This window comes from Amphiura filiformis, chromosome 8 (assembly GCF_039555335.1).
Source record: "Amphiura filiformis chromosome 8, Afil_fr2py, whole genome shotgun sequence".
NCBI classification, from domain to species: Eukaryota; Metazoa; Echinodermata; class Ophiuroidea; order Amphilepidida; family Amphiuridae; genus Amphiura; species Amphiura filiformis.
The window spans coordinates 59,949,377-60,090,430 of record NC_092635.1 but is presented as its reverse complement, the minus strand read 5'-3'; the positions used below and the strand labels follow the sequence as shown (position 1 = coordinate 60,090,430).

Here is a 141,054-nt window from a genome sequence, read left to right as displayed (position 1 = left end):
TCTATTTAAGGTAAGTCAACTCAAAATTTATTTTAGTTGTGGCATCTTTATAGATGAGTTAACTTCTGACATCATTGCCTGGCAGTATGCGCATACATCATCACAATTTCCATAGTTTTTTGCCTGGCAGTATGCGCGCGAATCATATTTTGTTCAGGGCTTGTGTTTTTAAAACACAATAAGGCTATTGAACAGTGTAGTGGTTGCATGTGGTTCACTCAAGCATATTGATATATATACCAGTCCCTTGCCTTTGTTGATAAACATTGAGGTCAACTCATCTATAGGGAAGCCATTAATCAGTGCCAAAGCCTAGAAATCTGTGGCAGTGCAGGCAAATCCATTTGGATTCTTGCTAAAATTCTTTGATTTGCCCAAATCTACCTCCTGCTCCCGATGCACACAGAGGAGGCTTAAAGTCATTCCTACAATGCACTATGATTGGGAAATTTGATCAATATAACCTAATTTTTAAGGCAAAGTCCCTATTGCCACACACACAAAATTGTAATTTTTAAAACTGCAGCCAACAGGCTAATAGTTGAGACTTATAACTTATATTTGACTTTCTTACAGGAAACATTCATATTGTCCCACTGCATTAATTTTATTCATAAGTCTCAATGTTTTGAATGTTAAATAAAAGGATGAAAACACCAGATATTTGCACACAATCCCAATGCAAGGTATGGTCAACTGTGCCAAATGTGTACAAAAGCCAGACATACAATGTACAAGGTCAGAAACCCCATTGGGTTATGGGAATGTCTTTAAACATCCTCTGCGCTGCACAATGATTGAAAAAAAAAAATTGCCCTCTGTCAGTCTGATTTAGTCATCTAAGATGGCTGCTTTGGTGAACGAAAGATCCGATGTCTGTTTTTGCTGTTAAAATGCCCTTGCAGATCAGAATTATTATACAAATTATTGATGATTGAAGTAAATTATACAATAATTCACCATGTTGGTGGTTCAGTTGCTTAAAAAATGAACTATAAATAGTCAAACCGGGAGTCAAATTTGGTACATCTTTTTTTCTGTAAACTGTCAATGTTTACGCAAATTCACATGGATTCGCCCGGTTGATGTTTGCGAGAATCTTTCCGTAAATCAATTCACATGAGATTTCTGAGCCTGTGCAGAAGCATTGCTTTTCCAAATGGGCCCTCTTCCCCTCCCAATTGTGGAAATTTGGCCTAGTTAACACAAAATTTCACCTTAATTTTGGTCTAAGATATAGTGTAAAATTGAAAATTGGCCTGGTAAATACAAAATTTTGCATTTATTTTGGGCTAAAATAGTGTAGAAATTGACAATTTTGAAGCTCGCAATTGTTGCAGTAACACAGGGCCAAATTGATTCCCACTAAGAATTATTTTATCTTTGCCCCCCTCAGTCAGCTAACACTGATAACACAACTGAACATGTAAAATGCTTGGACCTACCAAAAGGATTTTTACAAAGACCTTGCTGGATCACATATTATAAAATTAGAATTACTTAGCCCTAATTAAACATACGCTCGACAATAAAGCATGACCCTTGACCCCAGACCTTTGTACCTCTCAATTTTGTATGAAAATATGTGCTATTTTGATGATATAAACAGGAAGGTGTGAAACCCATGTGGGAGGATGACAAAAACAAAACTGGAGGACGATGGCTGGTTAGTTTTGATAAGAAATCCAAACCAACAGAAATAGACCGATGCTGGCTAGAAACGGTGAGTTGGAAAAAATTAATTTTCATCATTTTATAACAATTTTATAAAATACCAACCAAGTAGCTGACCAACTGTTAGTTGAATGGATATTTAAAGACTTGACACATGTATAATACCGTATTGATAGTTAGCATATGTGCTTAGTATTGAGTGCTTTTAAAACATGCAAACATGAAGAGCCCCATCCACAAAAGTGTAAAGGGTTTTGAGCAAATCATCAATACACATAGTTATATACGAACAAGTAAACCTGCAAATGTGTGTCGCAACCCCATTAGCTCAGTTGGTAACTGCCACATCAGAGTGAAAAATAGTATGGAATCACAAAATGTACTTTTAATGACCAAATTGCATCGATCCTATCCTGTAGCTACTACTGATGGTTGGGGAAGCATTTGAAGAGGAATCCGAAATAGTGAATGGTGCTGTTATAAATGTGAGAAACAAAGGAAACAAAATAGCAATATGGACTGGCGAGTCAAGAAAGGAAGAACCAGTTTGTAAAGTAGGGTAAGTATGATGCAGGGATAGAATTTGACAAGTGCCGGATTTTTTTTATATCCAGCCTTAGGATCTCCTTTACAGAACACATACCATTCCTCTTGTGTGTCAGCTTTATTTGTCTCAATATTTGAGCACAAACACAGCAAGGTCATGCTCCTCTTCATTCCGCCTAAGTTTATGTACTCTCCAGCTTGCCACTTCTGCCCTAGCCAAGAATGGAACCTACATGATATATTACTGAATTGATGCTCATCAGTACGCCAGTCTTTTTCTTCCACACGGATGTCGACTGCAGACGACAAGTTTCAAATTTTGTTTTAAATTTTTCAAAAATTTCAAAATTGTAAATTTTCATGACCATATTTGGAATCAGCATGACAAATGCATTAAAATGAGTACAAACAAGCCTAGTATTGGTTCAGTGATTCTTAAGATAGCTCGTGATATTTTGAGAAAATATCTCAATTTCTCAAAACTTAAACTTTTTATGTTGAAGCCTATGGCTAGCAGGCAGAGCATTAACATGTGGACCCCAAGTGTTTGCAAGCCTGGCAAATGCTTCGCCACTACAGATGCAACTTTCACATTTTTTAGCAAGAATCTATGGTTAAAAAGTATGATCATATGCTAATGCCTGGCATTTGCCACAAACTATCCTTTGTGTGTACAATAGAGGTGTTAACAATTGTCCATATTTGCAATGCAAAACCTATATCGAAGACCTTTGATGAGTATTTAAGCATAACTCTATATTTTACCTCAAATGGTTAACTTGTTTGTTTTATTTGTTTCTATCAACAGAAAAAAATTCAAAGAGAGGTTAGGGCTCCCACCAAGATTTTCAATTCCATTTGAAGTAAGTATGACATCTTGTTTTTCTAGTAATTTAAGGAACAAACCAAAAGATTGATGATGTCCTATAAATTTAAATTAGCATGCTGATCCCTCACTCCACAGCGTAATTGTAATCTATGTAAACATTCATCATTTCTTTGTCAATATTTCCATCCCTTGTACCATTTGACCAGACTAGGGAAACTAATTTCATTCATAGGATGTGATTGATCTTCTGATCGGTTCCCATAAAATGCTTACAAAAATACATGATGAAACCAAGTAAGATATTATGATTAAAGGTGTGTGAATGATAAAATGCAAGGATTAAAGGTGTGTGAACCTGATTGACAGCCCCATCTAAGGGAAAAAATAATGGGGTTTGACCCGGGCACTACGAAAATACTTAAGTGAAACAGTAGAGCCCATTTATGGTAGATTTTGTTTGAACTAGGAGCTTCTCAACTGACCACAAGTTACAACATATTGGTTCATGTATTCATGACAAGTTTCAGCTTAAAAATACCTTCCGGTCATGTTATGCTTGCAATGTGCTTCCATGTGCAGCACACAGGCAAAATTCACATTAAATTTGTCTTCAGTGTTATTTCATGGCAAGAGATGGGCATATAGAGCCTAGAACCTGATTATTTTTTTCTCTTGACCTCATCTCACCACTTAACCCCATCAAATGGCAGATAAAAGCTATTATGTTTCTCACAACAAAGTATGTTTCCTCTCAAACAAAATGTGTTTGTAGTCTGCCAAAGTGCGAGTAACGCCATGTTGATTTGGCAGTGGCAAATTTGAATTGTGCGTCCACGCTGTTGCATCCCTGGCTTACAGACAAATTGCCTTTCCAAACGTGGATGTGCACTGGATTAAGTAGTAAGATTACAACTGGTCATCAGTTATAGTCTATATATCTACCTCGAGTCACTGGTACTAGCTTTGAAGTTCAGCGTGTTCTGCTTTAGCTTAGCGTTACTTGGTGACTGGTGTGTGTACATACTTTTACGCGCGCGATCAATGTGCCGCATATGTACACACAAGAAATCACGCTTAACCAATGCAGCATACGCTGAACTTCTAGTGCCGGTGACTCAAGGTAGATATAGACTATATAGACTGTCATTTCCACATCAGTTTTTTCAAATGATGGCTTTAAATTACAATTTCATGCATTTCTTTACCTACACACAGGCACATGCAGATACAATGACAAAACACGGCTCCACAGCAAAACACCGCTTCGTGGTATGATGAGTGCCCTCTATAGCTAGACATTGTACAACTGTAGATAGCACGAGAGAATTAAAACAAAGACGCTGTGCTTCGGGCCCTGCAGTCTACACCACACTCTGGAAACGAACGTAGGGTATAGACTACAGGTATATACTAATGTTACTGGCCAGCTATGGAGGCTAGAGTTGCCAGATTGCCAGCCATGGTTGCCAGTGTTGCCAAATTGGATTTCTTCGTAGGAGATGGGGTTACCTATCGCCTTTTATCTTTTTTTTTTGTCATACTTCTGTAATTGTTTTTGAAATAAGGAATATAACATCATATATATTTGCTTGTTTGATTTCAACTTTACACACTTTATAATGATATCTATTGTGTGGTTTTTATGTGAGGAGTATGATAAAATATGTGAGTGTTTAAGGTGGTACTACACCCCCTGATAAATTTTGTGACTAATTTTGCATTTTTCTCACAAAATAACTACACACTGGTAAGGCTAATGAAAGTTGATTCCTTGTTTCCCGTTACCCTATTCCGCTCAAAACTAATTGCTGGCCAAATATATCATTATTATGAATAAAATGTTGATTTCTAACAAACTTTAACACACCAATAAATAATTGTGGTTTTAAATATATTATAAATCTCTTTCTGTTGATTTTCAGGGATTTTCTTTGCAGTAGGAGCATGGTAAATGGTTAATAATGAATTGATAGTGAATACCTACTCACTTTTCTGTCCCGTGCACTTTTGATCTGCTCTGATCTCATCCCGTAAAAATATTGTAAAACTTTTGATAATAGTTGTACAATCACCTTCGTGTGGTTGTAAACTACATCTGTAAACTACAAGCTGTGATTTATCACATGTATACATTGGTTTACACCTGTAACAGATGCAATAATGAAATGGTATGAAATAATGAATAATGAAAAATTAAATGGTCACCTACACAGTCACGAAAAATTGTGTAACGGGAAACAAGGCATTGACTTTCATTGGCCTAATAAAAGATACTACAGGGGCAACAAATACAATTACTTAACTGAAATTTCAGTGATTCAAGACAAGTGGTTCATTATTATGTTAAGAAATGAGGTATATTCTAGTACCTCTTTTCTTATCATAAATAACGTACATACTGCTTGTCTTGAGTCACTGAAATTCCAGTGTAGTAACTGGATTCCTTGCCCCTATAATATACGTAACTTTTGTTATTGTTATTATGTTTTGAGAAAAATGCAAAAATAGTCCAATTTATCAAGGGGTGTAGTACCACCTTAAAGCATTTTGAATAATCTGCTGGTGAATTATTTTGTGTATTTACAACATAGCCTTTGTAAATGTCAGCGTTTGTAAAGTTTTGTGACTAGGATCGATTGCAGAAATTGTTGCAATCAGAATTACTGTCATAGGGGGCATTTTTCATGCAATGCATTTATTGCACTTTGTCAATTTTGAACTGATTTCACGTGTTATTTTATATGACTCTAACAAGCCTTGAAATAAGTGGGGCGGGGAGCAAATTTACTCTCGTAAAGCCACCAATTGCTCCTGGTCCTTGTTAAATTAACATGAACCAGGAGCAATTTTCTAAAACAAATTGCTCCTGGTTCTAATTTTGCACTTGATGCAGTAGTGCTTTATGCTGTATTGTATATGCAGAAAAGGATTTACTATTTCAAAATTGCTCCTGTTTCTTTAGAAATTGTAAAATCCCAGTGAACCAGGAGCAATGTTCAAAAACAAATTGCTCCTGGTTCCAGTTTGCTTATTTCAAGGCTTGGACTCTAAGCTTCCTTACATTCAGTGACCTATACACAAAAGGAATTTGTTTGTTTATTTGTATTATTTTCACAGTAAGGGCTTGGAACGCAAAAAAATGTGGAAATGAATTTAGGAATTTAGCACGAAAACGTCCATTTATACAGTAACAATGATATTGCCGATGCCCAAAGCAATGTAACATGCAAGCCGGAAGAGTATCAGATGGAAAATTGGGCTATTCCAGAAATTTTTTACATACCCCAAAGATGACATTGGGATTTCCTACACCTTTCCCCCTCAATATTGCTTTAGGAATTCCCATCATGAAATGTCGAAAAATTGGGAATTCACATTGGTTTTTGGCGTAAATGCATATAAATCCCATTTCCAAATGCACACCCTAAAAATGGCTGGGAAATCGTGCTATTATGTTATGTGTGGCTCGGGAAATCGCACAATTATAATTTTGTGAAATCACCCATGGGAAATCCCACATTTTTTGTTTTAAATTAACTTTATCATCTTTGGGGAGCTGTGTGGAATTTGGTCCAATATGAGATTGTTATGTAACAGTAAATAATGACATTATGTTGTCTGTCTTGTCAGAGGTATTCAGATTACTTTATAAATGGTTGTTATCTACAACAGTGATTCTTCCGGTAATTGACAAACTGGGAGCTCTTAAACAAAATTACTTCCAGATGGGTTGCCCAGCTTGCATGCGGGTCTTGTGACCATTGTGCATGAATATTTTGTGTTCATTTTTCTAATGCGATAAACGGTGCATTTGCCATTCTCTGTTCTCATATTTCATTTCTCATCTCGCCAGTTATTTTATGCTCCGATGATTCTAGCTTTTTTTCAAGCTTTGTTATGAAATTTTTTTTAAAAGTACAAAAATATTTTATGATCATGTCATTTGAATTTGATTGAAAAGATGCATTCCAGTTGAAATCCTTACACCCCAGCAGATGGAAGACATGACCTTAATATCCCACACAGGGAGTGCAAATATCAAATGGAGTCACCCATTCAGGTTGTCCCATAATTACAAAATTTACACTCCCTATGTTGGAGATTAAGGTCACATCTTCCATATGGGATGTATGGATTTCAACTGGATAATAAGCCAGTTCAATAATGTTAAAGGGCCATTTAGGCCTATTAAATATTGTATTGAAGCTTTGTATAGAGTGATTCATTTTATTATGATTTAGTGATGTTTGGGAGTGTGTCAAAAGGTTGGCCAGGTTTTTGACACACTGTTTAGTCCCTCAATGAAGTCCTAACAATACACTACTTTTGTGTATGCTCACTTAAATGACAGACCGATTGTTGACATAAGACACATTGACGATGGCATACAATGCATTTATAGTATTCGGCAAGGTCATTCAGCAGTGTCCAACAGCTCTCTCTGATTAAAACTGATGTTAGTAGCTTGATCAGTGAATGAGGTGCCAATGTGATGATGATGTGATTCAATTAACCAATCAGAACTCCACTTCCGTGTTTACGCTATAAACGGCGCCAAATCGGCAGACCGCTGAAGAACCGTGCCGAAAACTATAGAATGTTGAAATTATAGTACCGATTGAATACATGTAAATACATGTAATCTGCATAAAAACACATGTTATTCATTTGTTGTTATTATTTATGTTTTGTTTTGTTTGAAAATGAACAGTTGATAAAAACTAAATATATGTACATATATACAGCTTGACTGGCTGATAAATTTGTATAGAAAAAATGTTGCAACATTTTATGTGGTGGTTTTGTTTTAAATTTGGTTGTTTTCCTGAAACTAAAAAAACACTTGTTTTGCATATATTTTGTAATTTCAGGTAAAAACTTTTTGTCCAAGGTTTGTCAATATTTCAAGTTTACATTTCTCTAGATTTTTTGAGGCGTCCATGTCTGTTTTTACATTTAATAGTAGTATATCTATCTATCACTGCATATTGAGCTAGTCCAGTTGAAATCCATAGACCCAATGGAAGACCATACATGACCTTAATCTCCCACACGTGGTGTAGATTTCAAATGGAGTCACCCATTCAGGTAGCCCCATTTGAAATTCACACTCCCTGTGTGGAAGATTCTGATCATGTCTTCCATAGTGGGTGTATTGGTTTCAACTGTAATAGCCCTTTTGATGTTTGTTTCATGACAGAGGATTGTCGTCACAAAACTTGAGTAAATGCCTGCCATCATTTGTATCATTGGTGTATAGACCACTTGACATGTGACATCATAGCCCGGCAGTACGCGCGAATTATGGCAATTTCCATTTTTCTTTGCCCTACAGTGTGCGTACGCATCATAGTTTGCTCAGGGCACATGCATTTTAAATCGCCCACATTTCATATAGTACAAGAAAGTCATTGAACAGTGTAGCGGTTTGTTCAAGCATATCGATAGACCAGTCACTTGACCTTTGTTGACCAATGATGTCGAATGGTCTATAGGTTACATGATATAATGTTTTGTTCAGAGCCTCCATCTGCTGTTGATATATTTAATTCTCAGAATATGTCCAAGCAACGAGTGTGTCCTGCAAGTGTATAAAATTGTATGCACAACTCCGGGGAAAAATAAAACCAATCATGCTACGCAATGTAGTTACTAAGCAGCAGGGGTAGCGTTAACCCCCGATCGGGGGTGAATGACCCCCTAAATTTAAAAAATATAATTTTTCACCCTCCATAAATTGGGAATTTGCAAGCTCGGGGGTGAACTCTGACCCTCTACTTTTGGACCTTACTCCTACCCCTGACTACACGGCAAAATATTTTTCACCCCCGAGATTTAATTTTCACCCCATGTATCCGCAAGCTCGGGAGTGAAAAACAACCCCCGACTTTCGGGCCTTAATGCTACCCCTGCTAAGCAGCCAGTCGCCGGGAGCTTATGCAAAGTACCCACTCGCATTGACACAACGCCTGGCACATACATGAGTTTTTATCTTTTGACTGGATGATTATCTTGTAAAGATTTGTTTGCAAAATACAGATATTGGTATAAAATTGGACGGATTGAGTGTGATACCTGAATTTATCGGCCGAGCTAGAGTTTTCAAATAACATGCGAGACGAAGTCGAGCGTGATATTTGAAAACTCTAGCGAGACTGATAAATTCAGGTATCATGCGAAATTATCCGTCCAATTTTATCATTATTATGTCTTCAGAATCTTTTTTTGGTCAAAAACATGATTTTTGGTCAAAAATGCGATTATTGGTCAAAAATGATTTTTGACATGATTTTTGGTTTAAAATGTGATTTTTGGTCAAAAATGTGATTTTTGGCCAAAAATGTGATTTTTGGTCAAAATGTATTTTTTAGTCAAAAATGTGATTTTTTGTCAAAAAAGTGATTTTTGTCACATAAACAACAAAAAATCACACCAACAGAGACTTTTACATATAAAGTATATGAACTATGCACTCTATGAAGAGGCTACAGATATGAAAAAACCCTGTAGCTCCAGGTGACCGATACACAAATTAATCGGACAGCTGGGTTATGTACAAGGTATAGGATGCAAGATTCTGAAGACATAATAATGATTTTAACCGGCCAGCACCCATTGATAATAATATAAGATTTTCGAAAGACTGCAAAAGTAGTGCAAAGACTTACAGAATAAACCTGTGGAGCCCTGTAAATGCATTGGGCTATTCCAGTTGAAATCCATACAGCCCCTATGGAACACATGACCTTAATCGCCCACACAGGGGGTGTAGAATTCAAATTGAGTTGCCTTGAAATTTACACTAAGTGTGCGGAAGATTAAGGTCTTGTCTTCCACGGCGGGTGTATGGATTTCAACTGGCATAGCCCATAAACAAAAAAGAGGATTGCATTGGTGAAAGTTAGTGTACATGAAACATGTAGAAAAACATTTATTTATATTATTCAATTTTGGGAACATTTTAGGAACGCAAAAATTACTAGCAGAAAATAACCCCCGTTTGTGGTTGGTAACCCAGTATCCAATCATTGATTGTATTTTAATTTATAGATTAATATGATTGTAAATACGATTATTATCATTGTAATACAAGGAGGTATTTTAATATTATGTGAGAACACAATAACAATACTCAGTTGGACCGTAGATTTGAATTTGTTTTGTAGCTACGAAAAGTATTGTATATTATTAATTATGTTTGCAACTTGGCATGTATTATGTTATGGTTTTGATTCAGCAACGCTTGGGACATTCGCATGATGAGTCTTGGGTCTTGCCACCTTTGAAATATCGTCGTTGGGCAGGAAAAACCTTTGTGTCATTGGCCCCTGAACATGTTTAAAGCAACACCTCCGATGTAACCTGTTGACAGTTTTGTTTTACACATGTTCAGGGGCCACAAGCACATAGGTTTTTTCTGTTCAACGACGATATGTAACAATGTCATAGACTTCTATGTAACAATTTACTATTTTTGACCCATGTTTTATGCGTATATATATGCTCAATTACTTCATTTTTCCCAAAATCACAACAATTTTGTGATAAGTAAATAAAGTAGTATATTTGAGAATTATTCAACCTATTGAATTTAAACAGTTTTTGATATCCTTTTGATATATGAATGCTACATTTAACAAAAAAATATGATTTTTTAGAAAAATCGAAACTTGTGCATCAGCTGCATGTGACATGGGCAAAAAACTTTGTATTTTTTATTGTGGTTCATTGTAACTTCTAAAGTTGAATCCAGGTAACTGAGTTTGTTAAAACACAATTGATGAAGACTTATGTTTAAGTTAGTCTTATTGTCTGTTCATACTACGCCACAATTTGTTTTGCGTTGCGTTGCCGCACTGCATTGTACTGCAAAATACTGCATTGCGATATCACAATAAAGTTAAATGCATTTCAACTTGGAAATGCAACGAGTTGCGTTGAGTTGCGGCAAAAATTAATCGATGTATCGACGAAGCAATTGCAGCGTAGTATGAACGGACCTTTTTTGACACGCCCAAGCAAAATGCGCTATTCCACTCGAAATGAAGGGATGTGAAAATTCAGGTTTTAATCTGAATACAGAATTTTTTTCAGCTCTTTTCCTGCACTTGTTCTGTACAAAAGTATAGGAGCTTTCCAAATTTTAGAGTTTTTCTGACTTCTCATATCTGTTTGAATTCAGACTTTTTTTTATCTGTGGTCACTCACACTCCTGCCTATGGAAGCTATAACCTTAATCTCCCACACACAGGGGGTGTAGATTTCAAATTGAGTCACCCATTCAGGTAACCTCATTTGTCACGTTAAGGTCATGTCTTCCATAGGGAGTGTATGAATTTCAATTGGAATAGCCCATTGAGCTTTGTGTCACCAATACTAAGGTCCAAAATATAACGAGGGGCTGAAGTTGTGTAACAATATCATAGAGTTATATCTTGGAGACAGGGATAGCTATGTATCACCACTACCCATTCTGCATGGCCATCGTACTTCTACGTGTGTGGAACTATTCTGTTTGGTACAATTACCAAATAGGGTGCAACTTGCTAGACTTGAGTCCAGTCCTCGTTTTAGAAGTTTAGGGTTGGGGTAGGGCAGTCTTGTAATAAGACTAGTGGAGTTGCACCCTATTCGGCAATTGCTCCTGTTTACCTACAGGTGACCAAGACCACTCGGCAGATGCCAATATTAATCAGAGATTAAATCGGCCACCGAGGTGTCACAGAGGGCCAGTCGGTTTACTTTTTTTGCCACATACAATATTAAAAATTGGCATGCAGTCCAGGGAGGTTGATACAGCCTGTCTTTACCCTGATGATGTAATTTGAATACCGTATTTCCTCAAATAGTCGCCCCCTTCAAATAAACGCCCCCTTCAAATAAACTCCCCTTCAAATAAACTCCCCAACCAATATGTTTCAAAAATGCTGATATTTCCATGCTATCTTGTGTAGTAAGCTTACCGAGTTTTAAGCTTACCTAATTATTTTCACGGGAATTAGCGTTCTATAAGTGGCCTCCGATAAACGCTCCCCCCCCCTTATGCAAAATGCAACGCCCCCGGGATGTTTAATTGAGGAGATCGGTAGTATATTATTGTTACAAGAATTTTGCCCCAGGATTAATTTGATGTGTTTAGGAAGTTTGGTTTGTTTGTTTGGTCATTCATATGCATACTAGAATTTTTGTGCATTTTGTAATAAATAGACAAGATGATTTGTCTGGTTTGTGGTTGGGCTAATAGTCTTCAAAAACTAAAACAATAACAGAAAAACTAATTTTTTTTAATGATTGTCCAACTCGAGTAATTATTTTTGTGTTGTCTTGTTAACATGATCAATTTGATGTATCCATATGTATTAAAATTGAAAACATTTCTATTGGTGAAATTCTTGTAAGCTTTATGACGAGAAAAACCACCATTTTGTAAATAATATGCATCTAGCCATTGAAATGGACCATTGTTTTGTTTTTGTTTCTTTTCAACTTGGTTGACTATCGTATCGTTTCAAAGTAGACAGGTAGTTTGATTGAACATAATTGTCACTCTATTAACAGCTGATTATTATTATTCATATAGTTCTATAAATTTCAAACATTTTATATTATGACATGGATTGAATAAAAAAGCCACATGTATGTAAAGAAAAATATGCTGGTATTTGCTGTGTGTTTTTCTATAGAGGAATCCAATTTCACACATTCCTACATCTCAATAGCAGCCATAGCTGGGTCCCCTCTTAGATCTATCCCACCTAAAATGTGAAATGATGTGGCCTTGGTGGGGATATTAAACTGCATTCCATCACCAGTGTTACACATGGACAAAAGAATGATGAAAATTTACAACAATACAATTCCACATCGATTTTTAAGCGGATTTAATCCACCCAATTGGGCAGTAACAACACCAGTTTGGTGCAGACGGGACCCAGTAATGGCTGACTGAATTCTGACTATCATTTGGCCTCCTGGATTCTGCATCCACAAATTGGGTTTATTACAGTTGAGTTCCATACACCCCCTATGGAAGACATGATCGAAATCTTCTACACAAGGAGTGTGAATATCAAATGGGGTTGCTGAATGGGTGAATCCATTTGAACACTTGAAATCTACACCATTTTCAGGGCCTTTCGCCAGGCTTAAATTTGGTACCCTGGCTATCTGGAGCCATGTGTTACATCAACACCCTACCTCATCTCAGTAACTTTCATTCCAAACCAGTGGTACACACAACTTTCCCACATACCCAGTTAGTGATAACCGTGTCACAATATATCATTATGAATTCGGCAGAGTGACGAATCGAGCATTTTGAGCAAATTGAGTTATTGTATGCTTATGATTATGTTTCAGGCGATCTTTCATTTCCACCAAAAATTAATGATAAATCTTACTTCCCGACGTAAATATTGAAATTGTGATTTGGACGAATTGCGCCCAAGTGCGATAAATGAATTTGACCAAAAGACGAATCGTATACTTAGCTGTACAAATAAGGTCGATGAATTGTATAGTATAGATGAAAACTCAGAATTTTCTATATTACATGTCATATGTTATTTTTGATACCAATAGGTAGCTAGCTATAGGTATCTTCTATTCAGTGATGCCAAAATAAGTACAAACTTTCCCCACATGATATCGCTATGGCGTAATTATGTCAGAGCGCCGTCGCAAAGTGGGAAATTTATACACAAAATATTGGCCAACATTGTTATATCTACTCTAAAATCCTTCATTTCAACCGGAGTTTTCACTAAATATTACGGGGACAACTAATTATAACTTATATACCAAGTTTATGAGTGCTAAAGTTTACACATAGTTGAATGCGGATTAGTCCTCGTATGTAACTGTTTAAGAGCAGCGTTGACACTTTTGGATTTAGCATAAAGCCGAATAGCTGTAAATACCTGTTTTGAAGGATATATCGATTGTTTCAGAACATGCAAGTATTGCAAATAATTAGTGCACATTCACTTCTATAATATACATTTCAAATAAGCGCTCACGAATGTTCTCATATTTTAGAAGGGCCGATGGAATGGTACCAATATTTTCAAACGCTGTTTACTCAGAACAACAATTTTGCGGATTCGTCACTCTGCCGTATTCATAACGATATTATGGCAAACAAATGTTCGGGGAAGAAAGCCAAATTTTGCATTTTGGTCTAAAAAGTGGCAATTTAACCAATTTCTTATTTTTACTATGGGTGTAATAAAATCGGGGTGCACCTGTGGAGACTTGACCTTAATCTCTCATTCAGGGTTGTAGATTTCAAATGGAGTCACCCATTCAGGTAATCCCATCTAAAGTTCACACTCCCTGTGTGTAAGATTAAGGTCATGTTTTACATAGTGGGTATATGTATTTTAACTGGAACGCCCCAGTTGCTTCCTAATATCACAACAAAGTAAACACAACAAAGTAAACACATACAAACAAGAATAAGTCTTAACATAAACTACTATCTATTTATTATTCAAATTCAGCAAAGGAATGTATGATTTAATCCAAGAATAAATTCAAATCATCAAAAGTTAATTAAAAATTTCGAATAATGAATGAATACCTTATAACAAAGACATAAAACTGGAATCCCTCACAGGATCTCCTCCATTGGGCTATTCCATTTAAAGTCCACACTACCCCTGTGGAAATTTTGGAAACATTTCCCACAGGGGGAGTATGTTTTTCAAATGTAATTGGTCAGAGTTAATCATTTTGAAACCCATACTCCGCCTGTATCATAGCTATAGCTCTACCTATATCTTCAACAACTGGAGTATTTCAAATGGAAGTTGTAACCCAATTGAGTATTCTATTCAAAATATATACTCCCTCTGTGGTAGACTTTAACTAAATCTTCCACAGGGGTAGTGTGGATTTTAAATGGAATAGCCCATTGCACCTGCTGCTAAACATGATGCTGAAGACCCCTATGTGACGTTATGGCACAAAATTGTGATGCGATGAAGCAAAATCAGTCGGAACTCGGAAATATTACATTTTCAGTTTCTTATAGGATAGTAAAATGCATTTACAAAGCTGGATTTTGCAGAAAACCCCATTGAGATTGAACAACCAGTTCCAAAGATATGAGCAATTAAAGAGTTTCCAAAACCAAAGGAAACAAAAGGAAATCAGCACGTGGAAAAATATTCCTTTATATATTATTAATAAAACCCAGTTAGGCGTACATATTTTTAAGTGCAACTGTAATTTTGAAAATATCAATGCAGTTGTAAGATATATAATAAATGAGATGCCCATGTTTTACCGAAATCTAATTAAGGTATGGTTGTCAACAAAAAGTACTCAAGACAAAAACCAAGTGCAAAACTGGGGAGATGAAGTTATTTGGAACAATATTTGTATAATTAGCAGAGGTAAGACATTTTATTACAAGGAATGGGCTAAAAGAGGTATAATATGTATTTCAGACTTGTATGATCAAAACGGTGTCTTTCATTCACTAGACGAAATCAAAAGTAGGTTTCCACAGCCAGCCAGTGTTTGTATACAATATTTAGCTCTAAAACAAGCAATTTTAAAGACATGCAAAAATAAACAGCAGAATGCTATTAACAAGGACATATACTTTTATGATGGAAAAACTTTTGTTGCATTAATGAATTGCACCACACAATTATATAGGAAAGCTATGTTATCAATGATTTCGACTAAACCAATATGTCAAACCTTTTGGGAAAATAATTCAAAAATATGAAATTCAATTGGAGCAAAATTTGGAAAAATATTCTGGCAACAAAAGAACCTAGGCTAATGACATTGAATTGGAAAATAACCAGTAATATTTATGCAACAAAAGTCTTTCTTAACAAAATAGGAAAAGAACAAAGTAATGTATGTGAAATTTGTAACAAGTAGATTATATTGAACACTTTTTTTTGGTTGCAAAAAAATAAAAAGATATGGAGCGAAGTGGACAAAATAATTTTGCAACACTACAATGTTAAAATTAAAACCACACAAGCAGATGTTATCTTTGGTTACTACCATGCAGGAAAATGTAATACTACAATCAATAAAATAATAAGTGTTAGTAAACTGTCAATTAGTAAATATCGTTACGGAAATATCCCGATTTGATCAGTCTATTACATTCTGAATTAAGAATCAGAAAGCTTATGTAGTAAAAATTGTAGAAATTAGCAAAGTCAGAAATTAGTTAAGTGAGAACAAATGAGTTATGTAAATATATAATGTGATGAAATCAACGAAGCAAATAAAATAAAAGATAAAAAAAAAGGAAACAAAAGGAAATATTTCCTTTGTTTGCTATATCTGAAAATCAATATTTCTGAGTTCCGACTGATTTTGCTTGATCGCATCACAATTGGGTCAATATTATAAATTATCCACAAAGTAAACCCTTAAGGGGGTACTACACCCCTGCTTAATTTTGTGCCTATTTTTGCATTTTTCTCAAAAACTATAGCGCATTGATGACAAGTAAGATATGTATATTACAGGGGCAAGGACTACAACTACTGCACTGGAAATTTAATTTCATCACAGACAACAGTTGTGGAGTTACAGTCAAAAATGAGGAAAACCACTATTTGATCAATAAATCAATAACTACTTGCCTTGAGTTGCTGAATTTTCAGTGCAGTAGTTGTAGTCCTTGCCCCTATAATATACATATCTTACTTGTCACCAATGCGCTATAATTTTTGAGAAAAATGCAAAAAAGGCACAAATTTGGCCAGGGTGTAGTACCCCTTTAAGGCATTGAGCTGCAAATGACCTAAATCAGGTTAACATATTCGTATCTGCAAGTGTACATGCTTGTGCAAAATTCAAGAAATAGCAGGCGATTTTTGATGAAAAAACACCATTTGTGAAAAAAAAAATGCCCTTACAAACTGAGAACATTGGTTTCTTTATCAGAATGTGCATGCTTTTTATGTGGAGCCAGATATAAAAAAAACCACTAGTTGCGTATGATGATCAACTACCCACAGCACATGATTGGTTAGTAGTGCTGAAAATGGTGAAAAATTATGAAAAACTAAGTAAAGTAATTTACTTCATATAATAGATCATATATTTTGAGCATTGTAAGTAGTATCTTTAGAGTACCGGTACTGGTTTGACCATCTCCTGAGAGTCCTACCGGTACAGGGATTAAAAATATAAATCAATTTATTTGATATAAATTGGATATTTTTGATTTGAACCAATTTTTTAAGAACTGCTATACCCCATGATAAAGGTCGAAGAGACCAGTGGAATGTTAAAGATTATGGGCAATCTTATACAAAAAATCAAAACATATTTTACATGTGAAAATTTCAAAGAAAAAAAATTGGTAAATTCATGAGGAAAAACCTGTTGAATTCTGCACCTTGAAGATGAATTTTTAGCAATAGATTATAAAATGACATCATAGAGGTATTTTAATAGTATCCAAAAGTTGTAGAAGCATTAGGAATAAAGTAAAACAGTCAATTTCAGAAAGAAACTTATATTTAACAAAAATGGTACAAAATGAAGAAGTTGATTTAAATTGTAATTTAAAGCCATTGTACTGGTATAGCAATCACCTTATTCAATTTCTTCAATATATAAATACACTATACACTAACAAGATACCAACTTCTACATCTTTCTAAAACCATTTGATGGTTAGTAACTTTATATCTTGTATTTCTTATAAACTTTGAATAACCAAGACAACTACTTGCCTCCCAGTTACACTTGAGTGCTGTATTCATCCGGTCATGTTTAGCTAATGACCTTTCTAAAAATGGTAAGGATGGGTTTTGTACAAATTGGATTATTCCAGTTGAAACCCATTATAGACATGGCCTAACACCCCCCCCCCCCCAAATAAAATATACATATATCTCACTCAAGTGCACCTGGTGGCAATGGTGGGCATATCAAGTGGATACATCAGGTGTGCATCCACTCCATAAATGTAAAAATGCACTTCCGCAATGTTTTCAAACACATCCACGTAGCGTAGGATCAATTCATTTATCTTCGAGGTGAATGCATTTATGTCTGCATGAGACACATCAACATCTCAGCATGTGTGTATTATTTTGTCCAATTTCTCGAGCAAAGAGTACAACACAGTTATTAACCTATATTCCTATAAATAATCAATACATAATTATTACGTGTTTGGTTTATTTCTTGCTGATGAAGAACAACAGTTCCGGCCCTATAATAAACTTATACTTGTACAGTTACCATAAGGCACTAGTTATTAATTATGTACTGAGCATCCAAATCTGGGTGGCCAAGAATACTAGTATTTTGAAGGATTTATAATACTCCCTTTTCCAGAAAAATACATAACTAATTTTTTGGGATTAAAAAATATTATCCTGTTTTGCCAAATGAAACCTGGCTATATCCTAATCCTTTAGTTAGTCCTAACTAGCAATACAAGTTTAAATATTGATATTTGGCCAATGTTTGGAAATAAGGGCCATAAACATGTGATTTTAGGGTGTTTTTCTGCTGTGACAATCAAGCCCAAAGACTTGTACTAAGACTAATTTCAGTTTATGCATTCTAATTTTTGAAAAAGACAATGTTTCATTCTTATAACCAACCATTTAATTAAAGTAACACAAAAAAGTGAAAATTAGAGCAACATTTCGGCATATACTCAAGATTTTGAATGCTTAGACTTGTTCCAAGTCTTCTTTGATTTTTGTGACTTGATTGTCAGAAAACATGCCGAAAATGCATGTTTTTGGCTCTTTTTTCAAGTAAAATTTTGGTAAAATAGTGAACTTTTTCTTTTATCTCCAATTACGACAAAATGAATGATTAGGATTGAGCTATGTTTCATTTGGCGGAACTTGATAATATTTTTTTAATCCCAAAAAATTAGTTCTGTATTTTTCTGGAATGGGGAGTAGTGTACTTTCCCATCTGCCAATTTTACATTTTTAGATGTGTACAACATAGAATGCAGAAACTATCAATATCTCTATGGCAGTTATTGCAGATAGGGCCTTACTAAACTAACCAGGTTCCAGGATCATGCATAATGCATAGTTTCATTGGTTAACCATGCACATAAAGCCCATGCGATAATACACAACATCACAAATATAGGTAGAAGAGTTAAAAAAGGTGGGAGTCTAATGTACAAGTTGCTCACTTCCCCTGGAGCTCAATCCCAAAATTCAGATTATTAATAATAGTAATACCGTACTATATTTTTGGTCAGCCTATTGAAAATATGAATACTTCAAATAATGTCTTTTCTTTATCCCACCCATTCCCCCATGTCCTAATTCTATTGGAATTAACTTGAATGTGATGCATTTCATCACATATACCTGATGCTTCTGTCATAGTGAAACCTGTCAAATGTATCACTTTTGGTGAAAACTTTACATTACCTATCAAAGTGATAAAACTCTTTCTTTTCAAGTTACACTTGTGATTATACCAATGAATACAGTAGCTTTGATATGTAGAGAAATCTTACCCAAAAATATTTACAACATTTCTTCAATAACTTGTATAAGGTACAAAATATAAACATCATATAAACAATACTTACACCCTCACATCATGTTTGTCAATATGCAATTGTATATGGTCATTTTCACGGTAAAGGGTGTAACTTTGGATTTTTAACATTTTTTGATCCGTAGTTTTCTAATAAAGCCACAGAATTCCATGATTTTTGGCCACATAAGTCATCTAGTTAGCAGCTACCTTGGGTAGCATAATCATCTTCGGGAGTTACTGCGTTCAGTTTTAGCAGGCTTAAATGTACCTAATATTGCCATTTTGAAAAACTGTAAAAAACAGTAACATTTTTGTAAAACCCTGTGTTTTCTTCAGTTAGTTCATGGATAATTTTTCTTATCCTGAAAGTACGGTCATATGTTCAGTAAACACTGCCACATTAGATTTAATTGTGAACAGCCCTGTATTTTTGAGAACCGGACTTCGATATTTGTCGTTTCGAGGCTTCATTTTCCGTTAACAATTGTTAACAAACTTTGTGGGTATAGCTTTGGTTCATAATTCTTGGTTATTTCTTCACTTCTTCTTGATTCATAACAGTTGATATCTTAACTTGAAATGGGTAACAAAAATTAGTTGATTTGCAAGCTTTTAAAATTTTTATAAAATCTTGACTTCAAAGAGCCGATTTTCCGTTAACTTTTTTGAAGCCTCCGAAACAAACTGTTCATCAAGCTTGGGCAAATATAAATAAAAGAGCTCATCCAATCTATTGATCAAAATGTAGCAAAGTAGATCCTCAAGTCACTTGTTTTTAAATCATGGAGATATATATCACCGTTTGAAAATGGGACCCAATACAAACTTTCCGTTAACAATTGAAGCCTCCGAAACAAATGAAGCCTCCGAAACAACAGTAAACTTAATTATCATCTATGCATATCTAAATTGGTATGTTCCATATTGATATCTGCATTGTAATTGTTGCATGATATGTGCAGAATGTCATAAATTTAAAAAAAAATTTATATTATGGTTAATGCTTGAAAAATATACTGATATCCAAGAAAGCCCGTTTCGGAGGCTTCACATGCAAATAACACCATACTTAACAAATGGGTGAAAAAATTATCATGTTATAAATCTGCAATATCTGCCGCATAGAATCATTGATTCAATACACACAAGAAAATAACAGCTTAGATGATCCCAACAGTGTTGTTTTCAAAAAAACTACTTCTGCCATGTTTAACCATTGTAAACATGAAGCCTCGAAACAAAAAAAAATGACTTGCTGTGATAATTTAATTTTTGTCACAACTGAAATTCAATACTTAGAAGCAAAGCATGAAAATTAGTAATTGTGATATTTTTTACCTATTTTTTCATGTCAACTTGTAGTAGTTAGCCAAATATTTTACTTTTATGATCACCTGTGTTGTTAACTGAAGCCTCCGAAACACAAATCGCTTGAATTGCCAATTCTAAAAAATAACTCCAATTTCTGTGAAACTTGGCTGGGAGGTTCCTTTCATCAAGTAGTATTTGTACATGAAGTTAGACATTTAAATTATTTTAGGAACCCAATTAAAACTTAAAAAATATGTTTAAGGTTGGGAAATTTCCATTGCAAATGACCCTTGATGTTAAAAATTTTCAAAATTGCAATTACAAACATAGCAAAACATGGTATAAAATTTAACTTATATCTGTTGACTTACTTTGGAATGGGATTTCACATGTATTCCAGCTTTCATGTCATAATTTTCTGAGCTTATGTAAAATACATTTTTTCTTAGATTTTAACCAAAATGTTATGGAAATGTCAAATTTTTTATCAGAAATCAAAAGGTTTAAGCCTTGAAACACTATTTTACTGGAATTTAAGTTGCTTCTATGCATGATTACAGTAAACAGAAACATATTTAAGTGGTTTGAAATTTTGACCCTAAAAATCAAAAGTTACACCCTTTACTGTGAAAATGACCATATACAAAATAGTAATAACTTTAAACTGATGGATGCCAACAAAATATATATATCTATGATAACCATTACATACTTTTGTGATTCGTTTTCTAATTATGACAACTTTACAGGAAGAATTTCTTAGAATGGATACTTATCTTGAATAGAATTTCTTAGAATGGATACTTATCTGGAATAATGGTCCCCAGCCACATCAAATATGCAATTGCATTTCAAATCCACACTCCCCCTGTGGAAGATTTTGGAAATATCTTCCACAGGGGGAGTATGAATTTCAAATGGAATTAACACATTAGCAGCTCCATTTGAAACTCACTCTCCCTCAGGGGAAGATTCAGGTTGAATCTTTCTCAGAGGGTGTATGAAATTCAAATGGAGCTGCAAAATGTGCTCATTCCATTTGATGTTCATACTCCCCATGTGGAAGTTATTTCCAAAATCTTCCACAGGGGTAGTGTGGATTTTAAATGGAATAACCCAATATATGAAAATTATCATAAACATAATAAAATGATAAATTAAGGCATGATTTACATTACTTACAAACAAAGTGAATTACAAAATCATGTTAAATTATGACGAATACATTCAATAGAAATGCATTTAATTTCCATTTATGTTTTACATCAAGATGAAGAAAACTGCACAAGTTTAGATTCTGTATAGTAACTCCCACCTTTTTGTCCAAGTGTAACCCAATCAACTACCTCATCCCCTATTTTTATATATAAGTGACGTACCTGTGCCTACCGAGTACGACACTGGGGGTCTATCGATGGGGTCATTCAGCGGCGGCTCAAGAAAATGGGGGTTATTTTGTGGGGAAATGATTAGAATTGGGGGTCATTGACTGTGAAAAATAACTTTCTGAGCAAAAAATTGCCATTATTAAGCAAAAATTGCTACAAAAATGTAAAAATTGTACAATTTGTGCACGTAATGTTTTTTCTCTTCTGGTGTCAATTTCTAAAAAAGGGGGTCATTGGGTGTAAGCTGATAAAAAAAAAGGGGGTCATTGGGTAGCAGATTTGCCTCAAAAATGGGGGTCTATTGACAGGCACATCATGCGTATCAATATATGCAATATAGTATTATATGTAGAAAAAAATCTACAACAGTTACTTTGCAGATTTGTTGCCAGCCAAATAGAAACAGGCCCATAGCCGGGGGGGGGGGGGGGGGTGCAAAATGCCAAAGTCCCATTTACGAGCGTAGCCAGCGAAAAAATAGATGTTTTTTATGATTTTTTTTTGGTTTCAGAAATGTCCAAATCCGCCCCAACCAGTCCAAAAAGGTCCAAATTTTGGGAAAAAAGGGTCCACTTTTTCAAAATCAGCACCCCCAAAAATAAATCTTGGCTACGAGCCTGCATAGAAACACACTGATATAGAGCTATTTTATCCTCTAGTCCTAGTATAACATTAGCTTAAGCTCAGCATTTGTAGTTAGTTATACCCTGCACACAGTTGTACCCTGTCATTCATGTCCAATTTCTGAGGATCGGAATGAATTTCATTCAATTATGACAACATATATGACAATATGAAAATAATTCAATATAACAACAACATTGTCAAAGAGTTTGATTACAGGACAAATGTATCCTAATCACCATTCACTATTCTATACATAACTACTGTACTGTAGAACTCCATCTCCAAGCATATATGCCTCTAAATTAGGTTTTTTGTGACAAAAGGCAGACACCATCCACAAAAACATTACAATAGAGTGGTCTTACAATAATACACATTTGTACAGCCGTCTGTATCAGGAATGTAGTTAATGGAACTCCAAATCATGTATTGTAGAGGGTATCTGCCTTTCGTCAAAAAACAACCACCCTCATTTAGAGGCATATAAGTATGCTTGTAAATGGAATTCTAGGGTATTGTCTGTAATAAACACTCCCCTCCCCCTCTGATGACCTCCCCTGCAATTTTTCAATGAAAAAGTGACAGATACGTAAAAAATTCCCAAGCCATATCGTATGAGTAAGCTTAAAACTTGCATCAGTCATATCAGTGTTGGCTGTCACAATTGCTAAATTGTTAAAAGGTTTGTCTCAAAGCTTGTGCGCACATTTGTAAAATCGCACAATTTGAAAAAAAAGAAATGCAGAATTTTTTTATTTAAAAAAAACAATTTTCCCGAACAAATTCGGCGAAAATCTGTTTTTTTCTCAAAATACCATAAAAATACCAAGTCGGGAATTAAAAAAAAAGAAAAAGAAAGAAAAAAAAAATCGCATTTCGCATTTGTTTTCAAACCACTTGTGAGCTTTGAGACAAACGTTTTTTGGGGGCTAATAACACTATAATATAACACACTCAAAAGCAACAAGGCACTTGATCTATATTGCTTCTTTTGACCGAGATGCATAATATGCACTGGGAAGGCAGTAGTAGGCATTATTTGTGTGGTGTGGTGAGCCTCTCACATTAAAAAAGGCATTTGGCTCAACTACCAAAGAAATAAAACCTTATTATAAGACATTCAAGTTCAGTACAGTTAAACACCCAGGTGGGATTATAATCCAATCTATTATTTACATACACACATGCAAGTGCAGGGAATCCCTGCGTTTTCCTCATGGGTGTGCTATGGGAAACATCATAGCTCTGTCCTGCCTCTGTTCTGTGTAAGAGCCCTAACATGCTTGATATGTCTTGCAAGAAAGGCAAATTTGGCATGACCTAGGGTCAATTTCCCTAAAACTTCACGAAGCGTCGTAAGTCTTGAAATTGTTACTTACAACGAGTCATAAGCTCCATTTCACTAAACTTACTTACGAAAGGTACACTTTGTAAGTAATAGGGATTTACTACAGGGACCCTTCATAAAGTTACGTCTAGTATTGGGTATTTATAACTTTACAAACGGTTACTTGAGTTACCAAGGGTTAAAAGTTTAGTGATATGGACCCCAGATACCTTAACTGAATGGGATCAAACTAAGAAAATGACTTAAGACTACTTTCTGTAACCCCATCTGCACCTGATTACATACAATATCAATTGCACTGGCACTTAGCTTCTTTGGAAGAACAAAAGAATATGAAGAACAAAAGAATATCATACAGCAAGAGTAGCCTACAGTTATGTCAAAACAATCAGATATGACAAATGGCTAATTCTAGCTAATTACTTATGATGAGTTGATTGTCCAAATGTAATCAAGCACAAAATTCTTAAATATAAACACTGCTAGAATTTTAAACTATGTTGCTACTTACTATACATGTCACAGTAAACAAATGCACAATATACAAAGTTATTAAGCTGGTTTGCACACCCAGGGGAGCTACTCAAGTAGTGTACACATTTCATAGTACACATGTGTGACCAGAAAAATGCAAATTAAGGGTCCTTTTCAGAGAATGAACGTGAATCGCGCAAATCCTGTTTAGGGGGTCAAAAAGGCTTGTTTTCAAGGAAAAGGGTTGTTTTTAAACTTCTAGTTGGTGCGTTTAGGGGTTATTTTCGGATCCCGTGTATTTCCTGGCATATTTTGCATCAAGAACATCACTCAAGCATAAATATTAGAAAATTAAACAAAACATGTACTCTAACTATAAGAGTTTTATTTTATCAAAGATCTGTAAGGTGGTACCTTTCAGATAAAATCCTACTTATGGGTATAGTTCAAGTACAAGCCTGTTCAGGGGGTAAAATTTGTTGCAAAATCATGCCCAATTCCTGTTTAGGGGTGTATTTTGCTCAAAAGAACAAATCCTGTTTAGGGTATGTTTTGAAAATCTCTGGTCATGCATGTGTACATTGTGAACCTTGCGTACCCCCCCCCCCTGGGTTTGCACATCTATATATATCATTGGCTCAGAGGCACAAAGATGGGTACAAAGACATTAACTTTTGCATGTAAGATTTTCTGTAATATCCATGAGTTCACGCATGCACAGTGCATACCCTGTATTATTATAGGATTCACAAGCAATCATCCATACAGCAGCTAACAGACATACCCCTTTACAGACCACATGCAATTTGACACACTTCACAGTACAATGCACCAATTGAATTGATGAACAATACAGTCTTTTTTAGCCTGGCTTGAGCATTTTGTTTGAGCCTGGTCCCACCAGGAGCGACCGTTTAGACATGTATTTATTCATCATTGATTCTATATGCTGTCAGCAAGGATCCCAATGCCTCAAAACTTCCTCTATGATGTACAGTGCTTTTCATACATGGCAGTGAATTAGGAATGAAGTATTTTGTGATCAGACCCGTAATCATAGGGGTCGCAGGTTGCATGTTAGAGTCGTATTGCAACCAACATGTTATGTCCTTGGGCAAGACACTTAATCCTGTTTGCATCACTTCACCCAGGTGTAAATGGGTACCGGCGTATGCTCGCTAGGTAAACATACTTGCTGTACAGGGTGAGTGGCAGACCCCTTCTCCCAGTAACAATATACAGAGAGAAGTCTGGCCCCAAGTTGCTCCAAAAGTGAGATGGACACTGCTGCCTGTAAAGAAAGGCATATAAACCTTTACCTTAACATAAGTTCAGATTTTCCTTTATCTTTTCCTATGACATAAATGGATATAATAATGTTTGTGTAAATTGCATTGAAATACTAATTTCCCAGTCTGATTTTGGTGCTAAGATGCATTTTTTTCCTTGTAAATGGTATTTGTGCACAAAGTACTGTATAATAAGTGGTTATAATTTGTGACCGTACAGCCACGAATGAGCCGTAAATGTCCTCAATTGTATTCTGAGTTACAGTGTAAAATGGGCATGAAGGTCGTATTCATAGGTACCTCAATTTGGTGCTACGTGTACCTCATTTAATGAGATACACGTAGCACCAAATTGAAATACCTATGAATATGACCTTCATGCCCATTTTACACTGTAACTCAGAATACAATTGAGGATATTTACGGCTCATTCGTGCTGTACGGTCACATTTCACCAAAGGTTTATTTTTGTGAATATCATGAATCTAACCACAACTGAACAAAGAATAATTTTGAAGTTAATCATGGGTGCTCATAAACTAACAGGCTATTTCCAGGTGAAATCCATACACCCCCTATGGAAGACATGACCTTAATATTCCACACAGGGAGTGTTTATTTCAGATGGGGGTTACCTGAATGGGGAGTCTACACCCCCTTGTGGGAGATTAAGGACATGTCTTCCAGAAGGGGTGTTTAGATTTCAACTAGAATACCCAAAATGCCACATATATATGCATTGAGAGGATTCCTGCCTTAGTCCTGTGTCAAGAATTTCAGTTAGAGCCCTTACTGAAGTAATATAACAGGGGGAGTATGAATCTTAAATGGAATGAACACATTAGGCACTAGGCAGCACCATTTGAATTTAATACACCCTCTGAAAAAACATCAACCAGAATCTTCCACAGACAGAGGTTGAGTTTCAAGTACAGTTTGTAAATGTGCTAATTCCATTTAAAATTCATACTCCTCCCATGGAAGGTAAGTCCAAAATCTTCCACAGAGGGAGTGTGAACTTTAAATGGAATAGTCCAATTATTTAACTCCTTCCCAGATTTTGTCTACCTATACATATTCTTTAAATGCTGCTGGATTGGCCAAGACAAAACCATCCTGGTTCTCATCCGGCGTCTCTCCCAAATCAATAGTCTCATACCCAGACTCTACCCCATCCACGCTATCAACCCTCTCATCCTTCTGTGTAAAATCCATCTCACTAGCACCGGGATTGCTGAACATGACGTCATGTGACCTATCATGTGACATAGCAACAGCGGTGGGATGTACCTGGGATAAGTTGTTGTTAGGTACCGGTTTCTGAGAGGCGATTCCTCCGTTGTTTTTGCTCATCGCCCTATGCGGTGAGTTTTTAGGTGAGCGAGACGCGTACAGGTTCTGTTCTACGTAGCCTTCCGGGTCGAGTTGATAAGGCAATGGGTATGGTTTGTTGAATTGAGCTGCAGGGTGAGGGGGTAAGTCTGATAGATTGAATAGCGCAGCTGCATTGTTTGGATACACTTCAGGAATAGATGCATCCTGCTTCAATTTCTGTATGGAAATACAAGATATTGTACAGGTTATCAATTAAATAAAATGGTGCATTCTGGGAAATTCATCATCTAAACCATGGCCCTATTTCACCAATAGACGAGTCAATTTATGTTTGAGCCAGACAAAATTGGAACATCAATGTTTTTTGTTGTAAGTATCTCTAAAAGATATCCAAAAAGGACAAGAAAGGGAATTGGGGAAAAATGCTATGTTGCATAAAACAAAAATGGTCAATTACGCAGGGCTCAAATGTCAAAATTGATTGATTCTGGGTAAAACCCATACCAAAATTCCTCTCATAATTAGTGATTCAGAAAAAGTATAGTTTGACATATCTCCGATGTACAGTTCTGGAGTTATATGCATAAAGGTCAATTGTCAAATTTTGGTCTTCACCATTATCCACAGGGGTAAAATTTGATCAAAGTGGTCTCAAATTGTTCTTCTCAGAACAACGTCAAAAAACAAGGCGGTTCTCGAACCACGAGTCTCGCCTGCTTTCGCAACCGCCTGCTTTTGTGATTACTTTTGGTCGAGGTAAATGAATTTGGCGGTTATCGGCTAGGCACGATTATCTGGCTGATGGTGACTGTGCCCACCAAGTTTCATGGCCATGCAACAGTTTTTACTAATTTGACCCCTGGTGACCCTGAAATGACCTTCCAAAACGTTGGCTCTAAATGTTGACTGTATCCACTAAGTTTCATACCCACACGACAGTTTTTACTAATTTGACCTCAGATGACCCCTGGTGGCCTCGAAATGATCTTCCAAAAATTTGGCTTTAAATGTTGACTGTACCCACCAAGTTTCATGTCCAACGACAGTTTTTACTAATTTGACCTCAGATGACCCCTGGTGACCTCGAAATGACCTTCCAAAAATTTGGCTTTAAATGTTGACTGTACCCACCAAGTTTCATGCACATCCGATAGTTTTTACTAATTTGACCTCAGATGACCCCTGGTGACCCCGAAATGACCTTCCAAAAATTTGGCTTTAAATGTTGACTGTACCCACCAAGTTTCATGCCCATCCGACAGTTTATACTAATTTGACCTCAGATGACCCCTGGTGACCGTGAAATGACCTTAAAAAATTTGGCTTGAAATGTTGACTGTACCTACCAAGTTTCATGCCCATACGACAGTTTTTACTAATTTGACCTCAGATGACCTCTAGAGGTCCTCAGTGACCTTGACCCACTAACCAATACAAACCAGTTTTGTCTCGGGTCAAGATGCACCCACCCACCAAGTTTGAGAAAGCGTATGACTCCTAGTCTCCGAGAAAATAGGCGAAAACCAAAACTTTAATCAAATTTGTCACACAGTGACACACACGCACACCACCCCCACACGCACACACACACACCCCTACATATGGAAAAGTGATTATATAGTCTCCTGCCTTATCAGGCGAGACAAAAATAGTATGCCGTATCTCAGGTGTTTAGTTACCTGGGTAAAATTTAGGTCTTAGTGATAGGAAAACTTTTTTACTGAAGGCATCATACATGTCAACAATGCCTAGAAACGTTACTTATTGCCTTGTTTTAATACCAACATCCTTGCCATTTCCCGCAAACTTCTTTTCTGCAAAGAAGGCACCAGATAAATACCAGCCCAAAATAATGATGTCGCCCGTGTTATATGAGACGATAGATGCACTCCAGCGGCTAAAAACAATACCTTTATTCTCATTCTTAAACACTTCAATTCAAATAAAAATATCATACAAATTTTAATCAAATTAAATCCTAGATTTTGCAAGGAATTACCTAGGGCTTAAAATTGATCAGTCCTGTTGTTGCTGTGCGCCTCCGATTGGTCCAAATAGCGAGTATGCGTATCGCGTCGACGCACATGCGCTGTCCCGTGTGATATCATGTCATATCACACGGATAAAGCTGGGTAAGAACCAATAAGATTGCAGGAACGTTCTCAAGTGTTTAAGAATAACCAATCACAGGCTGTGGGGAGTTTGATAGACATTATCGTCAGATGTGAATTGCCATAAAAACTTGATAGTTAGCATATGTGCTTAATATTATCAAGCGCTTTTGTAAACATGAAATTGTACCAAAGTCCGGCATTTTACCAACTGAGCTAATGGGGTTGAGACACACATTTGCAGGTTTACTTGTTCATATATAACTATATGTATCAATGATTTGCTCAAAACCCTTTACACTTTTGTGGATGAGGCTCTTCATGTTTGCATGTTTTAAAAGCGCTCGATAGTAAGCACATAATGCTACCTATCGGATTTTTACAGTACTTTCTTTATCTCCGACTTTTATTTTACATACCTTTGATGTAATAAGATCTGATGGACCATGTGGGAAATCATCAAAACCAGCATTGGTGTAAAAGGCAGCATCCTCTGCTGGGCGTCTTCTGTACTTCCATTTTCTGTTACAACACAAAACAATTTTTGTAACATTATCAAATCGGTGCTCATAGGCTTGATCAGGCATCATAAGGCATGATCGGCAAAATGATCCAATAATTACTGAAGAGAACTGAACATTTACATGCACAAATGAAACAAATTCCAGTCAATAATTCTGGGGATTGTCAATGCAGGGACTGGTAGCAGGCACAAATAAAACATGAGCACCGATGGTGCTGTAACCTCCCCAGAATTGAGCATTCATGATTGCAAAAGGGTGATTATGCATATTTTCCACAAAGTTTCTGTCAAATCAGAGCAATTTACAATTTGACCTCCAGGTGACTTTTGCTGTTGGATTACCTCTACTTGTTTTTAAATGTAGCCCCCACTCTTTCAAATTTATTTTTAGGAAGTATTTGCCCAATCAGCAGCCATTTTGGTAAAAAAAGTATGTATTTGACCCCTGTGTGACCTTTGACTTCCTTGACACCCACACCCCACTTGACCCTTCCCATAAGAGGTAACCTTGGTAATGATCTAGATAAGATTTTTAGTATTTTTGTCTATTGACCACATTTGACCCCAAGATGACCCTGACCTCAACATCTTTGAGGTCACCATAAATGCCCACTCAATGATCATCACCACCAAGTTTGAGTTCACTAGTAGTGATACTTTTGGAATGGGATTTATTTTATGAAACTTGAATCAAATTAGCACCTACATAAACAGTAGTGATTGCATACTCTCTTTCTGAACAAGTTCAGGATAGACAAAAATAGTAACTAAAGCAAAAACATCAACACACACAAAAAAAACAAGGAGTTCGTACTCCTTTAAAAACACAAGAATAAAGGAAGTAAAGATACATAAAAGCAATGGGAAATATACATGTAAAATGGCGTCTTGCAAGCTAGCTGAAATATTGAATAAGAAAATGCTAAATTACCATAAATTTGAATACTTGGTTATTAGGAACCAAATCATACGATCTCTAAAACTGAAACCACAAAACTGCATGCACCAAAAGGAAATATTAAGGTAATGAACTGAGGTTGAATTGGTACATGCATTGTGATTGTGAACAGGGTCAAGTTAAGACTTTGAACATGTCAATAGGGATCAAATTTAAAATCAAATTCTGTCAATCAACAAATTCAAATTTCATTATGGAAGCATTTTTTAACCCTAACTTGTAAAAATCTTATGAAATTTTACAAAGAAAACCACTGCGCATGAATGCATTGCACATGTCGGGCATGACGCAATCAGCCGAAGTCATATGTACCCAGGGAATCGCTGGCCGGGCCAGCCAAACCCCAGTAGCTACAAGTTGGTGATCTTGTGCGTGGCACCCAAGGGGTCAAAGGTTTGAATCCCGGGGGTGCCAAGTCAAAAATTTGTTTATCTTCTCTCCTTTTTCGTTCCTCCTTTCTGGTCCGATAGCCAAAAACCACATTTGGCGTTAGGGTTAATATAAATCAATTAAACATTTAAGGAAAGGGGACTTTTGGTTTTGCTGGAGGGCACTATTTAATTTTTGGGATTTTTTATGGAATTTATGATTTTTTTTTTTTACTCCAATGGGGGATGTACCCCTGTGCTCCGAGGGGGGTGTGCCCCCTGTGCTCCTATGATGTTAGGCTACTGTAATATACTTCTTGATTGTGTTACCCTTCACTATCAAATATAAGTCTATACATGAAGTATAGGGATGGTGCATGCCTTCAAAAGGATCTTTAGTGATTCAGGGATCAAAATTTCACATTTCAAGGGTACCAATTTTCAAAGCAAATTTAAAAGGGAACAAGAAGGGCACTAAGCACTGAAGTGCTGAAGAATGAACATTTTAATTCAAAATTGGCAACTGTCCAGGGCACCAAGTCAAAATCTTAAGGTACCAGGTGCCATATACTTTGGTGTCATTAGTTATTTTGATCCCTGTGGTTATCCTTAAAACTAGGGAAAGAAATGGAATGAATTAAATTTCTTCAGAAATGTGCTATTCCAGTTGAAATCCATACACCCCCTATAGAAGACATGATCTTAATCTCCCACATAGGTGTTGGTGTCATATGGAGTCACCCACTCACCCCACCCTATTTGAAATTCACACTCCCTGTGTGGAACATAAAGGCCCTGTCTTCCATAGGGGTGCAGATTTCAACTGGACTAGCCCAGTCAATGAACCTTGCAGCATACAAATGGGGAGTCATTCCAAGTAGCAAACACACTCACAATATTATTTCCAAGACACTACTTACCTTATGTCACTTAATTGTGGTCTCCATTATAATGTTGTTCCTTGTATTAACACAAATTGTACAAACCAATACCAAGGTTATATGTCTTGTATTTTTCTCCTGGAGATGGGGGTGGATGTGGGCACTGGGCACTAGGGTTGGGATTTGCGGGTAATTTTGTGCCCGGGTACCCGTTTATTTTTCGGGCGGGCGGGTATTTTTAATATGAAAATTGATAATTTGTATTCATGTCATAGTCTATTAATGATTTCAAAATGCATTGAATTTTTTTAATTGAATTTTTTTTTTTAGGTCAACCATGAATGATCCTAGCATTTAGGTCCAGGTAATAGGAAAATACAAAGCCAAAAAAAAACAACTTAAAAAAAAATTTTTTTTTTTTTTTTTTTTTTTTTTGAATTTCGGTATCCGGGCATGGAATTCCTGCCGGGGACTCGAATTCCGGACTCAGTCCCTACCTTACTGGGCACTCCCATTTTGGAGGTGACATGTATGTGCAATATGTAGCGCTGTTAAGACCCACCCCCCTATGTCAGCATCACTATCAACCAAAGACCTCATGTTTGTTTTTTAAAACACACGCTATCACGCAAAGAGCCTTATTTTCCATTTAATTCAATCTGTCACCCAAATGCCATCATTTTTCAATTTGAACAGCAACTTTCATTTATCACTGATTTTATTACTTATTTTGATTTTTAAAAGCCCATTTGAAACCATTTAAAACTAGAAATTCATTGTCCGAGGCCTACGTGTGGCTCATACCCAAATACCACATTTTAAGAAGGTCATGGTGGTCTCATCCAATGCCCCCCTAATTCAGGGCTGTCAACTCTCACGCATTGGCCATTGGCCGTGAGTCTCACGCATTGGCCGTGAGTCTCACGCATTGGGTCACTTTCTCACGTTCTCACGCCAAGGTAGTATAATTTGAAACTAGAAATTCAATGTCCGAGGCCTACGTGTGGCTCATACCCAAATACCACATTTTAAGAAGGTCATGATGGTCTCATCCAATGCCCCCCTAATTCAGGGCTGTCAACTCTCACGCATTGGCCGTGAGTCTCATGCATTGGCTGTGAGTCTCACGCATTGGGTCACTTTCTCACGGTCTCACGCCAAGGTAGTATAATCTCACGCCAAGGTAGTAAAGCTCACACAAAAAGCTGGAAAATGAGTAGAATCTCACGCATCGTCATGAATAATTTGTTGCTCCTACACCCCCGCTTATCACATTCTCGAGCGCCGTGGCTCAAATAATCATGGTACAAAATGAACATTGGAGTCGGCAAATCCCGGTACGTCTCTGTCTCACATCTCTCACCAAATGACCCCACATATATTTTTATTATTTTGCTCTCACTGAATGCTGTATGAATTTCAACTGGAATATAGCCCTTTTGACTTGGAAGTGCAGAACGGAACACACCTGTCTATGTGAGCCTCATTTTGTTTTTGTTTTATTGAAAGGAAAGCACACAATTAGTCTGATGCAGTAGTAGTACTGGTGGCCCCGTATTTTCTTGGGGTCATTAGGGGGTGAATTTTTGGGGAGACCCCAAAAATGTCTCTACTTGGTCATTTTCCCAAAAAGTCAAAATTTCCCTAATTAATTTTGACTGGTAGGAAAGTAGGAAGGGGTAAAGCCCAAGATTGGGGACATCCCCCCTGGTCCGGGGCCCCTGGTGCCATCACTGGTCTGATTATAGTTCCATATTTTTTTTACAACTCACCTAAAATATATACAGGATATGAGAACAAAGGCAACTATGATGCATGACGCAACCGACACAGCTACTCCGGTGAGAAGGACATGGTGATGCTCTGTAGAGTCTGAGAAAGAAGAAAACAAATAAAATGTACACTCTTCATCGTTTTGTTTCAGAGGATATTATGATTGGGAGATAATATAAATGTACATTAAAGTCTCACTGATTCAAGACAAGGAGTTCATTATATATGTTAAGAAATGAGGTACATTCTAGCGGTACCTCAAATAATGTACCGCTTGTCTTGAGTCACAAATTTATCAAGGGGTGTAGTACCACCTAATAATTATAGGTTAATGAGCGGTATTACTTATTGGGAGAGAAATTAGACAAAATAATGCATGCCGCTGATGTTGATGCGTCTAATGCACGAGCCCGAAGAGGGTGCATTAGACGACATCAACATCAGCATAAGTGCATATTTTGTCTAATTTCTCGAGCAATAAGTAATACAAGTTTATTAATCTATTTCATACGACGAAGAAAAAACACGTGATTTTTACTTTTTTATATAACAAATTATCATTAAAAATGTTGGAAAACAGAACCAAATATAAATGCATCAACCCGCCCGAAAAATGAATCAATCCTACAGCGACGCTTGAACGCGCAAAAAACACTCTTGCGTAGTACGCGGAGTGCACAATATACACAATCAATGCATGTTTCGTACTTTTCTAACAGCTTTGCTGATTGGCTGCTTTGATTTAGGAGTGTATGAAGTAGTGATATTCTACTCACATTACGATTTCTTGTAAAAATGTCCTATTTAGCCTTTAATAGATGGCTTTCAGCATAACCACTAGCAAGCTATGTTAGCACAACTATGCTACTAACCATAGACCAAATGGTCTATGTACTAACTAAGGTGCAAAAGAATTAATTTGAATAATTTTTACAATTTTGGAATTCAGCCAATTGCTGCATAGGCCTTATTGATTGATAGCAATGCAATAATCAGTGCCCAATTGATGGTGCATTTTTTTAGCTATAGGACTTTTGCTAAAAACTAAACATGACATGAAATTTAGTCAACTTTGCTGCTTCCCAAATTTCTTAATATACCACAAAATACCTGACAAATTTCCGAAAACATTTTCATTAAAGACATCACAAAGTAAGGATATTATAGAATTTAATTAATTGTTTAGCTGATAAAAGCAATACTTCTGTTCAATAAAAATGCCATATTTCTGCTTCTTTTGGGTGAGCTCCATATACAACTACAAATAATGTTGTCCGTTGATTAGATATATTGGCCTGGGGGACTATAATACAAACAAATTGCAGCCAGGAAATACAAAGGCAATGTGAGGCTTCCTCCTTTTATTTCCTCCCCAGACCATGCTTCAAGCTACAAATGTACCATGTTATAGGTTTATTAAATGAGGGATAGCAAATGAAAAATTAGAGGAAATTCAGAAAAATATACTGATTCTATGTTTAGTATGATTGACTTCTTGCTTGAAGTACCTTAATTCACCCTCGTCCTCCTACACACACACCCCCACACCCCTACTCATAATAAAAATTTACCTGCAAATGTAGACCCTTGGATTTTACACAGGCAAGCAAGGACTGGCATTTCACATTTGAAACTGTGCAGTGAACTTTTATCATATAACAATTAATTGCCACTCCGTGGACCTGACATAATACCGCAAATAAGGGACCCTACAGGCTAAATTCTTTCTGCAGGTGTGTAGCGCCTCATGGACGTCCAGAGTTTAGGATTTAGGAATTATATGGATATTTCTCAGCTGAATAAAATTTAACACCCACTTATAAATGTGACACAATCTGGTCATGATGGCGAGCAAAGGATGCAAATTTGGAATTGAGATATGGAGTAAAAAACAAACAAATAATATATAAGAAAATACAAAACTTCAAGAATTTTAGAACCAAGTATGTATATGATAGCCTAATGTTTGTATATAAGGTAGTAATGATTATATATATAGTAACATTTATTTTCAAAAATACCTGCTTTGGCCCCAATGGAGCGATAGTGTCACAAATATAAATCAGCACCTGTCGAAGGCATTAAGTATGCCTGTCTTGGAAGACAACTGATGGAGAATGAGTAGCCCCTTAGACACCTACATACAAGTACTCACATACAAAACAATTTGCAGACTAAAATGTTTATCAATGAATCATGCCCTACACTGTTCCCCTGATGCCAGTGAGTTTGACAGCTCTGTCTTAATACTAGGGATATGTTGTGACATGAGGTAGACCTGAATTTAAAGCTTCAGTGGTAATTTGGAAAATGGGGATTTCCTTTGTACTGCTGATCCTACATGATAACTATATGCAAGGTGTGAACTGTCATCTATATCAATGATTTGTAGCGTAGAGTAAACTATTTTCTTTTTTTATTATTAAGTTTTATTTGTAGAGCACATCAATATTGATTTTAAAATGATTTGAACTGTTCTTTAATCAAGATGACTCATTTTCAAGAAAAATCAACCTGTATTCCATATTTTCATATCATTTCAATCCATTGGAAAGGACATATGACAAGTGCAGACTTATGGAGATCTTCCAAAAATAAGCCACAAGATCCGGGAAAGAAGAATCTGAATTTGAATGCATTTTGATATCATTAATGGAGTATGACATGAATACAAAATATCAATTTTCATATTAAAAATACAAAACATCTTGAATTTTTTTTTTTTTTTTAGGTCAACCATGAATGATCCTAGCATCTAGGTCTAGGTCCAGTGACACTCTGAAATTCGATTATAATCTCACCCCCCAATTGTGAAAAATTTTCACCTAAAAAACGGGTGGGACTATACTCGGACCAATACGGTACTTTAGTTTAGATCCATGGCAAAATCTCAACTAGTCAATCAATGGCCAGTACTGACCAGCCTGAGCTCGCTGCTCACGCTCGTAATTATATGTCATGATTGGAGGGCACTTTTTTCTCCAAGGAAGCACATGGCTTAAATCAGTTGCACTGTGCATTAAAGGACTTGTGTATTTCCTCAAAACCTGACCTGGTTTAACAGCTACACTGCGAGTCCACCAATCACTGGACACTAGTGGACAGACTCCAAATGGGCTATACACAATTCATGCACCCCATATATGAAGACATGATGATATTCTCCTACAGAGGGAGTGTAGATTGCAAATGGAGTCACCCAATCAGATAACCCTGCGACTAGTCAAGTATATACTAGTCTTTGAAATTTACACTACCTCTGTGGAATATTATTAGGTCATGTCTTCCACCGGGGTGTATGGATTTCATCTGGAATAGCCCAACCCACATGCCATATCATCTTACCTAGTTCATCTTTTGATACCACCATTTCCTTAGTGGCGTTTGACAAGATTCCGTTTCCACCATTTAATTGTTGCTTAGACATCTGATAGGTTATACTGCTCCCCAAAATACTCTGGGTTAGTAAACCCTTATGCCTGCACAGTGCTTACTTTGAAGTCAAAGAGCACTGCTGACTTTAAATCTAGCACCCCAGCACAGCTCGATTTTACATGGCTCCTGAAATTGATGATAAATATGTACAGAAAGTTTTAAGGGGGTACTACACCATTGATTTTTTTTTTGCATTTTTTGCATTTTGTGAAGAAATTACAAAAAAAATTGGACAACGTGGTATGCAAAATGAAGGGGCAAATCTTCTCGTTTTATTGGTGGCATCGGTATCAACGTAGCTTACATGCTTTTAAAAATGACTTACTACAATTGTTTAAAAGCACTTTTTTTCTTCTTTTTTTCATATGTTTTTTTATTTCACATGATCCGTGCATATATCGCCTAGCTATAAATGAAAAAATATTTATTTAGACCAATCAAACCAGTATATGGGTGTAGTACGCCCTTAAACAACAAAAACAACAACAAAATGGACAAAATAAAATGCAATTCTAAGTTTAATACAAGTATGGTGCAAAAGGTAAATAGAGACACACCCATTTAACATGAAATTTCCTCTGAAAATGCACATGGCAAAGCAAAGGAGTGAGATGATACCATATCACCTAAACATGCTAAGGGGGCTGGCATTTTCTTCAGAAGGGGGGGGGGGGGTCCGGGTCCCAAATATACTGGGGGGTCGTATAATTTTAGACCCAAAATAGGGGGCTATAATTTTTTAACACCCAAAACAGGGGGTTATAGAATTATTAAGGGCTGGTGACCCAAAATTTTCAGCGTGTGCAATCTTTAACTTCACAATCAAATTGTGCATGCAATATATAGCTATATACATGTAATGCAAAATTTGTATGCGCCCCACACGCCTTCTTTACACTTACGATAAAAGCTTCAACGCGCTCCATGCACTTTCTTCACTCTTGGATTTTGGCGCGCTCCGTGCCTTAGTTCCGGCAATGAATATTTGTCAAGTCTGTAGGTGGAAGGGGGTCATAAAATTTTCTACCCTAGGGGGGGTCGTACAAATTTTTGCCCGTGATGGGGGGGGGGGTCATAAAAATTTACTCCAGTCACCGACATATATGGGACCCCCTTTCGAAGAAAATGCCAGCCCGCTAAATATGAGACCCAACAACTTCTGAAATCATTAGCTGATATTACCATCATCATCATGATACCCCATACATGTAGTCCCTCAATATTAGACTCTGAGCTTTACTCTTTGCTAATTTCCTCATCCCTTACTGATGCAGCTACCAGTACAGTCTAAATAGGCCTATATAAAATTACCCTGTGTCTTTATGTGAAGCTGAATTTGCAATAAACATAAATTTATACATTCCCTGGGGCTAACAAGTACCCTTGAGAGGAATATAAATACCTGCATAGAAGCACAGATTCTAGAAGTAATAGAGGTGACCAGTAAGGGACCGTTCACGAACACTTGTTAGGGGGGCCTGATGCAAAAAAAATTCATTGTGCCCCCCTTTTCAGATCTCAAAAATTTCAGGGCCCCCCTTTTTGGCCCGACCCCATAGAAAAGCATATCTGCTTAATTTTCCCAATAAAATTTGTGGTCATTTTTTTCAGGGCCCCCTTAGGAGGGTCAAAAATTTTAAGGTCCCCCTGTTTGCATCAGGCCCCCTAACAACAAGTGCTTGTGAACAGTCTCTAAGTACTGCCAAATTACACACAACAAAACCAAAAAAAAGAAATTATACAAAAAAATTGTAATTAAATTTTCAAGTCCATATGGCACATTTCACCGTCGTAATGTGACGTCAATTTAATCAATCATTGCCAGGTTAACTGGTTCATGCTATCTGTGTTTGGAACCACAATCAAAATGATCACTGCACAAAAGTCAATTTTTCAGCCCAAAAGCAAATTGTTCTGATACTGAACTAATTTTATTCATCACTAATGAAAAAAAAGTTGTCAGAAATCTAACATTGTTGCTTTAACTACACAATATACTTCTTTCTCAGCAATGCTCATTGCCTTTGATAAGGCCAAAAAAAAAAAAAGATGTTTGCTTGCCCTCAACCGACCGACCCTAATTTTGGAAATCAGAAAAAGTTTTTTTCCTATTTACTGTACAAAAGAATACCGACCCTATTTTTGGAAATTCCTGAAAAAGTTTTTTTTTCTTTTCAAATTTTTGCATTCTGAAGATGTAAGAAAAATGTATTTTAGAGCTTGTGTTCAACATTTTAGTTGTTTTCTAATGTTAGTTGATTCATTTTGACACCAAAATTGTCTGATTTTTCATATTTTGAGCCTTAATTAATACAAACATTAGTAACACTAGTAATTAAAAAAAAAAAAAAAAAAAAAAAAGAAATCCCGACCGACCGACCCAATTGTTAAAATTCAATTGAGGGCAAGCAAACAATTTTTTTTTCTTGGCCTAACCAGACACTTCCTCCAGGGAATCTTGAAAAAAGGTTGATGCACTTTCTAACCCCACTAATAACAGCTCCAAGAACAATAGAACATGAAAAACACTTACTATAATTCAAAGTACCGTATTTGTTCCATTAACCACCCAGGGCGCTTAACAAAGTAATTTTGGGTGGGCGCTTATTTTTTACATACGTAAAAAAGGCCTAAAATATTCATCCATCATCATCAGTGTCATATGTTTCAGACCATGATTCAGATTTGCATGGCAGTTAATAAATTAATATCACAATATGCTTGTGTTGGAAAGTCACTGGGTGGGTGCTTAAAAGGGGTACGGGCGATTAATAAAATGGTAATTAACACCACTCCCACCTAATAAGAGCCTCGATGATGATTTTTGACTTCAGATACACTGTATTTTAAACGCATTATATTGTTTATGCATGTAAATTCCCATTCCCCGTGGCATGTTGTAAATTATCATGTAATGAATGCATAGAGTATAACTTGTAATTCTAGGCAAAATCAGAATCATCTGAAATTTTGGAAATAAACTGTTTGCATATCACAAAGAAGATCATGCATGAGATGCTAGAATCACAAAAAACTCCCTTATTTATCAAAATTATAATTTATGCATATTATGACTGACTTTTTAAGACTAATGCCGCCAGCATAGGCCTACTTTCCTGCCGCTTGCCATGCAGCGGCAAGCGGCAGGCGTTCCACCAATGACAAGCCTTGATTGTGTCCGTTTATCTTCAATGCGCGTGCGCCACGCCGCTCAGCGGCAAGCGGCAGGGTAGTATGAAACCAGCTTAAGTTTTAAAATAAAATCAAAATAATTCTTCAACCAGGAGTATCATAATAAATTTATAAAATTGTGGAACGTACATGTACATTACAGTTTTTTGGTTTTTTTTAAATATTGTCATTCAGTCATTTAGTCGACAATGAATGACATGTTATTTTTAACATACATCATCATGATCATGTACATTGCATAAGCTTGTAAATTACAATTCATATACGCTATGTAACAGCGCGCGTGATTGGTAGAGAGCAGGGCATAAACAGCATTTATGCCTGGTGTTCCGGATGTGCGATCGCCAGGTAGTGAAAATGAAAGAAAATCATGTTTTAATTTAATGTCATGAAAATATATAAATGAACCCCTAAATTACAAATCCTAAATATACTTCATAAACAGAGACAATAAGCTGAGCATTGAGCATTGTCATTGGTTTCTTCAACATCTTGCAAATGAGGCACATACTTTTTCATTTGTTGCATTTGGGAGAAGCATGAAGCACACTGACTCATACATTGTACAACTCCTTGGTCAAATACCGTACCAATCACTCATCGCTCAGCGATGGAGTATAAAATTACCTATTCTGGTCCAACATCCGGGCTATCTCTAGTCTCGGGCCCAAACTGCATATGGTCGCATGTCAGAAGTTGGTACCCCAAAAAGGTGGAGGTGTTACAATTTTCCGAATGTAGGCGAATGAAAAATGTCATATTGAACTAACCCCTTGTCCTATTGAGCTACTTTGGGTCTCATTTTAAAGCTAAAGAATAGGGCTAAAACTGTGTAAACTAGTACTGAAAAGTGAGTCAACCTAAATAAATGGCATCAGCTGGAATTGAAAATTGATGGGGTGGAGGAGCACGTGGATCAGGAGCACGTGGATCAGGAGGTACTATTAACATAGGAAAATGTAAGATTTCCATAGTGTTGGTTTGAATAAATTATTGTATCTTTTTTCATAACCCCTTGTCATATTGAGCTTTTCAATGCCTCATTTTAGAACCAATTACTCAAAGAAACAAGATTGACTTCAAAATTTATCAATTTCATATTCCATATTAGTTTCTCATTACATTTTGTACCATGGGTTGCCTCTAAATGCACAGAAGCCAATGCAATCACGTGCAAAAACTGCAAAGGGCCATATCTCCTTTAATATTCACTGTATCATGATAAATGTATACGTTTTCTAAAAGGAAATTGCACATTAATGCACAAGGAAACTAATTTTTGCATTTTGAAAATGGTAGGAAGTAGTGTTGGGAAAATATGAATGATTAATTAAATTTTAATTAAAAAATATCAACTTTTTTTGGTGCACCCTGTATATCATGAACGCGATTACATACATTTTTTTTGAAGGGTGAGATTGATGCATCACTATGTTGTGAACATATCCTAGCACATTGGACAAAATCCAACTTAAGACATTTGTTGTAGGGTATTTTATGTGAATAAGGTCCAATTTGAGAAAAACGCATTTGAAAATTTTGATTTACATTGCGGCCTATGGGCTAATTACTTAATAATTAGGCAATTACGCCAAAACGATAAACATTTGTGAGGTAAAAATGGTATGAGATGTTGTAGTTTTACAATATCTATAACATATTAAAAAATATTTTTTTGACCATTTTGACCATGTAACACAAAATGGACCACCTCATGACATGCGACCATATGTGGCTCACAGTTTGTTATGAACAACAGAAACCGGCTGTGAAGGAGGCTACATAGCGATGTTGTTGGAGTGACATTCAATTTCGGAAAAACGACACTTTCGACCATGGAATTTAATTTTAAGTTTGTCAGTATATAAGCGGTAAATCAAGTAAGTTTCTTCCACTCTGAAGACTTAAAAACGGTTGTTTGATTCCGCTGACTATTTGCCATCGAAATTTACATAACACCAATGACAGAAATCATCAACAAAAATCGAATCAGGGACTTGTTTTCACTCGACCGTGAGTCGCATCATCAACCGGAAGTGACGTGGCACGGACAGACAGAATACACTACAGAGTGGTATGCATTATAATTAAAGACACAGATAAAAAGAATTTATCACGTCTGACGTCATCTGTCAATCAAATTCGAGCACGGTTTGTTTACAAGTGTCGTGATGATGACTTGCTGAACGCGGATTTATAAACCGGGCGCCTTATTGTTAATTTTGCACCTTACGACACGCAAACCATCTCAAAATTTAGGTCTTTATAGGGTCAGTCCATGTCGAAACAGATTGAGTGTACACCCACCCTCTTGGATTTTGCTCTCCTTTGGCTCAGGGGTACCTTTCATGGATCCCTAGGTGAGGTCACAAGAAAAAATTCAAATTCCATTTCGTTTCTTGAATGGCGGGCAATCAAAGTTTGGCGACCTCGACCAAAATTGTGAATTTAAGGGGTCCAAATGACAAAGTGCTCTCTTTGAGGGCACTTTCTTCTTAATTGAATCAGTTGTGATCCTCTTTTTGAATGTGGTCACTCACTGGCTGTGTCTGAAATACCTAATGCCAAAAAGATAGATTTGAATTTAGTTGGGATTTCAGAGGGGTCAAAATCAGCACTTCGTACTGTTCAATCAAATTATCTTGATTTTGAAGGACCCATGATAATGTCACAGTGCACTTATAGGTCCTAATTATGTTCAGAATGGATTAACCATATGCCAATGTCTATGAGCAATTAAAAAAAAGAGAAATTTCTAGACCCCTACAGAATTTTAGGCCACCCCTAAAGTGGTTCAGCCACAAATGGCACTTAAAGTCGGCAAATTTTGACCCCTAATAACTTTAGGTGTACACCAGATATGAATTTCTAGTCTTTTGCATCTGAAAGAATGTAGTTTAATGTTACTAGGAACATAAGATTTGTTTTGTATTTTTTGTGTTTTAGTATTAAGTTGGACGCTTTTCAAAAATAGTCATTTTTGCCTAACATGCCATGCATACAGGATCACGGTACAAAATGCCAATTTTAGTATGATATTTTTATATATTTTTGATCACTTTACAGCCATTTGTATTATTTATCCTGATATTTCAAGTTGCTCTTGAGTCAAGTAATAAGAAAAAAATACTTTCTAATCCTCTGTATGGATTTTAAAAAAGAAAAAAAATGCACTTCCTGGCAACGATGCACATAAAGTACAGGTTATGGGAGTCAAATTTTCAGAATGCTCCCAATTATGTCAAGTAATATATCAAATTACTCGTATGGTCATGAGGATTCCAAAAATGTATAGTTTGTTATGTGTCAGACCTTTCAGGAGGGCGCTATGACGAAAAAATGTTCATAGGTCAACGAACTTTTGAAAGTATCAAAACACAAAAATACAAAACAAATCTTATGTTCCTAGTAACATAAGACTACATTCTTTCAGATGCAAAAGACTAGAAATTCATATCTGGTGTACACCTAAAGTTATTAGGTGTCAAAATTTGCCGATTTTAAGCGCCATTTGTGGCTGAACCACTTTAGGGGGCCTAAAATTCTGTAGGGGTCTAGAAATTTCTCTTTTTTGAATTGCTCATAGACATTGGCACATGGTTAATCCATTCTGAACATAATTAGGACCTATAAGTGCACTGTGGCATTATCATGGGTCCTTCAAAATCAAAGATAATTTGATTGAACAGTATGAAGTGCTGATTTTGACCCCTCTGAAATCCCAAATCGCGAAATTCCTAAATCAATCTTTTTTGGCATTAGGCATTTTAGACACAGCCAGTGAGTGACAACAATCAAAAAGAGGGTCACAACTGATTTAATTAAGAAGAAAATGCCTCTCAAAGAGAGCGCTTTGTCATTTGGACACCTTAAATTCCCAATTTTGGTCAAGGTCGCCAAACTTAGCTGGCCCGCCATTCGGAAACGAAATTGAATTTGATTTTTTTTCTTTTGACCTCACCTAGGGGTCCATGAAAGGTACCCCTGAGCCAAAGGAGAGCATAAGGCCAAATAAAAAAATAAACATGTTTCACGTCCCCTCCCGCTTCCTTTTTTGAGGTTTTCTCAAATAAATTTTTATTTTTGAAATTCAGTTATAACTTTTCAAAAAATATGTCTAGGAAGTTGGGATGCTTTCTATAGCCTTGTTAAGATACAAGAAACATTTTAGGAAGGTTTTGTGATCATTAGAGGTGTAACTCTCAGGACAACAAATAAAAAAGGGCCTCCTCCTTTTTCCAGGCATTATTGTATGTACGGATTTTACGCTAAAACAGCCCTAAGTATGGGTATTTACACCAATTTTGCGATAAAAATAGAAAATAAAAAGCCCCTCTTCCTCCTTTTTTTTCGAAAACCGGACGTGAAACATGTTTTATTTTTTATTTAGCCTAATCCAAGAGGGTGGGTGTACACTCAGTCTGTTTTGACATGGACTGACCCTATAGTAGGAAACTTTCTTAACCGAAGGCACCATGTCCACAATGCCTAGAAAAGCTGCTTTTTGCCTTGTAAAAGTACGGAATTTTTAGCCATTTGCTGCAATTCCTTTCTCCGATCAGCACCAGATAGATCGGTCTTCCTTTTACGCGCTGATTAACCTGTGTTTTAATCAAAGATCGTAATTGACAGTGACATCAGACGCGATAAATTCTTTTTATCCCTGTCTCTAATTATAAAACAATTTAATTTATGAAACGTCGACTGTCAAATTTTGCACCCTGATTGATCATCGACTTGTTTTTTGTCAACGTATACAAAATCAAATGCATTGATTGGCACAAAAAAATTTGTGTAAATATTCAATCATATTCGTCATGCTCTACAATAAACAACTTACACAGGCAACTTGGAACAAAACACTTCATAAATATTGCCTCTTCAATCGTCTGTAAGATAATCAGTCAAGTCAATAAACACGATTTTCCCGGGACAAAGTTGTACCGAAATGTGTGGGTTTGTAAACACTACAACAGGTGTGTCACTGCCCTTTGACCCCATTAAACCGAGTTAGCGGGTCGGCCAAAGGTCATTGTCGGCTACGCCACAAAAAAGCTGAAAAGAAGTGGTCTTGTGACATGAACTTTGCGTGTTTTAATCAATAAATATAACATTTTCAGTGGTAAATGTTTGTATTCTCGGAATGAATGAGTTATTAAAGCGAGTCATGGCGGTAGTTTCACGCTGTATGTTTTTCTTGGTGCTGTTTAGTGTTGGTAAGAAGACAGTACATTTTTAAGCTTACTTAAAATTTTAAATCTCCATCTGTCATAACATGCACTCACACTGGGGAGTATTACATGTACAGTGACTGTGATTTAGGGGTTCATTCATAGAATTCGCCAGCGAAGTGGTTACGTAACTCCCTGGCAACTGGATCACGCACCTTTTGGAATAGGATATAGCTAAAATAATAGTTTCTCGATGAGAGCTCAATTGGCATGCAATATGACAATTGCGTCAAGCGTACAACGCCTACCACACACGCTTTCGGTAGCGCTGCATTTCCTGTGCGTGTACAATCGATCGCGCTATTGTGGCTTTCCACTAAACTTGCGACATTTAATAATATGCAGTGCACGCAGAACATTCATGCTCTCATGATCGAGAAACTAATAGTAATAGCTATATAGTACCGGTCATAAACTTTGTGTTGCAATCATTTCGATCGTGGTGCAAAACTCAAGAAGCGTGATCCAGTTGGCAGAGTGATTAAATCGGATTACACGTAACACTTCGCTGGCGAATTGAGGGCATGACCGATCATGCTCTCAATTCTATGAATGAACCCCGTTCATGCATTCCCAAACATTCAGTGATTATTTTCCATCAAATAATAACAAAAAATAAGATGTAAGATTCTTAAAAATTCGATTATTCGGAATTTTGCGTTTTTTCTATACCGAAATTGTCACGCTGAAGTATATCAAGTAGCCGGGCATGAACATTGTTTATGTTACACCCATCGAATGTGTGTCATCAGCCCTCAGATCGGCCCTCAGACACACACACACAGGCATAGAGTTGTGCAGTAGCATGTTTTGTTGACATTTTTTGTCAATGTTTACATCAATGACAGAAGTACTCCCATAATTGAAAACTCAATTATACAAAGGACATCAGTTGGCAATCTTAATGTTATGAACATTGTTTATGTTACACCCATCGAATGTGTGTCATCAGCCCTCAGATCGGCCCTCAGACACACACACACACAGGCATAGAGTTGTGCAGTACAGCATGTTTTGTTGACATTTTTTGTCAATGTTTACATCAATGACAGAAGTACTCCCATAATTGAAAACTCAAATACAAAGGACATCAGTTGGCAATCTTAATGTTATGCAATCAAGTTTACAACACATCAGTCTTACAATGGGCAGAAAGTTACTGAGTCATGCCATCAAGTGCCAATATTGATTACGGTACTTCAAGTGGCCTACTGGAGTGACCAGATATGACCCTGTATGATTTTCATGTTATTTTGCAATAACAAAACCATGTTTTCCTTGATTTTGGTATGAAATTGAGCAAATAGAATTCAATGTCATGTCAATTTGGAGTTATTAAGGGCAACTAAAACTGATGTGAGGTAAGTTTTATCTGTTTGGAATCTGTATGGACTATTCTGAAGGAATTACTGCAATGTAAACAAACTAACTCATGGCCCATATGAACATTGTGTACTGGTTTTCAGTACCCTGTTTTCCATGGGTGACTATAGGAACCCATGGATTCGATCCATGTATGTTTATGTATGCCCGGCTCTCGACCAACCACGCGTCGCGTGCCATTATACAAAATTGTGCTGTTACGTAATAGACCTATTGTTAATGTTATAGTAGTAATACTAGTTTTAAAAAATTAGTCAAAATTTTTTTTGACATTTGGGTCTATAAATTCGGCAAAACATGCTGTATGCAAAAAAATCATAAAACAAATAGTTTGAACTATCTATAATCTAGGATGCTTTTTACATATACACTTGATGGGAAAGTTTGATGAGAGAGAGTAGGCTTACACCTTTACATTGTAAGTACCTTTAATCCAGAAGTCAGGACTCCAAGCTTGGACACAGTACATGTATTCCAGGTGTGGTCTGATGTAAGCTTTGTAAAGGATGGTGAAGCTGTCTCTATTAATGAATTTGAAATGTGCATTTGATCCTACACTTTGTCTACTTTATTCAACACGCACAGTATCGACTAGGCAGGTCAACTAAATTTATCACTCATAACGTGGGTCTACTTTTCGGCGTAGTGCTAAAAGCCTAGCAATCCCCGATTACAAGCTGATCAAAGTGTAGAGTCGCCAGAATCTGTCTCGTTCAAGTTGAGAGCTCTTTCACCCGCATTGGTCCAGTGGATTTTTCTCAGTATTTTACATGTATCACTGTTTTATCATACACCTTTTTTCTTCAGTTTTATGCTAATATTAATCTGTAAATCATCCTTCTGCTACATTGTAGTTCTTCCAATTTCAAACTCTTTCCAGAATTCAGATGTATGTGTTTGTCTTTCGTCCATGTACCATTATCATGCAGAGGATGTTTCAAGGCATTCCCATAACCCAATGGGGTTTCTGACCTTGGTATGTCTGGCTTTTGTACACATGTGCCATAGTTGACTATAGGCCTACCTTGCATTGGGATTGTGTGCAAATATCTGGTGTTTTCTTCCTTTTATTTAACATTCAAAACATTGAGACTTAAGAATAAAATTAATGCAGCGGGACAATATGAATGTTTCCTGTAAGAAATTCAAGTATAAGTTATAAGTCTCAACTATTAGCCCGTTGACTGCAGTTTTAAAATTATCATTTTGTGTGTGTGGCAATGAGGACTTTGCCTTTAAGATTAGGTATGATCAAATTTCCCAATCAGTGCATTGTAGGAATGCCTTTAAGCCTCCTCTGATTATCATGTAACCCTGTTGTTTAAGCACATGCGCATTACCTGCCTATTGGTCAAAAAAAAGTTTTCATTATCAATTGGACCAATCAGCAACATTGTTAGAATAATTTCACCACGCAAAAAACCTGGGGTGAATTATTTGCAAATCTCCATTCTGATTGGTGATTAAAGTGAAGATATCACTTAATTGACCAATCAGAGGCAAATGTTAGATCAGCAGGTAGTGCTCAGGGTGTTAAAACAAATTCAAACCATTATCAATATCACCATTCTGTCTCTTTCTGATCTCTTTGTTCACTCCCATTTTTCATATCTTTCCCATTTTCCATGTTCTATAGCCCTTCAAATCAATAAAACCCCATTCCAAACATCTATTGTTAATATATTGTATTCCAGTCCACTTTGGATTCTCTCCAGTATATATCCTTGCTAAGATGTCCATCGGCAGACCTCTGTCATCATTATTCTTTCGTGAGGAAAACATTTTTTTTTTGCTCCTGAGTTTTAAAAATGCCATATATCGTCACCTGCTACGATAATCAGTTACGTTGAATCACCCTAATTATTTCTGATTATTCCCTTTAATTTGTCTCATATGCATGCTTGAACCTTATTTTGTACTTCTCAAAATTACAAAATATTACTTGGGAAATTATTGTAGCAGGCTGACGATATGTGAAAAATTAAATCGGTTTAATTAACACATCTGCATGATTTGGGCATTTTCCAACTTTTGTTCGGCTATTGGTGTGGAGTGGCTAACCAAACTGGCTGCGGAGGAGACTTCTTGATGCATTTATTTGGTCTGCTTGATAAATTTTTTTTAAATTCTCAATTAGTTTTCTTTTTTTCAAAATAAAATCTGATAACTTTCGATGTGTATTTTTATTTCTCAATTCAGGGTTTTTCTATCTCGGTGTTGTTAATTATTCTTGACAATCTTTTTTATCCTCAATTCTTGGTGGATTTTTTTTTTTTCTCAGTGTGTTTATTTTTTCCTTGATGGATTTTTTTTTTTTTTTTTTTGCTTTCTCAATGTGTTTTTTTTTTCTTGGTGAAGTTTGTTTCTTTCTCAATGTGTTTTTTTCTCTCAGTATCAATGAGATATTGTCCACTCTGGGGTGCCATAATTGTATGTTTAACATGGTTGTTTTGTAAGTTCATGCAGAGGATGTTTCAAGGCATTCCCATAACCCAATGGGGTTTCTGCAGTGCTGTACGGTGCAAAAACTGATTGAGGAGCCAATGGCACCTAACTTTATAAATTTAGGCGCCCATCACTATTGCTCACAAGTAAAAAAAAATGTTTTCCAGAATGCATATATATTCATAGGCATACATTCATACTATTGGATGGTACGGTATGTACACATTTTGCATTTGCTGGCGATTAAAAGCTTCAACAGTTGGTCGCCATTGAGCTCATAATCAATCTTCTCCGTGATTTCATTTTGCTTCACAAATCCAACAGCTACCGCCGATTTAGATACAGTTGGTCTAAGAAAGGCATCCACACATTGTTGATGATGTTTACTTCCAGAATGTTTATTTAGAGTTTCACGTTTGAACGATGTAGATCCTGACGGACACCAAATCACTTCTGAATTCTGCATGCTAATTTGGGATACGCCCGGCAGTATTTACAACCCATCGTGTCCTTGGCTTCATCATACTCCAACCAATCGAAGTCATTGGCCCATGTTGGTTGGAAGGTTGAGCGGGTTGGGTAGAAGAATCTGCATTTCCCCCACTGCTTCCATCATCAGTTTCAACACAAACTTCCGGAGCAACAGTATTTCCCGATTTGCCTCCAAAAAAATCCAACAATGTCCGCTTCGTTGCCATTAATATTAAACTCCTACTCCTGATAAACTTTCAGCCTATCACACAACATAAATACACATGCAAAACACTCGACCGTGCACTCTGCATTGGCTCACTGTGTAGCACATGTACACTTCACGATGTCAGCCTGTATAGCCACGTGCATTGAATATTCATTGTGCATGTGAGTGACACAGCACGACATGCACAGGTGGTACAGTAGTGAGGCACAGCGCCGTTGTGTAGTGTACGTGCTGAACAGTACATGCTCGCGGGGTCACAGGGAATCCCGGGAATATTAATGATTACCCCTACCCGGAAGTGTTGAACACTCGTGTTTACGAAAAATATGTGCCAATTCACCCGAATGCCAGTCGATTTTGTGTACAAAATGAGCATTAAATGGATACTTTATGGATCACTCATCATCACTGTATATTTTTGTTTAGTCTGTGAGGTAAATATTGATTAGCCCTGGCGACTAACATGTGAAATGTTTAGTCGCCATTGGCGGTAAGAATTTGACTTTTGGTCGCATGGGCAAAATGTTAGTCGCCAATGCGACCAATTTAGTCGCACCGTACAGCACTGGGTTTCTGACATTGGTATGTCTGGCTTTTGTACACATGTGGCATAGTTGACTATACCTTGCATTGGGATTGTGTGCAAAATCTGGTGTTTTCTTCCTTTTATTTAACATTCAAAACATTGAGACTTATGAATAAAATTAATGCAGTAGGACAATATGAATGTTTCCTGTAAGAAATTCAACTATAAGTTATAAGTCTCAACTATTAGCCCGTTGGCTGCAGTTTTAAAATTACCATTTTGTGTGTGTGGCAATGGGAACTTTGCCTTTAAGATTAGGTTATGATCAAATTTCCCAATCATAGTGCATTGTAGGAATGCCTTTAAGCCTCCTCTGATATGTAACCCTGTTGTTTAAGCCCATGAGAATTACCTGCCTATTGGTCAAAAAAAAGTTTTCATTATCAATTGGACCAATCAGCAACATTGTTAGAATAATTTCACCACGCAAAAAACTGAAGATATCACATAATTGACCAATCAGAGGCAAATGTTAGATCAGCAGGTAGTGCTCAGGGTGTTAAAACAAATTCAAACCATTATCAATATCACCATTCTGTCTCTTTCTGATCTCTTGTGTAAAACATGGCTGTTTTGTAAGTTCATATGCTAATATTCGTGAGTTCCTAACTTCCAAACATCATTTTATATACCAGGGCTCATACAAAGAGCTATGGGCGATTAGTGCCCAAACTTCACAAAATAGCCCTGTGATAAAATGTTTGGCAATGACAAAAAGTACAAATTCTAAATAAGTGATGTGAGAGCTATTTTTAATATTCATGTTTTTTCCTTGTACTATGTAGCACAAGCGGTTGATACTCCAGTTGATGCCAACAAGATTGATGAAGGATACCTGGTAGAATTACCAAACAAAAAAGATAGTGACATCCTGGCAATCTACACCATGGCGGATGAACCCACAAAGACAGATGGGAATGTCATGGCGAGTAGCACTGATGAATTTGGGTACCACCCTATCACATATGATACTGCCTATGTAAACATCACAAATAATCTGGATGAAGGTATTCACGTGTATGGGGAATTCAGGCAGAGTGTTACAAGGTAAAGATAATTTTGATTGGCTCAGCGACACAAAGATATCAAATCACTCTGGGTGTATGATTGCCTCATCAGCTGACCTGCTATAAATATGATTGCCTCTGTGATGTGAGTGCATATTTGTGCATGTACTTTGCAGTGATTTTGCCCCCTGAAGTTCACCTTTCCCCTCAATGCTCCCCCCATAAAAAAAAATTCCTGGTGCCGCCACAGGCGATGGACGCAGCTAAAGACATATTTTTATGCCACTGAGCCTAATGACAAACATCTTTGTGTCACTGAGCCTATAATGAAAATTCCTTTGAATGAACATAGCTGCCGACAGCTGTACACAATCCAACCGTAGACGAACACACGACCTTGGATACTTCACAAGTGTGCTGGCATGGTTGGATTCGCTTCAGCATTACACACACATCACACAGTATACACAGACAATTGTTGCACTGTATGTTGACAGTCGTGTTCATTCAAATACATCTTTGTGCCACTGAGCCTAATGACATACATCTTTGTGTCACTGAGTCTTATGACACACGTCATTTTCCCACTGAGCCAATGAGTAAAAGTAAAAGCTAATAAAAGCTTATTTCAAAACAACGTCTTGACCTCCGCAACTCCAAACAAAATTGTTGACAAGCTAAAATACAAAAAAATTGAAAAGAAATGGCAGCTTTAATGACAGATTTGGATAACAAAACAGTTTTCCATTGAATTCTTGTTGTGTCCTTAATTGAACACACAGCGTATGCAATTGACAAGAGTATAAGATTTGAAGTTGAAATACTCATTTTGTTCAACAAGTCACTCATTTTGCTCAGTCTTAAAGTGAAAGCCCCACTTTTGGTTCAAGTTCCTTGGGGAATTAGTCAAGGTTAAAATTTATCCATGTAAATTCTGTTCTGTCTGTCATCAAAGTAACAGGTGTACAATGTACACTGTACATGTATTGTCAGTTCTTCTGTGGAGAACTGGCCAGACGGGGTTACCTGTTTTTATCAACCATTGTATTTCCTCCGTACAGTGTAAACTAAGGTATCTAGGAGATGTACATCAGATGTCTACCAAAGTGCTGTATATGGATACCAGGTGGAAGCTTCAGATTGCCATCTATAGTAAGGATGACACAATACAATATTGCCGGTAAGTTGGTTGCTCTATGTATTGGGTCACTCCAGTGGCATAGCCAAGGGAGGCAGATGACCCCCTCCCCACCCTCCCCCTGTGAGATGTCTTCCCACTAGTCCCTTTCTGTGGGATGCTGGCTACCCTGGTATTTAAGATTGGTAGGCATTTTTTTGTACTTTTTAACCCATTTTTGTCAAATTTTTCCCCCTTAAAGGTTACCTTTGCCTCCTTCCCACTGAAAAATGCCTGGCTATACATTGGTTCAGTTTAAGTTCGGCAGTGATGTCAATTGCTTTTTTTTGCGGTTCTGCTGCAAGCATGTCGACAAATCCTCCATGTACACTCCTTTACGTGCAAGATTTGATACTGCAGTCAGCAAAATATGCACATGCGTCACCACCGAACTTGAGGTAACTCACTAATACGCCACTGGGTCACTCAGGGAGTGCAAAGATTAGAAATCAGCAGTTGGATTTTGGAGGGGATTTTACTTCCGTCACACATGGGTTTTTTTTTCTCAATGCCATTTGGCTATTCCAGTTGAAATCCATACTCCCCTGTGGAAGAGTTTGGAAATATCTTCCACAGAGGGAGTATGTTTCTCAGATGTAATTGGTCAGGGTTAATCATTTTGAAACCCATACTCCTCCTGCATTATGACTTTACCTGTATCTTCCACAACTGGAGTGAGTATTTCAAATGGAAGTTACCCAAATGTCTAATCTATTTGAAATTCATACTCCCTCTGTGGAAGACATTAGCTAAATCTTCCACAGGGGTAGTATGGATTTTAAATGCTTTTTTAATTGCTTTTTTATACAGATTGTATTATCACTTTGGAGAAGAAGGCAGATACACATACTTTGTCAATCGAAATACATCGACAAGTTCTGGAGTTGAATGTACAAAACCTATTACTATCAATAGAGAGCCTCAAGATGCTAATATACGTAAGTTTGCACAGTATAACATCCAACAGAAAAATATGGCTTAAACCACATGTAATGCCGATCTAACATTGCCTCTGATTGGTCAATTGCATGATATTTTCACTTTAATAACCAATCAGAATGGAGCTATGCAAATAATTCACCCCAATTTTGTTGTGTGGTGAAATTATTCTAACAATGTTGCTGATTGGGCCAATTGATAATGAAAACTTCTTTTTGGCCAATCGGCAGGTAGGTCTCATGGGGTTAAAGGAAGATGCTATTTTCACATGGGTTGAATGATTAAAAAGCTAAATAAGATACTCCTTGATTTCAGGTCACTTGAAACATTTGAAACAATTTTGCAAATATTTTTCAGGTACTAACTCTTTCCCCATAATAACAATTTTTGGATTTGTTGATTGTAAGAGATTGCACTGACATTCCTGATTTAAAGAAAATTAATGGGCCTTACTACAGTAACATAATAACATTTAACAATCTTGTCCCCGAGCCTTTGATTTTAGTTGGAGGCCAATTTTCATATTGGGCAAGTTTGTTTTATTTCTTCCCAGCCCGACTCTTCCAAATGAAAACTAACATGACTCTATGCAAACTTTCTTTCCCAGCCTGACATTTTTCCATAATATTTAAACAGCTAAGTGGTGTTTTTTTTTCAGTTTACCTCATTATTTCGGCTTAAAATGATCAGAAACCCTCTTTAACAGCAGCTGCAGTTGTTACTAACATTATGTAATAATTTTTGGCAACAAATAACAAAATTGAAATTTGACCAAAATCATACATTATGGCTTTAATGTAAATTGTCAGGTTCAGTTTGACATCAAACAGTTCAATAGTATGCATACATATAACATGAACAAAACACTCTTTAGGACAAATAAAAAGGTTTGTGTCATGTCCCCAGTGCACATTGGATTTCTGATGGATGGTGAAAATGTTCAAAAATAAAATTTTATTTACCTACCCTAATTTTTCTTTATGTTATGCCAATCAAACAATTTTTGTAGGCCTAAGTATGAAAACTTTTCTTTTTGTACATTTCAGCCATATACATAGCCCTTGCAGTGTATGGAGGATTTGCGCTTGTGTACATTTTTATCGCTGCTGGAATAAGGTGAGTCTTTTTTTGTTAATATTTTGAGATAATTTGGTGAATGAAGCAATATTTTTTTCATGTTTTTTGGTCATGTTACAAAACTAAAGACAGTTGATTGATAATATTAAATAAGAAAATCAAATTAGTATAGCTAGAAAGTTATGCTTTTGTCAGCAAAATTATTGTGTTAAAACTTGTAGAATGTATAGAGATTAAAAAGTATGATGTATTTCCTACTATAGGGCTTATTTTGATTAGGGCCAAATTTATGAATAGGGCTAGTTTTATGATCACTTACACCATTTTCTGGTGTTCACTTTATGTTCCAAGCGAATTATTCTTGATTACACATTTTATCATGATATCGATGAACTTTGAGTGTGCATTAAAAATCTGTTCTTGAAATGATAAGATAAGCACAGACTAATGTCAACATGCATTTATGGTGTTGGGAAGTTCACTTGATAAGGCCCAAAAAAATAAATTGTTTGGTTGTACTACAACTGGTCCAAAAAAGTAAGGTCGGTTGGTCTGATTTTTTTAAATTTTTAGTAATGGCCTTGTGGAAGCAAAAGAGGCAAAGTTAGTTTAAGACAATGTGTAATGTTTAAGGTTGTTACATGTTGTTTAGGTTTATTAAACACTTATGCAGTTGTACAGCAACATGAGTGCATGTATGAATTAAGGCTGTTGATTTCTGTTTAATGGTCTAAACAGCTGAAACGGTAACAAATTGGCTGTTTAAACGTAAAAAAACAATCAAACAAAACCAGCTAGCAATGCATACTAATTCAATGTGTCCCTGGCTGTTCAATAGAAACAAAAGTAATCAAAATGTACAACTGTATCCAACTTGGAAAAAAATAGCATTTTTTTTAGTAGCAGTATTTCTCCGGTTTCCAACCTTGAATTTAGGGCCTGCAACTTCTTCTTTAAAAAAAAAAAATGGTAGGCCTCAAAAATCGGGTCGGTCGGTGGAGTACAACCAAACAACTTCTTTTTTTTTGGCCTAACCTCAAGGCAAAGTCAAAGAGTTTAGCCAGGTCAACATGCTGAGTCTGCTGGGTTGGGTTAATGCTGCAGTTATGGTACTGTACTACCAAAAGAGTTATTTATTTATTTATCCTCTTTTTTGTCTTGTCAAAAACTTCAAAGACTTGACATGTCCAAGTAAGCAAAATTTTTGAGAGTCGACTAAGCGTTTTGCTCATAGTTTTAATATTTTATGATAATTTTGATAATTGGTTATAAAAAATATTAGAAAATGTGTTTTCCAAAAATGTATTATGCTTCACGCTGGCAGGCTGTAAGACAATGCTAGACACAATAGCATCGTTTTTTTTGTAATTTACAGTTAAAAAAACAGTTTCATACATTCTTTGTTTATAATTTTAAAATGTTTTTACTTTCATAGATGCATACAAAAGAATACTATTATTTACTGTTTGTGTAGATGTTTCTTTTATTAATTTCATACAAAAAGTGTAAAAACAAATTAATAAAAAAAATTCTTTCCATTTTCTTTTTCTTCAGAGATGGATGGTTCGATAAAATTCTATGTTGCTTTTCTACCGACCATCTTGTTACCAATGTAAGTTTTGACATAACCAAACTATATTTTTAGCCAAACAGTATTTTACAGTGTAGACATAATAAGTACCATATTCTACATACCTGCCAACTACTCCGATTTTCGCGGAGTTACTCCGATTTCCCGAGTTTTAAACCCCCGAAAATCGGAGTACTCCGATTTACTGGAAAAAAAAACAATTTAATTTGATTTGATTTCTTTTCCAAATTTGACTTTGGAGAACCACTGGACCTATTCTGAAGTGCTAGCATCATTCCCATTTAATTTGAAAACAATTGGAAAAAATTACAAAAAAATTACAGTTTGTTATCCTTAATATGCAAACCACTAACTAATGTTTACCTCTTCATCTAGCACATATTATAAAATGCATGGAAAACCAAGGCATGTATAATATTGTGATAGATGAAGAGGTAAACATTAGTTAGTGGTTTCCATATTAAAGATAATAAACTGTAATTTTTTTGTAATGTTTTCTCATTTTTTTTCCAAATCATCTGTGAATGATCCTAGCACTTCAGAATACGTCTAGTGTTTCTCCAAATTCAACAAAAACTTTGACATGTTTTGTGAAATGTTTTTTTTTCTGAATTTTTAACTTTGTATTGTGCATCATATCAGTGTCCTATCAGTCACGTAGGCCCTGTTATAAAGCCAAAAAATCGCTTCAATGAATGATCGTTATGTACAAAAGTATAGGAAACTGCATTTTTAAAAGCACATTTTCTGTGTGAAGGAAGCATCTTTTTCAAACTTATAAAAACAGGTCCCAGAATGTTTTTTCACATTTTTTCCAAAGGTTGTAGTCATCAAATATGTGTTGAAATTGGTGCTAGATATGGAGTATAAATCCCTCCTCAAAGTGTATAAAAGCCTAGGGCTTCATTTTCACCTTGTTGTTTTTCTATAAAATGTGTCTAATGTGAAGGGGCTTATAAGGGTTTTTACAGTGTAGAAACCCTCTAGCTTTGGAGGCTTCACCCCTCAACCCCACGGGCTTTGCCCTGGACCCCACCAAGGGCCCTTAAGCGGGCCCCTGGACCCCCGCCAGAGGCGATACTACTGGCGCCGCACCCTCGTTCGCCATGTACTCTGTTTTCTAGGTTTTCAATGTTGGCAGGTATGATTCTAATGTACTTAACTAGCGCCCAGGCGTTTAAGGGGATGCTAAATAAGTACCATATTTTGATAATATTTAATGCCAAACAATGTTTTTATTCAGGCCGATAGAGATAAGATAAATGTTAGAATTACTGCAACTCAAGACCGAAATGATTTTGATGTGATTTCTTTCGCATATAACCTCATTTAATGCAACACATGCATTGAAAGTGGACGTTTACACATACAAGTTAGAATAGTTTGTTTCAAAGTCCCCCATATGCATAAGTGAAATCACCTGCTTTTTGCACATTGTTCCCATTGGATTGAGTAAATTTTCAAAAAAACACCCAAAAATCTCACTTCTGACATTGTAAATTGTCAGTCTCTATAAAATTTTTATCTTGAACATTCCCCAGCATATTCTTGTCAAAATGCTTGTCTTCAGTGTATAAAAAAACAGCACCCCGCGTTAGGTTTTCAATTTGACGTCACTGCCACATCAGAGGGAAAATGGTAGTTATATCTGGATTTGACAGAATAAGAAAATCACAATGACATAATCTATATACCGTAATGTTGGTTTATTTGACAGGAGCTTGGATCACCAGAAACAGCATCCCATGTACCACCAGCATCAGATAGAAACAGTATCAACAGACAGCAACCCAGCAAACCTAAACGGCTCAAGTCCCTAGACACATTCAGAGGGTAAGAATGTGATTAATAGTTCAAAATGAGAACATAATTATTCCACAAGATAGTACAGAGATGTAAGATTTCGGGAATTTCCGAATTCGAATTTGGACCAAAAAAAAAAATTCGAAATGTAAAAAAAAAAAAAATTTTTACATTTTCGGAATTGGATGATGATAATTTGTCATAAAAAGAGCAAAAAATTTTTTTATGAGGGGGTGAACCCTGCAAGGGGCTCTGCCCCATGGCCCCCGTTGCACGCCTCACCTTCGGTTCGGCTGCTCGCCTTCGGCTTGCATGATTTTCAGAAAATGGATCATTACCTCACTTACATCTCTGATAGTAGTCTTGGTCCCACTGAGCCAAAAAGGTCTCTAATAAGGTTGCACCAAACACTGCATTTCCAATTATGAAAGCTCAATTCAGTTGAGGCTACAGCACAATGGGTGCCATGGGAACAGATTGCCCACCCCAGGTGCTGTGGTTTTCATAACTGAATCCGCCTCTACTTGAACTGACCAGATAATTTTTGTTTAGTGCATGATCGTCATACTTTTGTTTGAGTCCTCTCAAGGCTGATGATATTACTTTTACAATAAAACTTTACAAAACATCCAGGCAAAGTAGCAACCATGTTTTAAATTTGGCCGTCACATTTCCCAATGAGCAAGGGGCAGCTGTAAGCTATGATCATGATTTTCCAATAAGCTGATTTGATAATTCAGAGCAAGGTGCATTTTGGGTAATATTATGAGGGATAAGTTAAAAGCCCCAAACTCATGTGTGTTTCAGCTTACTCCAAGTTTACTTACTTCTAAACATGCATGGTTGCTTTGTCAAAATATTGAATGGACTTATACAGTCCTATGATAATAACTTGAAACATGTTGTTTTCACTTGCAGCATAAGTATAGTTCTCATGATATTGGTAAACTACGGAGGAGGAAAATATTGGTTTTTGGTCCATGCAAGATGGAATGGCAAGTTTCCCTTATAACAAGACGCCATTGGATGACACTGTTTCAAACTAGGAATCTCTGATCTATTTGTACTTATGCATACAGCATGTGTGATGCAATCAAGCAAAATGAGTCAAGGAAATCCAAAATTCAGTTACCAAGTCCATTATATGGGCCAGTTGCAGACCTTTTTAACCCCATCACAATTGGACTTCCGATTCCAGAAATATGGTCATTTTAGTGTTGCTCAGACAAATAAAATACAAAGGAAGTAATGGGCACTATTATTGACTATATCTCAAAACCAATATTAGCGAGGTGACAGCATTGAGGTGACAGCATAGTAATTTAGACTCGTAATTAACCTTTGTGTATTAAATACGATGGTAAGTCCCCATTTTCACACAGTGGCGCCAAAAGTATCTCCACCATTTATTATGAAAAGCCTGAAATTGAACAATATAAATTAGCTTCAAATACAGATACACAACCTCTGTGTACCAAAGTTCTATGTGCATCAAACTAAAGGCCGAGTGGTTAAGGCACATGTTTCGTAAACCTGAGGTCCTGGGTTCGATTCCCAGGCAGGATCGCTTTTACTTGTCCCCTTTATTATTTGCAACAGCGAACCTGATGAAAAATGAAGTTCATTACAAAGAATTTCTGGTTATGAAATAGTGTCAGCCAAATATGTAGTTGTTTTGGATGATATAAGCAATGCATGTTCTGTCTCTTTTCTGCATGTAGCCTAACAAGTACAATAACCCAATCTGCTATATAATAAAAATCTGCATGCTTTCTGTATTTCCTTTCTGTTAACTATAGAATATGTATCGTTGTGATGATCTTTGTCAACTTTGGCGGTGGAAAATATTGGTTCTTTGAGCATTTTACTTGGAATGGTAATGAGTTAAATTCATTCACAAGCTATTAAACATCACTTTTAGTCCCCCACCCAGGCAAAGGGGGGGCTGTTGAAATGATAGGTGTCGGTGAGTTCGGAAGTGGGTCATTCGTCATTGTCAAACGTCAAATGTTTTTAGGTCAAATAGGGTGAATTTGCTATAAACCTTGTCAACACGATATCTCTTGATCTTAGCAAGTATGATGTCCATCTTCATAGCATAGATGTATCTACAAGTAGGCAGTGATTAAGTTCAGAGGTGGGTCATGTGTCAAAGGTCACATGGGGGTGAAATAGGGTTAAATTGCTAAAAACCTAGTCGACGCTATGACAGGAAGCCTAGCGGTTTGAGAACCACCTTCTATTCCATCACGACCCTCCCTGAGATCTTAAGTTCATTTTTCCCTTTTAAACATGTCAGGAGAGGATCTAGTGGTTACCATGTCAGGTGGGGATTGAGGTTCACAAGTCACCTTGTACCATTTGCTCTGTAGAGTCAAGCTCTTTCAGTGAGAACTAGCCTGTTCACAAAGTCATCGGTTTGTTGTGTGGGGGTGTGTGTGTGACTGTGTTCTAACTTCATGTTCATCTCTAAATGTATTAACTCATCCATACTGTGCTATTCCATTTAAAATCCACACTACCCCTGTGGAAGATTTAGCTAAAGTCTTCCACAGAGGGAGTATAAGTTTCAAATAGAATAGACAATTGGGTAACTTCCATTTGAAATACTCACTCCAGTTGTGAACGATATAGGTAAAGCCATAATACAGGGGGAGAATAGGTTTCAAAATGATCAACCTTGACCAATTATATTTGAAAAACATACTCCCCCAGGTGGAAGATATTTCCAACCACAGGGATAGTGTGGATTTTGAATGGAATAGCCCAGTTTGTAGTTATTTAATTGGGATTGAACCGCTTCACCATTTATCATACTTACCATAACATCACATGTGTTTGTGTTGAAAGCAAAGGCCAAAAAAAAAGATTTTTTGCTTGTCTTCCACAACTTTTTCAGAATTGGGTCAGTGGGTCGAGATTTTTTAAAATATTTTTTTTAAAGGTCATAGCCAAAACATGACTGTATGCCTTTAATTAGCTTAATAAATAGCCCAAATAGTTATGAATTGGGACATTTCTCTATTGTATATCATTTCATTCATGTTTTTAAAACAGTTTAGAAGTGTGTAGAAACTGAAAAAAAAACTTTTCAGGATGTCAAAAACTTTTTCCAGATTTTCCAGATTAGTGTCGGTCAGTGGAGAACAAGCAAGCAAACCATTTTTTGGGCCTTATTTGATAACTCTACAAACAGAATAACTGTGCATTTGCCTTGAACTCCTGGCATTGCAACTTTCGATGATATACAAGTTTAATTTCCAAATATACACACTTTTGTTCAATCAAATCTATTTTCGATATCAAATGAGCAGAATCATTAAATCATGGTTAGATATTTAGCATGAATCTGGGAATTGATTCTACAAAAGGTTCTTGTTAAAAAGATGTGAGTACATCATAGTTAATTCTGATAAATTTTGAAAAGTCTACACAGATAATTTGCAGAATCAACTGATTATCATAAAAATTCATTTAAGGGGTACTACACCCTCGATAAATTTGTGTCTATTTTTGCATTTTTCTCAAAACTAATAACACAGTGGTAACAAAAGTTATGTATATTATAGGGGCAAGGAATTCAATTACTACACTGGAATTTCAGTGACCCAAGACAAGCGGTTTGTTATTTATGACAAGAAATAAGGTACCGCTAGGATGTACCTCGTTTCCTATCATACATGTATATACTGAACCGCTTGACTTGAGTCACTGAAATTTCAGTGTAGTAATTGGATTCCTTGCCCCAATAATATACATAACTGTTATTACCAGTGTGTTATTATTTTTTGAGAAAAATGCAAAAATAGTCACAAATTTACCACAGGGGTGTAGTACCCCTTTTAAAGACTCAAACTTGATTGTCGCTATGTGTGAAGAAATGTTAACCTTCTTGATGACTTGACGTAATTGCTTTTATGAGGGTCGGTCAGTATGTAATGAATGTTGGCTTGTGAGTTGTGACCCTGTATATGGATTATTTTCATGGCATTTCAGTGTGATCACATAAACACTGTACCTTTGTCTTTCAAACAACACATGTAAAAATGATATCACACGTGCACACAGTTGATTGCATAACAGCATTAGCATAACATTTTCTCAGGAATTAAAGTATAGAAAGTGCTGCCTTTTGGAATAATAGAACACAAACTTCCATCTTATAAAACCAACACCACCTTTGTCGAGCTGGAAAGGTGTTAGTTTATTTATAATGTGTGGTCAAATATGTGTTATTTTTGACAACAACAAGGCTTATCTTTCTATAAACATTTTAATATTGTCAACAATTATATAGCAAACATTTTTTTTTTCAGTTCTGTTGAATAATCTCAAACATTAAAACGGGGGTCTCCCTAGAAAATATTTGAAACTGTGATTAAAATATAACTGTTAATCTACTATTATTACATTTATACAAAAATGATGGTACAGAGAGAGAGAGAGAGGTCATCGTTTGAATGAGAAATTTATATTTAAAAAATTTCTGTTCATTTGAGATTGAGATCGTCCATAAAAATTGCACAAATTATTAAATTTCTATTTACATAGCATTTTGTAATATTTTATTCCATATTTGCATGAAATTTTGCAATTTATCATAACACTGGTAGTCATAAACAGTTATTATGCTTGTACTATTGGGTCACCAGTTTCAAGTATGAAAGAAAATAATCTATGTGTGAAGTGAACTATTTGTTGGATTGTCATTTGTCATTTTATTCATTATTATTATTACTTTTGCCTTCATATATATGCTAAGCACATTGCTCTGTAATTGCTATATGCTAGTATAATTATTACTATTGTTTTGTGTTTGTTGTTGGTTGGTGTTATTTTCTCTTGCCTTATTGTACAGGTGTGCCCCTTAAAATTACCAACTTGTGATTTGACGCTCATTCCGTGGTAGCAGGTCACATTTGTTCATTTAAATCCTGTATGATTTTAATTTAAATGGCAAATGATTTTCAATTATACCTACATGTAGAGCAATATTGTAAGATTTCATAATTTTTTCCCAAAATTGTGAAATAATGTTTGTGTTGTCTCTCATGAAGGTAATATACAGGCTATCATAATGATTGGTACCCATCAATGTTGATGTTTTGTGAAAAGCCTGCGTCTTCCAAATGCAACATCCGATACTCTTGAAATGTCCAGAATGCATGTATAGTTTTAATGGCTTGTTATAATTAATCTATAAATGATTGGATCTTAATATTGTGAGAAATTTGATGTGTTTACACACTGCGGATGATTTGGATCTTATGTTGATTGTTGATGTGTCAGACTCATCCATTATCAATGATGGGTACAAATTATTTTGACACAGCTTGTAATATATGTTTTTAGCCAAATTAATGAGGTTATAAGAAAGGAAATAGCTGTACAATCATAGCATGTATGACAATGGGCAAATTCACAGCAAATCTTGGGATAAAATGAAAAATAAGACAAAAACAAATTACGACCGACCTACCCTACTTGAAAAGTTGCCTACGGGTAATTGTGAGCATCTTTCAATATTGCTTAAAGTAATGAATACAAATTCCTAATTGAACTTAATACAAAAAGTTTGCTTATTGCGTGTGGTTTTCCTGAACCACAACTGCACAGCTCTCCATATCTTCCTGTCCTGCATTGTAGTTCCCAGGTTCAAATTACAAGAGTACAAAATAAACATTCTCATGTTATTGTAATCCTCATTACATTACAGGTCTTACTGTAGCTGATTTAGTCTTTCCATGGTGAGTACAACAGTGCAATTTCCATATTATTTTTGTCATAAATAATTGGTTTTTACAAGATGAAATGTATATTACAAGTTTCTACATACGTAATGAATCTCTTCCGGAATAAAAGAGATGCGATTCTGTAGCCTTCAGAAATAATAAGTCCAGGTCAGGGTCTTACCTAAAATTTGACAAGTGCTGGTCGTTTTCACCAACCTGCCTGTCCAAAATTTGACCCTGGAAATCTAAATGACCTCTGCACCTTCTGGGGGTTTATCAGTTCAAACAGGTATTGCAATAACTTGGATTTATTAGTCTGGTCTTGTTTTGAGTTCACAGAACTTGAACAAGCATTATTTTTAGAATTTAGCAGCTGTCAAATGTGTTTATCTTACCTGTCTCATGAGCCAACTGCCTGTCCAAAATGATGGGCAGGCAGGTGGCCAGCTAAGACACATGTCTAGGTGAACAGTTTCAAATATTTACAATATAATGAAGACTTTTTCTTTGTTTCAGGTTTGTGTACATAATGGGTGTATCTATGACACTATCATTCCATGCTCTCGTCAAATATAAAGTACCGAGATCCAAGATGATGTACAAGATTATCAAGAGAACTATTATACTCTTTGCACTAGGATGTGTTCTTAACAGTAAGTCAAGTTTGATTGGGAATGATGATAATCAGATCTAATACTGCACGAGCCCATGAATTGGGATATTCCAGTTGCAATCAGTACACCCCTATGGAAGACACAATCTTAATCTCCCATGGAAGACATGATCACCAGTAGCATACTTATCACCTCTGCCCTGGCTACGCCCAACAGAAGGTGCGGTTTATTGGTCCGGGCTGCGACTGATCCGGAATGTTCAATTTACTTATTGTCATACTGTCATCATTAGGTGAATCTTATGCAAATTACAGCTTGGCGGAACCTATCCCTCTCCAAACCGTCACCCTGGTCTGTCCGCCACCTGCTGAACAAGTCAGCAGGCTCACAACCCCCACCAGTTTTTTCCCTGTTATCTCACAAGTCGGTCGTCTCCTCACACTACATGCTACAACTATGCTATTATCTACACTACATGCCAGATGCTACCAGGGATGGTCTCCTCCTTGTTTGGTCCATCATAACAATTATGATAAGAGACTACAAGTGGAAACACTGTCGCAAAGGGGTCAAACAAAAGGGGTGTAGATTCATGGGGTTACCTGAATGGGGGATGCCATATGAAATCTACAACCCCAGGTAAAGTCCCAGCAATACCAGTTAATGATGACCAATCATTCCATGAAATGCAACATATGAAACTGCTAAGCACATACCGCATATTTTTATGTTTTTTCATGTAAACGCGAAGACACCCAATGCTCTCGTGTAAATGTGATGGCACTCAATGCTGGCATGATTTGTTAGACATGCACGATTGAATGATTGCCCTCATGAATATGCGAGAATTCACAACATACAAAGCATGGGGACTTTGGCTGTTGGTGAATAGTCTGTGGCTGGTGCTAAAATAGCATGTTACAAAAGATAATCATGTAAACCTACAATCCTGGGGAAAAAGATTGCCACACCAAAGCATTAATTGGCCAACATCCTACCCCGCTCCCCTATTGCAATTAGCTCGTTCACATAGCGGTTCCGTTGCCCCACTGGCCTACTACACGTAGATTGCATGGCCGATCGGAGTGTTATCGTCAGAGCACCTTGGACTACTATTGCAATGTGCAATGTTGATTTGGACAACATCGTTATCATTTCTTCTTTAGTCTCCCAACATTGAAAGATGGGTGGGGGAAGGGGAGAGTGTAAGCTGAATGTACACTTTCAACTATTATACAAAGATAGTGCGGAACTGTGTCATACTTAGCTCTGGTGAGTGCATGCTTTTAACTCCAACACTGGCTGGTGTGGCAACAACTTTCTGCCATGATTGTAGTACTTATGTAGTGATTTATAGTGCGCTACGCACAGGCACAATGCCTAGATGTTGATCCAAAAGCCTCAGCACACTTTACAGGTTGTCGCTGACCACTAAGGCCCCACATCATTCCATAAACCATTAAACAACAATTCAGGGACTTTGCTGCTTCAAAAGCGCACACCTTAGACATTCCGCAAATAACCTTCGCAACCAGTTTCGTACGGGTTGCAACGAGACAAATTAGCAGCAAGTTCCTTGTCCATGGGGAATTTCAAGCTAACTCAATTTTCCATGAGAGGGTACTAGGCACCTCCAGGGTTCGAACCCGCAACCTCTTGCACCACAGTCGAACGCCCTATCGATTGAGCTAACTTGACTGCTTAAGTTTTTCTAACTTGACTGCTTATACTTTTAATTGTTTTTCTGAAGTTACTCAATTAGAGGCGGTCCTTCCTATAACCTGTACATCAGGTAAAGTACAAGGTTTTAAGCTAACAAACAAAAACACAAATACTGTTTCTTGTCGTTGATAATATTTATTTAAATTCATCGTGATCCCATACAGGTGGCAATAGCATCACATATTTCCGTGTGCCAGGTGTGTTGCAGCGTTTCAGTATATCATACCTAGTAGTGGCCTCTCTACAATGGATATCAGCTACACCAGAAAGACATGCACCAAAAATGATGGTAAGCGTAGATCAATAAGGTCTCTTTCTCAATACTCCGCCAAAAGGCAACACTTTATAGGTTGATGGACTAGCGTTACTAATGTGCTCTTGTTTTTAGTTCCGATTTTTCTGTAATCTTAACCCCCTGAGCACTACCTGCTGATCTAACATTGCATCTGATTGGTCAATTACATGATATCTTCACTTTAAAGGTCCGTAACCCGATCGACAGCATCATCCCCGATTTTTTCATTGTTGATGAGGTTTTGGTATCACATAATAGATACTATTTTTCTCATTACTATCCTGAAATTTGACGCTCCAAGTCGATGTATTTCGGAGAAATCATGAATCACAGCGGTTTTACAGGTATACCAGTTTGTAAACAATAAAAATTACTTCGGATCATGGGAAGAGAAAAAAGCGAACTACGCTAAGTGCTGAGGAGACGGTCCGCCGTATATAATTGAAACAATTCCTTGAATACTTCAGTTGGTGAAATAGCTCAATTGGCTAGCGCGCCGTTCTTTTACCCAAGAGGTACCCGGTTCAAAACCCGGTATCGGAAGGTTTTTTCCTCTCCATTTTTAACCCAAACTTTTTTATATTCATTTGAAATGTACATATTGCAAGGGGAAATATATTTTGTTTCCTTTTTTTCTGAAACGGTACGAAAAAAAAAAAAAAAACAAATATTTTCCGTTCAATACGGGCCGGGCATTGCAGCATGTCAGCATTCGTCATACGGTACGAACGGGAATTGTTGTTGTTGCATGCCTACCCAGAATGCAATTCACGTATACAAGGTATTGGATTGCAAATTTGGCTATTTATTCACATTTACGCTGAAAATGCTCTCGTTTTTCACAAAGCAGCATAAAGGGGAGATATTTGATATTATTATGTAATTTTAAAGACAATCCATATCCAAAACCAATAGGGTTACCCCCTTTAATCACCAATCAGATAGGCAGGTAGTTCTCATATAGGGTTAACATTATTAAAGATGTATTATAGCACTGACCTTTGACATACAATATGTGACACAATCTATGTTGTCATCAATGTAAAATATGCACTTTGGAACACATTTTGCATTTTTTTTTAAATGAACACTTATTAAATTTATGTTTAATTTTGCTATATTTTATAATTTTTCTTCCTGTCCGTGTTATCCTAAATGAAATGTGTTTGCGTGTTTTTTTCAGAACAAATATTATAAGCCATTTTGTGATATTTTGGATTACTGGTATGAATGGTTGCTAATGGCTGCTCTAATGATAGTGTACTCATGTCTTACATTCCTGATGCCGATTCCTGGATGCCCGACGTAAGTCAAATATAACAAGCCATTTTGTGTATTTTATATTGGTTACTGATTTTGCTGGTCATTTGATATGCCTAAATGTGACAATTATTATTGAATTGTTATTACAAATATTTAATTGTATCAAATAAGCGATTAGAAAATTGTTTAGGACCCATTTTAGCTCTCCATGCGCCTGTCGACTGCAGACGACAAGTTTTTTTTAAATTCAGAATTCTAAATTTTCATGACCAAATTTGGAATCGGAATGAAAAATGCATAAAAATAAGTATAAACAAGCCTTGAATTGGTTTAGTGGTTCTTAAGTACTTGTACTAATGCTCTTGATATTTTGAGAAAATATCCAAAAAGTTTGGACTTTTTATGTTGAAGCCTATGGCTAGCATGCAGCGCATTATGGAATCAGCTCACTCAACTACTTTTTATATCTTCCTTACCCAGTGGTTACATAGGACCAGGAGGCCCACTGATAGGAGTGAATGGATCACTAACAAACTGCACAGGGGGTGCTGCTAACTACATAGACAGGTGGATACTAGGAGTGAATCACATCTACCAACATCCAACAGTGAAGATTGTATACCTAACTGAGATGCCTCATGATCCAGAGGGTGTACTGGGCTCCATCACATCTATTTTTATCACATTCCTAGGTCTTCAGGTAAGGAGATATAACTCCATGAGAACTACCTGCTTATTGGTCAAAACAAAGTTCTCATTATCAATTGGACCAATCAGCAACATTGTTAGAATAATTTCACCATGCAAAAAAATTGGGGTGAATTATTTACAAAGCTCCATTCTGATTGGTGATTAAAATGAAGATATCATGTAATTGACCAATCAGGGGCAATGTTAGATCGGCAGGTAGTGCTCAGGGGGTTAACCCTTGACCTACTGGTGCATTTTTTGTAATGGGTCTAAAGAAGGGAGATAGTTGCAAACACCCTTTAGATTTTCGCTATAAAACATCTGATGTCTCTATTTTGTATGACAGCTATTAGAACACAACTGTATTTGCTATTGATGAATGAAAAACTTCCATTAATACTGAAAGCGGCAATATGCGACATTAAATTATCAAAAGCTGCAGTGTATATTATTTTGTAAATTTAATTTAATACTGGAACTAAAACACAGTGTACATACTGTTTTATAATGTTTTGCATGGTTCTTTTTAAGTGTTAGTCCTTCCCTAAAGTTTGTTTGGTTTATATAAGGCGGAAAAAAATAAGACTCATAACAACATGTAGTGATATAGAATAGCGTGCACGCTATTGTGCGTTGTGTAATGCGTGACTATCGCATGCTTAAGTGAATTTACGCGAGAGTGAGTAGACTCGCGCAGTAACAAAAGCCGAATAATTTCCGCCTTATATAAGCCAAACAAACTTTATACATGCGCGAAATAATATGCGCTGGACAGTTAGCAGTGCGCATAATTTGTAAAAGGAACTCTGCAAAACATTTTCGTTGTTTTTGTTTGTTTTGTTTTGTTTATTTCATAGGCAGGAAAAATCTTGCTGCTCTTCCAACAACATGGTGAGAGGTTGAGGAGATTACTTATATGGGGTGTAGTGCTGGTAAGGATTAGCACCAACTTCATTTATGTTTTTTAGTCTCTTTATTTTTATTTACCTTTTTGAGAAACATTGAATCTCTCCTAAGTCTAGCATTTAGGTATAGAATTAATGTACCGTATTCATTGCAATAAGCGCCCATGCCCCAATAAGTGCCGTCTCAGGGTATTTTCAGTTTTCTAATTAAGGGTACCATTAGTGTTGAAGTGACGGATAGACGTCGATACAGTAAAATAGCTGGGGGATTAGAAGTCCTGTGTAAACTTGCAATACATTTTCTGCATCAGAAAAGCTACTAGAACGTCTCTGGCCCTTTTATAACGTACATAAATCTGTCTCTAATAAACGCCCGTTAGGAAAAAATAGGTAAACCATATAAACAATAACCGCCCACTCAAAATGACTTTGTTAAGCGCCCTGGGCACTTATTGGAATGAATATGGTACATGTGGTTATGGCAATGAAAAAAACCCTGTTCTGCTGGCCCTACCGACCCATATTTCATATGCTGTATGCATGTAAACCAGCTATTTTTGGTCCAAAGTGGATTGAGTCTGGCAGAGATTGCTGTATGCATATAAAATCTGTTTGGGGAAAAAGGTGGTTTATTTTGACTGAAAAAACGCGAGTGTCACAAGGGAAAAAATTGCACAAAAAACTCAATTTGTTTATAGATTTTGTTGATGTTTAGAGTCATGTGCTATAAAAAAAAGTTTAGGTGCATACTTGTTAGCAATTTATATGCAATGTATTGCAAACCTCTGTAACTGTAGCCTTGATTCAAGGCAGTATCCTCCCCGAAACCGACAGAACTATGTTACTGTAGTGTGTGTGCATAATTAATTGATAGTTTTATATGAAACGACAGCAAAGGATTCTCTAGCAATGGTCAAAAATAGCTAAAGATAGATATACAGCCTTGACGAGATTGTAAAAAACTATGTCATGGATCTGTTTGTGTTTGCATTTTAGGGCGGGATTGCTACTCTATTATGTTATGGCTCCAAAGAAAATGGCTGGATTCCTATCAATAAAAATCTATGGTAAGTTGGTGAATACACAGACTACTACAGACTAACCACAAACAATCAAAGTCTCAGCATCACCGGATAATGAAGGCCAATTGTTCCATGAAATGTGCCAGACGAAACTGCTACGCGCATACCGCATATTTTTACAGTCTTTCGCATAAACACGAAGACACTCATCGCTCTGCTGCGTATAGGCGAAGGCACACAACGCTGGCGTGATTGTTAGATATGCATGATTGAACGATCAGCCCTCATGAATATGCAAGAATTCACAGCATACAAAGCACATGGACTTTGACTGTTGATGGATAGTCTGTAGTACGATGTAGGTGAATACCCCCCATATTAAAAAAATCCCAAGTATAGCCCGCAGGGTATTTTAATAGATATTAAAATATCTATATATCAATATCTATTGAATCAAATCGTTCCAATATTGGGAGGGATGTCATAATGAAAGGCAAAAATTTGATTGACTTCATTTATGTCAGTCAATGGGAGGAGCGATCGAGTTAGCGCAGCGGTAGTTCCCTCGCCATGCACCACTGATTCCTGGGTTCAAGCTGCACCCGTGCCCAAGGTCTGTATGTACACCTGGTTTATCCCAATCCATACTCGCTCTCGCATGTCTTCTCCGGAATATCCGGTTTCCTCCTGCTTTCAAAATCCGTGAATAGTTGCTTGGTTATCAAAAACTTCCTTCACCCAATGGAATTTGGGGAACTGCATAGATAATTGGTAGATGTTACAATCTAAGTGCGGATAGATTATTATTTATGTTTATGAAATAGTGATACCAGTCCATATGGCTTCTGCCATCACATACAACTTTAAACAATATCTTTACTCTCTATGAAACTGGCAGTTATTGAATTGAAAATATTATTGTTGTATCCAGGTCAACGTCATTTGTTCTTTGCAATGCTGGGACTGGTTTCATATTATTGGCCTTCTGTTATTTCACCATTGATGTGAAGAACTGGTGGTCTGGTGCTCCATTCTATTACCCAGGTAAGCTTATTATGTAATATTTTGTCGTATGCATCACACCCTGTCGTATCCCGAAGCCTGCCTTGTGTGATTGTTTTTTATCATTGTTGTATTTCATATGGTTTTTTGATATTTCAGCATGCTTCTTTCTTTTATGAATGGACATGAGATTATAATATTGTGATAAACCTCAACATTAATATATAAAGTTAATTTCACAGTGTATCTCCTCACAATTAGGTGCCACTATTAAAAAAATCACACAAGGCAGCCTTTTGAGATATGACAGTATGTGATGCAGACGAAGATTTATCAGTTCAAACATTGTTTGCCTAATCCCCATATCATACAGGCACTCACAGCGTGTGATGAAAAAAAAATTACTAGTGATAAAAGCACTGGTAGCATTTGCACAATATCTGTCGTGGCTAGCGATGTAGCATCAAAGTTACCTTTAAGTCATCTGGCTGCGTTTGATGCTACGGCATGCTGGGGAATTATCAATCAGATATCCGCAATCACTAAGGATAAAGGTCAGAAGTTGTGTCACATAAGCCTGCTACACTCCTCGTGATTGCTTCGTAAGATATGGGCATGAAGCGTTGGGCTATTCTAGTTGAGATCCCTACACCCCCTATGGAAGACATGACCTTTATCTCTTACATAGTGAGTGTATATTTCAAATGGAGTCTCCCATTCAGGTAACCCCAGTTGAAATTCACACTCCCTATATGGGAGATTAAGATCGTCAACAGGAGGTGTAGGGATTTCAACTGGAATATCTCATTCTGAATATCAGCTTATGTGACACAATCTGGTCCATGGGGGCCAAAGGCAGCAAATTTGAAACTGAGATAAAGGCAAAAATATGGAGTAAAAAAACAATAAAATACATAGGAAAATAGACATCAAAAAACTTCATAACTTTAGAACCAAGTATGCTAGACTTTTAGTGTTTTCAGTAAATGATAGCCTATTGTATGTAATAACTACAGTAACTCAATTTTCAAAAATGCCTCCTTTGGCCCCCCATGGACCAGATCGTGTCACATATAAATGTTCTTCAGTGCTAAAGAAGATCCCAAGATATGTTCATGTATTGAATATTCAATTTGATAGTTCTGATGATGAGTCCTATTGAAAAGAAAAAAGTAATAAAAGGTACCTTTTGGAGACTGTTTTAGCCATACTTAAAGAGCCATGTGGAAACAGCAAACACCCTCATTATTGCGACTGCCATGTCATGTTATTCTGACTACCATGTCATGTTTTATCATTTGCTCAGGTGAGGTCAAAGGTGAATATGGCCATGATAACCTCTAAGGCTAAAAAAAATCATTTTGGGAAGCAATTTACCACATTTCGGATTTTTTATTTGAAAAATGCAGACAAAATTACATTTTGAAGCAACAAATTATGACAATTTTTTGAAAGATTCATTTTCTCATACATTTTGTTTACAAGCACTATGAAATCACTAAATATCGTTTGAAAATAAATCTATAATTTTCCTAAAACTATCCATTTTCAAAACCTACTCTGCACTGATTTGACAATAAATAAAACATAATTTGAATCTTATGTTACCATACATGCATTTTGCATTTAGGTTTTCGGGCCACCTGCAATAAAACGGAACATGTTGTTTAGTCGAACCAATTAATATGATACTCAATTGAGTAAATTGCACCATTCGAACTTTTTGATCATACTGTCAAGGGAACAAACTAAAAGTTTGATGACACCCTATTAACAAAAGTACTTTTGTACTGTGGAAGATTTTGGAAATATCTTCCACAGGGGGAGTATGAATTTCAAATGGAATGAGCACATTAGGCAGCTCCATTTGAATTTCATACACCCTCTGAGAAATATTCCACCTGAATCTTCCACTGAGGGAGAGTGAGTTTCAAATGGAGCTGCTAATGTGTTCATTACATGTGAAATTCATACTCCCCCTGTTGAAGATATTTCCAAAATCTTCCACAGGGGGAGTGTGGATTTTAAATGGAAAAGCCCATTTGTACATAAAATATTGGTCAAAGTTGACCATTTGGGTTGGAATTTTCAACATTGGGCTATTCCAGTTGAAATCCACACTACCCCTGTGGAAGATTTAGCTAAAGTCTTCCACAGAGGGAGTATGAGTTTTGAATAGAATAGACAATTGGGTAACTTCCATTTGAAATACTCACTCTAGTTGTGGAAGATATAAAGTAAAGCCATAATACAGGGGGAGTATGGGGTTCAAAATAATTAATTCTGACCAATTACATTTGAAAAACATACTCCCCCTGTGAAAGATATTTCCAAAATCTTCCACAGGGGTAGTGTGGATTTTAAATGGAATAGCCCATTTCATGCTTACATTTCACTATTTGTTTCTCATTGTATCATTGATTCACACAGGTATGAATGCCATCTTGCTATATGCCGGTCATGAACTGTTTAAGAGGAATCATTTTCCATTCTCATGGCAACCATTGCATCATACACATGCCGAGTTCTTAGCTATGGATGTTATAGGAACCACACTATGGGTCGTTATTAGCTTCGGGTTGTACTATGAGAACATCTTTCTCAAGATCTAAGGACATTATTAAAGAGGAGGCCCCACCAGAGCAGTTCTTCTGAGGCAGTAACATTAAAACATCGATTAGCGCTTCTCAAATTTTAGAGATAACCTTGTTACTGATTAATTTGATAACCAGGCAGGTTTGGTTCACCCCAGAAGAACTGCTTTGGTGGGGCTTCCTCTTTAAGAGCAAAATCTGGTTCTATATATCATCTAAATTGCGTACAAGTATTGCTACACTTAAAGGGGTATTTCATGATTCTAACATTCATTCGTATGGTTCAATAGATAACCACGCAAAAAACTTATATCCAAAATTTCAGTTGATTCACACATTGAATTTGCGAGTTATGCATAATTGTGTGTATTGGGCGCTTCCAGATATTTTTGGCCCTACCACTAAAGAAGACAAATTTGACACATCTGACCTCGTAAATCATAAGACAAGTGAAATAAGAAAAAACAAAGGAACAAACATAGCCAGCAGAAGTACATAGAGTATCATGCCTACGGATTTCATCACAGTCTTACATGTACCTTAGCATGCAAGCAGTGTTTGAGATGGTGTTAATCGATAGTCAAAAACCAATAATCAATGATCAATCAGCTATGAATATTAAATTGGATTCTAAAAATAATCATCACAGACTCTCATGTTCAAAAGTGTGTGTGTGTGTGTTTGGGGGGTGTATAGCATGTTAGTGCTCGCAATTGCCGAGGGCGGCTTTTTACCCCTAAAGAAGAAATGGGAAAACCCAAACTTTTTTGGGAAAACTCAAACTTTTTTGGGATTCCCACAAACTTTTTTGGGATTCCCATGTCTTCTTTAGGGTAGGTGTCGTTCATTTCTGGACTAGCCCATTACAGTGCCTCGTAGGCCACTGTGTTGTCCACAGACAGAAAATACAAATTGGATAATGTCATTGTCAAAATCTGCAAATCAGGTTACACACAATCATGATGTAGCTCTAGGTTTTCAATGGAATACAATATTAATCTCAACGTTTTTGGAGTAAATAGTGGAATAATGTTGTGGATCACGAAGTGCCCTTTTTAAATATGAGGCAATTTTTTGATGATTTTAACACAAAATGAAAAATCAGTTAATTTCACTGATGGGGACATTTGGTTTGCGCAGTTCGATACTTCACTCAATTTCATAAAATTTGATTTGAGGACAACAGCTCCATGAAGGATTCCGTATAGAAAAAATGAATATTGTGAACTGCTGTTTTAGTTTGCATGTATGTATAAATTATTATATTGATATTTAAACACAAAATGACATATATGTGTTGTATTCAAGTTACGCTGGCTTTGGATGTTGACAAGAAATTGTGCAATCATAAATCAAGGCTTATAATGCAATGCTTCGAAGTGACAACATGTGTATAAAGTTGCTTGCAGGGTGCATCCTATTTACATGTACTATCAGTATTAATTCAGTTATGACCAAATTGTAACACTGAAGTTGATGGTTGTTATTAAAGAGTACATACTGAATCATCTTTGGTGGCAAATTTTTAAAAATCTTTTTAAATAACAAAGACAGTGACTCTACTCTAAAAATAACATTAACATTGTAAATCATATGAGTGTCATTTCATTCAGTAATGGTCAGGCAACAGAATACTGTGGAGTACTGATTCTGTAGTCCCATTACACTCAAAAACAATTTGTTCGGTACCATGAGAACAAAAAAGAAAGAATGAAAATCGGGATTGTCAGAGTTTGATCCTTTGAACTATTTTGAGTAATAAACTGAGCTCAAAAAGAAACTTATAATTTTTCACAAGGTCATATCTTAAAATCGTGTCCATCAAAATGAACCAAAATTACACACAGGTTTACTCCAATACTCTACCCTAAACACATGTCAGTAACCAAGCAGTTGTCCAACTGACACAGCAGATAAATGCGCTGACAATAGAGGCCGTCAGCGTGACGTCATATGCCGCCATCTTGTGGGTACACGCTGCGATGGTCGTTCGATCTCCATGCGTGAACAGCAAAATCACCGCGTTGATGCGTGATAACAGACGCGTGGCAAGCTGCGCCCTGCGCGTAGTGTCCGACGCATGAACATGCAGATCATTTGTACCCACAAGATGGCGAAAGGCTGACGGCCTCTATACATGGAACAGCTTCCTGGACCATATTCACAGCCCAATAATTGGCACCCACCAAAAGAAATCAGTGAGAATGATTACAAGATCCTTGCACAGGTCATAATTCCCAAAGAGTAAGTGGATTAGTAAGTAACAAGACCTGTTTCTTGAAGAAAATGTGTGAAAAGCAGAACTCAGCACCGTTTTATCATCTATGCAAGGATCTTGTATGCATTCTTACAGATTTCTTGTGCTGGGTAGACGTTCGCCTTTCGTATCTCTTTCCTTGTTGGAAAGGTATAACGTTGAGGAGATAGGAACATGTACCGAACATCCGGGACCTACTCTGCCATGTTTGGCTGAGTAACGGTACATGAACACGGTCTTTTGTGCCTATGTAAATTAGTCATTGTGTAAAGCTGTGTTTATACCCATGGGTTACTTTATATTATCAGACTGAATCATTGTCGTTAACTGCACAAGTTATGTGTGCAATTTTAGAGAACGTTGACCGACAGAGGGTGTCAATATAGGCCCTAGTGTCGCTTTTGAAAAACAACGAATCATGCGCATGCTCAGCAGGCAAATACGACGGCGATTTAGTACACTGATCATGCGTGCGATTCAGGTTTCTGCAAAAGCGATTGGCTATAAATGCATCTTTAGAAATGACCGGTGATTGTGTGTTCGCAAGTGGGTTTTATCATGTTAATTAGTGACCTGACACACATTTGTATTGGTTCGATCAAGCATTGAAATGCTTTATTTTTTTGTACTGGATCGTTCAAGCATCTCCGACAAATTTTTTAATGTAAGTGCCTCTGGCCCTAGTGGAAGTAAAAACGGATACTATGGCCAGAGTTCTAGGGCTAGTGCTGGGTGTCAAATATTGGGCTGTGAAAGTTGTCCAGGAAGCTGTTCCGTGTCAGTGCATTTTGCTGTAGTGTCAGTTGGACAACTGCTTGGTTACTGACATGTGATTTGAGTGGAATTACAGTCAAAAATGAGGGAAAACCAATATTTGATCAATAAATCAATAACTGCTTGCCTTGAGTGGCTGAATTTTCAGTTACAGAGTATTTGTAGTCCTTGCCCCTATAATATACATATCTTACATGTCGCCAATGTGTTATATAATTTTTGAGAAAAATGCAAAAAATAGGCACAAAATTGGCCAGGGGTGTAGTACCCTTTAAAAAAGTTGAGTACAGATATTTTCAGTTTCAATTAATTTCACCAAGATCAAGAAAATATACAAATTACAAGATATAATGTGGTGTTGAGGTCAAAGAGAGCGTAATATAACCGGTATCGCATTGCATTTTGCTACACAATCTAGCCAAATTGCTATGCAATCACACAAACTTTTGTCATTGCTCTACATAATTATTGTTATATACCTCATATATAGATTCCTGTCATCTGATTGGTTGAAAGTGCAGTCATTGAATTAACTATGCCCGCAAAATGAACTATGGACCGGTCCATGGAAATGAACTATGGACCGGTCACGTGCGTGACGATCAAACTGCGCGTTTTTACCAGCGTAAAATGATATTACGCACGCGTTAATGTTTTCACGCCGCTATAAATACGCAAAAATCGCAGATTGTAATCTGTGTGCCGTTCGCATTGAAACTATTAATTTCTCTTCCCAAAATCGATGCTTTTAACCAAACAGATGACAAGAATCTTAAGATTTGGTATATAAAACAAATATTGACTGCTTTTTATTGGGCATGGTTAAAATGATAGGCCAGCTGGTAATCTCAAAACCATGACTATGCCCCTCGGCTACACCTCGGGGCATAGTCATGGTTTTGAGATCACCTGGGCCTATAATTTAACCATGCCCCTCATAGCAGTCAATATTTGTATACTATACAAATGGAACTTTGTCACCATTTTGCTATGCAAAATTCTGACACTAAATTATGCCCTGCAGTCGAATGTATCTGACCCGTATTACATATTACTTGACCCAAGAAAGACACACATTTTTGCTCTACATAGGAAAGAAAAATGTGATTAAGTATATTTGAAATCAGGAAATAGCCAGTTACTTTCAGATCAAGCATTTGTAAGCTAACAATTTTGTTGTTTAATGAACATGTGTAACTTGTGTTTTTCATATTATATATTGTAATGTTGGACATAAATGTGTATCAAAAAATGCTTGTTGTCGTGGTACTAACATTATTTTGATAGCTGTTATCGATTTTACAATTTTGTAACTACATTGTTACCAATGCAGGGTTAACTACTTGTATACAATTTATGTACATATAAATAAATATATATATAGAAGTCAAGGAAATATATTTTATATTGAATGATATTTATGTAACTTAATGTTTTTACTATTATGTCTAAGATATATCACCATCATTGTTGTTTAATAATTATACATTTATGGTGTATTTTGGTTTTTAAAAATTCTCTAATTGTAGTGTAGTATATGATTCATCCAGTGCCATGTTGGTTGCCCTTCCAAGACAAAAATTTGGAGGGTAGGGCGATCCTTTTTTTTTAATGGGCTCTTCCTCCATTTTGAAAAGGCTAGTATTAACAAATGCTTGATCAATTTTGGTTAATAATTGTGCATTTTTGGACTAAATTTAAATGTCCTTCATACTGTCCAAATTTAAGGTTTCTTCTAAAAAGTGATTGAAAAAAAACCTGACCCAAAATTTGCAATTTTTTTGGTTGGTCTCTGAGGGCAACCAAACATTTTTTTGGGCCTTATTTCTCAGCATAATATTGCTTTGGCAACTTTGTTGAGTAAGTTTATAGAGTTAGAAATCAGCCTGTTCGATTTTCCTTTTTTTTCTTTTTTTTTTTTGAGGACAAACTGTAAGTTGTGATTAAAATGGTTTATTTTAACAAATTTCAGAGAATGAAATTTTGTTATTTTGGAAAGTGAGGTGCTAAAAGTGATGGTGATTAATTCCTTAGTAACTTGACATCAGTGGTATTTTGTGTATTGTGAAAGTTCTAAACATTTTGCTTTGGATATCCAGGCCTGATTATTCCCCGATTTAAATCAGTTTTCCGATTTTTTTTTCTACTCGACCCCCACCAGGCGTTGCCCCTGGACCCCACCGGGGCCCTTAAGCTCCCTCCGTTCACCAACTTAAACAAAAACAGATTTTTTTTTTAGGACCACAATCAGGCCTGGATATCGGGATATATCTTGGTTTCAAAAGCAAAATGTTTAGATTTTTCACAATACCGGACATAAATTATAACTGATGCAAAGTTATATAACCTTTAGCGATTGAATATTTGGTATTATTCAGTGGCAGGAAAATAATTTGTGTGTATTATCGTATAGGACAAATATTGCATACCTATGTTAGTGCAATAGTACTGTTTTTTAACACTCCAGTCATATTTAGACTTTTCCATTTTACCCGGCTTCACCTTGTAATGGGAAAAGTCAAAATTTGACATTGTGTTATATTTTTTACCATTGCATGCGCAGGCATTAAATATTTGTATACTAAGGCCAAGAAAAAAATTGTTTGTTTGACCTCCGCAACCAACCCACAAAACATGAGCCAATATATATATCTGCAGGGGTGACGCTAGGGGTGTGTGTGGAGGGGTGACTCCCCAATACAAAATTTTATCATCAAAACCATATGATTGTCGGCAAATGTAGTCAAAGCGATGTGATTGACGGCAAATTGCAAGAGTCATATGTCATATAAAATATTAATGTGTTACGAAATTGTACTGTTGTTACGTAATAGACCTATTGTGAATGCTATAGTATTTACTAATTTTAAAAAAAATTGTTGAAATTTTTTTCCACCCCCCATTTTTAGATTCTGGAGCGCCATTCTGGCAAAAAATATTTGGGTCTACAAGTCACAAAATACACCCCCGAATCATATTGGTCTAGCGACGTCCCTGGTAAAGTGTGGATAGAGGCTTTGCAGGTTTGGCATTGTGCACCATAAATCACCAAGGGGTGTGTTTTTGTTTTGTTTTTAATACAAAAACAACAAGTTTCCTTGTATTTCATGTCACATAATTTATCTGTATGTTCAACTCAAATATTCATGTAATACTCTTTACCTGACTTTGTGTAAAATCATGATGTAAATAAAGTGCTAACAATTTTTGTATAAGATTTACTACAACAATTGTTTTCATGTGTTTTTGTAAAGGAGGATGACGTATAGAAGGTGTCATCATTACATCTGTCTCGTCTCAAGTTGAGAGTAACGCCATATTGGATTTTGTAGTGGCATATGCAAATCATGCGCGCTAACTTAATCCCGCGGGGTGTATACACACACATAGAAGGCCGATTTGTCTGTACGCTGGTGACACAAACACATAAATGGACTTATTTGAGTCTGCCACTACAAAATCCAACATGGCATTACTCTCAACATGAGATGAGACACAGTATAAGATAGCTTCATTTAGGGAAGAAATCAAAACTCCACCAGTGGTCAACAGCCGCTTCCGTGGGGTTGCTGTTGTTCTAAACAATGATGACCGGGTAGAACCGGCGGTCAAGCGGCGGCCGAGTTCTGATTTCATCCCTTAGACCAGGGGTTCTCAATTATATTGCCTCGCAGGCCACAGAGAACCAAAATCATTTCAAATTTTTGTGTTTTGAGGGCCAAGTACACATTGTCTTGCTATGTTTACTGTACATTGCAGAGTTGGGCACTTTTAGGGCCCAATTGGGCGCATTGGTCTCCACTGAAAACCCACCCATCGATATACCAACTGTATACCTTCAACCAGGGAGAACCCCCTCTGGGACCCCCCCCGGTTGATAGAATGTGCTTGTTGGTATTACTTGCTTACTTTATGCACAGAAACTGATATTTCTATGAAAAAAGCCAGGGGCAAAATGCTTTGCAAATTTCATGACAGCTGCAGCAATGATCTGCAAAAACATGCAATAAACAGTGCTTCATTGCTACACATAGCCATTTCCCATTGACTCTTTTTGTAATGTGCTATAGCTGATTCAACCCATCGTGGGATGTTTTTCCAACATATCCAGGCTGCCGGTCAATCATCTTTACTTCGTCTTTAGCGTAATATGCATGATCGCCCGGTAGACTGAATTAGGTTGAAAAACGTCCCACAATGGGTTGAATCTGCTTTAATTCCAGTTGAAAAAATCCACACACCCCCTATCATGCCTTTGGAAGACAAAAATTTCAAATGGAATTTCCTCAATGGGTGACTTCATTTGAAATCTGCACCCCTGTGTGGAAGATTAAGGTGTGTATGAATTTCAATTTCAATAAAATTATGTATCAATATGTATATAATATTATTTGCTTGCTGACAGCCTGATATGTTTGCTTTCTTTCTCTATTAGGCATGAATTCTATACTTCTCTATGCTGCTCATGGTTTGTTCGCCAACAACTTCCCTTTCTCATGGCAACCATTGGATAATACACACAGTGAATTGATTGCTATGCATCTGATTGCCACTTCCTTATGGGTCGCTCTGTCCTATCACTGGTTTAGGATCAAATTCTTCTTGAAGATTTAACCCCATGAGAACTACCTGCCAATTGGCCAAATGAATATTGTGTCCAATTTTTACCAATCAAAGAGGGTATTAGTAAGATCATCTGCAAATGCAAGTTTGACCATAAATAGTTTAAAGCCTAGTGATAATTGGCAATTGAAATGAGCATTTGAAGTTATCAACCAATCAGAAATGCTGTTAGGTGACCAGTAGTGTCCATGGGGTTAATGTAGCAGATGGAGGTCTTGGGATGGGGGTTCTTCATTATAAATTGTTGGGTACAAAAGCTCATTATGAGGATAGGCCTATAGTGCCTATGCTATGGTATGGATCCAGGTTTTTGAAAGGGGGTTAAACAATTTTGGATTACTTCATGTGTCAAATTGGGTGGCCCACTTTTTGGCATGGTGGCCATTCAGAGAGACAGAAAATTTTGCAAATAAAGGAGTCAAAATCGCCAAAAGCTTAGCGCATTTTCCATGCACTGCAGCTTGTTTCATAATTTTATTTTCGGATAAGAAGTTTTTTATTTACTGCACAAAAAGTATCCATACATTTCAAACAAAAGAAATATCTTAATAACACTAAACCTAATTTACCACATAAATCAATCAATAGATGGAGAATTTCATTCTGTGTATTTTGATGCCTCATTCGGCACAATACAATTTTATTCCAATTTTATACCAATTGAAAAGGGACAAATTTGGTTATTTCCTCCTTTTTGGAATGTTATTAAAACTTTTTATACCCTTTATATAACCAGACATTTAAACATTTTCTGTCAAACATTTTGTGTTTGCTGGGTTATTTTTTTTTTTTTAACCTTCAGTTTTTAAAAATCCCTCAAATATTAAATAATGCTTCTTCAATTAGGGACATTTGTCAATTTTAACTTCTGGGTACCTGTTAGACATCAATTAAAGACTAGTCTTTCAATAAAATATTAATTTCAAGTGAAAAAAAAAATTGCACCCCTGATTTTTCAGGATTTAGGGTCGGACGGTTGAGGGCAACACAACAAATTTTTTTTTTTGGCATTATTGAGAAAAACAAAGTGTAAAAGCAACTCAGACAAATTGTTGGCAGATAACAGACTATCATGGCTTTGCCAACACACCCAAAGCAGAAGCAGAAATGGGCTATTCCATTTAATATCCACACTACCACTGTGCAAGATTTTGCTAAAGTCTTCCACAGAGGGAGTATGAGTTTCAAATAGAATAGACAATTAGGTAGCTTCCATTTGAAATACTCACTCCAGGTGTGATACAGGTAAAGCCATAATACAGGGGGAGTATGAGTTTCAAAATGATTAACCCTGACCAATTACATTTGAAAAACATCCTCCCCCTATGGAACATATTTCCAAAATCTTCCACAGGGGTAGTGTGGATTTCAACTGGAATAGCCCAATGTTATTGGTATTGTGGAGAGCTTAACCACCACATATCATGTGAATTTTCTTACGTGAAATTAATCAAATTAAATTGATAAAGATATTTTTGAAAATATGTTGTGGCAATGTGGTCCACTTTTATTGACACTAGTTTTTGTCATACCAGAGAGCTTCATTCGGTCAAATAAAAAACATTGTGAACTGCTTCTGCAATATCTACAGAAGAGTATCAAAACGCGTGTAGCACAAACATGGCAGTACACTACTGAATGAGCCGTAGAATTCGGCAAATTGTATTCTGAGTTACAGTGTAAAATGTGTGTGAAGGTCGTATTCATAGGTAGCTCAATTTGTTGCGACATGTGTCTCATTTGCTTAGCTTAGCTTCTACCTATTACTATAGAATCCTTGAATAGCTGTAGTCTTTGTTTGCTTTGGCTAAATCCTGTTCAAATGTTGGGTTACAAAGCATTGTATTTTGTCTAGGTATGTATCATCAACAATTAACAATGAGAGGACAGTCATTCCTGAACCTTGTTGACTTGGGGATGATTTGAAATTACCGCCAATTATGACTGTTTGATGTTTATTACCAGCAATGTGGAAAAAGAGACACATGTAGAACCGAAAAAAGGTACCATTTTGTTGAAGGAGCAGAGTACAACAAACCATAACCCCGCTTCTGGATATCGTTTGTAGTCAAATGATATACCATTTTAAAGCATATGATATATATTTTCTAAACACGAAATAAAACAACGGCTGATTCGTGATGTACCGTCACATTATGAAGGTTTTGTCAGTCATAGAGGCCATCAGTGTGGTTCAATGCATAGGTACCGCGTGAACGTTGTAGTGCAGGACGATATATTCAAAATTGTATTCATCTATTACTATGGCAGTTAATCCGATTAATTACGTCACTTCTACAGCAAATTGTCATGAGTAACACTTGAAAAGCGCTGACGGCCTCTATAGCTCCTTTATATTATAGATATCAATTTTTTATATGGACACTTGTGCTGAAAGTTGAATTAGTGTTAAATTTGAAATAGGCTTTATAGGGGAAATTTTCCCAGAAATTGTTATTTAGGTGAATATTTGTGTATATTGTTCTATTTGTATATATTTTATAGCTTATACAATTAACCAATTGAGTCCAAATAGCATACAAATCACATAATTGAGTACCTAAGTGGAAGAAGGGCCCAAGTCCATCTCCATAATATTCCCCATATTTGTGGAAGAAATGGAGTTGGCCTTTATTCCATGGGAACCATGATTAAGTGTACTTGGAAGACTATTTGGAGAGTGGATTTGAGCCCTTCTTTCACACACAAGGAAGAACTGTATGCTAGCAATAAAATGCTGGGTCTACCTCATTTTTGTAAAAATGGAGTTGGGCCTTTTTTCCACTTCAGGTATTCAATTTTATAATGTGATAATATAAATGAATAATTGTCATATGCGTGCAAGAAAATTGTATGTGCAAAGCTGATGCCTTTTGTCATTTTTGTAAAAATGGAGTTGGGCCTTTCTTCCACTTCAGGTATTCAATTTTATAATGTGATAATATAAATGAATAATTGTCATATGCGTGCAAGAAAATTGTATGTGCAAAGCTGATGCCTTTTGTCATTTTTAAATGACAAAAGGCATCAGCCTTTATTTTAGGTGTTCAGTCTGATGGCCGGGCCGGATTTACCTTTTTGGGGGCCCTGGGCCAGGCCAAAATTTGGAGGCCCCAAACTCACCTTGAGGAAGGCATGTGCACTCAAGTAACTAAGTTGTTTGGTTTAGGTATAATATCGACAGTTGTGGCGGGAGCATTACAATCCCGGGATTACAATTTAAAGGGAGACAAGCATAGATCTTATTGGGACATTTACACAATTTCAAATTTAGATTATTAAAGCCCAAAATGAAGGTGAATTTTGCTATATAACGGACCAGTGCGTGCAAAGCGGGCAAAATCTTGAATTTTTATTCTATTTTGGCCCAAAACATGGTGTTTTTGGGGGCTAAAAAGGAAGATACAGATGGCAATTTTGGGGGCACTAGGCCCGGGCCCATTTGGCCCAATGGTAAATCCAGCCTTGCTGATGGTAGTGGGACTTAATGATGTTTCAGGAGCAAAATAAATCATAATGAGGAACATTCTCAAAACCCAAAGCCTTGTAAGATTAAACGTTTGTCAAGTTTTCAGATTCCTCTGCAAAAAATTAATGCAATTTCAAAATATGACATAAGGCATCCTTTGCAGATATAAATTTCTTGCGCTAATGCATATAAATGTACTTTGTATTGCAATTTAACTTGTCATTCTTTTGTGCTGAATGGGACATGGATTGAGAGGACACACTGTAGGCATTTTGTTTGAGTCTGGTTTTATGTAAAAAATCCCACATAATCACCACACATTTACTTGTGTTATAAAGAGTCATACCACTATCGTATGTTTCCAGCATGGCAATTTCTGTGTGGTATCCTTAGGAATTATTTCCTTGGAAACTTTAATCCAAACAAGAACTTTCTTTAAAAAAGACAACACCATGGATAAAGATCATGTTTCATAATCATTGCATTGCAGGACAACTGAAAGGTCTTTATCTGATCATTCTTAAGAACACATCATCTAACTATGGACCACAATGGCCTCATCCTAATGGCATAGTTCAATAACCTCAATTAAACAATGATAGTGCAAAATTTGACCTCAGGTTGCAGAGTATGAGTTTTAGTACCCAAATTTTCAAAGGTCATTCAATGAATGTACAAATGTATTGGGGTTAAAGAACTGTGCCCCTGATAGATGAGCAGGATCCTAGTGTCTAACCCCAAAATATGGGAAAACATCTCTATCAAGCACCAACTAATACAAACAAAAGGGATAATATTTCCTTTTGTCAGTCTATAATACCGAATTTATTAATTCGTTTAAACAATTCATTGATGCTAGCACTGGTAGTATCCATTACTGCCAGTAGACAGGAAGTCTGGAAAGGTGACCTCAATGCTGTGGGTGGTCTTCCTGTGCTTTTGAATGGAACAACACACACCGACACCGCCTGGCTAATAATTATTTGGTGCAGCAGAGACACTAAAATGAATACACGGGATCGATACATGTGAATTGCTATGCACGATTTTGATATCAGACAAAATCTTCGGATACCGGTTAGAAAATGATGAATATCTCCGTAAATGAATTTTTCTCAAGAAACCAGATGTGGTCTCATACACTTGAAAATACGTGTTGAACAGATATGATGGTCGCTAGAATGCGCTTTGAAAATTTGCTGTGCGCTTTGAACTCAAAATCGGACCAAAACTCTAATTTTATATTGCGTTGGTCCTGTATGAACTACATCGTGTAGTACAGCTGCACTCACTACTAGGCAGTATAAAAGTCGATGACCATTGACCTCAATGGGGTATACAAGCTTATTCACGCACAACCAAGATCAATTACCCAGCTATTGTGAGTAGCCTTAGTCATGTCCCTTGACTAATTATTCGTCTCAAAGAGCTTCAAAGGTCTGAACCAAATGGCCAATCGTGGCTGTGGATTCAACCTACCATGGCGATTTCTGCCATGAAGATATAGGGTCGATGACACTGTGCAACAGTAACCTCGGCCAATTTTTAGGCCAAAATGTTGGATTTTTCATGATTTTTTTCTAAGTTTGTAAGAGCATAACAAGACTTTCCATTTTTATTTCTGTCGGTAAATATTTTTTCATAACATATTAAAAAGGCAGAGACCCCTGCTGTATAATGAATTAGCTATGTAAGTTTTGAGTAACCTCCATGAAAATTATCAAAAAAGTGCCTATTCATTTGTGTGTGTATGATCCATCACCTGTCACTTGGTAGTCTTGTTTAATGGCAATGCCCATGGCCACTCGATGAATTGTTTAATTCAAATTAATCAATTCGATTTTATTGACTGTTTGTGCAATAATTATATCTCTGATTTCTCTGTAGGAATGAACTCAATTCTGCTGTATGCTGGTCATGAGATACTTCATCATAATTTTCCTTTTTCCTGGCAACCAGTACATGGCACTCATGCAGAACGCCTAGCAATGAGCCTCATTGGGGCCTCGCTGTGGGCTGTCATTGCCATGTGGTTGTATAGTGTTAATTTCTTTCTTAAAATATAATAATAAACATGTACCAAAATACTTTGTTATATTGTGTTTTATTTTTAAAATGTAAGAAAAATGTTAGAGTTCCGAGTTGTGGGCTATACCATGTTTGCTATCTTGAAGTTTAAGCATTCCAAACTTTAGGGATGCACCATTAGACTTCGAGGGGGGTTAGGAAATTGGGGTCGGGGAAAAAAATTTGGCAGCGAAGTGGGGTTTTTTTTTCGCCGCCAAAGGCGCAAGTTTGTTTTTTAAATTTCATGCACTTGTACACAGTTAGGTGGGGAAAGTTTTTTTTTTAGTGTTGGTGGGGAAAGTTTTTTTTGCTCATGTAGTTTTTTTTTCTTCAAAACTTCCTAACCCCACCCTTGAAGTCTAATGGTGCATCCCTTATAATGCTATAATGGATATACATTGCTGTTTGATTAAGAAAGTGCTAATATGATTTCTGACATCCATGTGTATTTTTTACTTTTTAAGTAAATGTAGTCATAGTGCCTTAGATCTGTAATTAAAAGAGGAAGCACCATCAGAGCAGTTCTTCTGGGGTGAACCAAACCTGCCTGGTTATCATATTAACTAGTGACAAGGTTATCTCTGAATTTGGCAGGTGCTAATTGATGTTTTAATGTTATTGCACCAATTAGCACCTGTCAAATTCAGAGATAACCTTGTCACTGATTAATTTGCCCTGGCAGGACTTCCTCTTTTTAAAGATAAACATCAAAGCGCATTACATTGCCGCTCAGTTATATCATACCATTTGGCAGCCAACAATAACAGCACCGGTATGTCTATACTCCCTAACAGCTCCCCATTTTATACCTGGGTGGAGTGGGACAAGGTAAATTAAATGTCTTACCCATAACACTTTGGCCATTGCTCCACCTACATATCTGTCTAAAGTATATAAAAGTGTACATATTTATTATTTAGAATGGCAAAGACTTGATTTTTTTTCAAGATCATATAGCATACTGAATGGGCATTATCTTATTCTTATGGCCTAAAAAATGTGTCATATTGCTATAACAGGTTGAAACAATTAGATCAGGCGATTTTTTATTTTATTTTATTTTTACACATTTCTTTAAAATTATGTGATTTTGGGTGTAATGTATATGTTATTTACAGGCAAAGCAATACTGCAAAAACAAAAGCAGAATTGAAATCGGCCAATGCATAATGATTTTTGACTGCAAGTTACCATTTGATCCCAATGCTCAGGTGTCTTGCTAGCTCGCTCTGAAATTTTGAATATTCATTAAGGGAGGTGTAATGAGCGTGAACTTGGTTTGGATGCAGAGGGAGTGTGCCTGTAACAGACACAGCCACCAGAAAAGGACCAGCTCAGATCGCGCGCCAAATAAGTTTGCAGTCCAGAAATTTCATTTTTTCTCAGCCTTGCAAAAAATAGGCAGAGGTGGGAATCGAACCCGGGACCTCGGTGTTGTAAAACCTACTGCGTTACCACTGAGCCAACTTACAATCAGCTATGAGAAGTTTGATAGTAATCCTTGATATTGCTGAATAGAATAAATCAATACTGATAGGTCTATTTATCTAATGTACGATGTTATTCAAATTGGCCTATAAACTAGGAATATAATGTGAAATGACTATCAATCGATCAATCAATCAAGTTGTCAAGTTATCAACAATCAATAATAAACCGACGTAGGCCTATCATGGAATATTACTAACTAGGCCTACTAACTAATATACCAAATAAATAAAATAAATAAATAAGTCAGTAAATAAATAAATAGGCATAGGCCTAAATAAATAAATAAATACATAATGCAGTATTTTAGTTGCAAAATTCCAAACATTCTATTCACACATTCTATTATAATTTTCTGCTATACACGCAAAGGACCTGTGCCTTTAATATGTCCGCGCCTAATCAATAATGAGTCTTTCACCATGCTCACACACCATGTTAAACTATTGTATCCCTGCAAGTATAGTACTGACCAAGTCCTAACACCTCAATGAAATGGATGCTATAACGTACCCAATCAAGCGAACATATCAAGGTCATATCAGGGCGTTATACAAAGAATGGTCAAAGGTCAACGTTTCCAAAGAAGTATAGTAATAGATGTAGACACAAGCTTTCGTGCGGGAAACATAAACACATAGTCGTCAGTCGTGTGGTTTTTATGAGATTTGATACGGCGCTGAAGTCTATTGGCTGTCCCAAAATCAGTACCAGACCCGGTTTCCAGACGGCAATGTGTGTTGTTACAAGGAATGCAAACTCATTTTATCAATGAGTGAACCACATAGAGGAATACGACATCTATCGTGAGCCAATCTGCATTCTGTTGCCTGCAAAAGCCGACGATCAGGTAAAATTTCTAAAAGCAGCGTGACTAGATATTTGCGTTAATTTCATGATACGTGTAAAACGCATTGAAAACGCCAAATTGCAGTCATAAAATATATAATATTAGTAAATCACCCAATCGAATGTTAACGTAGGTATGTGGAAAAGAACTGCAATAACAATAACAAACTATGTGCCCAAAGAGTTGTCTTTGGCATGTCGCTTGTTTGAAATATGACCAAAAATATCAAATTTTGGAAAAACGCCCCAAAATTTAAAACAAACACGAACCTTCCAAAATAAATATATATTAGCACTCGCCGGCCCAGTCACTACCTGCCGCTGTGATTTGGGGTAACTCATTGCTTCCCCTCTCCAGATACCGGAACTTCAAGGTCGCTCATACCCCAGCCCTTAAAGTAGAGTGCAGTGTAATAAAAAATGTTATGCAACAATCATATTACAATATTTACAACATTTGGAAAGATTTTACATTGATGGATGGTCTCTACCCAGATGTTCTGAAATTGTCCAAAAACCTGCCACATAAAAATAACGTAAAATGACAAACTTGAGTGCTTTGTTGGTATACTGCATCAGCATTAACAGCTAAACTTAAAAGTGTATCAAGTCAAAAGTGTCTATCTTTCTGGACTTAGGTCCAAGAAAAATAAAAGGGTTGTGACTCAAACCTACATGCATAAAGTATGTGTAAACAAAGATAAGTAGGCTTATGAACGTTTGGACAGTATTTTACTTATTGTGGGCCATTAGAGCACATCAGACATCCGAATTGCATTCTGAATACGAAGAATGGCCTTCTGATATCAAATAATTTTGATTTTTTGAAATTTGCAATGTAATACACATTTTATGGCAAATCATTAAAATTGATATTTTTGATATTTAACAGTACTCGAAGTAAACTTTATAAATCTGATGATTTATACTTAAAGTGTATGTAGGTGGGATGAAAAGCCGACGATCAATTGAAAATTTTGACCTTTCGTATTGAAGATATGGATTTTTTTCCCCAAAACACACAAAAAAAATAGGTCTTTTTGGGAAAAAAAATCCATATCTTCAATATGAAAGGTCAACATTTTCAATTGGTCGTCGGCTTTTCCTCCCAGCTACATACACTTTAAGACTATATCATTAAATTAATAAAATTTACTTCGAGGACTGTTATATCTCCAAAATGTGAAAAATATCAAATTTTAATAATTTGTCATAAAATTTGTATTATTTTTATCGTGAATTTCATAAAATGAAAATTATTTGATATCAGAAAGACATTCTTCGTATTCAGAATGCAATTCGATAGGTCTGATGTGCTCTCATGTCCCACAAAAATGCTGTCGAAACGCTCATTCCAGTTCCCTTAAAAGACACAAAAATGCCCGGCGCGTAGCACATAACTTGTAAGTGTTTTAGAGACAACCCTATTTTTATGGAGAGGGGGGTAGTTCAATGTGTTGAAATTTAGCAATTTTATCATGCTGTATAGGCCTACATTCAAGTAAATGATTATAAAAATAACGCACTTTTGGCCCCAAGCGCAAGCGCGTTGTGGTATTTAAATTTTGTGATCATGTGAAATGTTTTATGAATATTCATTACTCGTTGACTGCCGATAAACGTCCCAATAAATCGGACTTAGTCACCGGTCAGTTCTCATGATAGATATCCATGGCTAACGATGGTTAACTATGAAAACATGTTAAAGGACATCAAGAAAATTTTCTAAGTTATTTATTTTGAGCTCTTTCGAGTATCGACGAGTAATGGATATATTCTGTAGATTTAGGTTTTGTCTGTGACTGCTAATGTGAGGCCGTCGTAGGTCGTACGGGGCTCAAACTCGGTGGGTGGGTGTAGCTCTGTCCTGGCAAGAAGAAGTTTATGTTCGTTAAGTCATCCGACCCCGGGGCCCCTCCCAGGGGTCATTTGAGGTCAAATGACTAAAAACTGTCATATGGGCATGAAACTAGGTCGTACGGACTCAAACTCGGTGGGTGGGTGACGTTCTGGGCAAGAAGATGTTTATGTTCGTTAAGTCATCCGACCCCGGGGCCCCCCTCCCAGGGGTCATTTGAGGTCAAATGACTACAAACTGTCATATGGGCATGAAACTAGGTCGTACGGGACTCAAACTCGGTGGGTGGGTGTAGTTCTGTCCTGGCAAGAAGATGTTTATGTTCGTTAAGTCGTCCGACCCCGGGGCTCCCTCCCAGGGGTCATTTGAGGGCAAATGACTAAAAACTGTCATATGGGCATGAAACTAGGTCCTACGGGGGCTCAAACTCGGTGGGTGGGTGTAGTTCTGTCCTGGCAAGAAGATGTCTATGTTCGTTAAGTCATCCGACCACGGGGTCCCCTCCCAGGGGTCATCTAAGGTCAAATCACTAAAAAGTGTCGTATGGGCATGAAACTTGGTAGGTACAGTCAACATTTAAAGCAGCATTTTTTGAAGGTCATTTTGGGGTCATCCAAGGTCACCACGGGTCATCTGAGGTAAAATTAGTAAAAGCTCATATATGGGCATGAAACTTGGTAGGTACAGTCAACATTTAGAGTTATAAGTTTAGGTCATTTTGGGGTCATCCAATGTCACCCTGGGGTCATCTGAGGTCAAATTAGTAAAAATTGTCATATGGGCATGTCACCATCAGCCTGGTAATCGCGCCCAGCCGAGAACCGCCAAATATGGGTAACCGCCTAGTCTATTTTAAAACTGATGCATCAATGACTATGTTCATCATGTCATATAGAGGCCTTGCATGCGACGTATCATCCCGTAAATATGGCGGACTACTCAAATGCATTCAACAAAAGCATGATTGCAATCTACCGTGACAGTTCGTCTCACACACATAATCCTGCACTACGATCAAATAGGTTGATGACAACATTTGATTGAATGGACTGCACTCCGCCATAACTACGGTGAAGGACACCGGTTGAAAACCTTTGTTTGGAGCCAATCAATAATTTCATGCAGGGCCTCTATTGTATCATTCTCACATAGATATAGAAATACTAAATTCGTTCACTATCTATATTTTTACTTCTAGTAGAGCTCCAATCTAAGGGTTAAAGTTATGTTTTAGGTTAGGTTAGGATTTTTTAAAAGTACCCAGTACAGTGAACCTTATGGTACAAATGCGCGCGAAAATTTTAGCATAGGCCTATTGAAACTAAACTGGTGAAATATGGGACAAAAGTGGAATAAATTCGCGCAAAGCGCTAAAAATGGCATTCTGTGGCTATAAAATGGCCAAATATGAGGTTAATTTCGACACAAACCAATACACAGGCGTCAATATTGGGGGTGATTATATTGACCATCCCCCTGGCAAAATATTGTGGCATTTATCCCCCCCCCCCAGATCTACGCCTATATGTAATTTAGAGCCCTGTGACTCCATCGGTCTCCCTCTCCCTCTCTCTCCTTCCCCCCCCATCCTTCCTTTTTTCTTCCTCCCTTGGCGGAAACTCTAATAGGCACAAAGGACCAATATGCGATACGTAATCTATTTCCTCTTCTTTCTATATCTAACCTCCTTGGGCCTACATATTAGTACTGATATATCATACGCTGGCGAAATTACGTAATTAATCGGATTAATTAACATACTGAGCAATAGGTGAAAACAATTTTGACAAAAGGAGTTGTCCTTGTCAATTTGTAGACATGTACTTTTGATTATTTACATAGCTTCTTCTCCAATCACTGTGTAAAACATCCATCCAAAAATCTGATTGCTATTATTATATGGATGAATGGACATATCACAAAAGGATTGCTTATCTCAATAGGGTATGTACTTAAGCATTTTTTTTAACTGACCGGCGTTATTGGGCGTTTTATCGGAGGTCACCGAGTAATGCCGAAGATCAAAATCGATTTTATGTATTGTGTATGTATCATAGGACGCTCGTATTAATTGTCTCTATGCGCTTGAGAATTCAACAATATAAATAATTTTAGCTCTATTATAATACACATTAATGTTTTAAGCAGATAAAATTCCAAAATATAATACGTTTTCTGCCTTTGCTTGTCACGTGGTAGGCCTATGTTGAAGTTGCGATTATATTTTTAAATAGGCCTAAGTTTCAGCTGAATAACAAGAAGACAAGTGGCCTAGTGGTCTAAGGCGCTAGGCTCATAGAGTACTAAGCGTTGCGCCGTGAGTTCGAACCCCGCCTCTGCCAAACTTTAAAAGAAGTAAATTAAAATTTGACTTTTTTAATTTCATATTTGGGAAATGTGACTGGGAGAATTTATGTATGGTGTGGAGTGGTGTGATAGGGCATGTACTTTAACTGGCCGGCGCGGTCCGGTGACTAAGTCTTTATTGGGCGTTTTATCGGCAGTCAACGAGTAATGTATTAAGGGGGTACTACACCCCTGTCCAATTTTGCGCCTATTTTTGCAATTTTCTCAAAAATTATAGCACATTGGTGACAAGTAAGATATGTATATTATAAGGGCAAGGACTACAACTACTGTTTTGAAAATACAGCAACACAAAGCAAGTAGTTATTGATTTATTGATCAAATATTGGTTTTCCCTCATTTTTGACTGTAACTCCACAACTGTTGGCTGTGCTGAAATAAAATTTCCAGTGCAGTAGTTGTAGTCCTTGCCCCTATAATATACATATCTTACTTGTCCCCAATGCGCCATAATTTTTGAGAAAAATGCAAAAATAGGCACACAATTGGGCAGGGGTGTAGTACCCCCTTAAAGCGTCTTTTTACCCTTGATATAACCTGACATTGAAGCCTTTTTCTGTATAAAGTTGTGTGTTTGCTGGGCCCTCTCAGCTCAGGATTCAGTTGACGGGTATGTGCTTGTCAATAGCTTCTGCCCAATGACACCCATTTCCCTTGTGGTGGTGAAACTAGGGGAGAAAGGGGGCAACGGGCCCTGGCGCTACATTTCCGGGCGCCGAAAGGACGATGTATAAAAACAATCAATTTGGCGCCCCTTCTAAGCGGTGAAAGCCAAAATAGTCATTTAAAAGGTCAATTTACATGATTTAAGACCGAAATTCTGTCAAATTCAACTTCATTTCATTTGCCCCCCCCTGGAAATTTGCCTCCCCCTCTGAAAAGCTCTAAAAAAAGTCCTGGTTACGTCACTTCTCAGTCCTCACGCCGGGAGGCGCGAGGTATTAGTATTCACTTCTGAATCGAACAATTGAAGACAAATAAATGTTAAAATAAATGTTAAAACTGTTTAATATGTACAAATTTAGGGTTAAAAAAGGTTGTTTTGTCTTTTTAACCCTAAATTTTGGAAGGTTGTTTTGTCTTTTTAACCCTAAATTTTGGATGTTGTTGTACATATTAAACTGTTTTTAACATTTATTTTCCTTGGTTGTACACTACTTGAATCTTTTTAAGATCCATTCAAAGTTTCCCTGCTGGTCAGTTGGTACGGTACTGTTTTGGTTTGCTTTTTTGCTCTAATTGAAGTAAAGCCTGAAAAAATCTTGATTTCAATATTTCGTCCATCAAAACAAATATTGAGGGCGTCTTCCTCAGCGAATGATAGACTGCTGCCCTCATTCGTCAACATTCACTACGATTCATACAAAAATAACAAATACATGCACAGTGTAGACGAAAGTGGTGGAATTAGTCTAAGCAAATGTTACAATACATGTAATTGAACAGAGCATGCGTGGCCCGGTCAGTGGCTATTTTTAACGTGCCTGCTGGCATGTTTGTGCAGTGAGAATTAAAAATCCGTGTTTAAATATTTCTATATTCGACAAACTCAATAGGGATGCTTTAATAGCACCTACAGTATGGTCACTTTCAGGAAAAATCTCAAAATATTCGCGCTGCGCGCACTTACATTTCATCACCCCTTTCCTCATATTTCTCGACAACTTTTCAAAGCCCCCCCATGTTGCCGCCTGTATGTGGGCTTCTGACCAAATTAACCTCATCTTGGCTATTTTATCGTAAAAAGTGCCAAGTTTTGCGCTCTTCTCACGTATTTGTTCCACTTTTGCTTCATAGGCCTGTTTGGCCATTTTAGCTTCATTATGGCAATTTTTTTCGCCCGCATTTGTACCATACCATAAGCTTATTATGTCGCCAAAAGATGCGAGATTCACTATAGGCCTACTTCAAGACAACTTATCCAACCCCTCCCCCATGTCAAAAAGAAATCTACGCTCCTGCAAAGGAGAGAGAGAGTAACCCTATTTTTTTAGCTCATTTTAGCATTAAAATGTGAATTTTTGTCGCGCTTCGAGCAGGTCAGCGAACCGACTTCGTCATTTTTACCCCTTTGAAAATATATTTCATCTCAAACTTTTTTTTAAAATCAGAGATTTGAGTTCCATCCTTTCTATGTTATATAGATCATGAATTATAAGTGTGAGTGCTGGTTTAAACACATTTCAGCGGCTTTAGTACTATCCAGTAATTCGGTAGATGTCAGGTAACATGAATTTAGAAAAATCTACAGGGCACCCTGTAAATAAGGACAATTTAGAAAATAAAATGTTGGTTGATTAATTAATTGATTGATGAATGAATGAATGAATGAATGAATGAATGAATGAATTAATTAATTAATTAATTAATTAATTAATTAATTAATTAATTAATTAATTAATTAATTAATTAATTATTTATTTATTTATTTATTTATTTATTTATTTATTTATTTATTTATTTATTTATTTATTTATTTATTTATTTATTTATATTAATTACCCTGTTAATATTTTAATATTATAATTAATTAATTAATTAATAAACGGTTTTTTTTTTTTTTTTGTTTTTGCTTTTAAAAATAATATTTTACAAATGTCAAGTCAAGTACTGTCATCCGTATAGCTGAATATCATTTTATTTTATTTTCTGAAACGTTACTAGTTGGTAATAATCTTATCAAAAAACATTCATAAAACCCGCAGATCCATGCACCAAATCTTTAACCCTAACCATACATGTCGCTAATTAATTATGAATTAAACAACAGGTGCATCCCCTGCTCTACCGCATTCTCCGCATTCCATTCTCCGTCGGCGTCCTGGGCGGTGCACCAAAGTGAAACTTTATTTTCGTGTTATTACGCACGGAAACAAGTGCCATTGGAATGTTGGATATGAGTCGGATTGAATTAAAATTCTTACCCATCTATAACAACAGGTAAAATATTGCAGCAAATTGTAAGAAGATTCTTTTACTTTAAGTGTCGTCGGCTTCTTGTAACCTATCTGTTCACGTTTGAACATTGGGCGCAGCAGACGACACGAAGTAATGCGGTCGCAAATGCAACGCAAACATTTCTCGAAATTTTGTTATCCGAATCGGCTGCTTCAATGTTAAAAAGTGTCTTCCGTAATTTCTATTCCAAAAACGTTGTGGAACGTTGCTCTATCGAGAACTTATCACAGGAAAACTTCACCTGGACGATGCATGAAGAAGATGTGGCACAAAACGTAAGTATTTTCGTTTTATTGTTTTTTAAATTATAGAGGTTTAGGCCCAAATGCATTTGAGGATAGAACAAAGCTCCCGGGACCGAGGGGCCTACGCTACGGTGAATGAAATGTAGGGGAGAGCGGGGAGTGTTCGCCCTAGGGGCAGGTTCGCCCACCCCTTGTTTCTCAGCACTACGGCTATCGGGGAATTTGGAAATGACAAAATTAGGTGACATAGGTCATTATAAACTTCTCATATTAGCTACGCGACATATAGGGACGTGTTCATCGAACTGCAGCCAAAACAAAAATATTACACCAAAACATAATTTTTTCTTGCATTAATAATGTTGTATTATCATTGAAACATAAATACAGATGGTTTTAATGGAAATCTGTATTGGGAACATATGGGATTTGTCAAAGATTTAATGCAGTTATAAACTCCTTATTCGATTTGTATTTTGCATACCCTGAAGAAAATGCAAAAATGTGCACAAGGGGCACGTTCGCCCTTTTGAGGATGGGGCATGTTCGCCCTATATCTTCCACGGGCGGACTTACCCCAAACTGGAGGGCGGACCTGCCCCATCAGCGTATGATGCAAAATATTTATAATTATACCTTTAAACAAGGTAAAACTACTGAAAAACATGGTTTTTAATGTTATGTGGTATCAGTATTACTCATACCACCGTTTATGTCCTAATCCATAATCTCCCCGAAGTTGTAAACATGATACGTTTAAGCTCACTTTGGACCCCTACATTTTACCCTGACCCGACGCCTGTATCAAATTTAGTGACTCCACAGAAGAGAATGAATGCCCTGTATACTCTTGCTTAATGTTTGCATTTAATATGTTATTGTTATGCAATGGGCTATTCCAGATAAAACATGCACCCCCCTATAGAGGGCAAAATTTATTTTTTCTAAAATGTCTGGAATTCCAAAGCATACTTGAGGAAGAAACCTGGATTTCCGGCCCTGTTTAGTGCATGTAAAATCTGGAAATCCATGGAGGGGTATAGAGGGTTTTTAAAATTGTCAAAAAAAGTTGGAATTTTCAATTGACTTACCCAAAAAAATCTGGAATTCCAATGCCCTCTATAGAGGATTTCTAAAAATACCCAAATAAAAAGTTGGAAATTTTCAATTGACTAGCAAAAAAGTCTGGAATTCCATGGAGGGGTATAGAGGGTTTTAAAAATTATTAAAAAAAGTTGGAATTTTCAATTGACTTACCAAAAACATCTGGAATTCCATCGCCCTCTATAGAGGGTATCTAAAATTACACAAATAAGTTGGAATTTTTCAATTGACTACCAAAAAGTCTAGAATTCCATGTTAGGGTTTTTAGGGGGCTGGCATTTTCTTCGGAAGTGGGGGGGTCACAAAAATACAGGGGGGTGGGTCATAGAATTTTCAGACCAAAAATAGGGGGGTTATAGAATTATTAAGGGCTGGTGACTCAAAATTTAACTTCGCAATCGAAATGTGCATACAATTTATGCAAAATTTTTACACGCTCCGCGCGCCTTCTTTACACTTACAATAAAAATTTTAACACGCTCCACACACTTTCTTCACTTTTAAGTTTTGATGCGCTCGACCTCCGCGCCTTAGATCCGGCAATGAATAATTTTTCTTGAGTCTGTGTAGTTTGGAAGGGGGTCATAAAATTTTCGACTCGCGATAGGGGGTCGTAAAATTTTTGCCCGCGATAGGGGGTCATAAAAATTGACTCCGGTCACCGACATATTTGGACCCCCCTTCCGAAGAAAATGTCAGCCCCCTTAGTTATTTTAGGCTTGTATAGGTGTTTATTGTTCTAAAGGTTTCATCATATTGGCTTTATCTGCATTTATTCAAAGTCATCTTTGATGTTTTACATGTATAATATAGGCCCACCACCAAGGCATGTGTTTAGCAGTAACGTACGCAGGTTTTCAAAGTCAGGGACAGGGGTCTCGATTCTCTGACTGTTTTAAAATTTGATAACTAATTCCCCAATTTCCCCCCGATTTGGTGAATTATTTCCCCGAACTTTTGACAAAAGTGTGGGGGGCACATCCCCTGTCCCTTTGCGCACGCCACTGGTGTTGGTATCCTAGGTAACCACTAAAATTAAGCTTCTCTTTTGTGAAGGGTTGCTGTTCTCCTTACGGGTTTTCAATAACAATGTGTGGTATGTAGGCCTACTAGTTTCTATATTAGGCCTAAAAATGTTTGATTGGCGTAACATAATTTTAACATTTTTGTTAAACTGGTCTTTAGGTCCATGAACTGAACCACACAAAGGGACGCCTACTCTGTCGGCAGCACACATTTCAAACTATAAAAGGATTGTATTGTGAAACTCAGTTTCTTGCTTCAGCTCTTTCTAAAAATTCATTAGGGCAAAATTCTTTCTTTATGTCCTTAATTATTCTTTATTTAATCCTGTTCTTTCTTTCTTGAGGCCTAGATCTTTTTTTCCCTACTTTTCAACTCGAATATTGTTGTATTGTCAATGGATATACCGTAGAACGTTCGCCTAATGGCGCTATGGGCCCCCTTGATAATTATAACTGGTATTTTACTAATTTTAGACACAAACTTAAAGTGCCCTTCCACAAAAATGCCACCAGCAAATAAGGGCACATACCCTTAAATCTTGTTGTGATTTTAGAGCAGGTAGCTCTCTCTTTGTGCATGAAATTTATCCCAAGGCAAAGGAGCCCATGTGCGCCATTAGGCGAACGTTTACGGTACATAAGAATTCAAACTTTCTTACTTTGGTTTGCAGTGAGCTGAGACTAAAATACCTAAAGCCTCAAATGTTGTTTTTATATTAAATATATACCTGTATTTGAATGAAATAGATATATTTATAATAGGCTACATGATAAATACATGAAGCCACAGCAAGTAGAACGAGTGCGATCTTGTCGCGCCGGGGGTGATTGCTAATTGCTGCAGTACCATGTACTACGCAGGTGCTCCTTTGCTAAAAGGGAATTCCCTGATTGGGGAGTGGACGATCAAAGCTAAGTAAGAGCTCATATCTAAATTCGTTGGGGACTGTTACTTTTTAAAGTTTCAACGTCCGTACATACGACATGTATGAATAAAATACGACATGAATAAAGTAATCGTCTTCCAAATCTAGGTAGGCCTATATCAATTTAACACCCAGATTGGGAAGATGTATAGAGGAAATGGTCCCTATTGTTACCAAAAATAAATACATGTTGCATGGATCGAATGGTGCAATTAATAATACCTAGTCTGTGTCATGTGCTCATTTCTTCGATAAAACAAAACAAATAACCACTCGTATCATACTGATGTCTGAGTGAGAGGGATTATTATTTGAAAGGAAAATAAGCACGACTGCACTTTCAGACCACAAATTGACCCCACTAACCCTAGTAAAAATCAAAATGCAAGTTTAAGAACTTGCAAGTTTTGGATTGGGAAACTTGCATGTTTTTACTGCACTTGACTCACAAATGCTAGTATTTCGAACGCAATGCAACTTCTTTTCTAAAATTTGCAAGTTTCTTGAGTTTTCTTGAGTTAACACGACCAAGCTGAGTTGTCCACACTTGCGTTTTACTTTGTTTATTTAAATATATTCAAAGTTTTTATAATTGACACCTGTCTATTTCTTTCCTTGCCCTGTTGTATAGCTATTATTATAAGATGAGCTCAAAGTGTATTTTCTACATTTTGAGCTCAAGGTATTTAATAAATAATAGGGATATCATTAATATCATATGTCTATACTATTACTATGATGCGCATGCGTTGTGTGTGCTATGTGGGGGTGTGGGCTCAGGTGGTGGATGACATGATCGAGCCGGCAACTTGTGAAACCGCCCGGCCGTATGGCATTTTCAATATACTTGGTTAGTTTGTGGGGTTCATTATCGAACCCCAACGGTTTTAGCTTGTATTTAATTACTTATTAACATAGGCCCATTTGTTTGTGATATTTCAAGCGTTTTAAAATTTCAAAATAATCCCATTCAATTACACGGTTGACGATGAAAATTTACTGAATTTAGAGAATGCAATGCGGCCACCACCTGTGTGGGCTGTGGGAGTGAGTGTGATGCTGTTTTAAACAAGTAGGCCTATAAAAACAAATCTTCGCACAAGCTAGAATGTGAAGAGTGAAGACCCAAGTCGGGCTGGGGATCACCATTGCAGGGGATGAACCTATAGACCTACACCACTCTTTGTCATACATAAATTCTCCCAGCCACATTTCCCTAACATAATATGAAATTTAAAAAAAAAAAAAGAAATTTAGTTCGGCAGAGGTGGGGCTCGAACCCACGCTGCACCGCTATCATGTATACAGTATCGACATATTACCAGCGCTTTACCGCTCTGCCACCTGACTTGTTGGGGCCATCTTGAAAATTTTAACATATAATCACAACTTCAATTACTTCAACATACCACGTGACAAGCAAAGACAGAAAACGTACCATATTTTGGAATTTTATCTGCTTAAAAACATTAATGTGTAGAGCTACCATTATTTAATATTGTTGAATTCTCAGGCGCATACAGACAATACGAGGGGCCTATGATACATGACTGGTCTGGAAGGGGTTTGCATAAACCTCAGGGGCTAAATATTAATTGGGGTGCGTCGGGAGATAGTGTGAAATAATTGTTTGATAGAAAATGTGCTTTCAGGAGTTTACATTATGGTTCTCATAATGTAGCGAATCTGCCTAAAATGGCGGATTTAGGGAGGCTGAATTTGAGCTTTGTGGGGACACAATTTCGGACTTTATGCATCATTGTTCTGTTATTATCAAATTTATAGGGGTTTGAGGTGATATTTCCTATACTTCGGCAGCAATTCGCATTCATGACAGCTGAAATACACTTGCAACGTATCAATTTTTTGAACGTGGGAGGAGCTTAAAATATGGCTTTTAAAAGTGGTACGTACTCTGAAAGTTTGAATGGCCTCCCTGAGGTCAAATGCTATAAAATTAAGATACAAATCAACTATGCGGATGCTTGGTTGTCCAATGAACTCTCGCTCTTTCTTTGTGTACAGTAAGTTTATAACAATTGGCCCCAGGGGGCCATTCTAAATTTCTGAGAGCGTACCACTTTTCAGAGCCGTATTTTTAAAGCTCCTCCCACTTTCAAAACTGGTAGATTACAAGTGCATTTCAGTTCTGACGAACACTTATTGGTATTTAGGTTCAGTAAATATCACCTCAAACCTCAATAAATTTGATAATATCAGAATAATGTTGCTCAAAGTCCGAAATTGTGTCCCCCACAAAGCTCAAATTCAGCCTCCCTAAATCCGCCATTTTAGGCAGATTCACCACATCATGAGAACCATAATTTAAATTATTGGAAAGCACATTTTCTGTCAAAAAATATTTTACACCATCTCCCGACACACCCTAATTAATATTTATCCCGTGTGGTTTATGCGGACCCATTCCAGACAAGTCTTGGAATTTTGCGAAAAATATTCCATACTAAATGTCAAGTCTGTATATATATGGCCCAATTCGTGCCTGGAAAAGGCTATCCCCTCTTACAACCTATCAACAGGTCTGATTTCTATAATGAGGTGTCACCGGGTTTCATGAGATAATAATACCAAATCTAAACACCATGAAATTCAACACATCACGCGTCACGACCAAGCTCACATTGGGCGCCCATTCCTTTTTTAAAGGAATTATTATTAAGCCACCTACAGGAAACAAATTTGGCTATAAACTACGAAGAAAATTGTACATGTATGCAAGATGACCTTATCACTAAAGTAAACAAAATGCACAGCCATTTGCTCTTGCTAGCTTTTGTCAGGGTCCTGCTTTTATGAACACCAATATTATACAGGTATAGGCCTACACGTGGGTTATTACAAGAGTCAATAAACATTTGACCAATTAACTATAGATAATGGGCTTAGTTTTATGCAATGTAGTTATATTGAACTTTTTCTGAAGTAAGTCGCCTGCTGCATAGTTTTCTATACAGATGATATGTTATCTTTGTGATTAGGCCTGATCATGACCTGCTAGTTTGATTAACCAATCAGTTATGTGTATTGTCAGCATGTGATGGCTATAAGCCAATTGCAAACATATTTATAAAAAAGGCTAAAAAAATCCTACACTGAGCAGACTCTTTGCCGGGTGTAAGGGCTAAATAGTAAGTTGTCATGTGGGGCAAGATTAGATAAAGGCATACAAACTAGGGTATGAGATATTAGGAATTATTTCCTAGCCTCTTAACCACAGGGTTGGGCTATATAGCTATTCAAGACACAGGATATGTAAGGGATAAACTGTGCATATGAGATGTGGGGGCAAGTGGCATCATTTCACTGCCGTGAAAAAATATTTCATTGAAGACCCTCCCACTCAGCTATTTTAAAAAGGTAATCAGGCTTCCTCAGCATGTGCAATAAATTAGCATTACATTTTTCTTACTCATCTGGAATGGATAACAATTGAAATGGCAGACATGTTGGTTTTAAGTTCTAAGTGACAGAGGGCTATTTCTCTAGTTCGATTCCACAACCATTCACACTTATCACCTGTGTTATGGTATTATTTTGCGAATTGCCCCGTGGTACTTTATGGAGGGGAGACTTTTATTTAAATATAAAGGACGAGTGGCCAGTATTCGGTAGGGTCTATATAGCTTTACAAATTCAGAGTCTTGCAATTATGATTTTAGAGCCAAAGGGGTAACTATATATTATAAAATTATAAAAGGTTAGAAAGTCAGTATTAAAAGCAAGTCAGTAAGATACACCTCTACACTACAGGCTGCACTCCATAGTAGGCCCACAGCTAAAAACTACACTGACAGAAAAAAAAATTTAAAAAGAGGAGAACTTTTTTATTTTAATTTTTTTCTACAATGCAAAATTGATCATTAAGAGGAGGAAGCAAATTATATTGCCAATACCGTATGTTAACTTTAATTTTCCACTTTTATGCAAGAAATAAAAGAAGAAGATAAAAATTCCCTTTTAAAGGGAAAGCCAGCTTCAATGCAGAAGAGGTCTTGTAATTAGTTTGGGTGGAAGGCATTTTTAGGATCACTCTTTTTTATGATCCATCATGTTTCATGACAGTCCACCAAACCAGGTGGTGTTCGCATTGCATTTTCATCGTCAACCGTGTAATTGAATGGGATTATTTTGAAAATTTAAAACGCTTGAAATTTCACAAACAAATAGGCCTATATGTTAATAAATAATATAAATAAAAGCTAAAACCGTGGGGGTTCGGAAATGAACCCCACAAAACTAACCGAGTATATGGAAAATGCCATACGGCCGTCGGCCGGGCGGTTTTACAAGCTGCCGGCTCTATCATGCCATTCGCCGCCTGCACGTACCAAACCATCAACGATGAGAACATGCACACAGAAAAACCAAACATTAACTCCTAACACCTGATAACAAGGATACTATCATGTTCTTTCGTTGACATGCTGTGGAAACTATTATAGGCCTGGCATATAACTTTTAATGTCATATTTCCTTCAAACCATAACTTTTGAAATTCTCACTCGTTTTCATTCGTTGAAACGGCAAAACAAACTTTCTTTTTCTTACAAATCGAATAACAGGTCTTACATATATTTTCACCATAAAAATTTCCGCTAAGTAATTCAAACCAATGCTAGTACCCCGTATATCTCTTTATCAAACAAAGACAATCTCCGAATTAGATAGCCAGCTCTTAGCTGGCGAAAATCAGAATCCCTCAAAGGGACAGGGACAATCAAATGTTTGATTGTTGTTGTTGTTTTGGTCAAATAATTATTTTATTGTTTTGATTACGTTCGATAAATTTGGTTTTACCAAACACCACTTATCTTTCCTATTTTGGAGATTGATGAGAAAAGACATGTATGATTTTGGTAAAATTTTAATTTTGTTCTTCTTTTTTTGTCAAAAATTACTATGATTACATAATATTATTACTACTACATGTAATAGTAACACTTTATCTGTCAAGGGGGTCTTCTGATCATTTTAACAGAACTATAGTAAACCAACAGTCTCAGGTTTACTAGTCTCAGTTTTAACTAAGCGAAAATAATGAGGTAAAAAGTGAAAAACCGACTTAGCTGCTTAACTGTGGAGCTTTGGAGGATCCCAGTTTTATTATAAAAACTCTAAATTTTACTTTAATAGTCCTTTACATGGTATTTCAGATAGCATTGGGCAATTACAATCACGTATAAGAAGTACAAATTTGAGCAAAATATGCAGCAAATGATAGCTTTACTGTAATACCAGAAGATGGGAGAAATAACTCTTCTGCTGATCAAGCAGACCCACCCCCCCACCCCGATCCAAAACATAGCCTGGAGTGACTGTGAAGACTGCATGTATTATAAACACAAGTGTGTATAACTTTGTTTGCCAAGTCATGGAACCTTTAATGTGTTTGAAGAGCATAATTATCTTTATCCATGGTTAAACAAACAACCATGAACAAGATCTTGTTCTGTTACACATACTGCTCATGGTTAAAGTTTTGCAAATTACCAGTTTCATTTGATTTTGTTTACTTACGTTTTTGGGGCGCCCTCTACGGAGGCGTCCCACAATATTGGCATGTACTTGTGAGTAGCTTCTAATTTCAGTCTTACTAGATTTACTCCGCAATTGTTGTGCTATTTTGCTAAAATTATGCCCTTGCTCAGAAATAAATCCACAATATGCTTGGATTTTATTTTATTATTGTTTTCTGTTATGCACAGGATAAAATGGTGTGCGTATATTCTTTGTTTAAAAGACAAAATTAATGGATTTGTAAAAACACCAAATAAATCGAGACCTTTGACCTTTGTAACCACTTTGACCTTTGTAACCAGTTTACCGCCTCTTAGAACCCGATAGACGGTGACCAACACTTTGGATTACAATAGCCTAATCTGAATGGCATAGTCCAATAAGCTCAAATAAACAATCATAGTGCAAAATTTGACCTAACTTGCAGAGTATGAGTTTTTGTACCCAAAGTTTCAAAGTCAGGCATCTTATCAAGATCAAGATAGTGATAGTGACATAACAATTAACACGCTTATCTTACCAAGGTCTTATCTATCTGCATGGGGTAATTGGAAATTATGGTGTAGCCTATTTGTTTTAAGGATGAAACAACTGGCTCCTTTTGCATGGAAATTAGAACAAATTACTATACAAGCTGTATCAAAAAGTTTGGTACCCAGCAGTTTTGATAGTAATTGAAAAGCCTGGTTCTTCCAAATGCAATATCGGGGCCCCCTTAAAATGATAAAATGATCAGACCATAAATCTTTTGTGACTGTTTATGACATTAATCAACAAATTATGCGGATCCTAGATGTGTCGAGGATGTTATGTTTATGAACAAAACGTTACGTTTGTATTTTCAACATTGTTAATCATTGCTACGTGTATGTTAACAAATGAAAGTTCTGTAATTATTTTAATTCTTCAATGCTAAGTTAGTAAGTATTCTTTTGGATATCATCAAATTGTAAATCTCTAGTCAGATTTTCAGTGTGTTAACAACTATGTATCAAAGATGTTACGTTCATGTACAAAACATTAACGTTCTTATCTTGTAAACATTGTATACCCATATAGCTACTTTTGAAGAATGAATGTTCTGTAATTGTCTTTTATCCTTCATCTCTATTAGATTTTCAGTGTATTAGCAAGTAGATGATGTATATGTATCACAGACGTTATGATGTATATGTATCACAGACGTTATACATTCATAAAAACTTTTCTTTTGGTCAACATAGGGGTAGATCCTCTTCTATACTATCCATCATATACCCCCTGCATAACGAAATTCAACAATATTCAATATCCAAAGCAATATCATCACTACAATATGCCCCAAAATTGAACTCCCCACCCCACATAATCGCAAATTGACACGACAGCTTCATTCCAATTCAATTTATTTCATCCAAAACGGTCCTGTGATACACTACGGAAGCACTGAAGGGACATGTCATGTTGTCATGATGTCAAGTTGTCACGATAAATGACGACATAATTGACGACATAATTGCGAGTTGTCACGATAAATGATGACATAATTGACGACATAATTGCAAGTTGTCACGATAATTGACATGATAATTTCGAGTTGTCAAGTTGTCACGATAAATGACGACATAATTGACGACATAATTGCGAGTTGTCACGATAATTGACATGATAATTTCGAGTTGTCAAGTTGTCACGATAAATGACGACATAATTGACAACATAATTGCGAGTTGTCATGATAAATGATGACATAATTGACGACATAATTGCGAGTTGTCACGATAATTGACATGATAATTTCGAGTTGTCAAGTTGTCACGATAAATGACGACATAATTGACGACATAATTGCGAGTTGTCATGATAAATGATGACATAATTGACGACATAATTGCGAGTTGTCACGATAATTGACATGATAATTTCGAGTTGTCAAGTTGTCACGATAAATGACGACATAATTGACGACATGATTGCGAGTTGTCACGATATATGATGACATAATTGACGACATAATTGCGAGTTGTCACGATAATTGACATGATAATTTCGAGTTGTCGAGTTGTCATGATAAATGACGACATAATTGACTACATAATTGCGAGTTGTCATGATAAATGATGACATAATTGACGACATAATTGCGAGTTGTCACGATAATTGACATGATAATTTCGAGTTGTCGAGTTGTCATGATAAATGACGACATAATTGACGACATATAATTGCGAGTTGTCATGATAAATGATGACATAATTGACAACATAATTGCGAGTTGTCACGATAATTGACATGATAATTTCGAGTTGTCAAGTTGTCACGATAAATGACGACATAATTGACGACATAATTGCGAGTTGTCATGATAAATGATGACATAATTGACGCGACATAATTGCGAGTTGTCACGATAATTGACATGATAATTTCGAGTTGTCATGTTGTCACGATAAATGACGACATAATTGACGACATAATTGCGAGTTGTCATGATAAATGATGACATAATTGACGACATAATTGCGAGTTGTCACGATAATTGACATGATAATTTCGAGTTGTCAAGTTGTCACGATAAATGACGACATAATTGACGACATAATTGCGAGTTGTCACGATATATGATGACATAATTGACGACATAATTGCGAGTTGTCACGATAATTGACATGATAATTTCGAATTGTCGAGTTGTCATGATAAATGACGACATAATTGACGACATAATTGCGAGTTGTCATGATAAATGATGACATAATTGACAACATAATTGCGAGTTGTCACGATAATTGACATGATAATTTCGAGTTGTCATGTTGTCACGATAAATGACGACATAATTGACGACATAATTGCGAGTTGTCATGATAAATGATGACATAATTGACGACATAATTGCGAGTTGTCACGATAATTGACATGATAATTTCGAGTTGTCAAGTTGTCACGATAAATGACGACATAATTGACGACATAATTGCGAGTTGTCACGATATATGATGACATAATTGACGACATAATTGCGAGTTGTCACGATAATTGACATGATAATTTCGAATTGTCGAGTTGTCATGATAAATGACGACATAATTGACGACATAATTGCGAGTTGTCATGATAAATGATGACATAATTGACAACATAATTGCGAGTTGTCACGATAATTGACATGATAATTTCGAGTTGTCATGTTGTCACGATAAATGACGACATAATTGACGACATAATTGCGAGTTGTCATGATAAATGATGACATAATTGACGACATAATTGCGAGTTGTCACGATAATTGACATGATAATTTCGAGTTGTCAAGTTGTCACGATAAATGACGACATAATTGACGACATAATTGCGAGTTGTCACGATATATGATGACATAATTGACGACATAATTGCGAGTTGTCACGATAATTGACATGATAATTTCGAGTTGTCAAGTTGTCACGATAAATGACGACATAATTGACGACATAATTGCGAGTTGTCACGATAATTGACATGATAATTTCGAGTTGTCAAGTTGTCACGATAAATGACGACATAATTGACGACATAATTGCGAGTTGTCATGATAAATGATGACATAATTGACGACATAATTGTGAGTTGTCACGATAATTGACATGATAATTTCGAGTTGTCAAGTTGTCACGATAAATGACGACATAATTGACGACATAATTGCGAGTTGTCACGATAATTGACATGATAATTTCGAGTTGTCAAGTTGTCACGATAAATGACGACATAATTGACGACATAATTGCGAGTTGTCATGATAAATGATGACATAATTGACGTTACATAATTGCGAGTTGTCACGATAATTGACATGATAATTTCGAGTTGTCATGTTGTCACGATAAATGACGACATAATTGACGACATAATTGCGAGTTGTCATGATAATTGACATGATAATTTCGAGTTGTCAAGTTGTCACGATAAATGACGACATAATTGACGACATAATTGCGAGTTGTCATGATAAATGACGACATAATTGACGACATAATTGCGAGTTGTCACGATAATTGACATGATAATTTCGAGTTGTCAAGTTGTCACGATAAATGACGACATAATTGACGACATAATTGCGAGTTGTCACGATAATTGACATGATAATTTCGAGTTGTCAAGTTGTCACGATAAATGACGACATAATTGACGACATAATTGCGAGTTGTCATGATAAATGATGACATAATTGACGACATAATTGCGAGTTGTCATGATAATTGACAGGAAAATTTCGAGTTGTCATGTTGTCACGATAAATGACGACATAATTGACGACATAATTGCGAGTTGTCATGATAATTGACATGATAATTTCGAGTTGTCAAGTTGTCACGATAAATGACGACATAATTGACGACATAATTGCGAGTTGTCATGATAAATGACGACATAATTGACGACATAATTGCGAGTTGTCACGATAATTGACATGATAATTTCGAGTTGTCATGTTGTCACGATAAATGACGACATAATTGACGACATAATTGCGAGTTGTCATGATAATTGACATGATAATTTCGAGTTGTCAAGTTGTCACGATAAATGACGACATAATTGACGACATAATTGCGAGTTGTCATGATAATTGACATGATAATTTCGAGTTGTCAAGTTGTCACGATAAATGACGACATAATTGACGACATAATTGCGAGTTGTCATGATAAATGACGACATAATTGACAACATAATTGCGAGTTGTCACGATAATTGACATGATAATTTCGAGTTGTCGAGTTGTCACGATACTTGACGATATAATTGCGAGTTGTATGACGAGTTGTCATGATAATTGATTTACATAAAGTCATGATAATTTCGTGTTGTCACGATAATTGACATGATAATTTCGAGTTGTCGAGTTGTCACGATACTTGACGATATAATTGCGAGTTGTATGACGAGTTGTCATGATAATTGACGACATAAAGTCATGATAATTTCGTGTTGTCACGATAATTGACATGATAATTTCGAGTTGTCGAGTTGTCACGATACTTGACGATATAATTGCGAGTTGTATGACGAGTTGTCATGATAATTGACGACATAAAGTCATGATAATTTCGTGTTGTCACGATAATTGACATGATAATTTCGAGTTGTCGAGTTGTCACGATACTTGACGATATAATTGACGACATAATGTCATGTTGTCATGATAAATGTCATGATAATTTCGAGTTGTCGAGTTGTCACGATATATGACGATATAATTGACGACATAATGTCATGTTGTCATGATAAATGTCATGATAATTTCGACTTGTCACCTTGTATACTACATCGCGAGCGATTGGTATGGCCAATGAGGTGGCGCGTTTTTCCCAACGCATCAAAAGGCGCTCTATCCCATTGGTAACATGCTAAAAACAAATCGCTTTTGCTCAGCGTAGATAAGTATAAGTTTCAGATGTATTCAGTACGACGAGCTCTGCATACAGGCTACGGTTTTATGAAATTGCACAATTTAATATTCAAAATATGCTACTTTTTTCAAACTGCTTGAATGAAAACTGCAATCAGAAGAAATATTGATAGCAAATGATAAGTTGAATGTATGCAGTGTGTAAAACAGCGAGACATAAGTAGGTCTACTTGTAAGAAGAAGAAGTGCCTTGGTACGGACGTATCATACAGTGTCAGAGTGTATGCACTGAGAATTCGACAGGTCAGACGCCACGATCATGTCCATGATGATTAAATCAATATGCCACCATGGTAAGTTGTTGATATTTACGTCGCATTACACATGTACCGTACATGGCCTTCTATTATATTGAAATGATATTTTATTTTAAGATAAAATGCAGGCTCTAAGTCAGTGTTCTCCGACTTTGCATGTACGTACGCTCAAGTTCAACATACATTACAGTGTGAATAGAACGAATTCCCAGGGCCAGGCTATACCGTAGTATAGACCTTAGGCTATACTACACCATTCAGCAAAAATCAGCAAATTACTTCAGCGGTGTTCATCTGCTCTGTCTGATTATCGCGTAAAAAGAACTAGGTCATGTGTTTCTACACAGCTTGACCAGCAAATGCCCGATCGCGATGTTCGCAGCTCCAAAAGACCCCTTTACCAGTACGCCATCAGCTCCCAAATACCCACCACCTCAAAATTCGGGGAACATACCCACCAAATTTTTAATGTGCCCCCCACCCCGGTATAGTCCATTTGGCAGGCTGGAGGCAGCAGTGTCTACATGTGTACACAGTACACGCACAATTAAAGGCGATGTATTTCTACGGCACGTTCACTTCGTGAAGCGCATGCTACAGATGCGTACCTTTGACGCTACTGTCTTGAGGAAATCAAATGGACTTTATTAATATTATATAATATGCACAACACGCTGCACTCAACTGAAGTCGTACTGATATCAATAAGGGGGGCCTGAAAATAATGACCACAAATTTTCCTGGGAAAATTGAGTTTATACTTTTCTATGGGTTGACCCATAATTTTCATGTCAAAAGGGGGCCCTGAAATTTTGAGGTCTGAAAATTTTTTTTTTTGCATTAGGCCCTTCGCACTTGATTATTAGTTTCCTGTTTACCGCTCATTCCAAAATTGAAAATCTCAAAATAATTAATTATTTTATTTTTATTTCCAATTTTCTCCTTTAAAATAACTTTCAACTACTTCTACTTGCCATTTTCGACTAATATCAACAATAATGATGAATGAACAAAGAGTACAACTCCACCTTCCCTTATTTATAAAATCAAATATTGTTGTGAAATAATTAAATGCCCGCCCAAGTCAAAACGAGTCGATAGTTGCTTATAATAGTTCAAACCAAATAAAGAAAATAAAAGATAATTAATAATTAATAATTAAAAGTCACCTCGTCCCCTTTTCAAAATCTTAAACAGGAAACTAATAATCAAGTGCGAAGGGCCTTAGGCCCCGCCCTCTAACAAGTGTTTGTGAACGGTCCCTAATGCGCTCCACTTGCCAAAAGTCATGTGTTACAGTGTGGCAGAGTGTGAGCAGGAATGTTCACTCAGTATTTGTGCACCTTAATTTTGCTTGTAAAATACACTTTCTGGCAGAGAGGAACGGCACTTGTTTACATTTTTACAAACAGCGTAATCACAGAAGTGGGGTTGTGATTGATGTTCAATCATCTGATATAAAACAGACCAGTTAGCTGATTGGCCGATTACGCAGCGTCAAAGAAGCAATCGATGCAGAGCGGGGCTCAGTATTAAGCCTGGCGTATTTACAGGGTGCGTCGTCCAATCAGAGCAAGGGAGTGCCAAGGGGGTTCTTCCTGGTTGAAGGTATAGGCCTACAGGAATGTGCCACGGTTTTGGGGTATCTTTTCAGCAAATTTCAGTATCGGTGGTTGGGTTTTCAGTGGAGACCAATTTTTGTCAAAAGGGCACCTGAAAGGACCCATTTAAAATTTGAGTGCATTTTGGGTGTTTTTTTATGGAAAATCGGTATACATGACTGTAGTCTGTGTGGCAAATCCCTGTAGAAAATTGTTCAAAGACCCCCCCCCCCCAGGGAGTGCCGTACTTCTCTGGAAGCTAGTGTAAATAGCCAAATTTCCTTATAGACATTTTGTATTTGATACTGATCAATTATTGGCAAGAGAGGAACCATTGGGAAATCCATACACCCCATATATGGAAGACATGACCTTAATCTTCCACACAGGGAATGTGAATTTCAAATGGAGTTACCTGAATGGGTGACTCCATTTGATATATCTACACCCCTGTGTGCGTAGATTGAGGTCAGACCTCCATCAAGGGGTGTATGGATTTTAACTGAATAGCCCACTGGCTGCAGGACCGTGGCAGTCAAAATTCACACATCAGCATATAGGCTATATATATATGTAATCACATTGAATGCACAGTACGCTGTGGAGTAACTGCAATTTCGATTTAAATTTGCTGCTTTTTTTTTCCCAGGGGTTGAAAATATGGGCAATTTTGAACATTTCAATTTTTTCACCCACCCCCCTCAACAATTTCATTTTCAGAAGTTGCACTTACATACAGCTACCTACTTGCACTGGATTGTACTTAGGTCTAAAATTCATAAATCAAATGTGTACATTTCAACATAGTCCTATGCATAAATCAAAATGTGCTAATTTCAACTTTACTGGATGATAAATTTTGGATCATAAAAGCATTCAAATTTCATCATTCTTTTTTACCACAGGTTCTTACAGAGCCCCAGAAGTGACATGGAAAGAAAACAATAATCCCAGGAGACTCAGGGGGCCGTGACTTACATGTACATGTACGGTAATAACTTAAGGCCTCGATTTAGTAACATAGGGCCCTGACTTAGTTACACGGGCCCTGGCTTAGTAATTTGGGGCACCGACTTAGTAACTCAAGGCCCAAACTTAGTAACACAGGTCCCAACCTAATTACTTTGTTGGGGCCCGTGCTACTCTATCAAGTCAGGGCCTGTACTACTCTACTAAATTGGGGCCCACGTTACTATCTCGGGCCGAGTTACTAAGTCGGGCCCAAACTACTAAGTCAGGACCCAAGCTACTAAATCGGGCCCAAGATATTTCTTTCTTTCCATGCCACTTTGTGGGCTCTGTAGGTTGTTCAATTTAATCTTGGTAAGAAAAATGTATTAAATTTAAATATTTTTAATTGATATATATATATTTTGGTTTATTTTACAGATGAAATTTGAACTTGTACTGGAACTGGAAGGAACCACCTGCAGCAACAAGCTAAAAGCAAGATAAAGATCGAGATGATGATAGTGATGACAATGTGTAAATCAAGTTTGAATTTGAGGGAAAAGCAATTGATAGAAAAAGGCAACTTGTCAACAACATGGCAAGTAGGGCCTACATGTGGGCCTACCTTATACCTATCAATTAGGTTTGGAACACTAGTAGACATCACCTGCAGAATTTGATCTTTTATCCCGGCTGGGATTCTTCGAAACATTTTGTACAGGGATGTGCCACTGCCAGTGCCACAGACTTGGATGCTGACTTTCTCTATACTCTATTTTTTTAGCAACCTAATTTGTCACAAAAAGCACCCAAATTTGCCCAAATTAGGTGTTTTTAAGACATTTTAGCCTAAATGCGCCCAATTGTGCAAATTTGTCTCCATTAAAAAACTACCGTGGTACATCCATGTATACCTTCAATCAGGAAGAACCCCCCTCCCACAGATATTACCACAAAATAAAGTAATACTCCACACCTGTGCCACACCCTTACCCTTATTAACTATATACATGTATGTATGTACCTATTACAAACTCTAATTATACCCTCTATTATAGCTCTAGCAGAGATGTAAGTGTTGTTGGTCAGGTATGATGTGCCTATTATGAAGAGTGTACACCATAGGCGTAGATCCCGGGGGATGGGGGTATTTGCCAGTGGGGATGGTCCATACAATCATCCCCCCCCCCAATGTTTACGGCTGGTGTATGTGGGTTTCTGACCAAATTAACCTCATTTATGGCCATTTTAGGCCCGAAAGTGCAAATATTAGGCGCTTTGCGCAAATTTATTCCACTTTTGCACCATATTTCAACAGTTTAGCTTCAAAATGGCAAATTTTTTCATACACATTTGTAACATACACTTATTCTGTTGCTAAAAGTGCTGGATTCACTATACTTCAAGAAATGTTTTCAAACCCCATCCCCCCATTGTCAAAAAGAAATCTACGCCACTGGTGTACACTGGACACTGTTAATGGTAAATCAGCACGGTATTGGGCAATTTAATGAAAATGTGCTCAGAATTGTAGATTGTGAAAATGAAATCAAAATTTATAGTAATTGGAAATTAAGAACACACTTTTTAAGAAATAGGTTTTAAACTAGTACCAATGCTTTTCACCTTTGTATAGTGGTCAAAAAATTAATATGGTTTAATTTTTTAAAATCTTCATTTGTTCCTTTAGTCCTTGAAATTAAAGGAGGATGGTATGATCAACAGCATCATCTCCACTTTTCTCCATCAAAATGGAGATTTATTTATCAGTAGCATCAGTGGAAAGTCCATATTTTTCTTACTGACCCTGTCAAATATTAGTCAAGAAAAATAATAAATTTTGTTTAGAATTTATATTTCCTAAATTGGCTAGTAATAGGTTTGTCTACCTTTGCTGAATTTAAGAATGTGAAATGTACTTGGCATATTCCATTTGTGAGTGGTCCAATAATTTGGGACATGCATTTTGTGGGTCTTTTTGGGCCTGATTTCATAAATTGTCTTTACTGTTTAAACTATATTTATTTTAGATGCTTATTTTCAAACTCTTTACATTTTGAAACTTTTAACAAAAAAAATAACTACACACATATGCAAAATATTGTGAATATTGCTATATTTAATTTAAAAAGCAGTTTTAAGTCAATTTTATTATTTCAGGTGACCAGGCCACTTTCTCATCTAGATACCCAAATAAATCATGAATCAGTTGTTTCAACTGAATTTTATTCTAATTTTCTCAAATTCTGAAAGAACTTGACCAAATTTTATAAAGTACGGTAACTGTTACAAACCCTGCTCCAGCAATACAGTGAGCTTTAATTTGGAAATATATACATTTGTTAATATTTTAAATATTTTCACAATGTAAATATTTTTGGGGACACCAAAGCACTTCAACAATTTTCAAACCAATGCATTTTTTAATTCTTCACATTTTTGTAATCAATTTTATTTCCCTTCAAATCATGCAAAGCCCAAACATTTAACAAACAAATAACAATAAAACAACCAATTTTATAGAAAATATAATTATTCAATTGAAATTTCACATGGTAAATGAAAATGGGGACACCAAAGTTGACAGGTGAAACCTATTTTTGATGAAGTCAGTATGAAGGAACATACAATTTGAATGTAAGAAGTAAGTTTATTATGGAAGATCTATCTTTAGTACACATGAAAATTGAGGCAAAAAACAAGTACATAATGAAAATGTTGGAGGAATGAGCATTTATAAACGCATATTTTATATGTCTTAAAAAGCGCCTGAAAATGATGATTTTTTACTCATTTTTGTGCAAAATTCATAATATTGCAAGGTCATGAACCAAATTTCAGGTACTAGTATTTTAATTTGTTTATAGTAATGTTAGTAAGAGATTTAAAGTTTATAATATTGCAAGGTCATGAACCAAATTTCAGGTACTAGTATTTTAATTTGTTTATAGAAATGTTAGTAAGAGGTTTAAAGTTTATTATAGAAAATTACTAAAATGGCACATGAACGCACACACTGCTGTAATTTGCCATTGGACCCCTCAAAAATGATGCCACATGTGCAATTCTTTGAATGTTGCCATTTCCTGCTTTAGCTGGCTGCTTTATTATATTTCTTGTAATTTGAAAGACAAAAAAACCCACATATTCAGCAGGGGCGTAGCAATACAATCCATAGCAAATCCATGGGCCCTGGGGGGTTCAGGGGCCCAAGCAAATGTGAAAATGTAATAAGGGCTGATAAAGGAGATGTTTAGTGTCCATGGGCCCGAGGCTCTGCCCCTGATATTCAGAATAATACACTGCCAGTAAAATTTGTAAAAAAATTAATGTATTACTAGGTTGGTGTTACTGTTACATACAACTTATTGTATTTTTTGTTTGAATCATATGCTGACCACATGTTGGAATACACTGTGTGTGTTTTGACACCCTGTCATGTGTTAGAAAATAAAATGACAATGAATAAAAATACAAATTTACATATAATCTATGTGTTTGTTTTTGTGATGACTGGTGCATCATGTCATCAGCCATGTGTTAGAAAAAATAAAGTGGTAATGAATAAGAATTAAAATGTATCTATGTTTGTTTTCATGGTGACTGGTGTAAGGACTGATCAAAATTAATGGGTGAGCTTTTTTAATTGAAAGGGGTGAGCGAACATGTTTTTGAGCTAAAAAACAATTGAATTAATAAATTGCCTCCAAAATTTGATTGGTTCCTTTTGTGATGTTTTTTATCTTTCACATTCACCCAGCCCTTGCACTAACAATGGGTGTAAAATTTGCGCAAAAATTGTTTGGTTTTCAGTGAAAGTTTTGTTCAAGTTCTGATGAGGGGAGGGGCAAGTTGTTGGAAAAAATGTCCAAATCTATGAATGCCTGCTGAATTCCAATAGACTTATCAATTTTTATAAGACTCATCCACAATGATATACCGACTTGGGTATGGGGTGGTGTGGACCCTGAGTGATATCATGCATCAGTATAGCTGCTAAGCTGAATCATTGTGCACTTTATGATAAAAGCATGAGAGTGTCCACACATGGAAGTACATGGCCCAAAGTTTATTTTAAGATGTAGAGCCATTTCAGATTTGGCACCTAGTGACTTCTAGAGGTCACATAGGGGTAAAAATATGAAAATGCTCCAATTTTGTCAACAGATCACCAAATTATTCGCCTGATCAAATTTTTGAGTAAAGGTAAAAATTTCAACTTGCTCCGATTTTGACAGAAATGGCAAATTGTCCATTTAGCTGACATGAATCATAAAAATAATAGTTTTGCATATCGTACTGTGTTAACCTACTGAGATAGAGGTTAAAAATGTCAAATGCCATTGCCAAGGGCCCTGTTGATCGTTGAATTCCATTGCAAATAACAAGTAAATAGTACATTTTAGATGGTAAGTACTATACTGTTTAGTACTTACCATCTAAAATGAACTGAAATGGCTCGACATCTTAAAATAAACTTTGGACCATGTACTTCATGTGTGGAAACTCCCATGCTTTTAGTGCACAATTGTACCAAATTTGGGAGCTTAGCAGTTAAACTATATGGACACATGTGATAATAATTAATAAATCATGAGGCCCATTTCATACTGAATTTATTACGCATTTCCCCAATCTTGGCCTTTGCTTTCCGTGCCACCCAGTCAAATGATAAAATTCGAACTTTTTAGGCCCAACTGAGATTTAGGGGTGCTGAAGTTTGGTTTCGTGGGGTGTGCTGGAGAATTTGAAAGCGACCCCATATATATGCCAATTTTAAAAGAAAAACGTTTTGGCTAAACTTAACGCAAATTGTCTTATTTTTACAACTCAGTGTCCCAAAATATGTGGAAAAATTTCAAACATTTTGGCTACTGTCATTTTTGGCTATTGGGCTATTTTCCTAAAAAATGAGAAAATCTTGAACTAAAAAGACTCATCCAAATAATACCGAAAATGGCTTAGAAAAAAGGGGTCCTTGATATACTTAAAGGCCTAAAATGCTACCCAAGGTTAGTAACATTAAGAAAACTTGATGCAAAACATTCTAACATAACGTTGTTAAGTGATTAAACTATTTTGCAATTTATATTTTCAATTATTTTAACCAAATTTTTCAAATGTTGTTGTAGTAGGGTACAGAATGGAGGTCCCGTTCTCGGTGTGAGTACAAGACGTTTTGAAGGTGTTTTTTAAATAGATTTTAGGACACTGAATAAAATGGGAGGGTCTGTACCATCTAAAAGTGTGGGGAACTCTCGGTAGAGGGCGTTTTTCAAAATGGCCGCCAAACTCCCTTAAAATCACCATAACTTGGTCAGAGAAGCACCCAACAGAACAATTCTGATGTCTATACCCATGTTTTCAGGGTCAAGGAATCCAATAGAGTCATTTACATCAGCCTAGGACCTATCATTCCAAGATGGCTGCCAAAATTTCAAAATGGCCGCCAGTGAACATTAAGGGGCGCAACACTAAATAAGCGTCCCATAGGATAACGTGTGATTTTGGCCTACTTCGAGCGCCATTCCTGGCGTCCCTGCAATACTTGGCAAAATAAATTTGGTATATCAAATTAAAGCTCTGTTTCTGTAGATTCCAAAACTTTTGTCGGCATTATATCGATGACCGTTGACTTTTTTCGCTATTTCGCGGTGCAAAAAATATGGCCTAAAAATATACTAAATTCACCACTCACATTTCAAAATCGGAAGTTGTCTTCATCCGCCACAGAGAATTGCTTTTGAGATAAAATGTCCGGTTTTTTCTGCATGTTATTATTGAAGACACTTGTCGAATTCATATGAGTGATTTAAAGTGAACATGTCGGTAGATATGGTCGCTACAATCTCATACCGTAAAATGAGGGTAACTTTGGGCACTTTTCAGAGTTTTTAAACCACTGCTTCCAAACAAAACCAATTATATTTCTAATTATTTCTAATTATTTCTTTTATGACATTAGGGTTCCTTCTACACCTTGAAGTTGAAAAAGATTTTAGATAATTTTGAAAGGGTGCCCTAGGGGTTAAAAATAGCCTGACCAATGTTACCCCGCATTTGGGGCAACTTTGGTCAGAGTATTACATTCCATGAAGAAAAAAAATTTAAAAATTGATCTTCGCTGTATATGGGCAAGTTTTTGTTTTTGTGACATTTAACCCCTTGCAAAATTAATCAACCACACATCCTTGCTCACAAATACCGATTTTAATTTTTTCTGAAAAAATGTAAAAAATGCTCATTTTGGTCAAAAATTTCGATATTTTCGTAAATTTCAAGAAAATTGGACATGAGCAACTATTATTTCTTCCAAATATTATATTTCTTTACAAATTGAGACCAAATATGACTAAAAACTATATTGCTGTACGGAAATATGACCATTTAAAAAAAAAAATTTGACCGACCAAAGTTACCCCGCTGACCGAAGTTACCCCATTTTACGGTACTCACTATGGACTATATTACCCGAATTTCGTTCTTACATAAAATGCGTAGTGATTTAGTGTTGCGCCCGCTTAACTTGGCTATATCTCGGGTGCAGAAAGTCCTAGAAGTATGATTCTGGTGTCTATACCCATGGTTACAGGGTCTAGAAATCCATTAGAATAATCAGTACAGAACCTTAAAATCCCAAGATGGCCGCCAAAATTGAAAAATAACCACCACTAAAATGCAGAATTTTGCCTATATCTTATCTTTATCTGTGGTTTAGACGGCACTGTCAGGGGTTTACGATCCTTACCTGGGGCTAAGATGCCTTAATCTTAGCATAACGCAGTCTAAACCCCAGATAAGGTATCTAAACCCCAGATAAGGCGCCGTAACCCCAGATTAGGGGACGTAGACCCCAGATAAAGCAGGCCAAACCCCAAATAAGGTGCTTAACCCTAAATAAGGAACATAAACCACAGATAAGGCATCTAAACCCCACGTAAGGTGCCCTAACTCTAGATAAGGGTCGTAAACCCCAGATAAGGCATCTAAACCCTATAAGAGACGTAAACGTAAACCCCAGATAAGGCAGTCTAAACCCCAGATAAGGCGCCTTAACCCCAGATAAGGAACGTTAACACCAGATAAGGCATCTAAATCCCAGATAAGGCGCCTTAACTTCAGATGATGTACGTAAACCTAGGAAAATACAGTCTAAACCCCAGATAAGGCATCTAAACCCCAGATATGGGACGTAAGCTCCAGATAAGGCAGTTTAAATCCCAAATAAGGCAGTCTAAATCACAGATAAGGCAACTAAACCAAGATAAGGCACCCTAACCCCAGATGAGGGACGTGAATCTAGGATAATGCAGTCTAAACCCCAGATAAGCTGGCTTAAGCCCAGATAAAGGACATTAACTGGAGATAACGCAGTCTAAACCCCCGGTAAGGCGCCGTAACCCCAGATAAGGGACGTAAACATATGATAACACAATCTAAGCCCAAGATAAGGCACCTTTACCGCAGATAAGGAATGTAAACCCCAGATTAGGCAGTCTAACATCAGATAAGGTGCCTTAACCTCAAATAAGGGATGTAAACCAAGGATAACGCAGTCTAAACCCCAGACAAGGCGCCTTAGCCCCAGCAAGGAGACGTAAGCCCAGGGCCGGATTTACCATTGGGCCAGATGGGCCCAGCCCAGGGCCCCCAAAATTTGGGGGCCCCCAATTTGGCCATATGCATGTTTATTTTAGCCTCCAAAATGATAACATTGTAAAATTTTGCGCGCTTATCAGGGGTTAAGGCAGCTTATTTGAGGTTTAGACTGCATTATCATATATTTACATCCCTTATCTGGGGTTAAGGTGTCTTATCTGGAGTTTAGACTGTCTTATCTGGGGTTTACGTCCCTTATCTGGGGTTTAGACAGTGTTATCCCAGTTAACGTCCCTTATCAGGGATTAAGGCAGCTTATTTGGGGTTTAGACTGCATTATCCTATATTTACATCCCTTATCTGGGGTTAAGGTGCCTTATCTGGGTTTAGATGCCTAAAGAATGGATCTGGGATTTAGACTGCCTTATCTAGGGTTAACCCCCCTTATTTGGGGTTAAGGCACCTTATATTGGGTATAAATGCCTTATCTGGTGTTTAGATTGTGTTATCCTAGGTTTACGTCCTTCATCCGAAGTTAAGGCACCTTATCTGGGATTTAGATGCCTTATCTGGTGTTTACGTTCCTTATCTGGGGTTAAGGCGCCTTGTCTGGGGTTTAGACTGCCTTATCTGGGGTTTACGTCTCTTATCTGGGGTTTAGATGCCTTATCTGGGGTTTACGACCCTTATCTAGAGTTAAGGCAACATTACATGGGGTTTATTGGGTGTAGAGTTTGCCTCAAGAACTTGCCTCTATTGACAGGCACAATTGAGTGCCCTCCCACCTCCCAAATGTATACGGTATATAGGCCTACTTTGAATATCTTGCATAAATAATTTTAAAGAAGTCATAACCATTTTATATATTGCATTTCTGAGAATCTGTAACCATCTTAAATCTTGCTAATCTATTTTGCTGTTTTGGGAGAATATTTGGGAGATTCAGGGAATCTTTTAGAAAACTTTGTAGTTGAAGAAACCTTTAGATGGAGAAGCAGAAGAATGTCTTAACAGAGACTGCAGCTGGAGAGGGAAAGTTCCCAGGACCCGAAGTCGGGGAAAGTTGCAGTAGACTGAGAGAACTGGCAACAGGCAAGGGCGTAAATCGGGTGGGGGACAGGGGGACACGTCCCCCTCACTTTTTAAAGTGGGGGGGACACAATATCAAATGTCCCCCCACTTTTTGGTCCCCACCCCTAAAAAAAAGGAAAAGAGAAGAGAAAGGGAGAAAAAGAGAAGAGAAAAGGGAGAAAAAAAGAAGAGAAAGGTTAAATTGCATGTAATTGAGTATGCCCATCACTGCCCATGCCTACAAAAACCGCACAGTCGGTTATATATAGGCCTGTGGTTATTTTAGGCATTGCGTGAAGGTGGGTCCACGGCCCATAAGCGTGTGAAAATTCCTGCGGGCCCGTCTATATGCAGGGCCTGTCACATTTTATCACCAAAAAAAAGTCAGTATATGATGGACTCAATGCTGATTTCAACATCAATCCATGCATGCTTTAGTAACTTGTGAATTTCAAATCTCAAATAGGGAAAACTTTTCCACAAAAGGCTTCATGGACCGTCATTTCACAAATTTTTGGCTTTTTTAAACTAAAATTTTACACACTAATTAGACACCCTGCGTAGTGGGTAAACAAGTACGGTAGCCATTTTCACTTCTGCTTTCCACATTTGCCAATTTATGTAATTTATAGGCCTACAATAATAGGGAAAACTTTTCCACGAAAGGCTTCATGGACCATCATTTCAAAAAAATTTTGGCTTTTTTAAACTAAACTTTTACACACTAATAGTGCCAAAATGGGCCATCAAATCGCTTCAATTAGGTATTCATTTTGCAAAAGTTTCTTACTTCTGAGGGGGGCACATCCCCCCTCAGACACCCCCTTGCATCGCGCTTCGCGGCCATTTTTTACTGTATTTATTGATTTCCCCAACTGTCAGTGTGTCCCCCCCACTTTCACAAACGGATTTACGCCCCTGGCAACAGGGTGTAGTTTTAGCTGGGCTTGTAAATCTTAATACCATCAAGACTGTAAACGTCCTAAAAAACAAGCCAGATAGTCCAATAAATCCCGGTAACTATCGTGCAAATCCTAGTTAAATTTGCTGTATTGGGCAGAGATATACATGTAGTACTTAAAGTGCTAATCAATCATAATATATGTTATTGGGGCATTTCAAGAGCACCCTTATTTGGTTGGAAAAGGTCGTTGAACTTTTACACAGGGGTCAAGTTCAAAAATTGTTCGGACTTTGTTAAAAACACAAACAATGTGTTCATCTACTCATAAGGATTCAGAAAAAGTTAAGTTTGACCTATCTCCGACGTACGGTTATAGACTTATAGAGTTTTCTAATTTCTTGCAACAAGACAACTACTTTGAGATAATTTTCAAAAGAAAAATTTCTTTTTTGTCCCCTGTGGGAGAAAAATAGACCTTTGACGTCACAATGTTACTTTCTTGCCCATAACTCCATAACCGTACGCCATAGCTAGACCAAAGTATATTTCTTCTCGGAATCCTCATTGCCAGAGGATCACGACGGTATGAGTTTTGAACAGGTCTGAGTAATTGAACTTGACCCCTATGTAAAGTTCAGTGACCTTTTCCCACTAAAATGGGGGTATGCTCTTGTACAGGCCTAAGTGTTGTAATGCCTCCATAGCCTACATGTAGGCCTATAGATTAATCAGCACTGTATGCACTATTACTCTGCCAAATATACCAACTCTGACATGATTGGCCAAATATGACGACTCTATAAACATGATTTGCACGATTGTAGTCATGTGAACTAAAATCTCTTGCACTAAGGTGGCAGTCACAACCGGCCATGGTTTTCAATCACCCACATTGTATAAGCAAGGTTTTGCAGCCTGGTTGGTCTGAAAGGCATGAATTCCTATCGAAAAGCTTGAGAATATGCAGAGTAAAGGCATTTCAACAACATTTGAACTTGAGTAGGATTTAATATTCCCTAGAGAAGTCCTTTTCAGAGGGCCGAGCTTTTGTGGCTTTCTAGCGAGTGTCATCTGCAAGCCTTTGCATCGGGGCCTGAGATTGGAATTCCAGTTTCCTTTCTCACGAAGTAAGGGCTAAGAGTAAAATTGTACAATTGTGTTTGGGAGTGGCCTTCTCTCTTTCTCTTTTCCTAGCTATTTTCTTCCATTTCTTGCTTTGTTTATCAAAGCTATCTAGGCCAGCATGCATATATTAGCCTACACTGGCTATCCAGGCTTGTGCATTTGTATGAGCTTGGAACGGTCCATGGTTTTCCATGGATTAGCATGTGTTCCTCACGGACCAACCTGGGTAAACAAACAAACAAACAAAGCAAATTGCCCCACTTCACCCTACTGTGTTATGCTTGACGAATGAGGGCAGCACTCCTCGTCACTCCATACATAAATTCTCCCAGCCACATTTCCCTAATATGAAATTTAAAAAAGAAAAATTAAGTTTGGCAGAGGTGGGGTTCGAACTCACGGCGCGCCGCTATCAATGGATACTCTATGAGCCTAGCGCCACTTGTTGGTATCCATCTTGAAACTTATTTGAACATATATCATCGCAACTTCAACATAGCCTACCACGTAACAAGCAAAGACAGAAAACGTACCATATTTTGGAATTTTATTTGTTTAAAAACATTAATATGTGTTAATAGCGCTCAATTGTTGTTAACTGCGTGTTCTACATACAGAAATCCGACAATAAATGGGCTCTACATGGACAATACATTATATCGTAGAAAAGCTGCTCTATCATGAGAGTATGCTGATTTGTTTTGCAATTGATGCTTCTAATGTTGGCTGACATGATGCAGTCATGTCTACAGTAGAATTCATCTCGACCTTTGCAGGACTTAACCCCATTAAAAGCTATTAAACCAAGATAACACTCATTGAAACAGCTCAACTGATTAAATCGGATCTTCTCTGGCTGTGCACATGTGACTGTTTTCATGTGCGATATCGCAATAAAGTTAGTATTAAAGCTTCAGTTGGGTAACCGATTATAAAGGAAACGAAAGGAAACAATGGTATGTGTACCATTGTTCACGAAATGAGACAATGGCGTGCTTTTTGTAAACCAGCATTCTTGAAAATGAGCAACATAATGATTGTTGACTTAACACGGTTTGGAAATAATTTCTTCATATTTTTGGTGTTATCTGTCGTTTACATATCCTTCCTAAAACACAAAAGTACGACCCTCTCCAAACACCTAAATTAGCTAAAAATTTAGGACATGTTACAAAACTATATTGTCTAGAATTTTAGAAGAGTACTTTTAATATTGGCCGGTTATTTTTCACACAGCGACGTTAACTAGGCAATGTACTATTACAAACACCAAAGTACGAATATTTCCAAATATCTAAATTAGCTAAAAATTTAGGACATGTTAAAAAACTATATTTTCTAGAACTTTAAAAGAGTACTTTTAATATTGGCCGGTTATTTTTCACACAGCGACGTTAACTAGTCATATCCCCATACTGTTAACGTAGGGCTATTTGTAGAGGTCACTCGTCAATGGGAAAGAGCACTGTGTATTGTGTATAGGAAAACGGACAGTAACTGCAGTATGAATGTTTTTGACCCGGGTTTTTGATGATCATGAAAGTCAATCTTTGACCGGGATCTTTGACAAGATGTCATTTTGCTACGGAAAGTGCTATGACAAAACGGTTTTCAGATTTGGCTTTCTTTAATCAAGGGTTTAATTTGATATAAAATGATGCGGTGTTTGATGGCAAATTTGAATTCACCTTTTAGGGGGATGTCATTTTCTTCAGCAGGGGGGTCATGAATATGACTCCCCCCCCCCCCCATCGCGGGCTAAAATATTTTACGACCCCCTATCGTGGGTCAAAAAATTTTATGACCCCCCTTCCATCAAAATTTTAGAGCGGAGTGAGTGCACAAAACGCGTTAAAAATTTGGCCCTAAGCGTAAAGAAGGCGCACGGAGAGCGCAAAAATCTTGCATTGTATAACTAAAGATTGTGTGTACATTTTGTTTTAAAAAAGTGTAAGAAAAGTTTAAAATGCGCGTGGCGCGCAAAACTTTTTAGTCAGTCCTTAATAATTCTATAACCCCCCTATTTTGATTGTTACAAAATTATAACCCCCCTATTTTTGGTCTCAAAATTCTATGACCCCCCCCTTCCGAAGAAAATGATAGCCCCTTATACCTATAAGGGCTCAGCTGTGCAATAATTTTGAGCCCTGGAAGGAGTGTAAAATAGGCAAGCCGAAGGGGGGGGCAAGCAATTTTATGCGAGCCGAGGGGGGGCAAGCAATTTTGGCACACATATATGGGGCACCTTTTAAATAAAACGCTCTAAAAAGGCTTAGGAAAACAGTAAAAAAATATGCAAATTTTCATGCTCGCAACATATCTAGACCTTTAAAGGTTTGCAAATTGGGATCCCCAAAAATTTGGCATGTGTAGGGGGGCAAAGATTTTTGGCAAGCCAAAAGAGGGAGGAAAGAGATGTTTTTGTAGGCTGAGAGGGGGGGTCGTTCGACATTTTATTACCCCCGGGCTCATAATTATTGCACAGCCCCAAATATGGCACATAAATGAAGCCTGTGGTGTGCGACGGATGAGGGAGAAGCTTGGGGGCACCAGTGGCGAAACTAGACTTGCAATCAAGGGAACAGCTAGCTGGGGTAAATCTGCCACCACCGCCAAGGAGGGGGGTGCTGGGGGAATACAGATGCATGTGCTCATTTGGGAGAAGGGGCGGCAAGGATTTCAAACCAAGCCGCTGTAACAGCCCCATGCTGGGGGATTGTGCCACTGTCCCAGCTGTACCCTGACAAATTTTCTAAAATCCTCTATTTCTTTCTCAGGCCGGCCTACTAAAAGATCAGAGCTATACTGTACAAGTAACAACCAACTGCCAGTCACCATTAACCAATGCCACTGTGAGCCATTTCATGTCACATTTTGCAGCAGAGGCAGATGAAACAAATGAAATAAAAGGACTGAAATAATAAAAAGAAACGAACTTCAACATCACTAATTGAACAATACTTGTGTTGAAAGTCGGGACTCATAAATTAGGTGTAACAGAATGTGTAAAAATTATTAAGATCTATTAGAAATATTCAATCTAATAGATTAGAAATGAATCTAATTCAATTTTAATATTTAAGGGATTAAAATTGCTTAGATTGATTTTTAACCCTTAGATTAAAATCAAATTACCGGTAGATGTATTCAATTAAGATTTTTTAAATCCATCCAAGTATTTTTAGATTAAAAATCAAATTAGATTGAATTTTAGATTGAACATTTCTAATAGATTAGAATTCAATCTAATTTGATTAAATGTTTTAATCCAATTTTGGATTTGTCCCAGATCACAATCACTCATTTTTTAATCTTAAAGGAATTTAGAGGAATATGCTGAATTGTATTATAAAAATAAAGACTGCACAAAAATGTAACTTGCAGCTGTTATAAATACGCCTGTAGCGTTTGAACTAATAATTGTGTTCACAATATTTCAACATAGAAAGAAGGATGATTTATTTACGCGCATTTTATACCCCATTTGTCCAATCTCGTTCAATAGTAACAACACAGCAGTGCTTTTAAAGAAAAATACCTAAATTGAAAAGTTGCAGTTATTTGTATTGATTTGAAGTCAGTGCAAAGATAAATGGAGGGTTTTACGTGTCACAGTGCTTGCATAATAACCATTGATTGCTGTAAATTGCAACTTTTAAATTTGGGTTTTTTTCTTTAAAAGCACTACTGTGTTATCAGTATTGAACGGCATTTGACAAATGGGGTATTCAAATGAGCGTAAATAAATCTTCCTTCTTTATATGTAGAAATATTGTGGAAACATTACTAGTTCTGAACCTATAGGCGATTTAAAACAGCTGTGTTACTTTTGGTACAGACTTTATATTGATATCTTCCATCACACAATAGAGGATACATACATAGTAAAAAAAATCTCCATCATTTATTCTCTATTAAGTAGGTGTGTTCAACTGTTTTGGTTTGTTGGACTTCCTTCTTCATACTTTTTAATGAAAAAAATAGTGCTTTTATTTCTTCACTTCCTTACAGATCTCAAAATAAAATAAAACAATGATCAAAGCTACATATTCACCATGCATTCTAATGATTCTTGTTTATTTCATGAACTCTTGTCTTTCTAATAATTATGTACCAGGAAATAAGTGTAAAAATACATTTAGTAATGAAGTATGAGATAATGAGTGCAAAAAGACCATTTATTTACAGTCTATTGGCAGCCACTGGTCTTTTGAGAAGGCTTTTGTGCAGACCTTCATTTTTTTTGGGGGGGGGGGGCACCCTTTGTCAAGGCCATTGGGGACCACTTGTCAACAAGGAATGAAGAATACCTTGAAGTTAAACAAAGATCAGGGGCACAACGGCCAAAACTGAAAAACTGCAGGCAATGGCCCTGACTGAAATTCGAGCCCAGCTTGTGTGTTAATATGGTGCCTTCACAAAAGACTAGCATTGACTGACATCGGCTAGTCTTTGCTGAAGGCTTTGGGTGTGAATGCATTGATGCACAGCCACAGCCTCAATGAAAGTCCTTAAAATGAAAAAGTTTTAAATTTGATATACGCCACATTTGGGTTAAATGCACTTGAGCAATGAAAATGCATACCTTTAATTTCTTTATATGTTACTTATAATTACAAAATCTAGCCTTGTTACACTCAGAAAATTATTTTTGTAACTTAATAATTTGTTTTGAGATGAAAAAACTGAACTATAAATCACTTTTTTAGTTTTTGCCACCAAAAACTGTTTTTGCCAAGCGGTTTTAACCGCGGTTAAAACCGTGGTTTTTAAACCGTTAAAACCATGGTTTTTTCCACCTGTGGCAAAAACCTGCGAACCCTGTTTACATGTAGGACCTTTTATTTTAATTTCATGTCAAGGGTTTACATGTATATAGGACCTTTTATTTATTTATCTAATAAATAACAGACATTAACTGGCCTTATCTGCAATAGCTGCCAGGTGACATTTTTTAAAAATCTTCATGAGATGTGTACACTACATAATGCATAAATTATCAAGATGTCTATGGGACAGCTATTGCAGTTAGGGCCTTTTGGTTCTAAACCCTTGCTTAGTGGATACTCATCATACTTACAGGGATGAAGGTAAACCAGTAGCGTAGCCAGCGGGAGGGATGGAGAAGTGGAAAAATGGGGACGAGAAGAAGCCTGGGAGAAAAGAAAGAAAGAAGGAGAGGAGAGGAAGGGAGGGAAAAATAGATAGGGACGATACTGACGTTTGCCCCCGGACTGACAATGCTGGCTACGGGCCTGAGGTACACCCCCCCCTCTTGTTGTGCCCCTGACACTATGGATCAGCTACTGAACAATTTGGTCTACAATTATTCTACATCCTGCATCCGCTAATCCTAACATGCGCTAGTCATAAATGTCACTATAGTCCAAGATCAAAAAGGGGCGCTAGTCCTAATGGCTGCAGATTTTCCATTGCTAAGGTCTTGTAAACCTTATTTATTTTTGGACTTGTGAACCATTTCCTATTTTTTCGGACTAGCGATCCGTTTTTTTGGACTAGGGAACCTTGGCTATACATTGGTTCCCCTCAAGTTCAGTAGTGACGTATGTGCATATTTTGTTGGGCGCAGTATTGAATTGTGTGCGTATAGTTAATTGTGTAGCAAAAAAGGTGGTTGTGTGGCGCAGCCATGAAAAGACATTGATATCACTGCTGAATTTGAGGCAAACCAAAGAAAAGTGCCTAGAACATGTCCAATAATTCCATGCTACTTTTTACAGCCTGTAAGGAACTATGCATTACGATTACATCACATGTCAGTGTCACTTGTTGAGGTCCTTATTGTTTTGATAATTGGAGCAAACATTTACTAGTACACCATGCATGTGTTAGTTTAGGAAAGTTTTCAATGCATGCAGTGATAGCCCTACTAGTATAGGGCCTTTTGACTGTGGTGGTCCAAAACCATGCTATATCGGAAAACCTGGCTATATCCAGAGAACTGCTAAACCCAGACTGCTAATTCCCCCTTTCGGGTGGAGCGGTTAGTGGGTTTTAGCGGTTCTCGGATATTGTAGGGCTAGCGAGTGATGCGCCAGATAACAGATGCCAGCTGTTGATTTCCAAACCATGATCCTCTTTGTCTTTCAAGAATTGCGCCATAAAACCAGTATCCTCAGTAGTACTGCTGCACCTGGAAATTGAAATAAAATAAAATAATAGCCAATGATTAATTATTACACATTATTATCAGGATTATGGTATCTAGGCTGTTTGTTTGCCTTAAAGCCTTAATGTACAATCTTTTTAAATTTTTAGATTTTTCTTCCAAAATGATAAATTATTGTAGCAGAGTCATGATTTGCTATGTCAATAGGTGTGAGGTCAAAGGTCATAAAGTAGTCACTTGCAATCATTTTGAAATTTAAACAAAAAATGTTTACGAACTGTGAGAGCGGGGACACATTTAAAGCACTAATCTGTAATTTACTAAGTCTACTTGTCGTGCATAGTTTCATGGGCGTATCCATCTTTCTTAGTAAGGAGGGCAAAATAAAACTTGGGGCACACGAAAAAACTTACAGTTGCATCATACAATACATAGAGATTGTATGTCTTTCAGGGATGTATCGTTCGAGTCCGGACTCGAGTCCACTTTTGTCGGACTCGGCTCGACTCGACATAAAAAGACTCGAAGCTTAGTCCGGTCCGAGTCCATGCAATTTTAAAATCCATGTTAAATGTGAACTGATTATACCTAAAAATGTCAAAATAGATCTAAAATTTGATTTAAAATTTGTTGACTTCACTTTATTTGCCCTTTTTCCTAAAATTGGGGCTGTCAAATAAGTCATCTGTCATGTATCCTACATATCCACCATATTAATTAAGTTAATATCTGTGAATTAGCATAGTCATACTTGTTAGCATTGATAATAATTATGCATAATTTTTTATATATTTACTGTATAAAAATATCTAAAACTTCTTTCATGGAACTTTCTAATTCATGAAACTCAGTGAAAAAGAGAAAAAGTGCACACTGGACCATGCAGTATGCATGGCAGCTCATCCTAGTGTATAGTAACTTTGTGCTCCTTACATGCATGTACATGTATGGGTATGGTTATTACATAGGTATTTTACATACTGTTGGTCGCTCATGATAGATTTGGCTGTTCCATCTTGCCTCAGACACAGGGGACACTTATCGTTGTACTCAATGGGGAAATCACAAAACATGTCATATGATAAATATACCTCTTTGTGAAATAATTTAAAAGTTTGATTTATTATCGGGGAATACGCTCCCAATAAATTACAAAAGGAAAATTAATGCACATTGATGTGTTCTATGCGGAGAAAATTGACTGGAAATCAAAGGCCCTGTACAATCCAGTAGGGATGTCGTAAGGGTGTCCCCTTTGCCGATGTGAGAAATGGGTAAGTGCACTAAATGGAACAACCCTGACCGAGAGAATACATGTATGTGTAGTTTGTATGTGTTCACTATTCACTGCACATTTGTTCAGTTTTAAAAAGATATTTGAAATTAATATCACAGGTACAAAGCATACCACATACTTGAACTTTTGTTTGGTAACAGCATAATCCCCCACTGCCTGACTGAAGTCAGACTAAAAGTGGGGGATATGGACCCCACCCTAACTGATTTGTATACATGTGTAGTTATTCCAGGCCTGCTTTAATGAATGTGGTAAAAAGTAAAGCTGTTTGCATACTGGTATCAAAATGGCAAACTGGGAAAACATTTCAACACATTAATTTTCTTCTTGATATTTCTGAAGGGTGAATTTCTATTATTATTATGATTATTATTATCATTTATTTTATTATTTTATTATTTATATTGTTATCATTATAATATTTTTCTATAATTTATCTCACCCCCATTGAATACATTGCTCTCCATGTACATTTAAATGCTGCACACAGCCTGGTGCCCCTTCCCTATTCCCTGTGGCCTGTGTACATCTGTGAGTTACATGTCACTAATGTGACACACACATGCCAACATCTCCACATTTACTGCTCTCTGATACATGTAGTTTCTAGAGAACTTTTAATACCTGTGACCCCCATCATTTAAAATGTAAATGACCCCAACCCAGTGTTCTTAATTAACCGGTTAATTATAAACGGCGGTTAATTAACGTTAATTAACCGGTAAGATTGGTTAATTATGGCTGGAAGATATATAAATCCGAGCTCGGAATTCAATATGCCATCATACTGAAGAACACTGCGCAAGCATTTAACATGAGCAGATGAAGTTTTCTTGTCCACCTTTAGCTTTAAAACATATTCCATTTTAAAATTTTAAAATTAAAAAATTATTTTCATATATAAACTTATAATGTCAATTCAACCTGTTTAAAAAATTTTACACTCATTGACACAGATGCACAATGATACCGCAAGTCTGTGACTATACAATTAGAATTTTATCAACTTTGTCTTTTTAGTTATTGATTGAAGCAATCCTGGGCAAAAATGGTATAATCTGCTCACTCTGCTGTGGATTTTTGGGTACTTGTACAACAGGTGGTGGGCATTCTGCCTGGTTGAAGGTATACAGGGATGTGCCACGGTTTTGGGGTACCTTTTCAGCAATTTTGGGGAAAAGCGCCAACATTTGCACATTTTTGGTCAAAGCAATTTGTAGGCACTCTTTAGCAATGTCATATCATTGAATTTACAACCGTATGATGACAAAACAGACAAAAATAGTAACTTTTTGCACAAGATTTGAAATTTAAAGAGAATTGGCAATTACTCATTAAAATGAGGCTAGTAGGCCTATATACATGTATGGACAATATAGTGTGCTCTTCATTTAAAATGGCATAAAAATTGAAAAATATTATAAGGAACACATGAGGTTTTGACTTCAAGGATAGGTAGTTTTCAACATATTACCAGTAATTACCACATTCACCTGCTACAATGTATAACATTGAATTGCATTATAAATCTGTTGACCTACTGTAATGGGGAAAAGTGTATAGCGAGTAAAAGTGTTAGCTCTCGTACGATATACATTGTAAAACAAATTCTGATTAGAAGTAGGTACATGTATAGAGGAAGTCAGCATCCAAAAGTCTGCGGGCACATCCCGTACAAATTTTTCAAAGAACCCCCCTCCACAGATTTTTACATATAGACCATGATATAGTCTGCACATATGGTCTATGATGTGGTGCATGACACTCTAGACTAGAGAGCAAGAAGAAGAATACTATTTTAATATTTCCAGTGAACACTGAAGTGATATTAAAGTGTTAAAACTTAAAAACGTCAGAATAATTCAAGATTCATAATTAACCTATTTTACCACCGGTTAAATATGATGCTGTGGTTAATTAACGGTTAATTAACCGGTTAATTAACCGTAAGATTGAGGTTAATTAACCGACTAAGAACACTGCCCCAACCCCCACTTTTTAGGCCCCTACTTCACTGATAGAAACATACATGTTAGATATAAAGTTCAGTGCCCCACCCCAGGCATGGACTCTGACCGAGTCCGGACTAGGGTCATATTTTTGTTTGACTCGGACTTTGCTCGGACTCGACTCGGCTCGGACTCGGACGAGCTGGACTCGGGTACAAGTCTAAAGTCTTTGAGCTTCTAAAAAAGGCTTTATTGGGACGTAGCACGCAAAAATTTGTTATTTTACACTATTTTCGGTCATGATCAGGCTGAATAAGGTATTGGCATTTTGTGTGGTGTGCTGCACCCATTTGGCTACAACTTTGTAAATGAAATTACTTACATCCTCCTCACTAAGGAAAGCCGTGCTGTTCGGTTGCAGGTGCTTTGCTTCAGCGCATGTTAGTCTAGATTTTTGGAAGATATGCCTTGCAGAATGGACCTTTTCCTGCTAGATCCTGTGCCAGTTTCTGGAAAGACAAAACAATATGACATTGTAATTAAAGCCATATATTGTAACATTTGCTAAGGAGAAAGCCCTGAATATTTTTCAAAATTCTGTTTTTACACGATTTCAATGTACATGTACTTTGTAAACATAGTACATAGGCCTACTCAGCAAAAATCAAAACTTTATGTTTAATGCTCACTTGCTGTGGGTTGGGATTGAGACTGAAGATGAAGTGAAAATGTGACACAATCTGGTCCATCGGGGCCAAAGGAGGCATTTTTGAAAATTAAGTTACTGTAATCATTACATTATACATACAATATAATAATAATAATATAATAATATGGAAATTTATAATGCGCAAGTATCCGTCAGAGCCGCTCACTGCGCAACAACAGGAAAATGACCACAAAGGGGAACAAGATGAACAGAGCAATATACAGATATACAACATACCATAATAAACATTCTACACTACAAGTCATCAGCAAAAGCGATATTAAACAGATGTGTTTTTAACAAAGATTTAAAAGAGTCCAAAGTAATACAGTTTTTAATGTGAATTGGTAGATTGTTCCAAATAGGCTATCATTACTGAAATAAACAAAGGTCTAGCATGCTTGGTTCTAAAGTTTTTTGATGTCTATTTTCTTATGTATTTTCTTATTTTTTACTCCATATTTTTACCTATCTCAGTTTCAAATTTACGCCTTTGGTCCACATGGACCAGATCATGTCACAAATCATGTTTTCCTATACTATTCTCTCGGTCACATCCATTTATCACATGCATTGGAGTGAAAACAACTTATCGCATATTTGTATTTGCAGATCGAGAGTCGAACCTGGCACAATAGTGTGATAGCTTGTGATACACTCCGGCGCTGTCTCGGAGTGCAGTGAATGCGAATTAGGGGTTCATTCATATATTTTCATGACTAAACGATTGTTTATGCCCGAGGGCTTTAGCCGAGGGCATAAACAACGCTTAGTCATGAAAATATATGAATGAACCCGCTCATACATACGCAACATTCTGCTTGCTGTTATTTCCCTCCAAAACTAAAAATACCATCATTTTAAACTAAAACTACCAGTTCCTTATCATTTTTAACAGTTTCTCCAACGCTAATTGTAAGAAAACGTTTTCGTGCTTAGTCCATCGTGCTTGGACGCGCGCGAACATCGCGTACATCACTCGCGCTTTGCGTAAATAGCTCGCGAACATAGACGCGTAATATCCTACTCACGAAGCGTCCATCAGTTCTCGCGCGCCTTTCGCTACGGCTTGTTTATGACCGGGCGCCGGGCATAAACGTTGTTTATGCCCGCCTATCGACCAATCACGCATGCTGTTTATAGCGAGCACGTATGAATGTTGTTTCAGTCCAGTGCTAAAATAAATTGTCAGCGGTTCATGCCCGGATGTCCGATCGACAGAATAACAAATCCTCACTGCCAGTTAAAATTAATGTTGTGTCGTTTAGTTTTACTTTTGCATAAAAAAAATAATGGTTATAAAAAGAAACTCACCTTGCAGAGTCGTGTACGTACAGACAACACACCCAACTCAGCCTGGAGGACGGTGTACACACGGAAAACACTGCACGGTATTGCAATGATCAATGCACGGGTGAATGGGACAAATCTCGTCATGTTTTCGTGGTGTATTCGATGTCCGTGGACATAATTGTCCTCAATCCATCATGTCATTTGCTTCTCTAAATATTAAGTGAATTGAATACTTATATTACTATTGCAAACTAATCCAAGCACGCCGTTAAAATGAGGCAAATAATTCGATTTTCGCAACTGGACACTGTCGCAAACACAGCTGATCGAGGTCAGAGGTGAAATCTGTCGTGCAATGGGATAGAGCGGGTTTTTTGCGTTGGGAAGAACGCGCCACCTCATTGGTCAAACAAATCGCTCGCGATGTAGTATAAATCATGCGTATGTCGTCAATTATCATGACTTTATGTCGTCAAGTATCATGACAACACGTCATACAACTCGCAATTATCATGACAATTATCATGACAACACGTCATACAACTCGCAATTATATCGTCAAGTATCGTGACAACTCGACAACTCGAAATTATCATGTCAATTATCGTGACAACACGAAATTATCATGACTTTATGTCGCCAATTATCATGACAACTCGTCATACAACTCGCAATTATATCGCCAAGTATCGTGACAACTCGACAACTCGAAATTATCATGTCAATTATCGTGACAACACGAAATTATCATGACTTTATGTCGCCAATTATCATGACAACTCGTCATACAACTCGCAATTATATCGTCAAGTATCGTGACAACTCGACAACTCGAAATTATCATGTCAATTATCGTCACAACACGAAATTATCATAACTTGATGTCGCCAATTATCATGACAACTCGTCATACAACTCGCAATTATATCGTCAAGTATCGTGACAACTCGACAACTCGAAATTATCATGTCAATTATCGTGACAACACAAAATTATCATGACTTTATGTCGTCAATTATCATGACAACTCGTCATACAACTCGCAATTATATCATCAAGTATCGTGACAACTCGACAACTCGAAATTATCATGTCAATTATCGTGGCAACTCGCAATTATGTCGTCAATTATGTCATCATTTATCGTGACAACTTGCAATCATGTCGTCAATTATGTCGTCATTTATTGTGACAACTTGACAACTCGAAATTATCATGTCAATTATCGTTACAACTCGCAATTATGTCGTCAATTATGTCATCATTTATCGTGACAACTCGCAATTATGTCGTCAATTATGTCGTCATTTATCATGACAACTCGACAACTCGAAATTATCATGTCAATTATCGTGACAACTCGCAATTATGTCGTCAATTATGTCGCCATTTATCGTGACAACTCGACAACTCGAAATTATCATGTCAATTATCGTGACAACTCGCAATTATGTCGTCAATTATGTCATCATTTATCATGACAACTCGCAATTATGTCGTCAATTATGTCGTCATTTATCGTGACAACTTGACAAGTCGAAATTATCATGTCAATTATCGTGACAACTCGCAATTATGTCGTCAATTATGTCGTCATTTATCGTGACAACTTGACAAGTCGAAATTATCATGTCAATTATCGTGACAACTCGCAATTATGTCGTCAATTATGTCATCATTTATCATGACAACTCGCAATTATGTCGTCAATTATGTCGCCATTTATCGTGACAACTCGACAACTCGAAATTATCATGTCAATTATCGTGACAACTCGCAATTATGTAAAGTCAATTATGTCGTCATTTATCGTGACAACTTGACAAGTCGAAATTATCATGTCAATTATCGTGACAACTCGCAATTATGTCGTCAATTATGTCATCATTTATCATGACAACTCGCAATTATGTCGTCAATTATGTCGCATTTATCGTGACAACTCGACAACTCGAAATTATCATGTCAATTATCGTGACAACTCGCAATTATGTCGTCAATTATGTCATCATTTATCGTGACAACTTGACAAGTCGAAATTATCATGTCAATTATCGTGACAACTCGCAATTATGTCGTCAATTATGTCATCATTTATCATGACAACTCGCAATTATGTCGTCCAATTATGTCGCATTTATCGTGACAACTTGACAACTCGAAATTATCATGTCAATTATCGTGACAACTCGCAATTATGTCGTCAATTATGTCGTCATTTATCGTGACAACTTGACAACTCGAAATTATCATGTCAATTATCGTGACAACTCGCAATTATGTCGTCAATTATGTCATCATTTATCGTGACAACTCGCAATTATGTCGTCAATTATGTCGTCATTTATCGTGACAACTTGACAACTCGAAATTATCATGTCAATTATCGTGACAACTCGCAATTATGTCGTCAATTATGTCATCATTTATCGTGACAACTCGCAATTATGTCGTCAATTATGTCGTCATTTATCGTGACAACTTGACAACTCGAAATTATCATGTCAATTATCGTGACTACTCGCAATTATGTCGTCAATTATGTCATCATTTATCGTGACAACTCGCAATTATGTCGTCAATTATGTCGTCATTTATCATGACAACTCGACAACTCGAAATTATCATGTCAATTATCGTGACAACTCGCAATTATGTCGTCAATTATGTCATCAATTATGTCGTCATTTATCATGACAACTCGACAACTCGAAATTATCATGTCAATTATCGTGACAACTCGCAATTATGTCGTCAATTATGTCGTCATTTATCGTGACAACTCGACAACTCGAAATTATCATGTCAATTATCGTGACAACTCGCAATTATGTCGTCAATTATGTCATCATTTATCGTGACAACTCGCAATTATGTCGTCAATTATGTCGTCATTTATCATGACAACTCGACAACTCGAAATTATCATGTCAATTATCGTGACAACTCGCAATTATGTCGTCAATTATGTCGTCATTTATCGTGACAACTTGACAACTCGAAATTATCATGTCAATTATCGTGACAACTCGCAATTATGTCGTCAATTATGTCATCATTTATCGTGACAACTCGCAAGTATGTCGTCAATTATGTCGTCATTTATCATGACAACTCGACAACTCGAAATTATCATGTCAATTATCGTGACAACTCGCAATTATGTCGTCAATTATGTCATCATTTATCGTGACAACTCGCAATTATGTCGTCAATTATGTCGTCATTTATCGTGACAACTTGACAACTCGAAATTATCATGTCAATTATCGTGACAACTCGCAATTATGTCGTCAATTATGTCATCATTTATCGTGACAACTCGCAATTATGTCGTCAATTATGTCGTCATTTATCATGACAACTCGACAACTCGAAATTATCATGTCAATTATCGTGACAACTCGCAATTATGTCGTCAATTATGTCGTCAATTATGTCGTCATTTATCATGACAACTCGACAACTCGAAATTATCATGTCAATTATCGTGACAACTCGCAATTATGTCGTCAATTATGTCGTCATTTATCGTGACAACTCGACAACTCGAAATTATCATGTCAATTATCGTGACAACTCGCAATTATATCGTCAATTATGTCATCATTTATCGTGACAACTCGCAATTATGTCGTCAATCATGTCGTCATTTATCATGACAACTCGACAACTCGAAATTATCATGTCAATTATCGTGACAACTCGCAATTATGTCGTCAATTATGTCGTCAATTATGTCGTCATTTATCGTGACAACTCGACAACTCGAAATTATCATGTCAATTATCGTGACAACTCGCAATTATATCGTCAATTATGTCATCATTTATCGTGACAACTTGCAATTATGTGGTCAATTATGTCGTCATTTATGTCATCATCATGTCATCATGACAACATGACATGTCCCTTCAGTGCTTCCGTAGATACACCTTCCCCAATCAAACACATTTGTCTTGCATTTGATCATCTTCTACTCTTCCCTAGAAAAAATCATTATGATACCAAATCCCCGGGACCAAATCTAAACACCATGCCATGGAATTCACCATATCACGTCCAAGCTCACATAATTTGGGCGCCCCATTCCTTTTTTAAAGGAGTTTTTATTTTAATCTCCATGTGTTATTCAACCTTTTTATGTTCAACCAGCATGCAGGAGAATTTTAGATGTGCTATTAAAGAACATTGTAGGTTTTACAAAAGCAAAAGTTCAATTATAATTATAATGAGTTAAATTAAATAAAGCCTAGTAGAAACGAGATGTAGGGTATCTTAATATATTTTTAATGACATTATCAATCAAAGTTTTTTTCCTCCATCCCCTACACAAAAACCAATGGCATATAAATATTAAAATTCCTCATCAAATTTATAAAAGGGATGATATTTGATATTACTATATTTTGCATAACATCAGAGAAGATGTATTTCGATTGAACATCTGCATTTTGTGCCATTCAAAGAACAGTAGTTTTAGCTAGTATGATATTGGATTCATATAGGCGTATATCCCTCAGATGCTATCAACTCAGACAATCCATAGAGACAAATTCGTCTGACATTTGGCATAAAGGCGCAGGATTGGTCATTGCACAAATAGCCTTCAATTGCAAGAAAGTGTGCAATTTGTATAAATAGCACAAATTGCACAAATAGCCAGTTGCTTTTAAAGCAATTTTCACAAATTGCATAAATAGCCACAGATAATTGCAATTGATGCAAATTGCATAAATAGCCACAGATAATTGCAATTGATGCAATTTATGTCGGACAAATTGCATAAATAGCCACAGGTGTTGAAATTTGTGCCATTTAT

At 36.7% G+C, this 141,054-nt stretch overlaps 3 protein-coding genes and 1 long non-coding RNA gene across 4 annotated transcripts in view; 2 read left to right on the top strand and 2 right to left on the bottom strand.

Annotated features, from left to right (window-relative positions):
• LOC140159306 (eukaryotic translation initiation factor 4E-1A-like) overlaps positions 1-7,971 on the top strand; it is a 12,907-nt gene extending 4,936 nt beyond the window's left edge. The window contains exons 3-7 of the mRNA XM_072182731.1: positions 1-10; positions 1,610-1,723; positions 2,094-2,233; positions 3,029-3,083; positions 4,265-7,971. The exon at positions 1-10 is cut by the window's left edge and continues 54 nt beyond it. Of these exons, the coding sequence (XP_072038832.1) occupies positions 1-10; positions 1,610-1,723; positions 2,094-2,233; positions 3,029-3,083; positions 4,265-4,324 (379 nt within the window). The 3' untranslated portion in view covers positions 4,325-7,971. The remainder of the gene's footprint in view (positions 11-1,609; positions 1,724-2,093; positions 2,234-3,028; positions 3,084-4,264) is intronic.
• An 18,490-nt stretch (positions 7,972-26,461) lies between these two features.
• Positions 26,462-45,560, bottom strand: LOC140158323 (uncharacterized). Its single transcript, XM_072181418.1, has 5 exons — positions 45,424-45,560; positions 37,302-37,517; positions 33,956-34,055; positions 29,873-29,975; positions 26,462-27,558 (listed from the first exon to the last, which is right to left on the bottom strand). The coding sequence occupies exons 2-5, from the start codon at positions 37,381-37,383 to the stop codon at positions 27,076-27,078; spliced, it is 768 nt and encodes a 255-aa protein (XP_072037519.1). The 5' UTR covers positions 37,384-37,517; positions 45,424-45,560; the 3' UTR covers positions 26,462-27,075.
• A 78-nt stretch (positions 45,561-45,638) lies between these two features.
• Positions 45,639-82,421, top strand: LOC140159640 (heparan-alpha-glucosaminide N-acetyltransferase-like). Its single transcript, XM_072183135.1, has 17 exons — positions 45,639-45,799; positions 51,714-51,967; positions 52,997-53,115; positions 53,923-54,050; positions 55,098-55,167; positions 56,683-56,740; positions 58,437-58,552; positions 59,441-59,517; positions 64,239-64,269; positions 64,771-64,907; positions 66,755-66,879; positions 68,069-68,190; positions 68,629-68,848; positions 69,696-69,770; positions 70,740-70,810; positions 71,697-71,809; positions 81,828-82,421. Exons 1-17 carry the CDS (start codon positions 45,727-45,729, stop codon positions 82,004-82,006), a joined length of 1,968 nt encoding a protein of 655 aa, XP_072039236.1. The 5' UTR covers positions 45,639-45,726; the 3' UTR covers positions 82,007-82,421.
• A 48,316-nt stretch (positions 82,422-130,737) lies between these two features.
• LOC140158322 (uncharacterized) lies at positions 130,738-136,546 on the bottom strand. The gene is made up of 3 exons (XR_011859774.1): positions 136,254-136,546; positions 134,613-134,739; positions 130,738-131,008 (listed from the first exon to the last, which is right to left on the bottom strand). It is a non-coding gene; the product is annotated as an uncharacterized lncRNA (long non-coding RNA).
• Between the last annotated feature and the right edge of the window lie 4,508 nt (positions 136,547-141,054).

Coding starts and splice junctions, on each gene's coding strand:
- LOC140158323 (XM_072181418.1), bottom strand. CDS start 37,383: ATGTCTAAGCAACAATTAAATGGTGGAAACGGAATCTTGTCAAACGCC. Junction 29,976..33,955: donor ATATCCTGTATATATTTTAG/GTGAGTTGTAAA, acceptor GTGTTGTAACAG/AAAATGGAAGTACAGAAGAC. Junction 27,559..29,872: donor CAGATCTTATTACATCAAAG/GTATGTAAAATA, acceptor ATTTCCATACAG/AAATTGAAGCAGGATGCATC.
- LOC140159640 (XM_072183135.1), top strand. CDS start 45,727: ATGAATGAGTTATTAAAGCGAGTCATGGCGGTAGTTTCACGCTGTATG. Junction 55,168..56,682: donor TTTATCGCTGCTGGAATAAG/GTGAGTCTTTTT, acceptor CTTTTTCTTCAG/AGATGGATGGTTCGATAAAA. Junction 59,518..64,238: donor GGTCCATGCAAGATGGAATG/GCAAGTTTCCCT, acceptor ATTACATTACAG/GTCTTACTGTAGCTGATTTA.